General features: G+C 36.6%; 10 protein-coding genes, 1 long non-coding RNA gene and 1 pseudogene across 13 annotated transcripts; 4 read left to right on the top strand and 8 right to left on the bottom strand.

Annotated features, from left to right (window-relative positions):
* Positions 1-23639: 23639 nt before the first annotated feature.
* LOC116141449 lies at positions 23640-25359 on the bottom strand. Its single transcript, XR_004129808.1, has 3 exons — positions 25049-25359; positions 24909-24944; positions 23640-23799 (listed from the first exon to the last, which is right to left on the bottom strand). It is a non-coding gene; the product is annotated as an uncharacterized LOC116141449 (long non-coding RNA).
* Positions 25360-25432: 73 nt separating this feature from the next.
* Positions 25433-26997, bottom strand: LOC116141488 (annotated as a pseudogene).
* A 1729-nt stretch (positions 26998-28726) lies between these two features.
* Positions 28727-41344, top strand: LOC116141458 (probable calcium-binding protein CML21). The gene is given in 8 exon segments (XM_031426959.1): positions 28727-28803; positions 37965-37998; positions 38503-38753; positions 39080-39180; positions 40219-40320; positions 40533-40662; positions 40665-40700; positions 40952-41344. Coding segments are annotated over 8 exon segments (816 nt in total). The 5' UTR covers positions 28727-28751; the 3' UTR covers positions 41062-41344.
* LOC116141457 (ubiquitin-conjugating enzyme E2 28-like) lies at positions 33717-36550 on the bottom strand. Its single transcript, XM_031426957.1, has 5 exons — positions 36391-36550; positions 35464-35554; positions 34964-35091; positions 34282-34386; positions 33717-34071 (listed from the first exon to the last, which is right to left on the bottom strand). Exons 2-5 carry the CDS (start codon positions 35531-35533, stop codon positions 33928-33930), a joined length of 447 nt encoding a protein of 148 aa, XP_031282817.1. The 5' UTR covers positions 35534-35554; positions 36391-36550; the 3' UTR covers positions 33717-33927.
* Positions 41345-41735: 391 nt separating the features above from the next.
* On the bottom strand, positions 41736-45676 carry LOC116141487 (putative disease resistance protein At3g14460). Its single transcript, XM_031426993.1, has 3 exons — positions 42388-45676; positions 41994-42133; positions 41736-41915 (listed from the first exon to the last, which is right to left on the bottom strand). Exon 1 carries the CDS (start codon positions 45674-45676, stop codon positions 42566-42568), a length of 3111 nt encoding a protein of 1036 aa, XP_031282853.1. The 3' UTR covers positions 41736-41915; positions 41994-42133; positions 42388-42565.
* Positions 45677-52091: 6415 nt separating this feature from the next.
* LOC116141486 (zinc finger BED domain-containing protein DAYSLEEPER-like) lies at positions 52092-53102 on the top strand. The gene is made up of 2 exons (XM_031426992.1): positions 52092-52842; positions 52960-53102. Exons 1-2 carry the CDS (start codon positions 52092-52094, stop codon positions 53100-53102), a joined length of 894 nt encoding a protein of 297 aa, XP_031282852.1.
* A 19628-nt stretch (positions 53103-72730) lies between these two features.
* LOC116141485 (putative disease resistance RPP13-like protein 1) lies at positions 72731-74686 on the bottom strand. The gene is made up of 2 exons (XM_031426991.1): positions 74548-74686; positions 72731-74055 (listed from the first exon to the last, which is right to left on the bottom strand). The coding sequence occupies exon 2, from the start codon at positions 74039-74041 to the stop codon at positions 72731-72733; it is 1311 nt and encodes a 436-aa protein (XP_031282851.1). The 5' UTR covers positions 74042-74055; positions 74548-74686.
* An 11000-nt stretch (positions 74687-85686) lies between these two features.
* LOC116141447 lies at positions 85687-88733 on the bottom strand. Of its 2 annotated transcripts, XM_031426945.1 has the most exons (4): positions 88667-88733; positions 88113-88303; positions 85949-86716; positions 85687-85846 (listed from the first exon to the last, which is right to left on the bottom strand). In XM_031426945.1, the coding sequence occupies exons 3-4, from the start codon at positions 86321-86323 to the stop codon at positions 85751-85753; spliced, it is 471 nt and encodes a 156-aa protein (XP_031282805.1). In that variant the 5' UTR covers positions 86324-86716; positions 88113-88303; positions 88667-88733; the 3' UTR covers positions 85687-85750. The 2 variants fall into 2 exon arrangements, with proteins under 2 accessions (XP_031282805.1, XP_031282806.1); XM_031426946.1 differs by lacking the exons at positions 88113-88303; positions 88667-88733 and adding an exon at positions 86958-87113.
* A 394-nt stretch (positions 88734-89127) lies between these two features.
* On the bottom strand, positions 89128-92701 carry LOC116141472 (putative disease resistance protein At3g14460). 2 transcript variants are annotated; one of them, XM_031426977.1, is made up of 4 exons: positions 90488-92701; positions 90320-90396; positions 89985-90227; positions 89128-89622 (listed from the first exon to the last, which is right to left on the bottom strand). In XM_031426977.1, exon 1 carries the CDS (start codon positions 92669-92671, stop codon positions 90566-90568), a length of 2106 nt encoding a protein of 701 aa, XP_031282837.1. In that variant the 5' UTR covers positions 92672-92701; the 3' UTR covers positions 89128-89622; positions 89985-90227; positions 90320-90396; positions 90488-90565. The 2 variants fall into 2 exon arrangements, with proteins under 2 accessions (XP_031282837.1, XP_031282838.1); XM_031426978.1 differs by lacking the exon at positions 90320-90396.
* Positions 92702-92873: 172 nt separating this feature from the next.
* Positions 92874-95253, bottom strand: LOC116141511 (putative disease resistance RPP13-like protein 1). The gene is made up of 2 exons (XM_031427018.1): positions 95170-95253; positions 92874-94686 (listed from the first exon to the last, which is right to left on the bottom strand). Exon 2 carries the CDS (start codon positions 94670-94672, stop codon positions 93497-93499), a length of 1176 nt encoding a protein of 391 aa, XP_031282878.1. The 5' UTR covers positions 94673-94686; positions 95170-95253; the 3' UTR covers positions 92874-93496.
* Positions 95254-98695: 3442 nt separating this feature from the next.
* On the top strand, positions 98696-100837 carry LOC116141484 (disease resistance protein RGA2-like). The gene is made up of 2 exons (XM_031426990.1): positions 98696-98806; positions 99182-100837. Exon 2 carries the CDS (start codon positions 99191-99193, stop codon positions 100835-100837), a length of 1647 nt encoding a protein of 548 aa, XP_031282850.1. The 5' UTR covers positions 98696-98806; positions 99182-99190.
* Positions 100838-112041: 11204 nt separating this feature from the next.
* On the top strand, positions 112042-115211 carry LOC116141483 (putative disease resistance RPP13-like protein 1). Its single transcript, XM_031426989.1, has 2 exons — positions 112042-112063; positions 113040-115211. Exon 2 carries the CDS (start codon positions 113055-113057, stop codon positions 115209-115211), a length of 2157 nt encoding a protein of 718 aa, XP_031282849.1. The 5' UTR covers positions 112042-112063; positions 113040-113054.
* Positions 115212-119630: the final 4419 nt, after the last annotated feature.

Below are 119630 nucleotides of genomic sequence, written 5' to 3'. Positions count from 1 at the left end.
AATGAGGAGATATATGTTGAACAACTGGAAGGGTACAAAATCAAGGGAAAGTAAGACAAAGTCTATCTCCTAAGGAAGGCCTTGTATGGCCTGAAACAGGCACCAAGAGGTACAGCAAAATAAATGATCATTTGCTGAGTTTGGATTTTGTAAGAAGTCCAAATGAACACACATTGTATGTTAGGGAGATTGATGAGGATGTTATGATTATCTCCTTGTATGTTGATGATCTACTTGTGATAGGGAGCAAACCAATTCAGCCGGAGGAATTCAAGAGATCCATGCTTGATGAGTTTGAGATGACAAATTTAGGTGAAATGGCTTACTTTCTTGGGATGCAGGTTCATCAAAGCTCAGTTGGAATTTTTGTTAATCAAGAGAAGTATGCAATTGAAGTTTTAAGGAAATTCAATATGGAAAACTGCAAATTAGTGGATGTTCCTCTGGTTCCAAATCTGAAGCTATCAAAGGATGATAATGCAGAGAGTGTTGATGAGGGATAGTACAGAAGCTTGGTTGGCTACTTGCTGTACCTAACAGCAACCAAGCTTGATATCATGTTTGCAACTAGCTTACTGTCCAGGTTCATGAATCATTCCAAGGAAACACATTTTAAAGGTACAAAAAGAGTGCTCAGGTATGTGAAAGGGAGCACCAACTTTGGAGTATGGTTTAGGAGGTCAGAAAACTTTAGCCTAAAAGAATTCTCTGATAGTGACTAGGGTGGTTCTGTGGAAGATAGGAAGAGCACTTCAGGGTATGCTTTCTTCTTGAATCATGGTGCAATTTGTTGGTTGTCAAAAAAGCAAGAAACAGTTGCACAATCCACAGCAGAAGCAGAATACATTGCGGCTGCAGCTGTTGTGAACCAAGCTGTTTGGTTGAGAAAAATCCTGGAAGATTTGAAGCTGAAGCAGAGGCATCCTATTGTGATAATGCGTGACAATTAGTTGGCTGTGGCTATGGCTAAGAATCCAGTCCATCATGGGAGAACTAAACATATAAAGATCAAATTCCATGCAGTGAGAGAAGTTGAGCAAGAAGGGGAAGTAAAACTAGTCTACTGCAATGGTGATGATCAAGTGGCTGACATCCTAACTAAGGGATTATCCAAAACCAAGTTTGAAGGCTTCAGGATCAAACTTGGTGTTTCCAGCAAAATTATCAAGGAGGAGTGTTGAAACATTGATAATTTGCTGGAAATTCAGTTAAGAGTTAGTTTGGTTTTTTGAATATGTTTTGGCGCCAAGCAGTTGCTGCATTGTTCCATGTCTGCTTAAATTGAAGCTGCTGTAGTAGTTGTTTTTAGTGACATGTTTAGGTGAAATTCAGCTTAGATTAAGATGCCAACTTTGTTTTAAATTTTAAAAGTCTGAATGGTTGTTGCAGTTGGTAAAACAGTATGCCTTTGTTGTATATAATGCAAGTTGCAGTGTAATGAAAATATTAGTTCAACTCTTTTCATTCTCTCCTCATCTTTCCTTAGAGTTCACCGGCTCTTAAAAAAACCAACAGGAACATAACCAGACTAGGAAGAATTTTTCTTGGACATTGTCCGATTCAGCATACTAGCCCTCTCATAGTTGCTGTTTCACATAAAAGTCTTGGTTTTCGCCCTAATTAAAAGATAGTGACAAATTTAGTTGATATCAAGGGAAAACATCTTAAACAAGTCTGCGGAAGGAGAGAAGAAACAAGGATTCCCACCACAAGCTTGATCTTGAGCAAATCTTTACTAACTCAAAAGTCACATGCCACAGACGCTCTGTTTTGCCTCAACTATCCTGTGAAACTATAAAATCATAACATGGCAAGAGAGTCAAGATTCCATAAGGTAGGTTTTTTGGGCCGAAATATCCACTTTCATTGTCCTCTCAACAAGAGCTAATGAGCTGAGTACCTTCAGAGCCAGTTTTGAGTTGATGAGGGCTACATAAATCCTGAACTCTGCACATTAAGGCACTTATAAGAAAGAAATCAGAAATAATACCAATTTGGCTGCTGAAACAGAGAAATGATAAGGGCCATTTGTTATCACAATATGCTTCCATTAGTTGAGGAAGAATGAGGCAGAAGAGACAAGACCTCAAAGGAAAGAAAAAAAATAAAAAATGATGCCTCTGCTATCAGGAACCTCCTTTAAAGTCCACCTCATCAATGAGACGAAAAGATAATCTGAAATAAACCTATTAGTATGGCGAAACTTGAGTTTTGTATGATATCATTAATTATGTTGCAAATATCAGAATTTGAATATGTTCACAAGTTTCTTTTGGTTACCTTTCAGCCACAATAGTTCAAAGAATCAATGAGGTGAAAAAGCAGTTCAGTTCAAGAGCAGAGATGAAAACTTCATTTACACATGTTTACACAAGTTTCGATTCAGCATTCGTCAGTTGGACTACTTCCTTTCTCACTTCAAGAAAAGAGATGGACATTTGAGAGCTGAGACAGTTGTGACCTAATGAAGGCTGGTATTAAATTCCATATCTGCAAATTAGAATTGAAGATGGTAGCCAATTAAGGCCATGAAATAATAAAAATTATTTAAAACTCAACTGTTAGTTACCGATGAGAACAATGTGATCACCAATTACATAAAGCATCATACAGATTAATACATCTATTTAGTTTCAATTTATAAGTAGAATTTCAACCCCTCAGATTAATACCATACAAAGTATATATTATAACACATTCAAACAACCATGTTAGAGTAAATTAATCATTTATTTCTATCAACTGCTTGTAATAGGCCTACATAAATAAGCGTTGGAGACAGAACAGAGTAGTACCAAAAATGACCACATGGAATAAGGTCCATGTTTGAAAAGCAATATTGGCATTAGAAGCTCAGAATGGGCTCAAAATATAAGAGTGAATTGAAGAGAGAACAATCTGATAATCAACTGCCTAAAGCAGCAATACAGAAAGACGGGAGTCCCGAAACTCAACTGATCTCGTTCTACTTGACATTGGCATTAGTCATTAGTCATCTCCTTAAAAAAAAAAAAAAAAAAAAAATACCATACTTCATATAGACACAAGTAATTATGCTAGTGCCCAGATGGCAGTTGGAGACAGTCGGCTGCAGCAGACTTGTGAGGATAATCTGCCAAAGATTAAGCTGGATGTGAGGATAAAAAAAGAAAAGAAAGAGGAAAAAATTGCTTCATTTTGGAAGAGGAAAAAATTGCTTCATTTTGGGGCGACCTTTCTCACAAGAAGAAGAGGAAAAATAATTTGTTAAAGAAATTCTGAAACTTTGCAGCTTTGACAACTTGAAAAACCTGGACATTAACCAGAAAGGAATCTATAATGCAGGAATAAAAAACGATATATTCTTCAGAAAAGGCAGTGTTGGTGGTTAGAAGATTCGTCTAACATCCAAAATGGCCAAGCAGATTGACCAGATTTCCCATAAAAAATTCTAGGATTTTTGTTTGTTATATAGTACGTTTCTGTTTTCCGTAACCCTTCAATAACGTGGAAACGGTTACAGTCAATCAACGTCTCTACACTGTTACCGTCATATAATGGAGTCAACCTATAACCGTAAACTAACGGCTACTAACCGTCACCGTCTGTTAACGTCCAGAAGCCATTGCCGTCAATTAACGTCCATTGATTGGCTGTCAATCAATGTCCAGTATTCCTAACCGTTATGTTAATTAACTTCTATTTAGGTTACCCTACATCACTTCAATTAAATGACATTTTCAGTGCCACTGTCTATATACGACTATATGTTACATAAACACTTACCCATAATCGCCATTGCCATGATGCAACAATCGTAAAAAAAAAAAAAAATGTTGTGAAACTATATAAACACGGCAACGTAACTGCTGCTAATTCCAGTAGACGTTGCAGTAGCAATGTTGTAGCACTGTACCATTATTATAAATATGCAGAACTTCTGTGTACCACAGTACCAGTACTGTTAAGCTATACCAGTGGAAGCGTACTGTTGACAATTGATTAAATCAAAACTGAATAATAGAGAATTAAATGTAAATTAATTTAATAACTGTGGAGAAAAAACATAATTTCATGAGCTATCTTTTTGGTTTGAGTTTGTGATCATTCTCCTTAATCAGTAACCAAATCTATGGCCAAATATTGATGTGAGTGATATGGGAAATCTTGGACCACTCCTGGTCTCCATCCCTCTTGCATTGCTCTTTTAATAGAGGAAAGTAAGAGAGGTGAGCTTCTGCTTGTAGTAGGCCTAGATGTATAAGCTTTGGAGACGGAAGAGTACTGTGTTAGACCTGACCCAAAAATGATCACATGGAATAAGGTCCATGTTTGAACAGAAAAATTGGAATTAAAGCTCAGAATAGGCTCAAAATACAAGAACGAATTGGGGAGAGAACAGTCTGATCATCAACTGCCTAAAGCAGCAATACAGAAAGACGAAAAGTCCCGAAACTCAACTGATCCCTTTCTAGTTGACATTGTCATTAGTCATCTCCTAAACAGAAAAAAAAAAAAAAAGCAGACTTGTGGTATGAAGCTGTTATTATTGGGAGACATCAACGAATTAGAGCTCCAAAACCCCGCTGAGGAGTGCGTCTGTTCGCTTCGGTCTCTGATCTCCTTAAACCAAGGCTGCTTCGAGAGACGGGTGGCATATATGCTTCCTCACCAATTGTAACATTTGGAAATAACAACTCTGTTGTAATTGTTGTCACTCATTAAAGTCCTGATTTTCATCCAAAAGAAAAAAGAAGATCAATAATGTAGAGATTCTATTTAGGAAAAAAAGTCAATAATCCCGGTGTAACATAGTAATCGATAAACAGTGTGTACAAGGAATAAGGTTACTAACCAAAGGCATGAACATATCTTTAATAAGCTCCTGATTCACAGGCTTGCAGAGGTTTGACCTCAACAAGGATACCCAGAGGTTCATCTCGTCCTCTGAAAAAAATCAAAAGAATGACATATTAATTAGATATTCTAAATAATAAAGAAGGCAAAATGCTGGGAAAACAAAGTAAACAAAGTTTTCTCTTATTTTTCATTCTTTGTCCTTCGTTTTCTCTTCTCCTTTTTTTTTTTTTTTTCTGCCTCGCTTTGGCTTTCTCCCTCAGCTCACGTCTTCTTCTTTCTTTGGGCGAACTGCCCAGTTCTTTCTTTAAACAAGACAGTTTTTTCTGAAATTATAATTCTGCCCCCAAATTTTCTAAATTTCATCTAACCCGGCCACCTAATCTTCCTCTACCAAAAACCTCCAGATTTTGTGCCCTTACTCATGCAAACCCAACAGTTTCCATTTCTTCGTTTTCTACCCCCAACCAAAGTTTAAAATTTGACAGAAAGTCCTTTATAAACAAAACCAAAGGGAATATATAATATATATAATTAGAATGGGTTTTACACAGAACTTGTGTACCACAGTACCAGTACTGTTAAGCTATACCAGTGGAAGCATACTATCGACATGATTAATCAAAACTGAATAATAGAGAATTCAATGTACATTAATTAATAATTGTGGGAAAAAAACAGAATTTCAGAGCTATCTTTTTGTTGGAGTTTGTGATCATTCTCCTTAATCAGTAACCAAATCTATGGCCAAATATGATGTGAGTGTTAGGAAATCTTGGACCACTCCTGGCCTTCATCCCTCTTGCATTGTTCTTTTAACAGAGGGAAGTAAGAGAGGTGAGCTTCTGCTTTTAGTAGGCTAGCTGATTTAAGCTTTGGAGACGGAAGAAGAGTCTGTGTTAGACCTGACCAAAAAATGATCACATGGAATAAGGTCCTGTTTGAACAGCAAAATTGGAATTAAAGCTCAGAATAGGCTCAAAATACAAGAACGAATTGGGGAGAGAACAATCTGATCAACTGCCTAAAGCAGCATACAGAAAGACGAAAAGTCCCGAAACTCAACTGATCCCTTTCTAGTTGACATTGTCATTAGTCATCTCCTAAACAGGAAAAAAAAAAAAAAAAAAAAAAAAAAACACCACACCATATTACAAAATAATTGTGATTGCACAGATGGCAGTTGAAGACTTAGTGACTGAAAGCAGACTTGTGGTATGAAGTGTTATTATGGGAGACATCAACGAATTAGAGCTCCAAAACCCGCTGAGGAGTGCGTCTGTTTGCTCAGTCTCTGATCTCCTTAAACCAAGGCTGCTTCGAGAGAAGGGTGGCATATATGCTTCCTCACCAATTGGAACATTTGGAATTAACAACTCTGTTGCAATTTTGTACTACTGAAGTCGATTTTCATCCAAAAGAAAAAGAAGATCAATTATGTAGAGATTCCATTTAGGAAATGAAGTCAATAATCCCGGTGTAGCATAGTAATCAGTAAACAGTGTGTAAAAAGAATAAGGTTACTAACCAAAGGCATGAACATATCTTTAATAAGCTCCTGTCACAGGCTTGCAGAGGTTTGGCCTCAACAAGGATACCCAGAGGTTCACTCGTCCTCTGAAAAAATCAAAAGAATGACATATAATTAGATATTCTAAATAATAAGAAGGCAAAAAGCTGGGAAAACAAAGTAAACAAAGTTTGCACAAGGGAGAAGGAACACTGTGACAGAGGATCATAAATTACATACACCAATGTAAATCAATTCAATTGAGAAAAAAAAATAAAAAATGAAAAACTAGGGGCTGCAACATTGGACTTGCAGGTAATATAAAGTAAGCAAGCAAGCAAAAATTTGCGCAAGAAGAAGCTCACCATTCGGATGCAATGTTGATAGATATAAATGCATGGGGAGTGTACATAATAAGCTATCAACAATGCTAGAATTTGAATGTACTTGTGAAAGAAACAAACGGATCAGGCATTATAAACATAAACAGAACATATTAACACTATGCTTATCATAAACATGGATATCAGGGAAGTGGACAAATAAAAAATGAAACTAACTTACTAAAGGAATTAGTACGGGGAATACATAGTAGAAAGTTTGCGTTAGGAGAGAGGAAATCTCAAGTAGTACACAAGTAGCATGCTTGCAGGATTCTGCCTCAACTATTTCAACTAGACTTACCACAAAAAGGATGTTCACTCCATTATGATGTGCATAGCCAGGTTTCTTCCTGCAATTCACTGAAAGAATGAAGGATAGCAAATAAATTGATGTCATATGACAAGAAGCAGGGGCGGAGCAAAAAATTCTTTTGGGGGTCTAAGTGTCCATCTTAACGAATAAAGGGGTTTAAAGTATAAAAAAATAATTTCGAAAGTGCTCTAATGGGAGCTAAAGTGTCGGGTTCAGCGATGGGGTGGAGAAAAGGTTGAAAAGTGAATATTTAAGAATAGAAATGATATACTCCTATGTAACTTTTGAAAGTTTTGTGACACAATCTTCACCACTGACAAGAAAAAGAGAGTACTTGCTTCCCAATTTAAAAGAAGTATGGGAAATCAAGCTCATACAAAAAACCACAAATGTTTCATAATTTTCTAAAGATTTGATATAAATTTCTTTTAACATGGTATCAAAACAGATTCTGATTTTTAACAGGGTATTAGAGCTATACCTACGGAGAAAGGGGACAGTTTGGGTAGAAACACAATTCAATTCCTCACAACAATCCCCATTATCGTATCATTAGAAAATATGGTATGGAACTGCAGAAACTAACACAAGCTTCAAAACCGACTAAGAAGGTTTACCATATGGGACACAAACACACATGGGAAAGCCTTCCTAAAAAATTATACAATTAAGTATTATTAGCTTTCTCGTAATTGCAGTTACTCATATAAGTCTTGGTTTGCACCTAAATAAAAGAGAGAGACAAATTAAGTAGACAAATCGGCACAAGGAGAGAAGGAATAAGGATTCTCACCACAAGCTTGACTCTTGGGAAAATCTTCAACAACTGAAATCACATGCCACAGATGTTCTGTTTGCCTCAACTGTTTCAATCGGTAGTAGTACTGCATCGACAATGACGTGGAGGTTTTCTTCCTGTTATTTTGTTCCATAGGAAACAAACAACACAAGAATTTACATTGTGTGTCATGAGGCATATTGTAATACCACGTTAATGAGCTATGAACATTAAATAGTTAGTGATAACTTTTCCTTTAACCAAGAAAACAGAGGATTAAAATTTTAAGCAATTTGATATAAAGTAAAAAGAACAGCAATTAGGCAGAGTGATATATAGTTTACCATTGTGATTGATTGGAGTGGGAGTTCAGATATTCTTGCATGTGGAAGTGGAACACATAAACCCACTGTTATTAATTATTGTTAAAGCAAACAGGATTTAGGTGTTCTACTTCACATACCTCAAGAGCTAATTCTCTGGATTTTGAGACTACGTAGAGCTTGTTCTTCCCCCTTTTCTACATCTTTACAAAATACTGATTTCAGGGTATGGGCAATCCTCGACCACTCTTGTCCTTCATTTCTTACACCGTTCTTTTAACAGATCGCAATCCGTAATCCTTAATTCCAAAGTGATGATGGGAGGCCCTCCTCTGGAAAGGATATAAGATCCGGACATTGAGAGTGTCTAATTCTTGAAGAGAGGTGGTTTGAAAGCTTTGGAAGATAGGTATTTTAATTTTGGGAATTCACGAATGAACAGCGGTGTTAAAAGGCGGCAACATCCCTTCTTCAGGAAAAGATTCTGCAACTGAGCCTTCACAGTCCAGTGAGAGGTAAGAAAGTGATCGTACAATCCCCACTCAATCCGGAGGTATTTAAGAGAGGTGAGCTTGTGCAATCCCCACTCCATCAGTGGCTTACAGATATTCGGACCTCCGACTGTAAGTGATGTGAGGCTGGTGGGGAGAATTCTTCTGGAAATGTTATTCTTGGACAACGGGATATCGTCAATTTTTGAAGAGAGGTGAGGGTGTGGATGCCATTGGGAAGAGCTTTAAGATTGCCACAACCAGATATATAGACTTCTCGGATTGTGCTGGGAAGCCTTTGATCAGGGAAGGAAAAAAGACTATCACATCTAGTTATGCGAATCTTACGAAGAAAAATTAAGTTCGTGTAAACCCTCTGGAGGCATTTAAGATTATCACAAAAGCTCTATAAATATCTGGAGAGCCATGTTTTTGGGGAACCTCTTTGCTATTAGCTCTAATTTTTACAGAAACTAACCATGAGGTTTTCAAGTGCTTCAGTTGGTTGGTTTTCTAACAATAAGATCGGGAGTTTTGGGCAGTTGTCAATTTTGAGGTTCTTAAGTTTAGTAAGTGACAGACCTTTCGATGACAAACAAGCGAGAGATGAGCACATGTGATGTCCAAGTCTTCTAGCTGAGATATTCTAGAGTTGTCAATGTTCTCTCTGTGCGTCACTGAAGAGAAGATAGAGAAGAAGTGCCAACATCTTCTGTATCATCCAACAAACACTTCAATTTCTTACAACGATATACTGATAGCTTTCTCAGAGATGAAGGAAGCTGACCTCTCACAATGCATGTCAAAGAATCACAATTGTCAAGTACTAAACTTTCAAGGCGCTCAAGCGTCTTAGGTAACTGACGTGCTGATGATAAACTCATGAGCGATGAGCAATCGGTGATCTTCAGATTAAAAAGCCGAGTGTCATCAGTGAAGAAGGAAGATGAAGTGCCCACTTCTTCTATCATAAACAGATATTGCAATTTCTCACAGAGACAATTCAAGTGTCTCCAAGAAAGTTAAAGACTCAGATAAATCTCCAAGCCAATCTGGAAATGTGTGCACCATATCGTTCGATGCAGAGCTTTTTCAGATTTTTGTGAGGTCTTAATATATCAAGTACATTTTTCTGTACTTCCTCACTTTGACACTCTTATCACCATGTCTACAATCCAATTAGCCGAACTCGTCTACTAGCTTCTCCTTGACGTAATATTGTTCTCGCGAAAGTGAGGTAGCATTTTTCAATTTTGAAATATAAAGCTTTCCACGAAGAAACTTGAAGTTACTTAAACATCCAAACTAGATCTAATTTCTTTGCCACGCACAAAATTAGATAATGTTCGAAGATTCTTCCAATTTCCATTCCCAATGGCATCTCTATAGATTTACTCCTTGGATAAGATGGCTTAGATTGATCAAATTTCCCATAGGAGGTATTTTTTGATTAATCTAACCCATCTTAGTTGCAAACTCTAAGTTGATAATGAATTCATTGACTCAGGTAGGCTTGTAATAGCGGTGTTTGAAGGCATAGGTACCTCAAATTTTCAAATCTCCAATGGTATCAGGTAAACTGATGATTGGAGCATCCTTAACATATAAAAATCACTCTTAGCGACAACACCCCAATTTTTTGAATTTTGGAAAAAAAATTGGAAAATCTATAACAGATGCAACATAGTTGACTTCAAAGATTGTCCTCAAGTTCACAGCTTCATGAATTGCTTCAAATTTGTGTAAGACAAGTGGTGAGTCGACAAGTGGCGAATCTTTTTTAATGCTTCTGAGTGGTGTTGATCATCAATTCATCCTCCAATCTAAAACTTGTGTCTCCAGAAGCCCATTTTGCTAGATCATTAACAAGATCATGCATTACATAAGTAGAATGGGACATATTGCTTGCTTCTGAAAAAGTGATCTTGATAACAGATCTTGAAAATTTCACCACCTACATCTTCTAATTCTTGATTGTATTTTGACTCTTGAATTGACCTTTGCATCCACAAAAGGACAAGCTCCTCCTCTTTGAATTCATATTCTTCGGAAAAATTGCACAATATGCAAAACATCTTTAGAGGGAAGGAAGATGGTGGTAGCTAATTAACACCATCGGAATCTCACTATGCTTACTTGAGTTCAACGTATCTTCCCATATTTTACTGTCAAAATATCTTTCATTACTTTCTCTTTGCTCACAACGTAGAAGGCCACCAAGAGTCCTAGCAGCCAAGGGCAAGCCACTGCACTTTGAGGCTACTTTTTGACGAATATATTCCAAATTTGTAAATTTGGCAATATCTCTATTCTCGAATGCATGTTTGGCGAACACGGACCAGCAGTCTTCTTCCGAAAGAGCTCCACATTATGATGTTCAATGGATCCAGTCATTGTTGATACAACAGAGGTTGGTGTGTAAAAATGTCCTACTCCCTGGTGCTCCTGCCATGAAGGGAGTTTTTAGGATTTCCCAGTTACCATAATCCTCATTCCAGACGTCATCCAAGACAAGCAAGAATTTTTTGCCAACTACTTGGAACTTAGTTTAACTTGTAGTTGGTTAAGGTCTCACATCGGAAGACTTGGAAGTTATCTCCTCCAAAATTGCCTTGTAGATCTTTTGAACATCAAAATTATCATGATCCGAAACCAAACCCATACTTTGGGTCAAAATCTTTCACTGCCTTGTCGTTGAACAATTCGCGAGCAAGTGTTGTTTTGCAATTCCTCCTATTCCAACAATGGGTATTACATGAATGTTGGCATCACTGGTTTATCCTGCAACATCATTTCAAGTAGTTTGGCTTTATCATCACTCTACCAATAACAGAGGTTCAAGTTGCAAGGATGTAGTTGGTAGTCTTTGTGGTACAGCGTTGATGTCCTCCAGCAATCTTTTCAACCCAAGACAATCTCTTTGTTCACAAAGATCTTCCAAACGGTCAGTTATCTCTTCATCTCCGACTCCATGTGACGGTTGGACATAAAGAAGAGAGATAACCAGTAAAGCTGTTCGTTGGCTGGTCTGTAATCATCAATTTGCGCTCTGCAGTTGAGTGGCATATTCATCCAGAATATCTTCTACATCATAAGCCAAGTCTTTAGACATCCAACCAGATTTTCACTGCGGGTTGGTTAGTTGCTTCTCTTCTGCGTCGTTAAGTACCGCTTGAATCATCGATAACTTTTCCTCCACTGCTTTATCACTGATCTATCCCAGATTCACGTAGAAAGGACAGCAACCTACGATCCGCCAATCTGTCAAAAAACACCTGGAGGAAAGCACCCAGAAACACCTCTCCCACTGCCATGATTCTGGTCGAGTCTGTGAAAGAAAAGAAAGGATTGTTAGAAGGAAGCGGCAGGCAAAGAGAGTCATGACAATATCAACAAAACTGTCCAATAATACTATTCTATTCCGGAGTAATATGATATATAACACTTGATGATCGATCTTGTGGCCTAAAAAAGAAGACAAAAGGTAAAAAGCAAAAGAGAGATTTTAATTTTTTTATCTAAAAACGGGGACAACATATTTAACAGTTCTCTCAACTTCTCTTTTATGAAAACGAAAACGAAAATGTAAATTTCTTAAATTTTTAGAAAATCTAATTTTAGAAGTTGAGATGAAATTCTGGTGTTAACTTAATCAAATAAGTTTCACTGTATTATTAATGATTTCAAAAGTTAATTTCCTTTTATAATTTTCAACTCTCTTTATGCAAATGAAAAATAACAAATATTATTTTTTTTCCAACCAGTTCAAAATTAGGACATATTCATAAAATTATATGCCTAAATTTTTTATGATTTAAAAATATTTCTAAAAAAAGAAAAAAAGAAAGGAGGGTATAATGAAAGTACTTGTAATGAAAGAGGGTGATAATAAACATTTGAGTACTTGTAAAATAAAAGTAAACATAAACATTTAAATACTTACACAATTAAGTAAATTGAAGCAGAGATTCCCACAGAATTTCAGAGCTAGAGCTAGAAAGTGAGCGAATATGAGGAATATAGACACAATAACCATGAATGGTATCAAAATTACGATAATGAATTAAAGGGAAGAAGATGGAGTCTGGTGTTTTCAGAAATGGTTAATAAAATTAATTAACCCTGTCTCACTTATAATAACCTTAGTCTTATTTATAAATTAAAACTATAACCGCGTGGACTTTTGATGACATGATCAAGAACAAGAAGTAACAAATTTTTGATCGAACCTAGTATTAACCTTGTGCAAGGAAAAAGAAATCTTAGATTTGTTGAGTTGTTGTTGTAGATCAGGAATTGATAAGATTTATGATTATCCTTATTATTATTTATAATTGTTGACTCGTTAGATCACGAAATGATTGACTAATGCGAAAAAGAAATTTGTTTTTCTTAATTCCTGCCGTCCTGCAGCTGCCGGTATTGGATTGGATAATACCATCCACGTCTAAAGCTTCAAAAGATGACCAATAACTAACGCCGCTTTTTGGCAAAACATAAGACCTTGACTCCCCCACTGCCACTTGAAGATTTGCGGTGCTTTTTGTCTGTGAAGCAGCACTTAAATATTACCTGACACATCAATGTTCGAAGTTTTAGGGCATTACCTAGGCCATTATACAAACTCTGTGTGATTTGTGTTCTAGTTAAAGTCTTACTATATGAAGCAGAGCTAACACCACATATTCCTGTCATGCTTGGGCTTCACAATGCCAATAGTAAAGGCTAACTCGTAGAAGAAGAACATCAAAAATTTTTATAAAGCAAAAGTCGATCAGCAGAGCACAGATTTTTCAAAATTTGCCAATGATTAGCCTAAAGCAAGATAGAGATGCGAAGCCCGCCACTCAACTGGTTCATTTTACAAGACATTGTCATTAGAAATCACCTCAACATAGTGAAGTTAGAGGCATTGTCTGACTGCATAAGCAGACATTCCCTTGAGGAGGGTTCCCTTTTTTGGAGTTTCAGATATCTTTAAACCAATGTTGTTGCAGGAAAGGGTGGAACTGTTGAACATAGATAATTTGCTGGAAATTCAGTTGAGAGTTAGTTTGACTTTTGAATATGTTTGGCGCCAAGCAGCTGCTGGAATCCTACATGTCTACCGAAATTGAAGCTGCTGTAGTAGTGTTTTTAATGACATGTTTAGGTGAAATTTAGCTAGATTAAGGTTGTATAAGTTGGCAACTTTTTTAAATTTTAAAAGTCTGAATGGTTGTTGCAGTTGGTAAAACAGTATGCCTTTGTTGTATATAATGTAAGTTGTAGTGTAATGAAAAATAAGTTTAACTCTTTTCATTCTCTTCACTTTCTTAGAGTTCACGGCTCTTAAAAAACCCAACAAATGGTATTAGAGCCACACACAAAAACAACCTGAAATCTCTCTCTCTTGCAGTCAATCTTCACTGCAACTCAGAAAACACCTCCATCTTAGCCCAAAATAGCATGCACTGCTCTCTTATTTTCTTGTGTCAGACACAAAAATGAAACAATGGCTGCTCAAACAACCTTGATGTCACCCCAATGTTTAATGGGAAACATTACCATCTATGGGCTGTAAAGATGAAAGCCTTCCTCGGGCTGTGGTAGTATATGGAAGAAACAGGCAGCCACCTCCATTAGGGACCAAATCCTACCTTAATCAGATGAGACTATATGAGGAAGAAACAACCAAAGCACTGAGAGCCCTTTCCACATTATGTGTTGTAACAGACTTTGCATTCACAAGGATCATGGCATATGAGACTCCAAAAGAGGCATGGGTAAGCTGAGAGAAGAGTACATGGGCAGCACACAACAAGGTATGCAGGTGCTAAATTTAAGGAGAGAGTTTGAGATGTAGAGAGGCAAGAATCAAATAAGGTTAAGGACTTGACAGATTGATAAGTGTTGTCAACAAGATAAGGCTGCTAGGAGGGGATTCGACAGACAGGAGAGTGGTAGAGAAGTTCTGGTCAGCCTACTTGAAAGATTTGATCCAAAACTCATCTCTAGAGGACTCAAGAGACTGGGGCAGGTTACACTCATAGAGTTTGTTCATGCACTGCAAGCACAGAGCAAAAAAGGCTATTGAGGCAAGAAGATATAGGTAAGGTTGCAATGATGGCAACTCAAAAACCAAATCAGCTAAAGGGAACATAGGAGTAGTGCCGATGAGAGAAGGGGAAAGAAAGGAGCAATAGCCAAGGGGAAAACAGATAGGATGAAGGAATATCCACCTTGCTCCCACTGTAAAAGGAAGGGGCATTCTGAAAAAAGATGCTGGTTTAGGCGGAATACAGTGCAGGGTTGTAACAATTTGGTCATATGAGAGGGTATGCAAGAACAGAGGAGAGCGCCCCTAATAGCAAGACAAGTGATGATGACCAGCAACCTGAACAAGGGGTAGATCAGTTGTTTATGGCCTCCTCAGTGCACCACCAACATTCTATGATGGTTGTGTGGTTGACAGGTGGTGTACAAACCATATGGCACCACATCTGCATGATTTGTTAGATTAAACTCAACACATCGATCCAGGATTAAAATTACAAATGGTGACTATGTTGAAGCAAAGGGGAAGGGAGATGTTGCAATTCAGACCTTCACAAGTATAAAACTCATCTAAATGTACTCAATGCACCAAATCACTTAAAGCCTTTTAAGTGAGGACAAATGCTAGAAAGCCATTATGTCTTGCATTTTGAAAATCATATCTGCCAATTCTAGACAGTAGGCGTGTGGATTAATGAGAGCAAAATAGTGGGAAAAAGCTTTCCCATCAAGCTGAAAAAAACTGAACATAGAGCGCAGTGTACAAGTAGATGAGTTTGTGAAATGGCATAAGAGACTTGGCCATATTCATTACAAGGTCTCAAGGAAATTCAGACCAAGAAACTGGTCCAAAATCTACCAGAATTAGAGGAGAGTAATACCATATGTCAAGCCTGTCAACTTGGCAAGTTAAGTAGGCAATCCTTCCCTGCAAACCAAGCCTAGAGAGCAATTGAAAAACTGCAGCTCATTCATACAGATGTATGTGGTCCTATGGAAACTTAGTATTGAGTGGAAATAGGTATTTTGTTGTTGTTATTGATGACCATTCTAGGATGTGTTGGGTGTATTTTCTTAAGCAAAAGGAGAAGTTGCAGGCGTATTCAAGTAGTTAAGTGCTGGTGGATGAAATCAGCCGAAAAACTATAAAAATTGAGAAGTGATAATGGTACAGAATACATCTCAAGAGTCTGAACAGTGTGCAAGGATGCAGAATCAAGCATCAATACAATAGCCCCTACACTCTACAGCAAAATGGAGTTAGTGAGAGGAAGAATAGATCAGTTAGAGAAGTGAAGAAGTTGCCAAAGAAATTTTGAGTAGAAACTATCAATACAGTAGTGTTTCTGCTCAATAGGCTTTACAAAAGCCTTAGACAACGAAACACCTATGAAGCATGGTATGGAGTTAAACCAGCAGTGGATATGCTCAAAATATTCAGAAGTATATGCTACATCTGGTTCAGTAGCAAAACAATTCAGCTGGATGAAAAGGCTTTAATTGGCATTTTTAGGCTATAGTAGTCAATCTAACGCAATAGGGTGTATGTTCCAGAAACCAAAAAATTTAGATTTCGAAGGATGTCAAAATTGATGAGGATGGAGTATGGAATTAGAAAGAAAATGAGCTGATGTGGAGACAAACTAGGCTGGACAGAAGTTCGTGATGATTAGATATGATGATGTTGAGAGTGATGCAGAAGAAGAAGTTTCAGTTAGAGGTACCAGACCTTTAGCTGAGGTTTAGAGAGATGTAACATAGCTCACTGAGCCAACATGTTACTCTGAGGCGCAAAATCAGAAATTTGTAGATCTGCCATGAAGGAGGAGCTGCAATGATTGAGAAGAATCAAACTTGGAACCTAGTGGACAGATCTCAGAAACAGAAAGTGATCCAAGTTAAATGGATTTTCAAGAAGAAGCTCAATCCAGATGGTTCAGTCCTTAAGCACAAAGCAAAGATGTTGTCAAGGTTTTGCTAGTAGTATGGGTTGATTTTTGGACACCTTTGCACCAGTGCAAGGCATGACACAATCAGGTTATTACTTGCAATGAACCCAATTTGCATGGAAAATATTTCAGTTGGGCATCAAATCTGCATTCCTAAAGGATGGCTAAATGAGAGAGATATGTTGAACAACTGGAAGGGTACAAAATCAAGGGAAAGTAAGACAAGTCTATCTCCTAAGGAAGGCCTTGTATGGCCTGAAACAGGCACCAGAGGTACAGCAAAAAAATGATCATTTGCTGAGTTTGGATTTTGTAAGAAGTCCAAAGAACACACATTGTATGTTAGGGAGATTGATGAGGATGTTATGATTATCTCCTTGTATGTTGATGTCTACTTGTGATAGGGAGCAAACCAATTCAGCCGGAGGAATTCAAGAGATCCATGCTTGATGAGTTGAGATGACAATTTAGGTGAAATGGCTTACTTTCTGGGATGCAGGTTCATCAAAGCTCAGTTGGAATTTTGTTAATCAAGAGAAGTATGCAATTGAAGTTTTAAGGAAATTCAATATGGAAAACTGCAAATTAGTGGATGTTCCTCTGGTTCCAAATCTGAAGCTATCAAAGGATGATAATGCAGAGAGTGTGATGGGGATAGTACAGAAGCTTGGTTGGCTACTTGCTGTACCTAACAGCAACCAAGCTTGATATCATGTTTGCAACTAGCTTACTGTCCAGGTTCATGATCATCAAGGAAACACATTTTAAAGGTACAAAAGAGTGCTCAGGTATGTGAAAGGGAGCACCAACTTGGAGTATGGTTTAGGAGGTAGAAAACTTTAGCCTAAAAGAATTCTCTGATAGTGGACTAGGGTGTTCTGTGGAAGATAGGAAGAGCACTTCAGGGTTGCTTTCTTCTTGAATCATGGTGCAATTTGTTGGTTGTCAAAAAAGCAAGAAACAGTTGCACAATCCACAGCAGAAGCAGAATACATTGCGGCTGCAGCTGTTGTGAACCAAGCTGTTTGGTTGAGAAAAATCCTGGAAGATTTGAAGCTGAAGCAGAGGCATCCTATTGTGATAATGCGTGAAATTAGTTGGTGTGGCTATGGCTAAGAATCCAGTCCATCATGGGAGAACTAAACATATAAAGATCAATTCCATGCAGTGAGAGAAGTTGAGAAGAAGGGGAAGTAAAACTAGTCTACTGCAATGGTGATGATCAAGTGGCTGACATCCTAACTAAGGATTATCCAAAACCAAGTTTGAAGGCTTCAGGATCAAACTTGGTGTTTCCAGCAAAATTATCAAGGAGGAGTGTTGAAACATTGAAATTTGCGGAAATTCAGTTAAGAGTAGTTGGTTTTTGAATAGTTTTGGGCCAAGCAGTTGCTGCATTGTTCCATGTCTGCTTAAATTGAAGCTGCTGTAGTAGTTGTTTTTAGTGACATGTTAGGTGAAATTCAGCTTAGATTAAGATGCCAACTTTGTTTAAATTTTAAAAGTCTGAATGGTTGTTGCAGTTGGTAAAACAGTATGCCTGTTGTATATAATGCAGTTGCAGTGTAATGAAAATATTAGTTCAACTTTTCATTCTCCCTCATCTTTCCTTAGAGTTCAGGCTCTTAAAAAAACCAACAGGAACATAACCGACTAGGAAGATTTTCTTGGACATTGTCGATTCAGCATACTAGCCCTCTCATAGTTGCTGTTTCACATAAAAGTTTGGTTTTCGCCCTATAAAAGATAGTGACAAATTTAGTTGATATCAAGGGAAAACTTAAAAAAGTCTGCGGGAAGGAGAGAAGAAACAAGGATTCCACCACAAGCTTGATCTTGAGCAAATCTTTATACTCAAAAGTCACATGCCACAGACGCTCTGTTTTGCCTCAACTATCCTGTGAAACTATAAAATCATAACATGGCAAAGAGGTCAAGATTCCATAAGGTAGGTTTTTGGGCCGAAATATCCACTTTCATTGTCCTCTCAACAAGAGCTAATGCTGAGTACCTTCAGAGCCAGTTTTGAGTTGATGAGGGCTACATAAATCCTGAACTCGCACATTAAGGCACTTATAAGAAAGAAATCAGAAATAATACCAATTTGGCTGCTGAAACAGAGAAATGATAAGGGCCATTTGTTATCACAATATGCTTCCATTAGTTGAGAAGAAGAGGCAGAAGAGACAAGACCTCAAAGGAAAGAAAAAAATAAAAAATGATGCCTCTGCTATCAGGAACCTCCTTTAAAGTCCACCTCATCAATGAGACGAAAAGTAATCTGAAATAAACCATTAGTATGGCGAAATTGAGTTTTGTATGATATCATTAATTTGTTGCAAATATCAGATTTGAATATGTTCACAAGTTTCTTTTGGTTACCTTTCAGCCACAATAGTCAAAGAATCAATGAGGTGAAAAAGCCAGTTCAGTTCAAGAGCAGAGATGAAAAACTTCATTTACACATGTTTACACAGTTTCGATTCAGCATTCGTCAGTTGGACTACTTCCTTTCTCACTTCAAGAAAAGAGATGGACATTTGAGAGCTGAGACAGTTGTGACCTAATGAAGGCTGGTATTAATTCCATATCTGCAAATTAGAATGAAGATGGTAGCGTGATATCAGGTTTTCCACTTATACAACACATTCTGAAACATAAACAAAAGGAAATACATGATGAGAAACATGAGTTTTTGAAACGAAAGTCCAAAAATACAATACGACATAAATGTAAAACCCACATAAAAAGATGTCGATGCGTGGCACAACCTTGAGCAGTGATTCACTGCTCGACACGATCTCCCTGTAAACCTGGGGGGGAGGAAAACATTTTTTTAAAAATGGGTGAGCTGAAATACTCAGTGAGTGGGGGAAAGGGAAGTTTACAAAACATTCGTCAAACAAAAGTTATGGCATGCAATGGTTCTTATGAAATATTGAAAACAACATGATTCTATGAACATGATATGGTGGTAGGTAATCATTCATGTATGCATGCATAACTCATTTCTAATTGTTCTAAGTATTATAATCTGATCAATTAAACTGACAACTATTTCTGAATCCTAGCTCATCACTAAAGGTTGAAAACTCTTTTATGAGAACTTAAAGAATAGCTGTAAATGCTTATGCTTCTAAAGACAATGTTCTATAAATCATGCTACAAACATCGAATGTTTCATATAACTAATGCAAACTATCCATCAAATCTATAAATCATGCTACAAACATCGAATGTTTCATATAATTAATGCAAACTATCCATCAAATACTGAATACTGAAAACTGAAACTATTAACTGATATTGAAAACTGTAGGCTGGTATTTGAAAACTTTAAACCGATATCCTGTTTCGAAACAGTAAACTGATACTAAAGGTTCTCACCACAACTAGTACCTTGGGGAAAAATCTCAATACCTGGTGGGCATCCCATACACAGGTAGAGCTAGGAAAAACATCTCAATACCTGGCAAGATCTATTATCGTGTGGGCAGAGCCTGAAGAAAACCATCTCAATACCTGGCGGACAAGCTCAACGCCTAGGCAGAGCACTAAATATCTCAATATGCATGCATAGAGCCAAAATCTAGAACTGTCATATCCAGCGGAATCCTGCATCGCTCGGGTAGAGCCAAAATCTGTGTCACTAGGGGACGGGTACTTCGCCGGGTGGTTTGAAAACCACTCTTATCTCATTTCTCTATCTCAAACTATCATTTTTCCTTAAACATTTACCATATTTCATATAAAAGGAAAATCATGTCCACCATATGAAATCTCATGCAAAAATGGGGGAAATATGCAAGTTTTCAAACATACTCTCAAAACTAACAAAATTCACCACATTTATGCTATTACCAAGAAATCATGTCAACATCACAAATCTCAACTCGTGCAATTCAACCAATTTCCAAGCTCTCAATTGTAACATTTCCTTTAACATGAATATATCAAATTTTCTAAACATATTTCACCAATAGTCATATTAATATTTCAATCAATTTCCAAGAAATAGAAATTATAATAAAATGGAAAATGCAAGCTTTGGACAAAAAGGATTTTGGTTTTCGGGTGGCTTTTTAATGCTATACCATTTCCTATGAATCTAATGATGCTTTTTATTTAAGAAAAAGAAATAAAAATTCAATTAGTTATAACACTTGAAAAATAACACATCATTTCCTATACCAATACAGGGGTGAAAATGCAAACTGTAAAACATGTTTCAAAACTGACAGTTTAACCCCTTTTTATTTAACCTTAAAAAAAAACGAAATTCCAACAACCTTAACCCGTCACTTTCCATGAAATCAACATCTTTAATTATCCAATTCACACATAATTTCCAAGTGATTGAAAGGCAATAACTTAAAAGTAACATGCAAGCTTAAAAACTCAATCTTTAGTAAAGGATTTGGTGCAATTCCCACTCAGTCTTTGATTAGCAAACTATCTCCAATTTAAGCCAGCAGCCCATTTTTTTAAGAACAAAACACCAAATGCACCTTTATACACCTATATGTGTATATAAATAAAGAAAAGAGTTAATTATATGATAAAGTCTCATTCTAAATAAACATATATTCCATTCAACAATTTAATAAGCCAACACCAACATTTCCCGTTACCAAAACTCTGCATAATATAATTTTCTCCACCCTTCAACATAAGCCGAACCCAACTCTCTCTATAGTGCCATCACACCCCAAATCAAGCAGCCATCAACATCAAATTTCATGAGACAGCCATATACATATATTTAAATAACATGCAGCATGAAAACTTATTACTTTGGAACAAGATCTAATTCATTATCACCCAAAAATTTGCTCAGCTGAAACATGCAAGATACGTTTTAGCAAATAAAATACTTTAACTCAAGATTTTGCACCCAAAACATTATAATAGAAATAAATAACTTGACATGCAAACAGGAATTAAGTTTTTAAAACACTTTTTGGTTAATCCACTCACCAATTCAGCTCAGCCGAAACTCAATAAACTGTCAAGCACTTTTCTCTCTCACTCCACCATTTTCAGCCGAAACCCATTATGCTCTCTTCTCCTTTTTCTTCTTTCTTTCTATCCTCTCTTCTATCTCTTCTCTCTTATTTTTCATTCTTTGTCCTTTCGTTTTCTCTTCTCTCCTTTTTTTTTTTTTTTTTTCTGCTCTGCTTTGGCTTTCTCCCTCAGCTCACGTCTTCTTCTTCTTCCTTTGGGCGAACTGCCCAGTTTTCTTCTTCCTTTAAACAAAGACAGTTTTTTCTGAAATTATAATTCTGCCCCCAAATTTTCTAAATTTCATCTAACCCGGCCACCTAATCTTCCTCTACCAAAAACCTCCAGATTTTGTGCCCTTACTCATGCAAACCCAACAGTTTCCATTTCTTCGTTTTCTACCCCCAACCAAAGTTTAAAATTTGACAGAAAAGTCCCTCCTTATAAACAAAACCAAAGGGAATATATATATATATATAATTAGAATGGGGTTTTACACAGAACTTCTGTGTACCACAGTACCAGTACTGTTAAGCTATACCAGTGGAAGCATACTATCGACAATTGATTAAATCAAAACTGAATAATAGAGAATTCAATGTACATTAATTTAATAATTGTGGAGAAAAAACAGAATTTCATGAGCTATCTTTTTTGTTTGAGTTTGTGATCATTCTCCTTAATCAGTAACCAAATCTATGGCCAAATATTGATGTGAGTGATATAGGAAATCTTGGACCACTCCTGGCCTTCATCCCTCTTGCATTGTTCTTTTAACAGAGGGAAGTAAGAGAGGTGAGCTTCTGCTTGTAGTAGGCCTAGATATATAAGCTTTGGAGACGGAAGAGAGTACTGTGTTAGACCTGACCAAAAAATGATCACATGGAATAAGGTCCATGTTTGAACAGCAAAATTGGAATTAAAGCTCAGAATAGGCTCAAAATACAAGAACGAATTGGGGAGAGAACAATCTGATCATCAACTGCCTAAAGCAGCAATACAGAAAGACGAAAAGTCCCGAAACTCAACTGATCCCTTTCTAGTTGACATTGTCATTAGTCATCTCCTAAACAGAAAAAAAAAAAAAAGCAGACTTGTGGTATGAAGCTGTTATTATTGGGAGACATCAACGAATTAGAGCTCCAAAACCCCGCTGAGGAGTGCGTCTGTTTGCTTCAGTCTCTGATCTCCTTAAACCAAGGCTGCTTCGAGAGAAGGGTGGCATATATGCTTCCTCACCAATTGTAACATTTGGAATTAACAACTCTGTTGCAATTTTGTTACTCACTGAAGTCCTGATTTTCATCCAAAAGAAAAAAGAAGATCAATTATGTAGAGATTCCATTTAGGAAATGAAGTCAATAATCCCGGTGTAGCATAGTAATCAGTAAACAGTGTGTAAAAAGAATAAGGTTACTAACCAAAGGCATGAACATATCTTTAATAAGCTCCTGATTCACAGGCTTGCAGAGGTTTGGCCTCAACAAGGATACCCAGAGGTTCATCTCGTCCTCTGAAAAAAATCAAAAGAATGACATATTAATTAGATATTCTAAATAATAAAGAAGGCAAAATGCTGGGAAAACAAAGTAAACAAAGTTTGCACAAGGGAAGAAGGAACACTGTGACAGAGGATCATAAATTACATACACCAATGTAAATCAATTCAATTGAGAAAAATAAAAATAAAAAATGAAAAACTAGGGGCTGCAACATTGGACTTGCAGGTAATATATAAGTAAGCAAGCAAGCAAAAATTTGCGCAAGAAGAAGCTCACCATTCGGATTGCAATGTTGATAGATTATAATGCACTGGGGAGTGTAACATAATAAGCTATCAACAATGCTAAGAATTTGAAATGTTACTTGTGAAAGAAACAAACGGATCAGGCATTATAAACATAAACATGAACATAATTAACACTATGCTTATCATAAACATGGATATCAGGGAAGTGGACTAAATAAAAAATGAAACTAACTTACTAAAGGAATTAGTACGGGGAATACATAGTAGATAAGTTTGCGTTAGGAGAGAAGGAAATCTTCAAGTAGTACACAAGTAGCATGCTTGCAGAGATTCTGCCTCAACTATTTCAACTAGTACTTCTACCACAAAAAGGATGTTCACAGTCTCATTATGATGTGCATAGCCAGGTTTTCTTCCTGCAAATTCACCCTGAAAGAATGACAGGATAGCAAATTAAAATTGATGTTCATATGACAAGAAGCAGGGGCGGAGCCAAAAAAAATTCTTTTGGGGGTCTAAGTGTCCATCTTCAACGAATAAAGGGGTTTAAAGTATAAAAAATAAATTTCGAAAGCTGCTCTAATGGGAGCTAAAGTGTCGGGTTCAGCGAATGGGGTGGAGAAAAGGTTGAAAAGTGAATATTTAAGAATAGAAATGATATACTCCTATGTAACTTTTGAAAGTTTTGTGACACAATCTTCACCACTGACAAGAAAAAGAGAGTACTTGCTTCCCAATTTAAAAAGAAGTATGGGAAATCAAGCTCATACAAAAAACCACAAATGTTTCATAATTTTCTAAAGATTTGATATAAATTTCGATTTTTAACATGGTATCAAAACAGATTCTGATTTTTAACAGGGTATTAGAGCTTATACCTACGAGAGAAGGGGACAGTTTGGGTAGAAACCACAATTCAATTCCCTCACAACAATCCCCATTATCGTATCATTAGAAAATATGGTATGGAACTGCAGAAACTAACACAAGCTTCAAAACCGACTAAGAAGGTTTACCATATGGGACACAAACACACATGGGAAAGCCTTCCTAAAAAATTATACAATTAAGTATTATTAGCTTTCTCGTAATTGCAGTTACTCATATAAGTCTTGGTTTTCACACTAAATAAAAGAGAGAGAGACAAATTAAGTAGACAAATCGGCACAAGGAGAGAAGGAATAAGGATTCTCACCACAAGCTTGACTCTTGGGAAAATCTTCAACAACTGAAAGTCACATGCCACAGATGTTCTGTTTTGCCTCAACTGTTTCAATCGGTAGTAGTACTGCATCGACAATGACGTGGAGGTTTTCTTCCTGTTATTTTGTTCCATAGGAAACAAACAACACAAGAATTTAACATTGTGTGTTCATGAGGCATATTGTAATACCACGTTCTTAATGAGCTATGAACATTAAAATAAGTTAGTGATAACTTTTCCTTTAACCAAAGAAAAACAGAGGATTAAAATTTCAAGCAATTTGATAATAAAGTAAAAGAAGCAGCAATTTTAGGCAGAGTATGATTATGTTTACCATTGTGATTGATTGGAGTTGGGAGTTCAGATATTCCTGCATGTGGAAGTGGAACACAATAAACACCCAGTTGTTATATAATTAAAGCTCATCTATTTATTGTTAAATTAAACAGGATTTAGGTGTTCTACTTCACATACCTCAAGAGCTAATTCTTTGGATTTTGAGACTACGTAGAGCTTGTTCTTCCTTCCTTTTATACATCTTTACAAAATACTGATTTCACGGATATGGGCAATCTTCGACCACTCTTGTCCTTCATCCTTCTTACACCGTTCTTTTAACAGATCGCAATCCGTAATCCTTAATTCCAAAAGTGATGATGGGAGGCCCTCCTCTGGAAAGGATGTAAGATCCGGACATTGATAGATGTCTAATTCTTGAAGAGAGGTGAGATTTTGAAAAGCTTTGGAAGATAGGTATTTTAATTTTGGGAATTCACGAATGAACAGCTGTGTTAAAAAGGGCGGACATATCTACGAAAGAAAGTTATAGTAGCGATGCATCCCTTTAATCAGTCTTGACTAAAAGATATAAAAAGCTACAGTAAGAAAGTACATTACCTTGGATTTGTCAAGGCTGCTCCACTGCTCTTTGGAATGTCAAGACAGATGCTACCATTGCTGTTGATGTTAGGGTGGAAAACCTTGTACGGAAGGCAACCTGTATATCGAAATTATCCACTTTAATATAACGACAGGAAGCTTATCCACATTGCTAAACCACTTTGAAAGATATTCAAAGAATAAAACAACTAAGTCGACCATATGTCACTGTCTTCCTTCAGTTGGCCTACATAACTTGCCAAGATTATCTACATAGATTATAGCCAATTCCTACATGAATGAATATAGTGAAACAGAAGAACAGTATTTTCTTAGATACCATGAGCAAACCATGATAACGATTCAAGTCACACATGGGGAACTACAAAGAGTTTATATATGCAGAGTATAAGACAGATACAGTTCCCACTCACTCAACAAATAGCAATCAATTTGTTATACTGCACTTGACTCAACCAAACGAACAAAACCAGTAGAACTACTACCAAGCTCACATGAAAACAACTCCCAAATCCACTGAGAAGACAAGAAATACAGAGCCTCAATATTCTAAAATAATAAGAAAAACATTTCAAATAGAAGTCATTAAAGCAAAGAGGAATGTGCTTGAGGAAAAATATATTTTGCAAAGGAAAAAGAAAATATATTACTTTGGGTGGCTTGAATGGATAATCTGGTGGGAATTGAATGGAACAAGAGACACCCCCTGAAAATGGGCTATCTGATGGACCCATATTGTTGCTTGCCAGTGGAACATGTCATCAGCCACTGGGCCTGTAAACATGCAGCATTTCCAAATATATACCATAACCAAATATAATATATTTATGTCCAAAAGATAAAATGCTCACTGCATGCATTGTCGCATTAATGTTGCAAATGTTTTGATCAGCAAATAAGATTGATTGAAGCAGCCAAACAAAATCCAATAATCTAACTAAGGTTCCATTTACTAAGTTTCTATCTTTTGATTTCCTCCTGGAATTAAAGGGAAGGTAGGGGTGATGAAGGATTAGAAAACTCAAGTTGAGATGTGCACAATGATTAATGAATATAATTTCTCCATTTAAAATCTTCATAGTAAAAAGAAGTTCGATACAACTAAAAGCAATATATAATATGATAGAAAAAACACACCAGCGCTGCACGAGGCAGGAGGGTCCTTCTGCAGGTCCTTCAACTCCTTGTTGTCCTTTTTAAGCAATGAAACTTTCTCAAGGCACACCTGCAAAAGCATAAATATTTAAGAATGAAATTTTCCAAAACAAAGGAATTTCCAATCCTTGAACCTATCTCTAAAATAATAATACCTATCCAACAACAAAGTTCGTATTACCCATCAAACACAAAGTTCATATAACCCAATCGAACACAAGTTCAATTAACCCAATCGAACACAAAGTTCTATTCCAATCAACAACAAGATCATAATATTATGAAGTAAATATTCAAAAAACAAGGAATTTCCAATCCTTGAGCCTAACTCTAAAATCAAATAATACCCATCTAACAACAAAGGTCATATTAACCCACCAAACAACAAAGTTCATAATATTTACAAATGAAAATTTTCCCAAACAAAGGAATTTCCAATCCTTGACCTAACTCTAAAATCAAATAATACCCATCTAACAAGTCATATTAACCCAATCAAACAACAACACATGAATTCCACAGAATCAGAGACCAGATATATTAAATTTTCTTGTAATAATTGTTCGTCTCATAGCAATTATTCTTCTATTACTAGCCAAACAGGTCACAACAAAATTCTAATTCAAGTCTGACACACGGTGAACCCACAAATATACTTGATTTATCAAATAATCAAATAAATAAATAAACAAAATACAAAACACTAAATAATACAACTTGCAGAAATAACAAATCAAAAAATACAGAAACCCTGTCGTGCTTAAGGGTTCAACATCAAAAAACATCAGAAACCCTAACCCTAACCCCATAAAAACAATTTTATTGTAGGAAAAATTGACCCCACAAACATAATTAATGTCTAGAAATCAAAATCCAGAGACATAAAGCAGTATTAAATTAAAAATCTTAAATTTGAAACCCATACCTTAACTTAGGGTCAAAGGATCGAATCGAAGAATCCAAATGAAAGAAATGTATGAATTTATGGTAAGGTGGAAACTGAGAAGTTCGAAGAAATAGGTAAATATATTGAGTAGCTGTGGCTGGCACCCACGCCACACTTGCCAAATTCCAATTCGTCTTCTAGTTACTTCATACATTAGTAGATGCGGATTCCATGGGCCCAGATTTAGGCCCAAATCAGTTATTGGTTGGGTTATGTTCTTTCTAGCCCGGCCCGTACAACCCTCAAATATTTTATTATTTTTTCTTTTGTTATATCTCGCTTGAAATTGTTTGTGTGGTTATTATATTCGACCATAAACATAAAATGTGGATTAGTTGGTGTTGTATTATTGACAATAATCATAACTTATTAGTGGGATAGAATATTGCAAGTATGATCAAGAGTGGAGGTCTTTTTCTTTAGACAAACAAGCCCACCACTAGAGGATAGATGATATGGGATAGTTGTAACATTTAGGTCATGACATCAATTTGTCAATTTCACAAAAAAACAAAATACAATCGGCATTTGAGCCTAGACCAAACCCTTTTTTTGTTTTTTTGTACACCAGATTTTCGGGTTAACTCTGTGCACTTTGACTTTTTTGGAGAATTAGCGCAACAATCTCTTGTCATAACAGTTCACTTGAATCACCCTCTACACCCCCTCTATTTAAATCAGAGATACTCAACAGGAAATCAAATTTGAAACTGTATGTCTACTATACTATCCCCATTTGACTAACATCTAGACTATCCACGAATAGATGCGTAACCAAACCGTTATGCCAAAATATCAAATACCCCATCAATTACTAGCTTGAATTTATTCAAATAAAAACAAATTACTTTAAAATAAGTTGAAGAATCCACATCTACTACAATTTTCTTAGATAACTCCATGTTCTCTCAATACACATACAAGATTAAAAAACTCTTAAATATCTAGTAATCCTTTACTACTTATCAATGGACAGATGTTTATTATCTGAATCATTTGCCTGGAATCTGGTGGAAGATTTTAGTATTGTGGTAGTAAGGTCTAATGGCAAACCATTTAAAATATAGTTTCGAGTAGTATTATCATATGATCTAGGTGATGATTGTTGTATTATATTTAAAATTCGGTAAATTCTGTTGATATTATTGGGAAAATAATGAAAGTCAGCGGAAATGGATGGTTAGTGGACAACCAAAGCGCCAGGATCGAGTGGGATTGACAATACGTGGTGGGTTCACCACAAAACTGGTTTCGAACTCAACTCACAACAACGAAACCATTTTATCTAACTTTAGCATTCACTCTTCCTTCTCTCTCTCTCTCTCTCTCTCTCTCTCTCTCTCTTTGTTGTTTTGTCTCCTTGACAGTAACTAAGTTCACCTCTTCATTGATTCTCTTTCTGGTTTGTTTCATTTCCTTCTTTGGTGGGGTGCTTTTGTTTTTGTGTTCTTAATAATTTTGCTGGTTCTTGATTGATTTTGTTGAGTTTCAGGAGCAGCAAACCTGGAAAGTTTGTGTTTGGTGAGAGTTGCATTTTCAATTTCTTTTTTAATTGTTCTTGGGTTAATTTTTGTTATGGGGTTTTGTGATTGATAATGGAACAAGATTGTCTGCACAGCTTTATTTCTGGATTTGTTTTCAAAAAATCATAAAATTTTATCAAGATTTCTGTCCTTTTATCGATATATTGGAGCTTTGAAGGTAACCCATTGACAAATTTAATTGTAGATCTTGTGTATGTATATCTTATCTAATCATAAGGTGCATATAAACATATAGCTGGATTTTTTTTTACTGATGCATAAGAATCATTCGTGTTTCCATGTTCCAGTAATCGAATTTATATTAAAAGTAAGGATAATTCTAGATTGAAAGTTGTTACTGAGCTTGAATTTGTAGTTATGTTATTTTTCATTACGAAGATGTTGTAATGCAGTATAGGTTATTATATGATTGAAATTTGAATGTAAACTGGTTACAGTGTCTAAACATTTTCGTCTTATCTGTGCCAGGCTTATAGGTAGCTCAAACATTGCTATCCCATTTTGTCATTATCAATTGGTTTTGGGAGGTTTTTGGGAAAGCCTGAGTCTTCTAAGCATGCTTGGATACCAGAACAAAGCTTGAGGCCAAAATGGTTGAAGCTATGCAGCGAAGGGCAACTGAAGGAATGCCATGAAATCGTTCAACAGCATAATTTTGAAATTCCCAAAATTGTGAGGGCTTAAGAAAATGCAAAGATATTTTTGAGCAATTTGGTAGGTTTCGTATATTTTTTTATATTTGTTTTTTCAATTGTTTTGTGAAATTTATGCATAGTTTATCAAGCAGGCTGTACATCTATAGCTGGCAATTTCCCTAAAAATTTCCAGACATTCAAGTTTTGATTTTTAAACCTGTTAGAAATAAATTTTTCTGTTCAAACCTTCTAAACTTGATATATTTGGTGTTAGCAAGTTTAAAATATTTTTACGTTCTAGCACTGCTTTAAGTGCTCATATCTTTTTGATATACACAGACACGTAATACTGATTGTCTTCTAACTTCTAAGAGGTATCTCTTTTTCTATTTCTTGTAATGAGGACTCAAATGGTGCGATTGATCAGGAGAGCTTAAGAAGTGTTTTTCTAAGCTTGAATAAAATTTCCAGAGGAGAAATCAATGATCTCTTTCAGCCTGTGATTTAATGAGGACTGGGAATGAAGTTCAATGAGTTCATTGTCTTCTCTGCCTTGTGTATCTCTGAAGGATGATCCAACTGCTCTTCATGCTGTATCCAATCACACTATTTAAAATTCAGCATATTTCATTTTAAAGCCGGCAATTTTTCTTTTTTAAACATTGTCCTCAGTTGTATTTTGTAAAAGTGCAACGAACACCTTTTCCTTGGAGAAACTAGTTTGATTGATTACACTATGTGCCATATACAATATTGCTCTATGTAGAGAGCTCTCCTTTTTTTGTGTTCCTTCATGCTAGAAATCACGGATGGGTAGCCGAAGTTGGAGGCAACTTTCGAAACCTTGGTTGATGCATTTGTATTCTTGGACAGGAACAAGATGGTTTGTCAGCAGAAATGAGATGGCTCAAGCCATAAATGAATCAGGGAACGCTCTTCGGGACGAATAGTCATGAAAATTTGGTCAGTTTTTTTCCTTTCTTCCAGCATTCAAAAAAATTTATACCTCCATGTTTCAAAAATTATATTTCTCCTATATACAGTGCCCTGCTTTCAATCTGGATGTGGATTTCTCGGTGCGAAGATCTTCATGCTCTTCTATGTGCATGCATTTGAACAGATTTACTCAAATTATGCTTTGATGAGTTTTGTTGGTCATATAGATATTCTAATGGCTATGTTCTTCCCGCTTTACTATTGTAGAGGAGATGGACTGGGATAAAAATGGAATGGTGAACTTCAAGGATTTCTATTTGCATTCACTAATTGGGTTGGAATAGATGACGAGGAAGAGGGTGAAGAGAAGGTTAAACCATCCATGTTTTTTCCCAGTGTTGCTGTCTACAATTGCTGGTAGCTAAAGGCTTTTCAGAGAGTGGGAAGTTCCAGCATGAAGTCCTTTTACTCTTTCTGGTAAATGGTAAAGGGAGGCCATACAGGATGTAGAAATAAATGAAGTTTAATTTGTAATGTAGATAGTTCACGTACACCACTGAAATGCTCTTCTAATAATTCAGAGGCTTCTGTGATGTCTCACTTTTCTCTTTTCTTCTTTTGTAATAGGGATTATGTCAATTTTGGTAAAAAGTTTACGACAGGCAATATTTTATTTTCTGATCCTTATTATTGTTTATTTTTTGAGGTTTATGAAAAAACTTAAACTGGGAAATGATCTGCATTGTTCATGGCTTAAAGTCGGGCAAAATCCCATTTTAGTAGCACCCTCATGGGTGGTATTCCTGTTACCATCTCCTCAGATCACCAGCCAATCAATAGATCAACCTATATTGCAAAGATTTGATGCAAGATTGAAACTAAAAGCAGGTATGAGATTGATGAATGAAAAGGAAGCTAATTCATTTGTAATAGAGATAGCAAAAATTGTTATTAAAGCATTTGGGTAAACCATCGTTCATTATCACCTCCGTCTCTGACAGTGAGCATTTCACAATTGATTCACTGTATATAAGTGACATAAATTCCTTGTAAAAGAAATAAGAAATAAAATATCAAAGATATGCTCCTTTTCCTTTCAATAATGTCCCTTTCTCTTTTTCTCTCAACATTAAATAAATGTTTAATGTAGAAGAAGAGCAAGTCTTACATCTACCGACACTATATATTCAGCCGACAACCTTTTTTATTTTTTTATTTTAGTTTTTGATTTGTTCTTATTGACAAGATGGCTAAATTAGGGTTAATGCATTTACTTTTTCATCACTTGAAGAAAAAGGTTTCATTTTTATTCCAACCCACTCAACTATTTAATTCACCACATGCATATATGCATGAAGCATGATCCTCTCTTTTCTCTGGTTTTGAGTAAACAAAATTCTTATATTTCTTCTTTAATTACTTATTTCTAAAGTTTCAGATCTACCCAAGAAATCAGTAAACCAACTTTAGCAAGACACCCATGTGCATAAAACTCCTCTAAACTACATCTTTTACTTAAATATTTGTAAATAATGTTATATCAGTTTGTACATGTAACACTATTTTTAGGCTAATAAGTTTATTTTAAAACCAAACCGTCGGATCGAATAACATAAATGCATATAATTAACAAACAACTTAGAAAACATAAGCCAACAAGAATATATAAATTTGAGATTAATAAAGATAGTGAAAGATGAGTGTGAGCAAAACAATCAAAAGCAGCCAAGCACAAAAGGGTTCACTCAAAATTGGATGCATTCAAGAATTACAAAAGGGAGGTTAATAGGGACATGTCCTATAAGTTCATTCTGTTTCTCACTATTCTCCCTCATTTGGTTTGGTCTTATCTTCCTACACACCAAGGCATATGTGTTATAATGGATGAACAAATGAAGTGTATTCTGAATCAATGGAGCCCCCAATTCAAAACAGTTTTGGTAAAATGTTGGAGAGTGATAACACTCAACAGTGAAAAGGATTTATTATTGGGAAACATGATAACATGCAACTGGTGGCCACTGCATCACATTGTCGCTAACTGATGGGTCCTTATACTCCCATTTTGTTAACCAAAATCTTTTGTTTTCACATGCTCTCTCTCTCTCTCTCCCCCCCCTCTGTGAATCAATTAACCACTCATCTATTTTGACTCTTCTGTTGTCCCTTTCTGCTTCATTTAATTTCATCTGTCAGCACATGGTTAACTGTCTTGACAAAATCCACACAGGTTCTACTTTCCATGTGATTTTTTTTTTTTTTTTTTTTTTTAAACAGTTTGGTTGTTGGAGATGAAATTCTTTGGTTCACTCACTTGTTTAAAATAATAATGGTGAAATGATGAAGACAGCAAGAAAACAATGTGAATTACTGGAGCTTCAGGCTGAGGTCCCCACATTCACAGCCATTGCTAAGAGATACCATTTTAGATTTTTTTGGCAAGTGACCTAATTGCTAGCTTTAGGGGACCATATACCAGCAATTTCTAGGCTATAGCTATACAAATGAGGGAGGAGATGGTGAGAAGTGAGAATGATATGCATGTGAAGGGAAAAGGCCTCAATGGGCCTCACTGTTGAGACTCTTTGTCCAAGATCCAAACAAGGTCATATTCTTATCTACAGGTAAGGCTGCCACAAAAATTCCCTTCTGGTTAGCTCTGAAAAGTCCTAGTATCTTATGAAAGTAAAGATTATGAGACTGTTTGGCTGTCAATAAGTAAAAAATGCAAAACTCTTTCCCAGAAACAGGCTAGGTTGGTTCATAGTTCAATTCCAAATCAACAAACAATAATCTAGCAGATAAAGCCTTGATCAACCCAAGAGACGGGCACAAGAATTACAGGTCTAACTCCTCTTTATACATTGTCCATTCAACTAGACCATCTGACTGCACATGAATTGGATTCTCTGTTTCCTGGTTAGCAATCTGAATCATATATATATTAGCCCTAAAATCACTTGACCATAACGTGTATTTAATTTGAAATTCTGATATTTCATGCAAACGATATTTCACGCACCTCAAACGAGAAAACAGATGGTTTTTTAAGCAAATTTTAATGCAAGTTTTAAAGGACCTGTCTAAAGTTTGAAAGTAACCCACATAAAACCTTCCATAACAAAGTATATGGCAAAAGCAAACAAGTAATTAATCTCTGGACAGACTTATTTTTCTATTATTTACTAATAGGACTGCAACGACTATGACCTTCCTTGTTATTAAGGAATTCATCTTCTAACCCATCGCATATTTCTGAGTCCAGGATCGAGCAGTACTCTCATATTTGGCTCTGTCAGTCTTGTACATATGGGCAATCTCAGGCACAAGAGGATCATCTGGGTTTGGATCAGTAAGCAGTGAGCAAATTGAAAGAAGAACCTGCAAAAAGAACAATCATAACATGTCAAAAAAAGCCAAAGCCAAACCCAAGAATGGCTAAGCAAAAAAGTTTGATGAAAAATTATATCCGACTTGTCTTCTTCTATAATTCGACCATATCTACGAAAGAAAGGTTATAGTAGCGATGCATCCCTTTAATCAGTCTTGACTAAAAGATATAAGAAAGCATACAGTAAGAAAGTACATTACCTTGGATATTGTCAAGGCTGGGCTCCACTGCTCTTTGAGAATGTCAAGACAGATGCTACCATTGCTGTTGATATTAGGGTGGAAAACCTTGGTACGGAAGGCAACCTGTAAAAATAATCGAAATTATCCACTTTAATATAACACAGGAAGCATTACCACATTGCTTAACCACTTTGAAAGATAATTCAAAGAATAAAACAACTAAGTCGACCATATGTCACTGTCTTCCTTCAGTTGGCCTACATAACTTGCCAAGATTAGTCTACATAATGAGTATAAGCCAATTCCTACATGAATAGGAATATAGTGAAACAGAAGAACAGTATTTTCTTAGATACCATGAGCAAACCATGATAACGATTCAAGTCAACAATGGGGAACTAACAAAGAGTTTATATATGCAGAGTATAAGACAGATACAGTTCCCACTCACTCAACAAATAGCAAATCAATTTGTTAATACTGCACTTGACTCAACCAAACAGATACAAAACCAGTAGAAACTACTACCAAGCTCACAATGAAAACAACTCCCAAATACACTGAGAAGAACAAGAAATACAGAGCCTCAATATTCTAAAATAATAAAGAAGAAACATTTCAAATATGAAGTCATTAAAGCAAAGAGGAATGTGCTTGAGGAATAAAATATATTTTGCAAAGGAAAAAGAAAATATATTACTTTGGGTGGCTTGAATGGATAATCTGGTGGGAAGTGAATGGATACAAGAAAGACACCCCCTGAAAATGGGCTATCTGATGGACCCATGATTGTTGCTTGCCAGTGGAACATGTCATCAGCCACTGGGCCTGTAAACATGCAGCATTTCCAAATTATATACCATAACCAAATATAATATATATTATGTCCAAAAGATAAAATGCTCACTGCATGCATTGTCGCATTAATGTTGCAAATGTTTTGATCAGCAAATAAGATTGATTGAAGAGCAGCCAAACAAAATCCAATAATCTAACTAAGGTTCCATTTACTAAGTTTCTATCTTTTGATTTCCTCCTGGAATTAAAGGGAAGGTAGGGGTGATGAAGGATTAGAAAACTCAAGTTGAGATGTGCACAATGATTAATGAATATAATTTCTCCATTTAAAATCTTCATAGTAAAAGAAAGTTCGATACAACTAAAAGCAATATATAAATACATTGATAGAAGAAAACACACCAGCGCTGCACGAGGCAGGAGGGTCCTTCTGCAGGTCCTTCAACTCCTTGTTGATCCTTTTTGAAGCCATGAAACTTTCTCAAGGCACACACTGCAAAAGCATAAATATTTAAGAATGAAAATTTTCCAAAACAAAGGAATTTCCAATCCTTGAACCTATCTCTAAAATTAAATAATACCTATCCAACAACAAAGTTCGTATTAACCCAATCGAACAACAAAGTTCATATTAACCCAATCGAACAACAAAGTTCATAAATATTTATGAATGAAAATATTCCAAAACAAAGGAATTTCCAATCCTTGAGCCTAACTCTAAAATCAAATAATACCCATCTAACAACAAAGGTCATATTAACCCAGCCAAACAACAAAGTTCATAAATATTTACAAATGAAAATTTTCCCAAACAAAGGAATTTCCAATCCTTGAACCTAACTCTAAAATCAAATAATACCCATCTAACAAGTCATATTAACCCAATCAAACAACAACACATGAATTCCACAGAATCAGAGACCAGATATATTAAATTTTCTTGTAATAATTGTTCGTCTCATAGCAATTATTTCTTCTATTACTAGCCAAACAGGTCACAACAAAATTCTAATTCAAGTCTGACACACGGTGAACCCACAAATAATCAATTGATTTATCAAATAATCAAATAAATAAATAAACAAAATACAAAACACTAAAATAATACAACTTGCAGAAATAACAAATCAAAAAATACAGAAACCCTGTCGTGCCTTAAGGGTTCAACATCAAAAAACGATCAGAAACCCTAACCCTAACCCCATAAAAACAATTTTATTGTACGGAAAAATTGACCCCACAAACATAATTTAATAGTCTAGAAATCAAAATCCCAGAAGACAATAAAAGCAGTATTAAATTAAAAATCTTAAAATTTGAAACCCATACCTTAACTTAGGGTCAAAGGATTGAATCGAAGAATCCAAATTGAAAGAAATGTATGAATTTATGGTAAGGTGGAAACTGAGAAAGTTCGAAGAAATAGGGTAAATATATTGAGTAGCTGTGGCTGGCACCCACGGCACTTACTTGCCAAATTCCAATTCGTCTTCTAGTTACTTCATACATTAGTAGATGTGGATTCCATGGGCCCAGATTTAGGCCCAAATCAGTTATTGGGTTGGGTTATGTTCTGTCTAGCCCGGCCCGATACAACCCTCAAAATATTTTATTATTTTTTCTTTTGTTTATTATCTCGCTTGAAATTGTTTGTGTGAAGTTATTATATTCGACCATAAATCAATAAAAATGTGGATTAGTTGGATGGTTGTATTATTGACAATAATCATAACTTATTAGTGGGATATGAATATTGCAAGTATGATCAAGAGTGGAGGTCTTTTTCTTTAGACAAAACAAGCCCACCACTAGAGGATAGATGATATGGGATAGATTTGTAACATTTAGGTCATGACTATCAATTTGTCAATTTCACAATAAAAACAAAATACAATCGAGCATTTGAGCCTAGACCAAACCCTTTTTTTGTTTTTTTGTAACCAAGATTTTCGGGTTAACTCTTGTGCACTTTGACTTTTTTTTGTATAGATTAGCTTAACAATCTCTTGTCATAACAGTTCATTTGAATCTCCCTTTTACACCCTCTATTTAAATTAGAGATACTCAGACAGGAAATCAAATTTGAAACTGTATGTTTATCTATACTATCCTCAATTTGTACTAACTATCTAGACTATCCATGAATAGGTACGTAGACCAAACCGTTAATGCCAAAATATCAAATACCCCATCAATTACTAGCTTGAATTTATTCAAATAAAAACATAATTACTTTAAAATAAGTTGAAGAATCCACATCTACTACAATTTTCTTAGATAACTCCATGTTCTCTCATATATCAAATACAAGATTAAAAAACTCTTAAAATATCTTAGATAATCCTTTACCACTTATCCAATGGACAGATGTTTATTATCTGAATCATTTGCCTGGAATCTGCTGGAAGAGTTTTAGTATTGTGGTAGTAAGGTCTAATGGCAAACCATTTAAAATATAGTTTCGAGTAGTATTAATCATATGATTTAGGTGATGATTGTTGTATTATATTTAAAAATTCGGTAAATTCTGTTGATATTATTTGGGAAAATAATGAAAGGTCAGCGGAAATGGATGGTTAGTGGACAACCACAAGCGCCAGGATCGAGAGGGAATTGAAAATACGTGGTGGGTTCACCACAAAACTTGGTTTCAGAACTCAAACTCAGCAACAACGAAACCATTTTATCTAACTTTAGCATTCACCTCTTCCCTTCTCTCTCTCTCTCTCTCTCTCTCTCTCTCTCTCTCTCTGTGTTGTTTTGTCTCCTTGACAAGTAACTAAGTTCACCTCTTCATTGATTCTCTTTCTGGGTTGTTTTCATTTCCTTCTTTGGTGGGGTGCTTTTGTTTTTGTGTTCTTAATAATTTTTGCTGGTTCTTGATTGATTTTGTTGAGTTTCAGGAGCAGCAGGAACCTGGAAAAGTTTTGTTGTTTGGTGAGAGTTGCATTTTCAATTTCTTTTTTAATTGTTCTTGGGTTAATTTTTGTTATGGGGTTTTGTGATTGATAATGGAACAAGATTGTCTGCACAGCTTTATTTCTGGATTTGTTTTCAAAAAATCATAAAATTTTATCAAGATTTCTGTCCTTTTATCGATATATTGGAGCTTTGAAGGTAACCCAGTGACAAATTTAATTGTAGATCTTGTGTATGTATATCTTATCATAATCATAAGGTGCATATAAACATATATGCTGGATTTTTTTTTACTGATGCATAAAGAATCATTCGTGGTTTCCATGTTCACAGTAATCGAATTTATATTAAAAGTAAGGGAATAATTCTAGATTGAAAGGTTGTTACTGAGCTTGAATTTGTAGTTATGTTATTTTTCATTATGAAGATGTTGGTAAATGCAGTAGATGGTTATTATATGATTGAAATTTGAATGTAAAACTGGTTACAGTGTCTAAACATTTTCGTCTTATCTGTGGCCAGGCTTATAGGTAGCTCAAACATTGCTATCCCATTTTGTCATTATCAATTGGTTATGGGAGGTATTTTGGGAAAGCCTGAGTCTTCTAAGCATGCTTGGATACCAGAAACAAAGCTTGAGGCCAAAATGGTTGAAGCTATGCAGCGAAGGGCAACTGAAGGAACTGCCATGAAATCGTTCAACAGCATAATTTTGAAATTCCCAAAAATTGATGAGGGCTTAAGAAAATGCAAAGATATTTTTGAGCAATTTGGTAGGTTTCGTAGTATTTTTTATATTTGTTTTTTCAATTGTTTGTTGAAAGATTTATGCATAGTTTATCAAGCAGGCTGTACATCTATAGCTGGCAATTTCCCTATCAAAAATTTCCAGACATTCAAGTTTTGAGTTTTAAACCTGTTAGAAATAAATTTTTCTGTTCAAACCATTCTAAACTTGATATATTTGGGTTAGCAAGGTTTAAAATATTTTTAGGTTCTAACACTGCTTTAAGTGCTCATATCTTTTTGATATACACAGACACGTAATACTGATTGTCTTCTAACTTCTAAGAGGTATTCTTTTTTCTATTTCTTGTAGATGAGGACTCAAATGGTGCGATTGATCAGGAAGAGCTTAAGAAGTGTTTTCTTAAGCTTGAAATAAAATTTACAGAGGAGGAAATCAATGATCTCTTTCAGGCCTGTGATATTAATGAGGACATGGGAATGAAGTTCAATGAGTTCATTGTACTTCTCTGCCTTGTGTATCTTCTNCTATGCTGGAAAATTGAAAGAAAGTGTAAATATGCAGAGTAAAAGTAGAAGAAATTGACTGTTGCAGTTTTTTCTTTAGTTTGAAAGTTTTCTTTTACTGGTAAATGTTTAAGCCTGGTGGAAAATGCAGAATAAGAATATATGCCTATTAAAGGCTGCTGCAAAGGAAGGTGAACTTGGAAGTAGAATAAAGCTAAAGAGTGTCTAGTTTACGGGGAAAAGTTGATATAAGGAAGAATGATGGTGTAAGACAGTGTTGTTCAAGTACTGTATCAATATCAAGTATTTGGTTTAAGGGGAAATATCGAGTATAGAAGTGAGTGAGAAGGGTTTTTATGTAAAAGATCAAAACTGAAGGATTGTTTTGTAAAAGTTTAATACTTGAATGTAATACGGTGACGCTTTGGTGCTTTGTGTAGCTGCTATATAAATGCAGCATTCTTGTATCTGAACTTTCTAGTCAATTAATAACAGTTTCTCTGTTTTCTGAATTCGTTAGTTCTGCTTTGAGTTTCTCTTAAATACTTTTCTGGTTTACATTTTTTGTTCAAGTCCGTCCAAGAATCTTCACTCTCACTCAAGGCTCTTATAAGAGTGTTATAAACAAAGCAATTGGGTTCACGCGTTTGGTTAAAAACCTTAAGAGCGTAGTCTAAGTCACGGCGGTCGGAGAGAGAGCAGAAGCGAAGAATCTCGGTGGCGGCAAGTGGGTCGTGGATTTGGGCAGTCTTAAGTAAATTTTCTGTTTAAACCATTCTAAACTTTATATATTTGGGTAAGCAGAGTTTAAAATAGTTTTACGTTCCAACAGTGCTTTAAGTGCTTATATCTCTTTGATATACACAGGTATGTAATACTGATTGTCTTCTAAGAAGTATTCATTTTTTTTCTATCTCTTCTAAGAAGTGTTTTCTTAAGCTTGAAATAAAATTTACAGAGGAGGAAACCAATGATCTCTTTCAGGCCTGTGATATTAATGAGGATATGGGAATGAAGTTCAATGAGTTCATTGTACTCCTCTGCCTTGTGTATCTTCTGAAGGATGATCCAACTGCTCTTCATGCTGTTTCCAATCACACCACTTAAAATTCGGCATATTTCATTTTTTAAGCCAACAGTTTTTCTTTTTAAACATCATCCTCAGTCGTATTTTGTAGAAGTGCAACGAACACCGTTTTCCACGGAGAAAGTAGTTTGATTTATTACACTATGTGCCATATACAGTATTGCCTTATGTAGAGGGCTCTCCTTACTTTTGTGTTCCTTAACATTGCTAGAAATCACGAATGGGTATGCCGAAGTTGGAGGCAACTTTTGAAACCTTGGTTGATGCATTTGTATTCTTGGACAAGAACAAGGATCGTTATGTCAGCAGAAATGAGATGGCTCAAGCCATAAATGAATCAGGGAACGCTCTTCCGGACGAATAGTCATGAAAAGATTTGGTCAGTTTTTTCCCTTTCTTACAGCATTCTAAAAAATTTACACCTCCATGTTTCAAGAAATATATTTCTCCTCTATAACAAGTGCCCTGCTTTCACTGTGGATGCGGATTTCTTGGTGGAGGAAGACCTTTATGCTCTTCTATGTGCATGCATTTGAAAAAATTTGCTCAACATTATTATGCGTTGATGAATTTTGTTGGTCATATTAGATATTTCTAATGGCTAATGTTCTTCCCGCTTTACTATTGCAGAGGAGATGGACTGGGATAGAAATGGAATGGTGAACTTCAAGGAATTTCTGTTTGCATTCACTAATTGGGTTGGAATCGATGATGAGGAGGAGGGTGAAGAAAAGGTTTAAGCCAATCCATGATAGTTACCAGTTGTTGCTGTCTACAATTGCTGGTAGCTAAAGCTTTTCAGAGAGGTGAAGTTCCAGCATGAAGTCCTGTTTACTCTTTCTGGTAAATGGTAATGGGCGAGGCGATATAAGGATGTAGAAATAAATGAAGTTTAATTTGTAATGTAAATAGTCTCACGTACACAACTCATATGCATCTTCCAATAGTTTAAGAGGCTTCTGTGATGTCTCACTTTTCTCTTTTCTTCTTTTGTAATAGAGATTATGTCAACTTTGGTAAAAAGTTTACGACAGGCAGTATTTTCACTTTCTGATCCTTAGTATTGTTTATTTTTTGAGGTTTATTGAATAAAACTTAAACTGGGAAATGATCTGCATTGTTCATGACTTTAGTCGGGCAAAAATCTCATTTAAGTCTGCACCCTCATGTTTGGCATTCCTGTTACCATCTCCTCATCTCACCAGCCGAATCACTCTGGCTTCATAGCACCAATTACCGCTGCTAATTTGTATGGTTATAAAACAAAAATCCACGTATGTTTCATAATTTGCGAAAGATTTGATGCAAGATTGAAACTAAGAAAGCATGAAATATGATGAAGCTAAAGAAAACTAATTCATTTGTAACAGAAGACAGCAAAAATTGTTATTACAATTTACAAGCACTTGGGGGTACTTCCCTCTCTGACAGTTTGGGTAGAAACCACAATTCAATTCCATCTCAACAATCCCCATCATCTTCCAACCAAGGTGGCACACAAACACACATGAAAAACCTTCCTCAGAAATTGTACAATTCAGTATTATTAGCTCTCTCGTATTAGCAGTTACTCATATGAGTCTTGGTTTTCGCCCTAAATAAAAAAGAGAGACATTCAGGGAAAAGATAATAGAAAAATCGGCACAAGGAGAGAAGGAATAAGGATTCTCACCACAAACTTGACTCTTGGACAAATCTTCAACAACTCGAAGTCACATGCCATAGATGTTCTGTTTTGCCTCGACTGTTTCAATCGGTAGTAGTACTGCATCGACAATGATATGTGGAAGTTTTCTTCCTCTTATTTTGTTCCTTCGGAATCAGAAAATACAACAATTTAACATTGTGTGTTCAAGAGATGAGAGGAAATAATTTATATTGACTTGCCAACTTACATATCAACATATTCTAATACAATGTTTTTAGTGAGCTAAAGAAAAACAATAATATAAGTTAGGGATAACTTTTACTTTAACCAAAGAAAAACAGAGGATTAAAATGTCAAGCAATTTGATAATCAAGTAAAAGAAGAAGCAATCTGAGGGAGAGAGTATGATCCTGTTTACCATGGTGATTGATTGGAGTTGGGAGTTCAGATGATTCTGCATGAGGAACACAATAAATACCTAGCTGTTAATTGTAAAAGTAAACAGGATTTAGGTGTTCAACTTCAGATACCTCAAGAGCTAATTCTTTGGATTATGAGACTTCATAGAGCTTGTTCTTCCTCCCTTTTCTACATGTTTACGAAATACGGATTTCAGGGATATGGGCAATCTTCGACCACTCTTTGTCCTTCTTCCTTCTTACACTCTTTTTTAACCGATCACAGTAAAAAATCATTAATTTCAAAAGTGAGGATGGGAGGCCCTCCTCTGGAAAGGATGTCAGATATGGGCAACCAGAGATCTCTAAATGTTGAAGAGAGGTGAGATTTTGAAAAGCTTGGGAAGATAGGTATTTTAACTTTGGGAATTCAAAAATGAACAGCTTTGTTAAAGAGGGCGGGAACATCCATTCTCCAGGAAAAGATTCTGCATCTGAGCCTTCATTAGTCGAGTGAGAGGTAAGAAAGGGCTTGTTCAATCCCCAGCCAATCCCGAGGTATTTAAGTGAGGTGAGCTTCTGCAATCCCCACTCCATCAGTGGCTTACAGATATTCGGACCTGCAACTGTAAGTGATGTGAGGCTGGTGGGGAGACCTTCTTCTGGAAATGTTATTCTTGGACAACCGGATATGTACAATTCTTGAAGAGAGTTGAGGGTGTGGATGCCATTGGGGAGAGCTTTAAGATTCTGACACTCTGTTATACAGACTTCTCGTATTGTGCTAGGAAGCCTTTCATCAGGGAAGGACAAAAGACTATGACAGTTACTTATGAGAATCTTACGAAGACAATTAAGATTGTGTAAACCCTCTGGTAATGATCTAAGATTATAACAATAGCTCATACAAATATCTTGGAGAGCCATGTTTTTATGGAACCTCTTTGCTATTAGCTCTAATTTTTCACAGGAAGGAACAATGGGGTATTCAGGTGCTTCAGTTGGTTGGTCTTCTAACAATAAGATGGGGAGATTTGGGCAACTTTCAATTTTGAGGTGCTTAAGTTTAGTAAGCGACAGACCTTTCGATGATAAACAAGCGAGAGATGAGCAACTCCTGATGTCCAAGTCTTCTAGCTGAGATATTCTTGTGTTGTCAATGATCTCTCTGTGCATCACTGAAGAAGAAGATAGAGAAGAAGTGCCAACATCTTCTGTATCATCCAACAAACACTTCAATTTGTAACAACTATCTACCGATAGCTTTCTCAGAGATGAAGGAAGCTGACCTCTCACAATGCATGTCAAAGAATCACAATCGTAAATTTCTAAACTTCCAAGGTGCTCAAGCGTCTTAGGTAACTGACCTGTTGATGATAAACTCATGAGAGATGGGCAATTGGTGATCTTCAGATTAAAGTGCTGAGTGTCCATCCGTGAAGAAGAGGAAGATGAAGTGCCCACTTCTCTATCATAAAACAGACGTTGCAATTTGTCACAGTCATCAATCTCAAGCGTCTCCAAGGAAGTTAAAGACAATGATAAATTTCCAAGCCAATCTGGAAACTGTGTGCCACCATATCCACTGATGCGGAGCTTTTTTAGATTTTTGTGAGGTCTTAATTTATCAAGTACATTTTTCTGTACTTCCTCACTTTGACAGTCTTCATCACCATTGCCACAATATCGCCTAAGATCACAATACCATTCTAGCCATAACTCGTCTAACTTCTCCTTATCACATAATATTGCTTCTGGCGAAAATGAGGTTGCATTTTTTAATTCCGAAATATGAAGCTTTCCACGAAGAAACTTGAAGTTATTTAAAACCTCCAAACCAGATCCACTATCTTTGGCCACGACAAATTCAGATAATGTTCGAAGATTCTTCCAATTTTCCATTCCCAATGGCATCTTTTTTAAAATTCCTCTTGGGATATTAAGATGGCGTAGATTGATCAAATTTCCCATAGGAGGTAATCTTTTGAAAAATCCACAAGCTGGTAGCTGCAAAACCAAAACCTCTAAGTTGATTAATGAATTTATTGACTTAGGTAGGCGTGTAATCATAGAGTCTGAAAGCTTGAGGTACCTCAAATGTTTCAAATCTCCAATTGTATCTGGTAAATTAACTTCATTAACATTCAATAGAGACAACACCCTCAATTTTTTGAATTTTGGCAAAAGTTCTAGAAAGTGTATACGAGATGCACCATGGAGTTCAAAGATAGTCCTCAAGTTCACAGCTGCATGGAGTGCTTCAAATTTAGTTCCCACATTATACCGACGAGGGCCACCAGGCACGGAAGACAAGTAGCGAATCTTTTTTAATACTTCTTGGTTGTTGATCCTCAATTCATCCTCCAATCTAAAACTTGTATCTCCAGAAGCCCATTTTGCCAGATCATTAACAAGATCATGCATTACATAAGTAGAACTGTCCGTGTTGCTTGATTTCTGAAAAAGTGATCTTGATAGCAGATCTTGAAAATATTCACCACCTACATCTTCCAATTCCATATTGTCTTCTAACTTTTGAATTAGACCTTCTGCCATCCACAAAAGGACAAGCTCCTCCTCTTCGAATTCATGATTCTTTGGAAAGATTGCACAATATGCAAAACATCTTTTTAGATGGGAAGGAAGATAGTGGTAGCTTAGTTTTAACGCCGCAGGAATCTCACTCTGCTTACTTGAGTACAATGCATCTTCCCATATGTTACTGTCTAAAATATTTTCCCACTTACTTTCTCTTGGCTCAGAACGTAGAAGGCCACCAAGAGTCCTAGCAGCCAAGGGTAAGCCATTGCACTTCGAGGCAACTTTTTGACGAATATATTCCAAATTTGTAAATTTGGCAATATCTTTATTCTCGAATGCAAGTTTGGCGAACAGGGACCAACACTCCTCTTCTGATAAGAGCTTCACATTATGACTTTCAAAGGATCCAGTCATTGTTGACACAACTTTGAGGTTGCGTGTTGTAACAATTATCCTACTCCCTGGTGCTCCTGCCATGAAGGGAGCTTTTAGGTTTTCCCACTTATCATAATCTTCATTCCAGACATCATCCAGTACAAGCAAGAATTTTTTGCCAGCTAGTAGAGATCTCAGTTTAACTTGTAGTTGGTTAAGAGTCTCCACATCGGAAGACTCGGAAGTTATCTCCGCCAAAATGATCTTGCTGATCTTTTGAACATCAAAATGGTCATGATCAGAAACAGAAACCCATACTTTTGGGTCAAAATCTTTCACTGCCTCGTCATTGAACACTTGGCGAGCAAGTGTTGTTTTGCCAATTCCTCCCATTCCGACAATGGGTATTACACGAAAGTTGGCATCACTTGGTTTATCCTTCAACATCATTTCAAGTATTTTAGCTTTATCAGCATCTCTACCAATAACAGCAGGTTCATGTTGCAAAGATGTGGTTCTTCGTCTTTGTGGTACAGCAGTTGATGTCCCTCCAGCAATTTCTTTCAACCCAAGACAATCTCTTTGTTCACACAGATCTTTCAAACGGCCTGTCATCACTTTTATCTGCGACTTCATGCGACGGTTGGACATCAAAGAAGAGAAAAAACCAGTAAAGCTGTTCCTGGGTTGGTCTGTAGTCATCAATTGGCGCTCTGCAAGTTGAGTGGCATATTTATCCAGAATATCTTCTATATCATAAGCCAAGTCTTTTAGATCATTCAACCAGATTTTCACTGCCGGGTTGGTTAGTTGCTTCTCTTCTGCGTCGTTAAGTACCGCTTGAATTATCGATAACTTTTCCTCCCACTGCTTTATCGCTGAACGTATCCCATTATTACGTAGAAAGGACAGCAACCTGCGATCCGCCAATCTGTCGAAAATTACCGGCAGCAACGCACCCAGAATGACTTCTCCCACTGCCATGATTCTGGTTTAGTCTTTGAAAGAAAAGAACGGGTTGTCAGAAAGAAGCAACTGGCAAGAGAGATGACAATATCGACAAAACTGTCAAATAAACTTACAACACCAGCGAAATTCATATAGATTTAATTGTTTTACTGCAACCAAATTCATTTTCGAAAATAAAAACATAAAACACAACAATGATGTACCATCAATTTCTGGGCGCAACAGAAGTAGACCTTACAATCATCTGATTTCCTTATAGTTTTGGCCGAACGACTTGTGCATACCCAAGATTTACCGTAACGACAAGTTGGTATCTAAAAGGTTTTGAAACGACAAATAGGTACCTTCCATCATGTTCTGTTAGTGATTTTTGTTTATTAATAGTGAAAAGACTAAAATGCCCTTCAAAGTTTCAATTTTAGTTTTTTATAAATTTAAAAATTTCTAAAAAGCCCCCTAGGTTTGCTAATTTAATTAAACACCCCCATATATAAAAAGTTTGTCAAATGACAAAAACACCCCCACCACCCCACTGGCCAGATTCCGGCCACCATCGCCGGAATCTGGCCGAAAAACTGCATTACGACACAGATCAGTCGGATCTGTGTCGTAACGTGCCGATCTGGCCTTTTCCGGTCAGATCCGCCACGGATCTGGCCAGAAAAGGCAAAATCTGGCCGTCGAAGCAGCAGCCAGATCTGGCCTTTTCCGGCTAGATCCGTGGCTGATCTGGCCGGAAAAGGCCAGATCTACTGCCAGATTTGGCCGTCGACGCCGCAGATGGAGTTTTGCGGCGTCGACGGCCAGATCTAACCGTAGATCTGGCCTTTTCCGGCCAGATCAGCCACGGATCTGGCCGGAAAAGGCCAGTTCGACGCGTTACGACACAGATCCTACGTGTCTGTGTCGTAACGCAACTTTCCGGTCTGATTCCGGCGGTGGTGGCCGGAATCTGGCACTGCGGGTAACGGGGGTGTTTTTGTTATTTTACAAAATTTTTATATATTGGGGTATTTAGTTAAATTTGTAAACTTAGGGGGTTTTTAGAAATTTTTAAACTTATAAAAAACTAAAATTCAAACTTTTAAGGGAATTTTAGTATTTTCACTATGAATAAACAGTAATAAACAGAAATCACTAACAGAACATGACGGAAAGTACCTATTTATCATTTCAAAACCTTTTGGGTACCAACTTGTCATTACGATAAACCTTGGGTACGTGTAAGTCGTTCTCTCTATAGTTTTTAAGTACTGATTTAACGAAATTATATTCCTGAGTAATATGATTTATCTAATTTTTAAGCAAAGCACAAAGTTAAAGAAAAATAAATAGAAATACCTAAAAAATTTGACAGATTGTCCTTAAAATATTATTACTATTGAAGCTAGCGGAGCTTCACATGATTGTCAAACTCTCAAGAATTCATAAAAATAAATAGACCCCCGATCTCAGTGTCACAAATAAAAATAAATAGAAATTGAATTCATAAATAGAATGTATATAATAATGTTTAGAAAGGAGGAAAAACGTTTTTCATGTTATAGTTTTTAAGTACTGATTTAACGAAATTCTATTTCTGAGTAATATGATTTATCTAATTTTTAAGTACAAACACAAAGTTTAAACAAAAATAATCCGCCAGAAAGATCTCAGAAGTGACAGGATTATGAAATTCTTATCTGGCTATCTCTAAATTTAAAGAAATAAGAATTAAGTTGCTAAGAAACATAAATTCATCACAAAGATAAACACATTTAATGTACGTACCTCAAAACCGGAGAAATTAAGTGCAGAAAGTTTGAGAGTAATTTTATAGAGTTTTTTCTATTATCTTCTATTTTTGATAGTCAAATGAGAGTAATTACTCCCCTAATCCTGTATAAAAAAGCTGTTGTAAGGAAATGGTGATGATATTAAATTTTATATGATTGTTTCACACAAAGAAGGTTCATAAGTCATCTAAGGTTAGTTTGAAGAAAAATAATAAAGAATGACTCCATTTTTAGTCTTCGTGAATTGGAAAATATATAAAAGTTAAGTCATATGAAGCCAAGCAAATCAAGACAACTCTTTACATTAATAAATGTGAATAGTAGGTGGTGTTTATTTAATTTGGTTCAATTAATCTGATGAGCTTGTTTGATTCTTCCTCTAAATAATAACTAATTAAAACCGCGTATGGACTTTTGATCACAGTTTCGTCTTTGTTCATAATCTGTTTACACTAATTAATTCAAACCGTGTATGGACTTTTTCTCACCCAAGGTTTGGACCGATGAGACTGTCCCATCTACCAAGTTTCAAAATGACACTTTACCAACCCATGTTAATATTCTTCCATTAAGCTTAATTAAAGAAGGATAAGGTGGTAAATTCGAAAAAAAGTTAAAGGGTAATTATGCCATTTTACCCCTATATAAACTTAAGTCCTTTCAAACTGCTACAGTGCCGCCGCCACTACCGCTAGTTGTTTCAAGCCGATTTCGACTGGTTCACCAAAACCGACAGAGATCTTCACTTCTTCATCCTTTGAGCCTTAGCCCAGCCTAATTGTCCAAAAATTGGCCGAAATTAAGCTGTTTACCATGGAAAAAACCCAACCTTCACGCCGCGGTCCAGGTCAAATTGGCCTGTTTTTGGTGTCGTTGACCTCCCTCAACTCCACCAAAATACTCCCTTCACCTCCCTCATCAAAACCCCTACCTCCCCACAATTGTTTAGCCCGCCGTTCGTTGCTCACCATGCTTGGCTTGTTTTGTGTGCCCCAAGATTTTTCGACCGATCCCATCATTGAAAACAAACCTCGACACCACCAAACGCACCATCGACACTTCCTCTCTAAAACCCTCAACAAACCCGATTTCGTTTGCCCATCGAACACCGCCGATCACTACCTCATTTCCTAGGGTTTTTTTTTGCTTGATTGATGATTTGGGTGTAATTGTTTGGAATTGTTGCGTTGGAAATTGACTAGTGAAGTTGGTTTAGAAGTGCTTGTGGTTGTGTGTGATTGTTTTTCCAGTCGCCAGATTAGAAATGTTTGTGGCTGTGTGGGATTGATTTCCCGGTCACTAGAATCAGAGGTGGCGAAAGAGAGAAGAAAAGAAGAGAATAAGGGAGAAGGGTGTTTTGCTCTTTACACTATTTTATCATGTTACATAATGAATTTTCCTAACGAAACATAACGATGGGTGGGAAAAGTGTCGTTTTGCAACTTGATGAGTGGGAAAAGTGTCATTTGGAAACTTGACGGGGTGGGAAAGTCTCATTAGGCCAAAACTTGGGGGGAAAAAGTCATTTGCTCTTTAAATTCTCTATCAAACGGGCCCAAGTTTTTCATTATGGAAATTTTTTTAATTTTGTATCTTTAGTGTGGCAGCAATGCTATAGACACTGGAAATTGGTACCAAAAATTTGCACCAAAATACGTAGCACCTGAGACGGACGTCGCTACGTAGGACACGATAGAAGACTTTCATAAATGGATGACCGTCCAACATTTTTGGACGGCCGTCTAGAAACTCATTCAGGAATTGACGACAAAAGGCACATTGATCCCTATTAAGTTTCCTTTGAACGAGATCTTCCTCTTCTCTCCTTCTTACGACTCTGATTTTGACTCCGCCCTCTTGCTACAAGAGCTTCTGCTGACTCATCTCTATTCTCCTTCTGATCCTTCTTCTGAATTTCATGATTGGACAGAGCAGAACAAACTTCTTCAAAGGACAATTTTTCTTTCCCATGAAGAAGTGTAATACTAAGATAGTCCAACTCATCTGGAAGAGATCCAATTAACAACATAGCCTTATGTTCATCTTTGAATGTTTCATCCAAATTTAACAAATCAGCAATTAATCTGTTAAATGTATCAATATGGCTATTGATATTCATACCTGGTCTCAACTGAAGACAAAACAATCTTTTCATCAAATCGAGCCGATTCTCATTACTTCTCTTCATGTATTTGTTTTCCAGCGCCTTCCATAACTTATTGGTAGACGTCTCTTTCATGAATGGATATTTCTGCTCTCTACAAAGACATGAGCGAATCATCCCACACGCTTTTACATTCAACCTCACCCAGTCTTTCTCATAGATATCCAGAAAAATATCTAGATCCTGCTGATACACGCTATCCATTACCTCGCTCTGCCACAAGCCTAAATTATTTTGGCCATCAAATTTTTCAACATCAATTTTTGCATTTGAAACCATTATCATTGTTACTGGCGCGGATGGTGGTGCTACGGACGGTGATGCCTCAGACGATGAATCCTCAAGCAATGATGCCATTTATGCCTTACTTAATTGGCTTGGTAAACAAAGTTCCCAATAACCAAGCTCCACAAATTATTATAATCAATAGCTAACCAACAAATCAATAATAGCCCTAGGTAGTAGTAAGTGTTGAAATGATTAAATACGCACCAGAAAAATTCCCAAGAAACAATGGAGGGGTCACAAATAGACCTAGCAAACGGGCGGGTGTACCCGCAGGTCAACAGGTACCCGTACCCAATGGGCGGGTACGAGTAACACATACTTCCACCTGTGAGAATCTGACCCATACCTGGCCCGCCCGTGACTTTTGCGGATGGACCGGGTACTACCCGCAGACCTGCAAATTTGAAATTTAAAAAAAAAAATTAAATAAAAAACTTTTCACTCAAACTCTCACTCTCAAACCCTAATCTAAACCAAAACTTATCACTATCAGTGAAAAAAAACAAAAACGCAGCCCTCATTCTCTCACACACAGGCCACAACAACTCCACCTCCACGGCAGCTCATTCACGCACGACCATTGGTCTCACAGCAGCTCCAGCCACGACCACTCCTCTCATAGCAGCTCCACCTCCACCCCCTCACTTTCTCACTCTCACAGCAGCTCCACGGCAGCTCATTCACGCATGACCATTGGTCTCACAGCAGCTCCAACCCTCCTCTCATAGCAGCTCCACTTCCACTCCCTCACTTTCTCACTCTCATAGTAGCTCCACGACAGCTCATTCACGCACAACCATTCCTCTCACAGCAGCTCCAGCCATGACCACTCCTCTCACAGCAGCTCCACCTCCACTCCCTCACTTTCTCACTCTCACAGTAGCTCCACGGCAGCTCATTCAAGGAAGGTGGCAGCTCATTCTCTCACGGCAGTCGGCTGCTCATTCTCTCACTACAGCATAGCTCTTTCTCTTACGGCAGCAGCAGATCTCTTGTCTCACGGCAGCAGCAAATCTCTTGTCTCACGACAGTAGCAGATCTCTTCTCTCACGGCAGTAGCAGCACGATGGCAAGCAACATCAGGGCAGCAGCAGCACGACAGGTAGGGTGTTTTTTAATAGATTTGTTATTAAACTTATAATTTTATAAAGCATGGAATCAGGGTGGAAGTTGTTATTAAATTAAAAAAAAAAAAAAAACACTCACACCAGCCAATTAGGATGTTGAAAATTGACAGCTTAAATGTGACGTGAGGGAGGCTTAAAAAGTTTTGTAAATAAATTTTTTATATTTACATATTTTAAAATAGTAATAAGATAATTCCTTTTATTCTTCTTTTGTAATTTACAGAAATAATGATGATTCACAATTTCACAGCATATATCACATTATAATTTTTTTTTTGGATGAATTGTTATGAATTATGATTGGTTATACTTATTTGAGTTGAGGGGTGTTGATTGTTGAGTTGGAAAAATCCAGTCATTTGGTAGGGCTGGTTTGCTTGTAAAATATATGGGAGTGTTTTTATTTTCTTTGGATTATTATGAATTATGATTGGTTAATTAATTTAAATGTAAGTACTTTGTTGTGTCCTTTAGATTGGCTTGGTATGGAGGAGTCTATAGATTTAGGAACGGGTCGTAATGTAGTCGTAGGTCAACTTCCTTCTACTGGTAGTACTGTTTGTCCAAAAAGACGTAAAGTTTCAGATGCTTGGGGTCAATTTACAACATCTACAGAAGATAATGGGGAGGTGAGGGTAAAGTGTATGATTTGTGGTAAGTCATATGCACATGGTAGTTCCAGTCATGGGACTGAGAATATGAGGCGTCATATGGAATGTTGTCCTAAACGTACCATTACTAGTAGTGTAGATCTAATGATGATGGATTGTGATACTAAATTGAGACATATGAAGATTTCTCAAGAAATTTATCGTGAGAAGATGGCAATAGGAATCATAAAACATAACTACCCATATTCAATAGTGGAGCATGAAGGAATTAGGGATGTCCACATGTATTTGAATCATGAAGTTAAGCATTATATTAGGAACACCGCTAAGGCAGATTGCTTAAAGATATATTACAGGGAGAAGGAAAAGATTAAGCTTGTTTTAGAGAGGGTTTCAGGTAGAATATGCTTGACTTATGATATTTGGAGTTCTTGTACTACTGATGGGTATATTTCTTTAACGGCTCACTATGTTGATGAGAACTGGGAGTTACAAAGTAGAATTCTGAATTTTTGCCATATTCCTCCTCCACACTCAGGGGCTCTTTTGTCAGACATAGTGTATGATTTCTTAAAAGATTGGGGGATTGAAAAGAAAGTCTTCTCTCTTACATTAGACAATGCAAGTAACAATGATAAAATGGAAGACATTTTAAGGAGTCAACTTTGTGTGCAAAATGTTTTATTATGTGATGGTTCTTTTTTTCATGTGCGATGTTTTGCACATATCTTGAATCTCATAGTCCAAGAAAGGTTAAAGATGAGTAGCGTGGCTTTGCATAAAATTCGTGAAAGTGTGAAATATGTTAAAGGAAGTGAGGCTAAAAGAATCAAGTTTGGAGAACTTGTTCAAAAAATTGGTGTGATAAGCTCAAAAGGATCGTGAATGGATGTTCCCACGAGATGGAATTCCACTTATTTAATGCTTGAAAGTGCGTTAATATACCATCATGTGTTTGTTCATTTGGCACTGATAGATCCCAATTATAAAAGTTGTCCTTTAGATGAAGAATGAGATGGGGGGTTGAGCATTTGCAAGTTCTTGCAACCATTTTATGAGATCACTACTTTTTTTTCGGGTTCCCAATACCTGACAACAAACTTGTATCTCAGAAATGTGTGGAGAATTCAAGTGCGTTTATACGAAGAGATGGAAAATGAGGATGAAGTTCTTAGTACCATGGCAAGTCAAATGAAAGGAAAATTTGACAAATATTGGGATTCTTACACTGTTGTGTTAGCAATTGCAGCAATTTTGGACCCACGTTTCAAATTTAAGTTTGTTGAGTTTTGTTACAAAAAAGTTGATGGCCTAGTAGTTGCAACAAGAAAGTTGGAGTTGGTCAAGCAGGAGTTGTATAGGCTTTTTGCTGCTTATGAGGGTCTAAGTGGCAATGTGGTTCCCAGCGATCCTTGCGTGCAAGCTAGTGATCCTAATATCATTGGAGATGATATTTGTGTAAGTCAATACTCCCTAAATATTTTTATAGTTAAATGATTAATAAGGTTTTCTTTATTTTATATTCTTGTAATTTTGTATTTAAATGGTGCAAAAATTTGACTACTATAAGAGTGACTTTAGTGCTACTAAGAAGTCGGAATTGGATACTTATTTGGGAGAGGCAAGGTTTGATTGCATCAAATTTTGCAATTTGGATATCCTGGACCATTGGAAGAAAAATAGTGATCGATACCCAATACTTTCGATGATGGCCCGTGATGTGATGAGTATACCAATAACGACTGTTGCTTCGCAGTCCAGTTTTAGTATTGGTAGCAAAGTGCTCAATAAATATCGAAGTTCACTTTTACCGGAGAATGCAGAGTCTTTGATAGGCCCCAAAAGTTTCCCACTTTTCATTCCTAAGTAATGTTTTGGCTATTTATTTATGCTTTACTACTTGTTATTATTATATTCAATAGCTAGAGTTAGAGTTTATGTTTCCGTTGCATAACAATAATAAAATTAATTAACCTTGTCTCACTCTATAACTACCCTTAGTCTTTATTTTTATAAATTAAAACTAAAACCGTGTGGACTTTTGATCACATGACTCAAGAACATGAAGTAACAAATTATTTGATCAGAACCTAGTGTTAACCTTGTGCAAGGAAAAAAAAAATCTTAGATTTGTTGAGTTGTTGTTGTAGATTAGGAATTGATAAAGACTTCATGATTATCCTTATTATTATTTTATAATTGTTTACTTGTTAGATCACGAAATGATTGACTAATGCGAAAAAGAAATTTGTTTTTCTTAATTCCAGCCGTCCTGCAGCTATCGGTATTGGATTGGATAATACGATGCTCACAGCTGAAGATTTGATTTTGTCAAACACAACTTTAATTTACCAATTATTTACTTGGTATTGTTGGAGAAATGACATATTTTGATCAATAATAATACTCACAATCGCATTATATAGATGCCATATGAGTTCAAGAGAATTAAATCAAAAGTGAGACATGTTATTGTCTTGTAATAATAGAAATACTGATGTAATTACAGAGTACTCATTCAGCACTATTTCATTGAGTAGAAATGCAGAAAAAAAACTCTTATGAAAAGGTTCTACAAGGAGCAGAATGAAACTCCATCCACGTCTACAAAGCTTCCAAAGATGACCAACAACTTTATGCTCACTTTTTGGCAAAACATAAGACCTTGATTCCCCCACTGCCACTTGAAGACTTTGTGGTGATTTTCTTGTCTGTTTTGAAGTTAGAAGTAGCACCTTAAATATTACCTGACACATCAATGTTTGAAGTTTTAGGGCATTAACCTAAGCCCTCAGACAAACTATGTGTGATTTGAGTTCTAGTTAGAGTCTTTTTTATATGAAGCAGAGCTAACACCTGTGAGACTTTTTCCTAATTGGGTATGTCTATTATCAAAAGGTTATGTATCTTCAAAATTTCATGTACCTTCAAAAGGTTGTTTCTTGCCGCTTCACAATGCCAATAGTAGAGGCTAACTCGTAGAAGAAGAACATCAAAAAAATTCTATAAAGCAAAAGTAGGATCAGTAGAGTACAATTTTTTTAGAATTTGCCGATGATTAGAGATTAGAATTTGACCAACAGCCTAATGCAAGATAGAGATGCGAAACCCTTCACCTCAACTGGTTCATTTTACAAGACATTGTCATTAGAAATCACCTCAACTAGAAGTTAGAGGCATTGTCTAACTGCATAAGCAGACATTCACTTGAGAAGGGTCCCTTTCTTTTTGGAGTTTCAGATATCTTTAAACCAATGCTGTTGTAGGAAAGGGTGGAACATAACCAGACTAGGGAGCCTCGAAAATTGTCCGATTCAGCATACTAGTCCTCTCGTAGTTGCTGTTTCTACTAGAAGTCTTGGTTTTCGCCCTAATTAAAAGAGAATGACAAATTAAGTTAATATCCAGGGAAAACGTCATAAACAAGTCTGTGGAAGGAGAGAAGGAACAAGGATTCTCACTGTTAGTGTTTAAGCAAATGTCGGATGTGCAAAGAAAAGGAGAACAGAAGAGAAACTGATTCAAATTCATTATCCAACAAAACCTGCATATAACATGCTTTTGGCTTACTGTTACAACCACTGTCAGTAGACCTTTTACATAATCTCAACTAATCCACACACATCTAACTACTACATTACAACTTGAGAAAATTAGCTGAGTCATCAAATTCAAAATTAACACAAGTTGACAAATAAAGCTTAAACTACTGCACTCAAAACAGCAGCATGCACGTTCCTTTGGTTACTGCAAAACCAGCTTCAAACTTTTAGTTCCAGCAAAACATACTTCTAGCACAGCATCATCCATCAACACTCCTCCTTGATGCTTTGGCTGGAAACACCAAGTTCTAATCTTAAGGCTTCAAACTTGAATTTGCACAATGCCTTTGTCATAATGTCAACAACTTGATCTTCCCCTCTGCAGTGCACTAAGCTCACTTCTCCACACTGTTTAGCTTCCCTAACATCATGATACTTAATCTTGATATGCTTAGATCTGGCATGGAGTACAGGGTTCTTTGCCATTGCCACTACCGACTGGTTATCACACAAGATTAATGTAGGACCATCTTGCACTTGATGCAAATCAACCAGCATCTTCCTAAGCCACACCGCCTGGTTCACTGCTGTTGCAGTAGAGACATATTCAGCTTCAGCAGTAGATTGTGCCACAGTCTCCTGCTTCCTTGACAACCAGCATATTGCACCCTTATTCAGATAAAAAACATAAGCAAAGGTGCTTCTAGCAACATCCAGGTATCCACCGCAGTCACTATCAGAATACCCTAACAATTTTAGACTTTCAGCTTTCCTAAAACAAATGCCTAACATGCTGGTTCCTTTAACATACCTCAGCACACGTTTTGCAGCCTTAAAGTGCAGTTCACTTGGGTTGCTCATAAACCTTGAGAGATAACTTGCAGTGAACATAAGGTTAGGTCTGGTGGCTGTGTAATACAGTAAACTTCCAACTAAGCTTTTGTATTTCCCTTCATCTACCCTCTCTGCACCATCAGTTTTGCTTAATTTCAAGTTGGGAACCAGTGGGGTATCCACTGGTTTACAATTCTCCATTCCAAACCTCATGAGAAGCTTCGTTGCATACCTCTGTTGGCACACAAAAATCTCACCTGCATTCTGACTTATCTCCACGCCTAGGAAATATTTCATCAATCCCAAATCTGTCATTTCAAACTCAGTCTGCATGGCTGATTAAACTGGTCCAATTCTTCAAGATTGCTTCCAGTTACCAATAAGTCATCAACATAGAGAGAAACTACAGCCAATCCTCTGCCAGTTTTCCTAATGTAGAGAGTGTGTTCATTAGGACTTCTGGTGTAACCAAGGCTGCACAAGTGGTCATTTATCCGGCTGTACCAGGCTCTAGGGGCCTGCTTCAAGCCATACAAAGCTTTTCTCAGCAGATACACATGATCCTCTTGGCCCTCAACCTTGTAGCCTTCCTGTTGCTCCACAAAAATCTCTTCTGAAATCCACCCATTTAGGAATGTAGACTTGACATCCAGCTAGAAGATTTTCCAGTTAAACTGAGCTGCAAGTGCTAACAGCAGCCTGATTGTGTCTTGCCTAGCTACCGGGGCAAAAGTTTCTGAAAAATCAATACTTGGTTGCTGTGCAAAGCCCTTCACCACTAGCCTTGCTTTATGCTTGTAGATTGAGCCATCTGGATTGATTTTCAGTTTGAAAATCCATTTCACCTGAATTACTTTCCCATTTTCAGGTCTTGGTACCAATTTCCAGGTTTGGTTTTTATCAATCATGCTGAGCTTCTCCTGCATTGCAACCCTCCACAATTCAGATTTTGTAGCTTCAAGATAACATCTTGGTTCCACCATTACCACATTGCACCTTTCATACACATCAGCCAGTGATCTTGTCCCTCTAATAGCATGTTCTTCTTCCTCATCTGAATCTGCCTCTTGGATCAGCCCCTCATTTATCTTTTCTTGTCTTGATTCAGCCTGCACGTCAACTCTCTTTTCTTCCCAGTTCCAAACTCCACCTTCATCAACCTTTATGTCTTTTGTAATTACAATATTCTTTGACCCAGGGATGTAAACTCTATAAGCTTTAGAGTTGCTGCTGTAACCTATAAGTATCCCAATTTCAGCCTTATCATCCAATTTGGATCTTTTGCTTGCTGGGATAATTACATAGGCTATACTTCCAAATACTCTCAAGCTCCCTACAGCTGGTTTGACTCCGCTCCATGCCTCAATTGGTGTTTGATGTTTGACTACTTTGGTGGGCAGCCTATTAAGGAGAAAAACTACTGTATTAACAGCTTCAGCCCAAAACACTTTAGGAAGGTTCTTCTCTGCCATCATGCACCTAGCCATTTCCATAATTGTTCGATTTCTTCTCTTACAAACACCATTCTGCTAAGGGGTGTATGGTGTTGTAAACTGCTGCTGAATTCCAACTGCACTGCAGATTGTGCTGAATTCAGTTGAGGTGTACTTTGTCCCATTGTCACTTCTTACGGTTTTGATCAAGGTTCCAGCTTCATTCTCCAGCAACAACTTGAATTTCTTAAACACAGTAGCAACCTTATTTTTCTGCTTCAGAAAACACACCCAAGCCACCCTTGAGTAATCATCAATGAAGAGTACAAAGTACCTGCTGCCATTTAAAGATTCATTCTTCATAGGACCACACACATCCGTGTGGATCAATTGCAACTTGTGACTTGCTCTCCAGGCTTGATCCAAAGGGAATGATGGCCTGCTAAGTTTTCCAAGTTGGCAGGCTGTGCATAAGGACTTTTTCTCCTATTTTGGGCAAATCCAACACCATATCTCTTGTCTTGAGTTCTTTAATTCCCAAGTGTGAAAGTGGCCAAGGCTTTTATGCCATAACTCAGACTCATCAACCTTGCTGGTTAACACTGAATTTACTGGTTTTTTCCACTCTACTGGGAAGCTTTTTCCCAGCATCCTAACACTCATCAATTCATTTCCCTCACAATCCTTTATTACACAAGCATGATTTTGAAAATGTAAAGTGTAATTCTTCTCTAACATTTGACCTAACTTAACATATTTTGTGCAATTTCAGGGACAAATAAAACATTTGAAATGATTTTGGTACCTGCTTGAGTTTGGACTGCCACATCTCCAATCCCTTTTGCCTCCACATACTCACCATTTTGCACTGTCATGTTTCAAGGGGCTGATTGTCATGTTTCAATTGTGCAAGGACCAAATGAAAATTTGCCAAATGTTGTATAAAACTGCAGTGCAAGTTCGCAGATCGGGTGGCTACCGCCCACCAAAATGCTTCACCTTCTCTGATCAAGCTCCGGCGACCCTTCATCTCCTTTTCCGGCGATGTTTCGGCTTCCCCTTGCTCCGGTCACCATCATCCCTTCATCACCACCGTGAAACACGCACGCCATCGTGAGCTTCATCTTCCCACCACGACGTTTCGTCTTCCCGACCAGATTTGGCCATTTTTCGACGACGTTTCAGCTCCCTAAGAGTCGATCTCCCTTCCCCACAGCCGAATATAGCATTTCCAAGCTTCAGCCGCCGCAAAAACCGCCGGAATCCTCTATTTTGCCGCCGCGCCTCTTCATCTTCCAGCCCAGATCCTGCTCATTTCCGGCGACTTCTCACCTCCCCAGGACTGATCTGAACTCCCCATCACCAGAGCTTTCCATCGGTACCTTCGGATCCCATTTCCACCACCGTTTTCTGAAAAACCCGTCGAAAAATTAAAGTTTTTCGGCGAGTGCGGCTGTTCGTATTCCGGGCTGTCCGTGGGTCATTTTCGCCCCTTCTTTGCATCATATCGCTGTTGGTTACCTCATCTTCACCATGATCAGCTTTGTTTTCACTGTTTCAGCCTCTGTCATCACCACCATGAGCGGTTGAGTTCTTGGTTGTCTGTTACGGTGTAGGCGAGATCAAAATTGACTCCATTGATCTCCTCATCAGCTCTCGACTAGTTGGATGAGCCCGGAATGTTGGACATTTGGTTAAGTTTCCTGTATTCAGATTATATTTGTTTTCGTTTCAGTTTGTTTGCGATGCTTTAATATTATTCTGATGCTCGACGTGTTGAATCGATAATGTCCATTGGGAACGTTTATTGATATATAACTTTTCACGTAATTGAATGTCGGTTTGAGATTATTGAATGTTGATTATGACTTTAAATTGCTTCGGTACTGATTGCAATCAAGTTGTAGTAGCGTTTAATATCATTTCTACTAGGAATGCATTTGTTGTGTAATTAGCTGATTGGATGATACAGGTTGATAGGTTGTACTTATTAACGTTGTACCAACTAGTGGTGTTTAAGGGTTTAGCGTTTTTTGGTTAGTCGATGATAGTCTTTAACTAATCGATCTGTAACTAAGACGACGGGGAGACAGGATAGATTATACCTAGCTTGCCGGAAGCCATTCTATTGATTTGTCTAGCCTTGTAGGATTAGGAAATTGAAGAGCGAGGAGAGGAATTGTGAGAGTTGGTCTTGAGTCATACTTAACTCGTAGCGACAATGCTTTTAATATTGTGTTTTAGTTAGCAATTTATTTAATGCTTTTAATTTCCTGCAAGTAATTAGTTTCCTTAGTTTTAATCAATCATTTTGCCAATTTCTCTTTCGTTAACTCAAATATACATTAGGTTGTTAGTCTTGCTCTCTGTGGATTCGACCCTGCTTACCACTAACTACGGTATTTAGGTTTAATTTTGTGACCATAACGACTGGTCCAACACTTGACCTTGGAGCTGTATGTTCTGTCCATCCTGACAAAATTCTCCAGTTTTGCTGCCATATGGTTAGTACAACCACTATCTATTAGCCAAACATCACTGGTGGTCTGCATGGAGTAGCATGAAGCTACAAACAGCTGCTTGGGTTCACTGTTCTGTTGCTGGTCTGTTGCACTTTGTGCTTGCTGTGATGGCTGTGCACTTTTGTTCTTGCACACTTTTTCAATGTGCCTGAACTGTTTGCACCCCCTGCATTGGATCCCAGGTCTGAACTAGCACTTACTGTCTGAATGTCCCTTCTTTTTGCAGTGGGAACATGGTGGATAATTCCTTCCTCCACTCGGTTTTCCCCATTGTCCACTAGTTCTCTCTATTCCTCTCTTATCTCCAGCATATTTCCTATTGCTTCCTTGCACATTCAGTCCCTTTTGAGCAGCCATCATTGCACCTTCATTGGAGTCCTCTTGCCTCATCAACCTTCTCTGTTCTTGGGCCTGCGGGGCATGAACCAATTCGGTGAGGCTGATTTGGGAGAGGTCCTTTGAATCTTCTAAGGAAGATATCTTGGACTCAAATCTTTCCGGCAGGCTGACTAACACTTTCTCAACTATCATCTTGTCACTCATCTCAACTCCCAACAATCTAATCTTGTTCACCACACTCATAAGCCTGTCTACATACTCTTTAACCTTCTCTACCTCCTGCATTCTTAGCATTTCGAACTCTCTCCGCAGGTTCATAACTTGCATATTTTAGGTTGTATCACTTCCCATGAACTCCTCCCTCAATCTATCCCAAGCTTCCTTTGCAGTTTCACACGCCATTATCCTTGTAAATACAAGGTCTGTTACTGTAGAGTGAATGTGAGAAAGAGCTCTTGGAGCTTTGGACATCTCCTCCTCATACATCCTCATTTGATTAAAGGTTGGGTTTGGACCAAGCTGCGGTGGCTGTTTCTCCTCTTCCACATACTGCCACAGCCCTTGCCCTCTTAGGTAGGCTTTCATTCTAACAGCCCAGATGTGATACTGGTCCCCATTGAACACTGGAGGTGAGAAGGAGGCCGACTGAGTTGCCATGCAAAACCAGGCTGTAGTTTTTCTGGACAGTGTTGTTCTTGCAGAAGGTGGAAGTTTGATGGTGATTCAGGTTGTGTTTTTTGAGTGAGATTATTAGATGATGGTTTGTTAATGCAGCTCTGATATCATGTTAGTGTTTAAGCAAATGCCGGATGTACAAAGAAAAGAAGAACATAAGAGAAACTGATTCAAATTTATTATCCAACAAAACCTGCATATAACATGCTTTTGGTTTACTGTTACAACCACTGTCAATAGACCTTTAACATAATCTCAGCTAATCCACACACATCTAACTACTACATTACAACTTGAGAAAATTAGCTGAGTCATCAAATTCAAAATTAACACACAAGTTGACAAATAAAGCTTAAACTACTGCACTCAAAACAGTAGCATGCACGTTCCTTTGGTTGCTGCAAAACCAGCTTCAAACTTTTAGTTTCAGCAAAACATACTTCCAGCACAGCATCATCCATCAACACTCACCACAAGCTTGATCTTGAGCAAATCTTCACTAACTCAAAAGTCACATGCCATAGACGCTCTGTTCTTCCTCAACTGTCCTTTGAAACTATAAAATCATAACATGGCAAGAGAATCATGATTCCATAAGGTAGGATTTCTGTTGGCCGAAATATCCACTTTCATTTTCCTGTCAAATTTACCCCTTCGATATCAGAAATAATACCAATTTGGCTGCTGAAACAGAGAAATGACAAGGGCCATGGGTTATCACAATATGCTTACATGAGTTAAGGAAGAATGTGGCAGAAGAGACAAGACCTCAAAGGAAAAAAAATGATGCCTCTGCTATCAGGAACCTCTTTTAAGGTCCACCTCATCAATGAGACGAACTGATAATCTGAAGAAAAACCTAGTAGTTTTGTCTGATATCATTATGATGGGAAATGGGACAACCTCTCGGGTGGATATTCAAATATGTTTTGGAGCCAAAGTTTCAGCTCATGTTTATTTTGTTAAGTTTGCAGTGGTTGTGGAGCAGATATTTAGCCATTTAAATGCAGATTTTGTGTCTTGTTTAGTTGAGACTTAGACTTGGTTAGGTGCATGTTTTCTGCTAAAGTTGATTTGTAATAGGTTTATTATATTGCAGTAGGTAATACAGTGTTAAAAAGTCTGTATAAATGACTCTGTTTTATGAATGAAATATATAGACAAAGAAGTGGCTTTTTTGCCGTCTCCTTCATTGCAAATATTCATCCTTTACATTTGGACTTCTCTTCCAAGAACCAACACATTAATTATGTTGCAAATATCAGAATTTGAATATGTTCACAAGTTTCTTTTGGTTACCTTTCAGCCACAATAGTTCAAAGAATCAATGAGGTGAAAAAGCAGTTCAGTTCAAGGGCAGAGATGAAAACTTCATTTACGCATGTTTACACGTCAATGCCAGTAAGCCCACTTAAGTTTCGATTCAGCATTCATCAGTTGGTCTACTTCCTTTCGCACTTCAAGAACAGAGATGGACATTTGAGAGCTGAGCCAGTTGTGACCTAATGAAGGCCGGTATTAAACTCCACATCTGCAAATTAGAATTGAAGATGGTAACCAATTAAGGCAATGAAATAATAAAAATTATTTAAAACTCAACTGTTAGGTACCAATGAGAACAATGTGATCACCAATTACATAAAACATCATACAGATTAATACATCTATTTAGTTTCAATTTATAAGCAAAATTTCGACCCCTCTGATTAATGCCGTACAAGGTATATATTAGAACACATTCAAACAACCATGTTAGAGTAAATTNATACCATAAAAGAGTATGTGGATAGGTTGATGAATGTGGTAAACAAAATCAGATTAATGGGAGAGGAGATGACAGAGAAAAGGATAGTTGAAAAGGTTCTTGTTAGCCTACTCGAAAGGTTTGAATCTAAGATATCCTCACTTGAGGATTCTAAGGATTTGACACAAATCACCCTTACTGATTTGGTGTATGCCCTGCAAGCTCAAGAACAAAGGAGATTGTTGAGGCAAGAGGACACTACTGAAGGTGCAATGGTGGCTGGATTCAAAGGTAAACCAGGCCAGGGTGGAAGCAAGAGACCTGCGGGAGAAAAGAAAGGAAAGGAGAGAATGGGAAACCAGTGGAATAAACCTACTGGAGGGAAAGAATTTCCACCATGTGCTCACTGCAAGAAGAAGGGGCATAGTGAAAAGAGGTGCTGGTTTAGGCCTAATGTTCAGTGTAGATCATGCAAGCAATATGGTCACATTGAAAAGGTATGCAAAAGCAAACCAACTCAGTCAACACTGCAAGCTCAGATTGTGGAGGACCAGTATCCAAACTCAGATCCAGAGCAGTTGTTTGTGGCCTCATGCAGTGTTGTTCAAGCTCAAAATGATGATTGGCTTATAGATAGTGGTTGCACAAATCTCATGACTGCAAACTTGGAAGACTTTGTTAATTTGGACAAGTCTTACCATTCCAAGGTTAATGTTGGTAATGTTGAATTTGTATCTGTGAAAGGGTGAGGAGATGTTGCTGTACAAACAAAATCAGGTATCAAACTCATTTCCAATGTCTTGTATGTGCCTAGTTTAAGTCATAATCTCTTGAGTGTTGGTCAAATGATGGAGAGAAAATATGCCCTGCACTTCCAGGATCAGTTTTGTACAGTCATGGACAGTGAAGGGAATGAATTAATGAAGGTTAGGATGATGGGAAAAAGTTTTCCCATTAGGCTGAAAAAACCTGACATAGAAACACATGTTGTGAGTTTAGATGAGACTGACTTATGGCATAAGAGATTAGGCCACGTAAACTACCATAGCCTTAGGGAAACTCAAACCAAAGAATTGGTCTGTGATCTGCCCGAAATTGGTGAAAGCAAAACCATTTGTTCTACTTGTCAACTTGGCAAGATGAGCAGACTTCCCTTCCCTGTAAACAAGGCCTGGAGAGCTAGTCAAAAGCTGCAACTTGTCCATACGGATGTGTGTGGACCTATGCAAATACCATCCTTAAATGGAAGCAAGTATTTTATCCTCTTCATTGATGATTATTCCCAGATTGTGCCTGGGTTGTTCTTTTGAAATTAAAGAGTGAAGTTGCAGTGGTGTTTGAGAGGTTTAAAGTACAAGTTGAAAGGCAATCAGGTTAAGCATAAGAATGTTAGAAGTGATAATGGAGTGATATACTTCCAATGAATTTGAAAAAATCTGCAGGGAGGCTGGAATTATTCACCAATTCAGTTGTCCCTATACTCCACAAAATGGAGTTAGTGAGAGGAAGAATAGGACTGTAATGGAGATGGCAAGGTGCATGGTTGCTGAGAAGAGGCTGCCTAAATCATTTTGGGCAGAAGCTGTAAATACAGGGGTCTATTTGCTTAATAGACTCCCTCCTAAATCCTTGACGAATCAAACACCCTATAGCTTGGTATGGAATGAAACCCTCGGTTAGAAATTTGAAGATCTTTGGAGTGTGTGTTATGCTCTCATCCCAGCTAAAAAAAGCAAACTGATGAGAAGGCTTTGACAGGAGTTTTTATAGGATACAGTGAGCAGTCCAAAGCCTATAGAGTATATGATCCTGCAGCCAAGAAGATACACATCACAAGGGATGTGAGGGTGGATGAAAAAGGGACCTGGAACTGGGAGAAAAATGAAGCTGATGGACAGAAAGAGTAGATTGCAGATGCCCTAGTGTAGTGTTTGACATTCTAGAAGAGCACTTGGATGATGATTTTCCAATCAGGGGAACAAGGTCCTTGACTGAGGTTTATGAGAGATGTAATGCAGCCATGATTGAACCTGCAAACTTTAGGGAGGGCGCCAAACCGAAGTCTGGAGGAATGCAATGCAGGAGGAGATAAACATGATTGAAAAGAATGGAACTTGGGAGTTAGTTCACAGACCAAAAACCAGGAGAGTGATCCAAGTAAAATGGATTTTTAAAAGGAAGCTAAGGCCTGATGGTTCAGTGTATAAACATAAAGCAAGACTAGTTGTTAAGGTTTTGTTCAACAATATGGTGTGATTTTTCGGATACCTTTGCACCGGTGGTAGACTGATACTATAAGGATTCTCTTGCATTGGCTCCCAATTTGAGTGGAGAATCTACCAACTAGACGTCAAGTCAGCATTCCTAAATGGTTGGCTCAATGAGGAAATTTTTGGGAGCAACCGGAGGGATATGAAGTGGAAGGGCAGGAGCATAAGGTGTATTTGCTGAAAAGGCCTTATATGGCTGAAACAGCTCCAAGAGCTGTACAGCAAGAATCAATGAGTATTTGATGAGTTTGGGTTATGCAAGGAGTGCTAATGAGCACACATTATATGTTAGGAGGTTGGAAAATGTGTACCATATTTCACTTTATGTTGATGACCTACTCATCATGGGGAGCAGTTCAAATCAACTTAATGATTTCAAATCAGCCATGCATAGGAATTTGAGATGACTGATCTAGGGGAGATGTCCTACTTTCTTGGGATGGAATCCACCAAAGTCACCTTGGGATATTTGTTAATCAAAAGAGGTATGCAACTCAAATTTTGCATAAGTACAACATGGACAAATGCAAACCATGGACACTCCATTGGCTGTGAATTTAAAATGAGTAAGATGATGGGCTGAGAAAGTTGATGAGACAATGTACAGAAGCATCATAGGCTCCTTCTGTACTTGACTGCCCACAACCATTTAATTTTGTGCTAGTGTTCTTTGCTATGTTCATGTCTAATCCTAGTGAGATTCATCTTAAAGCAGCCAAGAGAGTGCTGAGGTATGTAAAGGAAGTGTTGAGCTTGGAATGGTTCAAGAAGGCTGAAAAATTGCAGCTTGTTGGCTACTCTGACAGTGATTGGGCTGGTTGCATTGATGACATGAGGAGTACATCAGGTTATGTGTTCTTCTTGACTCAGGGGTCGTATGCTGGCATTCCAAGAAGCAAGACACCACAGCACAGTCCACTGCAGAAGCAAAATATATTTCTGCTGCTGCTGCAGTTAACCAGCTATTTGGTTAAGGAAAATTATGCTGGACTTGAGGCAAGTCAAGAAGAACCTACTGTAATTTTCTGTGACAACCAATCAGCAGTGGCCATGGCTAAAATCCAATCCTACACGGCAGGACAAAGCACTCAAGATCAAGTTTCATGCTGTGAGGGAAGCCGAAAGCAATGCGAAGTAAAACTAACTCCACTGCAAGGGTGAAGATCAACTTGCTGATATCATGACCAAGGGACCCACCAAAACTAATTTGAGAGTTTGAGACTTAACTTGGTGTTTCCAGCAAGCTTATCAAGGAGGAGTGATGATGTAGGTGATAACTGCTGGAAATGGGACAACCTCTCGGGTGGATATTCAAATATGTTTTGGAGCCAAAGTTCAGCTCATGTTTTTATTTGTTAAGTTTGCAATGGTTGTGGAGCAGATATTTAGCCATTTAATGCAGATTTGTGTCTTGTTTAGTGAGACTTAGACTTGGTTAGGTGCATGTTTTCTGTAAAGTTGATTTGTAATAGGTTTATATATTGCAGTAGGTAATACTGTTAAAAAGTCTGTATAAATGACTCTGTTTTGAATGAAATATATAGACAAAGAATGGCTTTTTTGCCGTCTCCTTCATTGCAAATATTCATCCTTTACATTTGGACTTCTCTTCCAAGAACCAACACTTAATTATGTTGCAAATATCAGAATTTGAATATGTTCACAAGTTTCTTTTGGTTACCTTTCAGCCACAATAGTTCAAAGAATCAATGAGGTGAAAAGCAGTTCAGTTCAAGGCAGAGATGAAAACTTCATTTACGCAGTTACACGTCAATGCCAGTAAGCCCACTTAAGTTTCGATTAGCATTCATCAGTTGGTCTCTTCCTTCGCACTTCAAGAACAGAGATGGACATTTGAGAGCTGAGCCAGTTTGACCTAATGAAGGCCGGTATTAAACTCCACATCTGCAATTGAATTGAAGATGGTAACCAATTAAGGCAATGAAATAATAAAAATTATTTAAAACTCAACTGTTAGGTACCAATGAGAACAATGTGATCACCAATTACATAAAACATCATACAGATTAATACATCTATTTAGTTTCAATTTATAAGCAAATTTCGACCCCTCGATTAATGCCGTACAAGGTTATATTAGAACACTTCAAACAACCATGTTAGAGTAAATTAATCATTTATTTGTATCAAATTTTCACTACAAAGCTGCTTGTAGTAGGCCTACATATATAAGCTTGGAGACGAGAGAGAGTACTGCGTTAGACCTTACCAAAAATGATCACATGGAATAAGGTCCATGTTTGAACAGCAAAATGATGCTTTCTTGTTTTTAAATAACAAAATGAACTGCTTAAATTAGAGCTCAAAATGGAAGATAGGAGAAAGGAAGAAATACCATTTAATTACTTAAATTATCTTATTCATAACAGAGGAAGCAAATATTCACAACAGGTAATGGCAAAAGCTGTCATTAACAATATAAATTGGCATTGCAAGCTCAGAAAGGCTCAAAATACAAGATGAATTGAGAGAAACAATCTGATCATCAACTGCTTAAGCAGCAATACAGAAAGACGAAAAGTCCCAAACTTCACTATCCCTTTCTACTTGACATTGTCAGTAGTCATCTCCTAAAAAGAAAAAATAACACACTTCATATGACAAAAGTAATTATGATAGTGCCCAGATGGCAGTTGGAGACATAGTCGACTGAAAGCGGACTTGTGTATGAAGCTGCTATTCTGGGAGACATCAACGAGTTAGAGCTCCAAAACTCGCTGAGGAGTGTGTCTATTTGCTTCAGTCTTTGATCTCTTTAAACCAAGGCTGCTGTGAGAGGCGTATATGCTTCCTCACCAATTGTAACATTTGGAATTAACAACTCTGTTGTAATTTTTGTTACTCATGAAGTCCTGATTTCATCCAAAAGAAAAAGAGGATCAATTATCTAGAGAATGAAGTCAACAATCCCGGAGTAACATAGTAATCAGTAAACAGTGTGTACAAGGAATATGGTCACCAACCACAGGCATGAACACATCTTTAACCAGCTGCTGATTCCAGGCTTGCAGAGGTTTGCCTCAACAAGGATATGAAGAGTTCATCTCGTCCTCTGAAAAAAATCAAAAAATGACATATTAATTGTATTCTAAATAATAAAGAAGGCAAAATGCTGGGAAAACAAAGTAAACAAAATTTGCATAAGGGGAGAAGGACACTGTGACAGAGGATCATAAAACTACACCAATGTAAATCAATTCATTGAGAAAAAAAAAAAAAAAAAAATAAAAATAAAAAACTAGAGGTGCAACATTGGACTTGCAGGTAATACATAGGTAAGCAAGCAAGCAAGAGTATGCTCAAGAAGAAGCTCACCGTTCGGATTGCCGTGTTGATAGACTATAATGCACTAGGGCGTGTAACTAAAACTGTCAACTATGCTAAGAATTTGAATGTTACTTGCGAAAGAAACAAACGGATCAGTGTTATAACATAAACTTAACATAATTAAACACCATGCTTACCATAAACATGGATATCAGGGAAGTGGGCTAAATAAAAATGAAACTACTTACTAAGATTAGTGCTGGGAATACAAAGTAGATAAGTTTGCGTTGAGAGAAGGAAATCTTCAAGTAGCATGCAGAGATTCTGCCTCAACTATTTCAACATAGTACTTCTACCACAAAAAGGATGTTCACAGTCTCATTATGATGCGCATAGCCAGGTTTCTTCCTGCAAATTCACCCTGAAAGAATAACAGGATAGCAAATTAAAATTGATGTTCATATGACAAGAAGCAGGGGAGGAGCCAAAAAAATTTCTTTTGGGGTCTAAGTGTCCATCTTCAACGAATAAAGGAGTTTAAATATAAAAAAATAATTTCGAAAGCTGCTCTAATGGGAGCTAAGTATCGGGTTCAGCGAATGGGGTGGAGAAAAGGTTGAAAAGTGAATATTTAAGAGTAGAAAGATATACTCCATGTAACTTTTGAAAATTTTGTGACACAATTTCACCACTGACAAGAAAAAGTGAGTACTTGCTTCCCAATTTAAAAGAAGTATGGGAATCAAGTCATACAAAAAACCACAAATGTTTCAATTTGCTAAAGATTTGATACAAATTTCGATTTTTAACATGGTATCAAAACAGAATCTGATTTTAACAGGGTATTAGAGCTTATACCTACGAGAGAGGGGACAGTTTGGGTAGAAACCACAATTCAATTCCCTCACACAATCCCCATTATCGTATCATTAGAAAATATGGTATGGAACTGCAGAAACTAACAAAGCTTCAAAACCGACTAAGAAGGTTTACCTATGGACACAAACACACATGGGAAAACCTTCCTCAAAAATTATACAATTAATATTATTAGCTGAAAGTTACATGAAACAGATGTTCTGTTTTGCCTCAACTGTTTCATCGTAGCAGTACCGCATCGACAATGACATGTGGAGGTTTTCTTCCTGTTATTTTGTTCCTTAGGAAAACAACAATACAAGAATTTAACATTGTGTGTTCAGGGGGCATATTCTAATACCAAGTTCTTAGAGCTACGAACATTAAAATAAGTTAGTGATAACTTTTCCTTTAACCAAGAAAAACAGAGGATTAAAATGTCAAGCAATTTGATAATAAATTAAAAGAAGCAGCAATTTGAGGCAGAGTATGATTATGTTTACCATTGATGACTGGAGTTGGGAGTTCAGATATTCCTGCATGTGGAAGTGGAGCACAATAAACACCCAGTTGTTATATATTAAAGCTCATCTATTTATTGTTAAAGTAAACAGGATTTAGGTGTTCTACTTCACATACCTCAAGAGCTAATTCTTTGGATTTTGAGACTACGTAGAGCTGTTCTTCCTTCCTTTCTACATCTTTACAAAATACTGATTTCACGGATATGGGCAACTTCGACCACTCTTGTCCTTCATCCTTCTTACACCGTTCTTTTAACAGATCGCAATCCGTAATCCTTAATTCAAAAGTGATGATGGAGGGCCCTCCTCTGGAAAGGATATAAGATCCGGACATTGATAGATTCTCATTCTTGAAGAGAGGTGACATTTTGAAAGGCTTGGAAGATGTATTTTAATTTTGGGAATTCCGAATGAACAGCTGTGTTAAAGAGGGCGGCAACATCCCTTCTTCAGGAAAAGATTCTGCATCTGAGCCTTCCTAGTCCAGTGAGAGGTAAGAAAGTGATCGTACAATCCCCACTCAATCCGGAGGTATTTAAGAGAGGTGAGCTTGTGCAATCCCCACTCCATCTGGCTTACAGATATTCGGACCTCCGACTGTAGTGATGGTCTGTGGGGAGACCTTCTTCTGGAAATGTTATCTTGGACAACGGATATCGTCAATTTTTGAAGAGAGTTGAGGGTGTGGATCCATTGGGAAGAGCTTTAAGATTGCCACAACCAGATATATAGACTTCTCGGATTGTGCTGGGAAGCCTTTGATCAGGGAAGGAAAAAAGACTATCACATCTAGTATGGCGAATCTACGAAGAAAATTAAGTTCGTGTAAACCCTCTGGTAGGCATTTAAGATTATCACAAAAGCTCACATAATATCTGTGAGAGCCATGTTTTTGGGGAACCTCTTTGCTATTACGTCTAATTTTTCACAGAAACTAACCATGAGTTTCAAGTGCTTCAGTTGGTTGGTTTTCTAACAATAAGATCGGGAGTTTTGGGCAGTTGTCAATTTTGAGGTTCTTAGTTTAGTAAGTGACAGACCTTTCGATGACAAACAGCGAGAGATGAGCACATGCTGATGTCCAGTCTTCTAGCTGAGATATTCTAGAGTTGTCAATGTTCTCTCTGTGCGTCACTGAAAGAAGATAGAGAAGAAGTGCCAACATCTTCTGTATCATCCACAAACACTCAATTTCTTACAACTATACTGATAGCTTTCTCAGAGATAAAGGAAGCTGACCTCTCACAATGCATGTCAAGAATCACAATTGTCAATTACTAAACTTTCAAGGCGCTCAAGCGTCTTAGGTAACTGACGTGCTGATGATAAACTCATGAGCGATGAGCAATCGGTTATCTTCAGATAAAAGCCGAGTGCTCAGTGAAGAAGAGGATGAAGTGCCCACTTCTCTATCATAAAACAGATTTGCAATTTCTCACAGAGAAACTCTCAAGTGTCTCCAAAAAGTTAAAGACTCACGATAATCTCCAAGCCAATCTGGAAATTGTGTGCCACCATATCGTTCGATGCAGAGCTTTTTCAGATTTTTGTGAGGTCTTAATATATCAAGTACATTTTTCTACTTCCTCACCTTGACACTCTTTTTCCCATTGCTACAATCAATCTAGCCGTACTCGTCTACTTCTCCTTGTCACATAATATGCTTCTCGCGAAAGTGAGGTAGCATTTTTTAATTTGAAATATAAAGCTTTCCACGAAGAAACTTGAAGTTTACAAACATCCAAACTAGATCATTTCTTTGCCACGACAAAATTAGATAATATTCGAAGATTCTTCCAATTTTCCATTCCCAATGGCATCTCTACTAGTTTACTTCTTGGATATTAAGATGGCTTAGATTGATCAATTTCCCATAGGAGGTATTTTTTGATTAATCTACACCATCTTAGTTGCAAAACCTCTAAGTTGATTAATGAATTCATTGACTCAGGTAGGCTGTAATAGCAGTGGTTTGAAAAGCAGAGGTCCCTCAAATGTTTCAAATCTCCAATGGTATCAGGTAAACTGATGATTGGAGCACTCCTTAACATATAAAAATCACTCTTTAAGACACCCCCTCATTTTTTGAATTTGTGGAAAAAAAATTGGAAAATCTATACCAGATGCACATAGTCGACTTCAAAGATTGTCCTCAATTTCACAGCTTCATGGATTGCTTCAAATTTGGTGTAGACAATTGGTGATGTCACAAGTGGCGAATCTTTTTTAATGCTTCTGATTGGTTGTTGATCCTCAATTCTCCTCCAATCTAAAACTTGTATCTCCGAAGCCCATTTTGCTAAAATCATTAACAAGATCGTGCATTACATAAGTAGAATGGAACTTTTGCTTGATTTCTGAAAAAGTGATCTTGATAACGATCTTGGAAATATTCACCACCTACATCTCTAATTCCTTATGTGATTTTGACTCTTGAATTAGACCTTCTGCTCATCACAAAAGGACAGGCTCCTCCTCTTTGAATCATAATTCTTTGGAAAAATTGCACAATATGCAAACATCTTTAAGATGGGACGGAAATAGGTGATAGCTTAACTTTAACACCATCGGAATCTCACTATGCTTACTTGAGTTCAACGTATCTTCCCATATTTTACTGTCTAAAACATCTTTCCACTTACCTTCTCTTTGCTCACAACGTAGAAGGCCACCAAGAGTCCTAGCAGCCAAGGGCAAGCCACTGCACTTTGAGGCTACTTTTTGACGAATATATTCCAAATTTGTAAATGTAGCGATATCTCTATTCTCGAATGCATGTTTGGCGAACACGGACCAGCAGTCTTCTTCCGATAAGAGCTCTACATTATGATGTTCAATGGATCCAGTCATTGTTGATACAACATTGAGGTTGCGTGTTGTAACAATTATCCTACTCCCTGGTGCTCCTGCCATGAAGGGAGTTTTTAGGATTTCCCAGTTACCATAATCCTCATTCCAAACGTCATCCAAGACAAGCAAGAATTTTTTGCCAACTACTTGAGATCTCAGTTTAACTTGTAGTTGGTTAAGAGTCTCCACATCGGAATACTTGGAAGTTATCTCCTCCAAAATTGCCTTGTAGATCTTTTGAACATCAAAATGATCATAATCCGAAGCACAAACCCATACTTTTGGGTCAAAATCTTTCACTTTCTGGTCATTGAACACTTCGCGAGCAAGTGTTGTTTTGCCAATTCCTCCCATTCCGACAATGGGTATTACACGAAAGTTGGCATCACTTGGTTTATCGTTCAACATCATTTCAAGTATTTTGGCTTTATCATCATCTCTACCAATAACAGCCGGTGCAAGTTGCAAGGATGTAGTTGGTAGTCTTTGTGGTACAGCAGTTGATGTTCCTCCAGCAATCTCTTTCAACCCAAGACAATCTCTTTGTTCACACAGATCTTCCAAACGGTCAGTTATCTCTTCTATCTCCAACTTCATGTGACTGTTGGACAGCAAAGAAGAGAAATAATCAGTAAAGCTGTTCGTGGGGTGGTCTGTAGTCATCAATTTGCGCTCTGCAAGTTGAGTGGCATATAAATCCAGAATATCTTCTACATCATAAGCCAAGTCTTGCAGATCATCCAACCACATTTTCACTGCCTTGTTGGTTAGTTGCTTCTCTTCTGCGTCGTTAAGTACTGCTTGAATCATCAATAACCTTTTCTTCCACTGCTTTATCACTGAATCTATCCCAGATTCACGCAGAAAGGACAGCAACCTACGATCCGCCAATCTGTCGAAAAACACCTCGAGGAAAGCACCCAGAATCACCTCTCCCACTGCCATGATTCTGGTCGAGTCTGTGAAAGAAAAGAAAGGATTGTCACAAAGTAGCAACAGGTAAGAGAGAGTGACAATATCAACAAAACTGTCAAATAAACTTATAACACCAACCAAATTCATATAGATTTAATTGTTTAACTGCAACCAAATTCATTTTTGAAAATAAAAACATCAAATACAACAATGATCTACCATCAATTTCTTGGTGTAACAGCAGTAGACCTCATCTGATTTCCTCATAGTTTTTAAGTACTGAATTGACTAAATTCTATTCATGAGTACTATGATTTATCTAATTTAAGTTCAAACACAAAGTTAAAGAAAAATAATCCGCCAGAGAGACAAAGAACTAGTGTAAAATGGGGCAAGATCCAATTAACAGGTATCTATATCCAGATTTATCTAAGTTTAAATTAATAAGAAGGTACGAAGATGCTGATAAAACATACATCTAAATGTAAATATGAAAATAAAAATTCGAAAAACAGATTTGAAAAGAAGAAAATTACCTGTATTGTGCTTTCCTTAACACTGAGAAAACAAGAGTAGAGATTGAGGGAGAGCTGGTAAGAGCGTAATGAGAGGATAAGAGAAATAACTGAGAGTTTGATCAGAGAGGTGGAAATATCTGTGGAAAAAATACTGTAGTTGACTGATTCTTTTGAGGCCCAGAACCACTCATTTACTCTTGTTATCGAAACATTAAAAAAAAAATCTCTTTGGACGAAATGGAGTTTATTAGTGTGAGGTGCAAGGAAATTTCTCAAAAAGTAAACCCTTTATTTTTTGTTTACACATCTTGAATAAGCAACCAAAAAATGCATCAAAAGAAATCTTTGTTTTATTCTGTTTCTGCTATTTTTGTTTTCCCTGACATTGCTAGAAGTAAATGAAGGTTAAGTTGTTGAATTATAAGGTGTGTGGTCTCACGTACAATATTCAAATGCATCTTCTAGCCTTGTGTCATATATTCAAATTATGCATATGCCAAATCCCAGAACTCCACAAGTCTGTTTCTGAAAGAAACTGTAACCAGATATATTTATCAGGAAGTGTATGATAAAATTTCTTGTACAGGATTCCCTGTTTTTTCCGCAAATAATTTCATGATATGATATAAACCATTCATAATCTGCAGAAAAAATTAGTGCTGCAAATTTATTGTAATAAGGAGAGTATATCTAATACGTTAATAGAAAGATTTCAACCCAAACAACTACCTTTAGCTGGCTGCAGATTATGTAAAAAACCATACCTTAACCCCCTCTCATCAATGTATCAAAACTGTTAATTACGAACTTATAGTTAATGTAGCACGCTAGAAATCCAAGAATGGCATTGGAGGGACAAAATTAGATGTATTACATTGTATAATGCTTGACATATTAGTGTTGATTTTCTCGGGTATTAATCTGAACTATGAGACACTCTCTGTGATTTGAGTTCTAGTGAATGACAAAATGCAGTCATCCATAATTAATAATCTGCCAAAGATTAATGCTGGATGTGAGTATAAAAAACGAAAAGAAAGAAGAAAAAATGTCTTCATTTTGGGGCGACCTTTCTGATAAGAAGAAGAGGAAAAATAAGAAAAAGAAATTCTGAAACTTTGCAGCTTTGACAACTCAGAAAAATCTGGACATTAAACAGAAAGGAATCTATAATGCAGGAATAAAAAAAAACGATATATGCTTCAGAAAAGGCAGTGTTGGTGACTAGAAGAATCATCTAACATCCGAATTGGCAGAGCAGATTGACCAGATTTCCCAGAAAAAATTCTAGGATTCTTGTATGTTTATGTGGTGATTAATTTATGTTGAAGTTCTGAACATTTTACGAATTTAAACTAACGTTTTTGTTTTCCGTTACCCTTGAATAACGTGGAAACGATTACTGTCAGTTGACCCGCTAAACCGTTAACGTTAACTAAAGGAGTCAACATATAACCGTAAACTAACGGCTACTAACCGTCACCGTCTCTTAACGTCTTGAAAAGATTCCGCATCCGAGACTTGAGTAATCCAGAGGGAAGTAAGAGAGGTGAGCTTCTGCAATCCCCATTTTATCAGTTGCTTAGAGATATACCTGGACTTTGAACTACAAGTGATGTGAGGCTGGCGGGGAGACCGTTTTCCGGAAAGGTTTTTATACTTGGATAATTACATATGCTTAGTACTTGAGGAGAGTTGACGGAGGGAATGCCATAGGGAAGGGCTTCAAGTTTCCAACAACAATGTAATTCACTTATCGGATTGTGCTGGGAAGCCCTTCTTCAGGGAAGGAAACAAGACTTGGACATCCAAGAATAAAAACCCTTTGAAAAGGACTAAGATTGCGTAAAACATTTGGTAAGGATTCAAGATTATGACAGAAGTCTGATGTAAATTTCATCTACTGAAATTTTGAACTGAAATTTTGCTCTACTTTTCATTCATAAAACAGGGGTGTTTTATACAAAATATCATCTACTGTTTCACCTAATATTACAAGGATATTTTGTAAAATACATTCTTAACCATTCATCTAAGACTAATGATGGTACAAACCATTAAAATAAAGCCTTAACAACCGGCTGCTATCACCTAAAGCCAGTACATTAACAATTCAAAAATGAAACAGCTTCACCAACTGTAATCTGCCCAGCAGCATTCAAACCTGGCGCCAAAAAACCTGCAAATTCAAACAGCAACGTGTTCACATATTTCCAGCAAAATATCATCAGCTTCAACAAGGAAGAGTGTTTCTATAACTACAGCTTAATTCTGAAGCTCTTTTTGATTTAAAAGGAAAAGAAAAAGTGACTCGGGTAGTGGAGGAGAAGAAAGGAATTCATTCTTTAACTGTGGATGTTATAGAAACGATGGGTAATCAAGCACAAGAACCCTGAAACAAGAAGGAGAAGAAAGGAATTCATTCTTTAATTTTAAGCTCCATATGTATATGCATATTACTAAGCTCTAATCACTAAAATTCTAGTATGGCCGAGCCAGTCTCCACATCGGAATACTTGGAAGTTATCTCTTCCAAAATTGCCTTGTAGATCTTTTGAACATCAAAATTATCATGATCAGAAACAGAAACCCATACTTTTGGGTCAAAATCTTTCACTTTCTGGTCATTGAACACTTGGCGAGCAAGTGTTGTTTTGCCAATTCCTCCCATTCCGACAATGGGTATTACACGAAAGTTGGCATCACTTGGTTTATCGTTCAACATCATTTCAAGTATTTTGGCTTTGTCGTCATCTCTACCAATAACAGCAGGTTCAAGTTGCAAGGATGTAGTTGGTAGTCTTTGTGGTACAGCAGTTGATGTTCCTCCAGCAATCTCTTTCAACCCAAGACAATCTCTTTGTTCACACAGATCTTCCAAACGGTCAGTTATCTCTTCTATCTCCAACTTCATGTGACGGTTGGACATCAAAGAAGAGAAATAATCAGTAAAGCTGCTCGTGGGGTGGTCTGCAGTCATCAATTTGCGCTCTGCAAGTTGAGTGGCATATAAATCCAGAATATCCTCTACATCATAAGCCAAGGCTTGCAGATCATCCAACCACATTTTCACTGCCTTGTTGGTTAGTTGCTTCTCTTCTGCGTCGTTAAGTACTGCTTGAATGATCAATAACCTTTTCTTCCACTGCTTTATCACTGAATCTATCCCAGATTCACACAGAAAGGACAGCAACCTACGATCCGCCAATCTGTCGAAAAACACCTGAAGGAAAGCACCCAGAAACACCTCTCCCACTACCATGATTCTGGTCGAGTCTGTGAAAGAAAAGAAAGGATTGTCACAAAGTAGCAACAGGTAAGAGAGAGTGACAATATCAACAAAACTGTCAAATAAACTTATAACACCAACCAAATTCATATAGATTTAATTGTTTAACTGCAACCAAATTCATTTTTGAAAATAAAAACATCAAATACAACAATGATCTACCATCTATTTCTTGGTGTAACAACAGGAGACCTTACAATCATCTGATTTCCTCGTAGTTTTCATGTACTGAATTGACAAAATTCTATTCATGAGTAGTATGATTTATCTAATTTAAGTACAAACACAAAGTTAAATAAAAATAATCCGCCAGAGAGACAAAGATCCAGTTAACAGGTATCTATATCCAGATTTATCTAAGTTTAAATTAATCAAAAGGTATGGAGATGCTGATAAAACATACATCTAAATGTAAATATGAAAATAAAAATTAGAAAATCAGATTTGAAAAGAAGAAAATTACCTGTATTGTGCTTTCCTTAACACTGAGAAACAAGAGTAAAGATTGAGAGAGAGTTGGTAAGAGCGTGATGAGTGGATAAGAGAAATAATTGAGAGTTTGATCGGAGAGGTGGAAATATCTGTGGAAAAATACTGTAGTTGACTGATTCTTTTGAGGGAGGCCCAGAACCACTCATTCAGTCTTTTTATCGAAACATAAAAGAAAAAAATCTCTTTGGATGAAAAGGAGTTTATTAGTGTGAGGTGCAAGGAAATTTCTCAAAAAGTAAACCCTTTATTTTTTGTTTACACATCTTGAATAAGCAACCAAAAAATGCATCAAAAGAAATCTTTGTTTTATTCTGTTTCTGCTATTTTTGTTTTCCCTGACATTGCTAGAAGTAAATGAAGGTTAAGTTATTGAATTATAAGGTGTGTGGTCTCACGTACAATACTCAAATGCATCTTCTAGTTCTCATATATTCAAATCATGCATATGCCAAATCCCAGAACTCCACAAGTCTGTTTCTGAAAGAAACTGTAACCAGATATATTTATCAGGAAGTGTATGATAAAATTTCTTGTACAGGATGCCCTGTTTTTACCACAAATAATTTCATGATATGATATAAACCATTCATAATCTGAAGAAAAAATTAGTGCTGCAAATGTATTGTAATAAGGAGAGTATATCTAATACGTTAATAGAAAGATTTCAACCCAAACAACTACCTTTAGCTGGCTGCAGATTATGTAAAAAACCATACCTTAACCCCCTCTCATCAATGTATCAAAACTGTTAATTACGAACTTATAGTTAATGTAGCACGCTAGAAATCCAAGAATGGCATTGGAGGGACAAAATTAGATGTATTACATTGTATAATGCTTGACATATTAGTGTTGATTTTCTCGGGTATTAATCTGAACTATGAGACTCTCTCTGTGATTTGAGTTCTAGTGAATGACAAAATGCAGTCATCCATAATTAATAATCTGCCAAAGATTAATGCTGGATGTGAGTATAAAAAACGAAAAGAAAGAAGAAAAAATGTCTTCATTTTGGGGCGACCTTTCTGATAAGAAGAAGAGGAAAAATAAGAAAAAGAAATTCTGAAACTTTGCAGCTTTGACAACTCAGAAAAATCTGGACATTAAACAGAAAGGAATCTATAATGCAGGAATAAAAAAAAACGATATATGCTTCAGAAAAGGCAGTGTTGGTGACTAGAAGAATCATCTAACATCCGAATTGGCAGAGCAGATTGACCAGATTTCCCAGAAAAAATTCTAGGATTCTTGTATGTTTATGTGGTGATTAATTTATGTTGAAGTTCTGAACATTTTACGAATTTAAACTAACGTTTTTGTTTTCCGTTACCCTTGAATAACGTGGAAACGATTACTGTCAGTTGACCCGCTAAACCGTTAACGTTAACTAAAGGAGTCAACATATAACCGTAAACTAACGGCTACTAACCGTCACCGTCTCTTAACGTCTTGAAAAGATTCCGCATCCGAGACTTGAGTAATCCAGAGGGAAGTAAGAGAGGTGAGCTTCTGCAATCCCCACTTTATCAGTTGCTTAGAGATACCTGGACTTTGAATTGCAAGTGATGTGAGGCTGGCGGGGAGACCGTTTTCCGGAAAGGTTTTTATACTTGGATAATTACATATGCTTAGTACTTGAGGAGAGTTGACGGAGGGAATGCCATAGGGAAGGGCTTCAAGTTTCCAACAACAATGTAATTCACTTATCGGATTGTGCTGGGAAGCCCTTCTTCAGGGAAGGAAACAAGACTTGGACATCCAAGAATAAAAACCCTTTGAAAAGGACTAAGATTGCGTAAAACATTTGGTAAGGATTCAAGATTATGACAGAAGTCTGATGTAAATTTCATCTACTGAAATTTTGAACTGAAATTTTGCTCTACTTTTCATTCATAAAACAGGGGTGTTTTATACAAAATATCATCTACTGTTTCACCTAATATTACAAGGATTTTGAAAATACATTCTAACCCATTCATCTAAGACTAATGATGGTACAACCATTAAAATAAGCTTAACAACCGGCTGCTATCACCTAAAGCAGTACTTAACAATTCAAAAATAAACAGCTTCACCCACTGTAATCTGCCAGCAGCATTCAAAACCTGGCGCCAAAAAACCTGCAAATTCAAACAGCAACGTGTCACATATTTCCAGCAAAATATCATCAGCTTCAACAAGGAAGAGTGTTTCTATAACTACCGCTTAATTCTGAGCTCTTTTTGATTTAAAAGGAAAAGAAAAAGTGATCGTGTAGTGGAGAGAAGGAATTCATTCTTTAACTGTGGATGTTTAGAAACGATGGATAATAAGCACAAGAACCCGAAACAACAAGGAGAAGAAGGAATTCATCTTTAATTTAAGCTCCATATGTATATGCATATTACTAAGCCTAATCCACTAAAATTCTAGTGAGCTAGTTGGAGCATCAAGAGTAATATGGTAATTAATCTTTAGCTATTATTATTTTCCCTAAAACCTGTATTTCTGTTTATCTGGATAAGAAATATGCCTTCTCGTAGATCTTAGTTCTAATTTATTTTATTTTTATTTTTATTTTATTTATTTTATTTTATTTTTTGCACCAAGATATATAAGCCAAATACTCAATAGAAAAGAGGGTAGCGTTACACTCACGGAACCATTGAATTTTCTCAAAGTCTGATGCTGTGGTTACCGCAAGAAACTGTAACTAGAACCATATATATTCATCAAGATCTAAGTGTATCATGAAATTTACTCCACAAGGTCCTCTGTTTTTCCACAAATGTCTCTTGATATGATATATGTCCATTCATAATTTTTAGGAAAAAAAATTATAGCTGCAAATGTATAGTATAAGTTCCCAAACCATAATAAAACGAAGCTAAAGTTCATAGAAATTACTGAAAAAGAGACTAATTAAAGTCTTTTACATTTATTCATCAAAAGTGCATGGAAATGAAAAAGGAAACACAACAGTCTTTAACATTTATTCAAAAACACACACAAAAAAAAAAAAAAAAAAAAAAAAAAAGACTGCAGACATTAGAAAACACAAATTGCCTTGCTCCAGTTGAACTTGGTATCCTCTGATCCACCAATTATCTCTTCTTTGAAGCACTTTGGATCTCCCATAACATTGGCCTGCGTGGAAAAAACAATAACAAAATATATTAGTTAAACTACATAGTTCAGGAAGAATCTCAATATCATCTGCTAAATCTCATATTTTGCTGTTCAATATACCTTGTCATTCATCTCTCCATTCAAAGCGCATAAAAGGCCAGCAAGAATAGTCGCAGCCAAGTCATTTATATCCTTTAGATTGCAGGATGCAGAAGTGATTGACTCCAGAGTCGCCTTAGAGATTCTCGAAACGTTGGAATCTTCAGGTTTGAAGTCTTCAACTGCCTCGTCATCGTACACAAGTCGAGTAAGGCTTGTTTTGCCAAGTCCCGCCATGCCGATAATAGGCATTATACTGAAGTTGCCGTGGCCACTTTCAACAGTAATGTCTCTCCCATAAATAACGCCCGAATTGGGCAAACCTGCAGATTTGCACAATTCGGGCCTACGACATATTATGTGTTTGTATCTCACTTTCAATCCGGTGTCTTTCATTCTTTTCTTGAGTGCATGGATTCGCTTACTGGCATCATCTATTTGACGAGTATCAAATGCAGTATCAGCTACTGGATTGCGGCAACAAGCAAAGATGCTGCGCTTACGTGAACTTGCCTTTCCGATGATAACAATCTTATCCAGTATCTCCTGCACATCATCAGCCAACGTTTTGACGTCCTCCAGCCAGCGTAGTACGTTCTCATCGTTGTTGAAGTACTTTAGCTTCTCCTTATTCTTTTTGTCGCTAATAACTTCCTTAAAAATCTTGAAATCTGCCTTCCACGGAGTTACCATTGAACATAGTTCATTTTGATATCCAGGGGGCGGCAACTTGGAGAACAGGGTCTCCAGTCGCTCCAACTTGATGCGCAAGTCTCGAACCATGATTAACTGCATGTCACACAAAAGGCAAGGATGAAACTGAGACTGAACCAGAGCTTGATCATATTCATGGTCATGGATGCTTTAAAATATTCAAAACTTCTCGTTCTCTTACCCTAAATTAAAAATATAATTATAAACTTTTGCTAAAATCATGGAAGATGTTTGTTAAAACAATATGGGCTAAACTTGAAAAGCTTTATTGGAAAAGACATTATCCAATCGACAAACTAACACTTTAATGACCGATTTTGTGGCCTAAGGTTGGAGGACGATGAAGGTTTCATGAAGCAGTAAAATGAGTTCAACTATGATGTATTAGTGACTTACGATGGCACACTTAAAAACATGAAAAAAGAATGAATCAACTCGTCCAAAAAGGGAAAAAAACATAACAGATAGTAAAATACTTCTAATTAGTCTATACGTACCTTAACACACCGAGAAATCTAAGAGGGGAATCATTGTTATGAGAAAGTTTGATAAGAGTAGCGTATGAGTGAACAAGGAAGGAATAGGGGATGGTATTTATAGAAGAAATTGGTGATGAAATTACAATTTTATATAATTGTTTCACACAAACTTTGGTTCATGAGTCATGAAATTTAAACAAATATAAAGAATGACTCCATTAATATCTTAGTCTTCGAGCTTTGGAAAATATATAAAAATTAAGCCATGTGAAGCCTTGCAAATTAAGTCAACTCTTTACCTTAATAATGGGAGTGGTAGGTGCTGTTTAGCTAATTTGGTTCAATTGATCTGATGAGCTTAATTGTTGTTAGATTCTCCCTCTAAATTAAGAACTAAAACCGCGTATGTACTTTTGATCACAGTTTCGTCTTTGTTTAAAATCTGGTCATACTAAGAAATTAACGGTTGCCCTCTGACCAGGAACCAATAACAGATCAAGTTGATGGATCAGATAAAACCTGTTAATTAGCTGCTACCTGGCCATGTGCGAGATCTGTTAAACCATAACTCTCTGGCGGTGCTGTAAACCTTAACTCTCTGTGGAAATTGACTGCCATTCTTAATATAATTAAAATCTAGGGTTTAAAATAATATGATAGCATGTGATATATCTCCTTCTCTATGGATTTATGTAAATATAAATGTTTATATTAACCGTGTGGACTTTGTAATTAACTGTTCACACTTAGAAACGGAACTTCTTAGCTACTGCATTTACAATAATTAAGATAGAAGTTGAGTTTGTAAAAAACCAGATCAGGTCGGTCATGCAACATTCTGATGCCAACCGACAGCTGGCGGTGGTGGCCAGATCCAACCACCATCCTTGAATAATTTTTTTTTAAAGTCCAAGTGTATTTATGTCCTAAAAATTTTGTATATAAGGATAAAATAATTTATGAATATATTTATAAATTGTTTTCAAAATAAGGGCATTATTGTCCAAAATTTTTAATAGTTAAGGGTAAAATTATAATAAAAATAAGATTATCAAATAATAATAAAATATCTAAGAAAATAGAGGTAATTAGATTACTTCCTATATAATCAATAATAATTACTATTGATTTATATGGTAATAAAGTAATATAAGATGACATTACTTCAGTAAGGGAATATCCTTAGCCAAACACACCCTTAGCGTTACTTACAATTAACTTGCATCTTAAGTGCCACCGTCTATGTAGTTACATAAACATTTACCCATAATGTAACATTACTTCAAATGCTACTGAAAAGTGAAAAAAGGTTTACATAATCGCCATTGCCATTATGCAACATTCGTAAAAAAAAAAAAATGTTGTGAAACTGTATAAACACGGCAACGTAACTGCTGCTAATTCCAGTAGACGTTAAGTAGCAATGTTGTAGCACTGTACCATTATTATAAATATGTTTACAAGTACTGTTAAGCTATACCAGTGGAAGCATACTGTTGACAATTGATTAAATCAAAACTGAATAGTGGAGAATTAAATGTAAATTAATTTAATAATTATGGAGAAAGAGCAGAATTTCATAAGCTATCTTTCTGGTTTGAGCTTGTGATCATTCTCCGTAATTAGTAACCAAATCTATGGCCAAATATTGATGTGAGTGATACGGGAAATCTTGGACCACTCCTGGCCTCCATCACTCTTACATTGTTCTTTTAACAGAGGGCAAGGTCCAATTTCTAATTTCAAAAAAGGGAGGATGTGAGGCTCCCCCTTTGAAGGATGAGAGATTCAGGCAAAAAGAGATCTCTAAATGCTGTAGAGTGTGAGGTTTCGAAAAGCTTCAGACCGTAAGTATTTTAATTTCGGGAAACTACAAATCCGCAGCTGAGTTAAAGAGAGTGGCAACATCCCTTCTTCTAGAAAAGATTCCGAATCCGGGACTTGATTAATCCAGAGTGAAGTAAGAGAGGTGAGCTTCTGCAATCTCCATTTCATCAGTGGCTTAGAGATATCAGGACTTTGAATTACAAGTGATGTGAGGCTGGTGGGGAGGAAACACGACTTAGACATCCAAGAATAAAAATCTTTTGAAAAGAACTAAGATTGCGTAAACCATTGGGTAAGGATTCAAGATTATGACAGAAGTCGATGTAAATTTCCTTGAGAGCGCCATGTTATCATGAAACCTCTTGGCTATTAGCTCTAACTTTTCACATAAACTAATTCTGAGGTATTCAAGTATCTCAGTTAACTAGTTTTCTAAAAATAAAATGGGGTTTTGGGCAGTTGGAGATTTCAGTTCTTTTGAGTGCAGGTAAATTACCCATTAATGATAAAGGAAAGAGAGTTGAGTAATAATTTTGAGGTGCTTGAGTTTAGTAAGTGAAAGAAGTTTTGATGATAAACAGGTGAGAGATGAGCAATTCGTGATCTCCAAGTACTCGAGTTGAGATATGGTAGTGTGGATCATTGAAGAAGATGATGAAGAAGATAGAGAAGTGCCTACATCTTCTGCATCATCCAACAAAGTTTCTCACAACTATCTACTGATAGCTTTCTCTCTGTGGAAATTAAGAGAAGAAATGAATGTGGATATTGTAAACATGATGAACATAATAAATCGAAGTTCATCTGCATAAACCAAAGTAAAAGTTATGCAAAAGCCAATTATGGAACTTCAATCGGTCTATTATTGTAAGAAACTGTAACTACAACCAGATATATTGATCAAGATCGAAGTGTGCATGTCTTGAAATTTTCTGAACAGGGTCCTCTGTTTTTCCTCAAATGTTTAATGATATGATATTAGACCATTCATAATTTGCAGAAAGAATAGTGCAGCAAATGTGTAGTAATAAGCTTCCTAAACCAGAAATAAAAAACAAGTAGACATTCAGTCGTCAACCAACAAATGTTCAAAGAAATTAATGAAAAAGAAGACCAAAGTCTTACATTTATTCAATAAAAAATGCATGGAAATGGAAAGGAAAAACAAATCGTCTTTAACGTTTATTCAAAACACAAAAAAATACTGCAGACACTAGAAAACACAAATGTCCTTGCTCCAGTTGAACTTGGTATTCCCTCCGCCAATTATCTCTCCTTTGAAGCACTCTGGATCTCCCGTAAGATTGGCCTGCATAAAAAAGCAATAATAAGATATAATATCAATTAAACTATAGTTCAGGAAGGATCTCATAATCATCCGCTCAATCCCAAATTTTATTGTTCCACATACCTTGTCATTCATCAATCCACTCAGAGTACATAGAAGGCCAGCAAGAATACTCGCTGCCAAGTCATTTACATCCTTTAGATCGCAGGATTTAGAAGTGACCGGCTCCAAAATCGCCTTAGAGATTCTTGAAACATCGGACTCTTCTGGTTTGAAGTCTTCAACTGCCTCATCATTGTATTCAAGTCGAGCAAGGCTTGGTTTGCAAATCCCTGCCATGCCGATAGTAGGCATTATACTGAAGTTGACAAGATCACTTTCATCAGTAACGTCTCTCCCATAAATAGCTTCCGAATTGGGCAAACCTGCAGGTTTGCACAATTCGGGCCCACTACAAGGCACGGATCTGTTGCTCACTTGCAATCCAATTGCATACATCTTTGTCTTGAGTCTATCGATTCGCTTACGTGTCTAAGCTATTCGATGAGTATCTGTAAACGCAGTATCAGCAATTGGATTGCGGTAAAAAGCCAAGATGCTGCGCTTTTGTGAAGTTGTCTTTACGATGAAAACAATCTCATCCAGTATCTTTTTCACATCATCAACCAACTTTTTGACGTCCTCCAGCCAGTCTAGTTTCTCATCCTTGTTGAAATACTTTAGCTTCTCCTTATTCTTTTTGTCGTTAATGACTTCCCTGAAAGTCTTAAACTCTTCCCTCCATGGAATTACCTTTTTACAAAGGTGATTTCCATATTGCAGGGACGTCAACCTGGAGAGCTGCTCCTCCAGTTGCAGCAACTTGCTGCTCAACTTTCGATCCATGATTAACTGTCACACAAAAGAGAAAGATGAGACTGAGATTGAACCAGAGCTTGATCATATTCATGCTTATGGATACTTCAAAAATATTCAGAAATTCTGCTTCTCTTATCCTAAATTATAACTATTATAAACTTTGCTAAAATCATCAAAGATGTTTGTTAAAACAATATGGGCTAAACTTGGAAAGCTTGATTGGAAAAGACACAAGAATGTAAATATGAAAAGAATGAATTCAGTCTATACGTACCTTAACACACCGAGAAATCTACGTGGGGAATCATTGTTATGAGAGAGTTAGAGAGTAGTATATGAGTGAACAAGCAAGGAATGGGGAAGAGTATTAATAGAAGGAATTGGTGATGATATCAAAATTTTATATAATTGTTTCACGCAAAAGAAGGTTCGTAAGTCATGTAAAGGAAAATATAAAGAATGACTCCATTTTCAGTCTTTGTGTATTAGAAAATGTATAAAAATTAAGCCGTGTGAAGCCATGCAAATTAAGTCAACTCGTTTGCATTAATAATGTGAGTGGTAGGTGCTGTTTAGCTAATTTGGTTCAATTAATCTGATAAGCTCATTAATTGTTTGATTCTCCCTCTACATTAGGAACTAAATCCGGGTGGCCTTTTGATCACAGTTTCGTCTTTGTTTGTAACCTGTTCACACTAACTACAAATTAATGAACCCCTCTGACCAAGAACCAAGAACCAAGAACAAATCAAATTCATGGATCAGATAAAACCTGGCCGTGTGGGAGATCTGCTGAACCATACCTTAACCCTCTCACATCAACTGATCAAAACTGCCATTCTTAATATAATCTGAATCTAGATATTTTGAATTTAAATGGATTAAAATAATATGATAGCATGTGATATATCTCCTTTTCTATGGATATATGTAAATATAAATACTTATATTAACCGCGTGCACTTTATAAAAAACTGTTCACACTAATGAACGGTGCTAGTTAACTACTGTACTTACAATAATTAAGAGTTTGCAAAGGAATCAAATTATTCAGACTTTGTTATAGACCCCGATCTACTGAGAAATGTGAGAGATTTATGTTTATATTATAATTTTGTTCTTCAATTTGATAATGAAATACGAAAAAAACTTATATGGAACAGTCTTATATGACTTAATGATCTCCTACAACACAAAACTCTTTAAGTCTCAATGTTAAACCTCAGCCCAATAGAGGAAAAACACTCTTTACATAGACAAAGTAATACTAACATGTACAGTGTCATGTCAGTAATACTAACATACAACCAACCAATAATAGGACACCACATCAGCACATGTGACATGCAGTTGCCTCATAACTAGTTAGTTGTACCATAGATTTGTTCTATGGAAGACTCTTGTCAATAGCAGTACTCGGAGAGTTTACCGTCTTCCACAGTGATACTCTAATAAGGAAGCCTCCTAGTTTTTGCTCTTTCATTCCTACCCTGTTGTGCTTGTGGAAGGGTGAGCCTGAACCAGACATAGGACAACGTTCTTCAGGATCAGGAAGTGTCGCATTCAGCACGGTTGGCTCTTGTAGCGGTTTCTTATACTAGATATCCTGAGAGTTTCATCCTAAAAAAAAAGATTGACAGATTTAGTAGGCATATATTTTACCAGGAAAAGAAGCCAGTGATACACAAGGAGAACATTGACTCCCAACTATTTACAAAGCTGTGTATAAAATTTAAATTCTCCCAGTATTTTACTTATTGTTGGATTCTCTGTCTCAGTACAGAATTTCAACAGTTTCATCTTGATAAATAATAATACATATTCACAATGACATTAATTTCCAGACCAACACAGCCATGGTCTGTGGTTTAAGATTTAGCTGTTAGCATCCTGCTGATTAGAGTTGTGTTAAACGCGAAATCTCATTAAAATTCAGAGTCAGGCTGCATTTCTAAGAAAAAAACAGGGACGAAAGTAATGCACCTATATTTCTTTCAATTTATCTGTATTGGCGTTCCAAAAGAACCTTTTGGAAGTCCCAAAGAGGAAGATGNAACCAAGAACAAATCAAATTCATGGATCAGATAAAACCTGGCCGTGTGGGAGATCTGCTGAACCATACCTTAACCCTCTCACATCAATTGATCAAAACTGCCATTCTTAATATAATCTGAATCTAGATATTTTGAATTTAAATGGATTAAAATAATATGATAGCATGTGATATATCTCCTTTTCTATGGATATATGTAAATATAAATACTTATATTAACCGCGTGGACTTTATAAAGAACTGTTCACACTAAGGAACGGTGCTAGTTAACTACTGTACTTACAATAATTAAGAGTTTGCAAAGGAATCAAATTATTCAGACTTTGTTATAGAACCCGATCTACTGAGAAATGTGAGAGATTTATGTTTATATTATAATTTTGTTCTTCAATTTGATAATGAAATACGAAAAAAACTTATATGGAACAGTCTTATATGACTTAATGATCTCCTACAACACAAAACTCTTTAAGTCTCAATGTTAAACCTCAGCCCAATAGAGGAAAAACACTCTTTACATAGACAAAGTAATACTAACATGTACAGTGTCATGTCAGTAATACTAACATACAACCAACCAATAATAGGACACCACATCAGCACATGTGACATGCAGTTGCCTCATAACTAGTTAGTTGTACCATAGATTTGTTCTATGGAAGACTCTTGTCAATAGCAGTACTCGGAGAGTTTACCGTCTTCCACAGTGATACTCTAATAAGGAAGCCTCCTAGTTTTTGCTCTTTCATTCCTACCCTGTTGTGCTTGTGGAAGGGTGAGCCTGAACCAGACATAGGACAACGTTCTTCAGGATCAGGAAGTGTCGCATTCAGCACGGTTGGCTCTTGTAGCGGTTTCTTATACTAGATATCCTGAGAGTTTCATCCTAAAAAAAAAGATTGACAGATTTAGTAGGCATATATTTTACCAGGAAAAGAAGCCAGTGATACACAAGGAGAACATTGACTCCCAACTATTTACAAAGCTGTGTATAAAATTTAAATTCTCCCAGTATTTTACTTATTGTTGGATTCTCTGTCTCAGTACAGAATTTCAACAGTTTCATCTTGATAAATAATAATACATATTCACAATGACATTAATTTCCAGACCAACACAGCCATGGTCTGTGGTTTAAGATTTAGCTGTTAGCATCCTGCTGATTAGAGTTGTGTTAAACGCGAAATCTCATTAAAATTCAGAGTCAGGCTGCATTTCTAAGAAAAAACAGGGACGAAAGTAATGCACCTATATTTCTTTCAATTTATCTGTATTGGCGTTCCAAAAGAACCTTTTGGAAGTCCCAAAGAGGAAGATGCATCTTGGGTTGACGTAGACTCTGCTAAATACTGTTGGATTATTTGTAACATCTAACATCAGATATAGAAAAGAGTTGAATATACTTGCATGAAGATGCTGAAGAAGGCGGCAGGAAAAACTGGACTTTAGTAAAGATAAACTGATCATCCAACTGAAAAGTGAACCCTGTTTCTGCCGAACATAATATCAAATGCTTTAGTATTTTTGATAACAAAATTTGTAAACAATGGAATTTGATTAAGTTCACAAATATCTTCACAAACCTTTCACCAAAAGCTGTTGAAGGAATCACTGAAATGAAGAAGCAGTTCACTAAAAGAACAAAGATAAAAAGCTTCATCTGTATGTAATTAACAATATGTTATCATAAAGTTCAAATATTTTTTTCCTAATGAAAGTAAACAATTGTCCAGGTTTCGAAATTGAAATACCTCAGATAAGAGTACAAAGAAGAATGGGGCAATTCTCTGATTCTACTAACTTTCATTGTTCTTGACATCAAACAGAGTTTATTCCTCATAAATGAATTTTTGATCTATCTCAACACAAGGAATGTGAGATATCTTAGACCAGTCTTTTCCTTTATCCCTCTTGCACCTTTTTTTCAGCACAGGACAACCAAAAACTCTTAATCGTAAGAGTGAAGATAGGAGACCCTTCTCTGGAAGTGATGTGAGATTTGGGCATTCTCCTATCAATAAATGTTCGAGAGCGGTGAGGCTTCTGAAACCCTGAGAAGTTAGGTATTTCAGTTTCTGGAAATTTTGAATGTCCAGATTCGTTAAAGAGGAAGGAAGTAGCATTTTCTCAGGTGGAAAAGACACTGCATCTGAGCATCCAAGAATGGAAAGATGTTTAAGATATCTCAGCCTGTGCAACTTCCAGTCAACAAGTGATGATTCACTGATATTCTGATTTTCAACCGAGAGTAAAGTTAGGTTGATGGGAAAACTTTCAGCAGGAATTGATGGGATTCTTGGACACTCGTGAATGGTTAATTCCTGAAGAGAGTTGAGCTTGTTCATGCTGCTGGGTAAAGCTTCAAGTTTCTCACAATTACGAATTGAAACACTAAAAACTGAGGAGGGAAGCCCTTCATGTGGGAAGCAAACAAGGCTCGGACAATCATTTATTTCAAACCTATGAAGACCCCTAAGATTGTGAATATCGTCAGGTAAGGACTGAATTTTGTTGCAATTTGAGATCTGAACAAAACGAAGAGACAGGTTATCATGGAACCTTCCTGCTATTGACTCTAGCTTTGCGCAGCTGTCAATTTGCAGGTACTCAAGCGTCTCAGGTAACTTGTCTCTTACCACGGTTGTGAGTTCAGAGCATTTTGAAATCTTTAGGTGTTTGAGTGCCTCAGGTAACTCATCTCCTGATGAAATTGATGTGAGCTTTAGACAATTCCGCATCCGAAGGAATTTAAGTGCAGCAAATAATTGGCCTTTTAATGATAAGCTCTTGAGAGCTAGGCAGTTGGAGACGGACAAATATTCTAGAGTAGATTCATCACTCACCGAAGCAGAAGAAGAAAAATCCTCTCTACCATCAAACAAACATTGCAGATTCTCACAGTTCAATACAGAGAATCTCTTTAATGATGAGGGAACGTGCTCTCTGACAATGGATGTTAGAGAATCACAATCTTCAACTTCTAAACATTCAAGATGAGAAAAATTCTTCAGACCTTCAGGTAAGGATGTTAAAACCCTGCAGTTTTGAATGCATAGCTCTCGGAGGGAGGTGAGGGCAGACGGTTCTTGTCTCAACCAATTTCCAAACTCACAAAAATCTGAAAGAGTCATAGACTTTAGTGATTTAGAGTCAGTTAGACTATTGCATATCATCTTTTTGCATCCATCTATTTGTAATTTGCACAGCTTTGGAAGGCTTGAGAATGAAACCACCAACTGTGCACAATTAAAAATCTTAAATTTCTCCAATGACTGAAGATGATTAAGTGGTGCTCCAGAGAGTTTGGGGCAATTTTTGATGGAAAGCTTTTGAAGACGAGGGAATCTTTGAACAGGCTCATTTTCTTCAATAGGATCCCAATGTTCCCATTCTTCCATATCCTCAAAATAAAGATTCTCCAATGATTGAAAGCAACCCTCCCCATAAATCTCCGAACCAATCCTTTTTATTCCTGTCATGTCTTTGATGGTGAGGTCTTTTAGCGATGTAAATAGCCCCAGTGAAGGCAAAGAAGTGCAATTTTTACAACTCTCCAACCTTAGGACTCTTAGAACCACTGGTGTAGAGGAGGGATCCCCCACCCAAGGTGGAAATTCTGTACCCGCATAACATTTGATTGTGAGTTCTTCCAGATTCCTGTGAGGCTGTAGCATTTCAAGTACATATTCTTCTGCTGCTTTGTCTCTTGCATTATCAAGTTCAGGACTCCATTCTAAACTCAACACTTGTAGCTTATCCTTGTCTCCTAATATGTATGCTCTTGGATCCTGTGAATTCTCTAGCTTTGAGATACAAAGCCTTTCCCGAAGATCCTTTAAACACTGCAAATCATCTAAACTAGATCCATTATCTTTCCCCACTATAAAATTAGATAATGTTTGGAGGCATGTCAAATATCTCATTCCTATAGGCATTTCTGATATTAAATTTGCACCTGATATATCAAGATGACGTAGACGGATCAAATTCCTCATCTTGGTAGGTAGTTTCAAGAGAAAACAACAATCTGTTAGTAACAAAATCTGCAAGTTGTACAACAAACTTGTTGACTCTGGTAAATTTCTGATCATAGTTTGAGAAAGGTTGAGGAACCTTAAATGTATCAAGCCTCCAATGGAATCTGGTAGTTTGGTGATATAATATGTTGCTAAAGATAGCATCCTCAGTTTTTTCAGCTTTGGCAACATATCATGAAGAACCAGAGAAGTTATGTAACGAGTACCATCATTATATAGCCGCACTGGCAAGAAAGTTCTTAGGCGCTCGGCTTCAAAGAGGACTTCAAATTTATTCTTGCCATCATAATTACCGGAAATGTAAGAAGAATAGCGAGCTATTTTGATACATTTCTTGTTACGTCCCAGTTTATTCTTCAACTCGAAGCATGTTCTTTGAGAAACTGATTGCGCTAGATCATGGACGAGATCATGCATTACGAATGTGGAATCATCTTTTCCTGATTTTTGAAAAAGGGATCTTGACAACAGACTGTCAAAATATGTACCACCTATTTCTTCTAATGGACTATCGGTTCGTAATGGTTGAATAAGGCCTTGTGTCATCCATAAAAAGATGAGATGTTTCTCCACGAACTCATAGTTCTTTGGAAAAATAGCACAATAAGTAAAACATCTTTTTAAATGAAAAGAAAGATGATTGTAGCTTAATCTTAATACCGGTAGAATCTTATTATTTTCATCCGATAACTTCTCATTCAGTATAGATTTCCATTTATTTATCTACTCAGAACGTAGAAAGCCACCAAGAGCCCTTGCAGCTAAAGGCAAACCTTTGCACTTTTCAACAACTTTCTCACGAACAAAGTCTGAGATTCCATCTGGATCAACGTCTTTGCCCTGAAATGCATGTTTCTTGAATATAGCCCAACAGTCATGGTCTGAAAGAAGCTCCAAGTTATAACATTCATCGTTTCCCATTGTTGATGCAACCCTTCTATCGCGTGTTGTCACAACTATCTTACTTCCTGGTGCTCCAACCATAAAAGGAGATTTTAGAGACTCCCAGTTGTTATTAATATCTCCCTCACTCCAAACATCATCTAAAACAAGAAAGAATTTTTTATCACGTAATTGCTCTGACATTGTAAGTTGAATCGGATTTAAATCCGTTAAACAGCATGGGGAAAGCTTGATTGACTCGAGGATTGCCTTGGAGATTCTTTGAACATCGAAATCCTCGGAGACAGAAACCCATACTTTTGGGTTGAAATCTTTCACCTCCTTGTCATTGTAGACTTCTCGAGTGAGCGTAGTTTTGCCAATTCCTCCCATACCGGCAATGGTTATAACATGAAATTTGGCATTGCTGGGTTCATCCCGCAACACCATTTCAAGTATTCTGGCTTTATCATCATCTCTCCCATAAACACCAGGTTCGGTTGGCACACATGTATCTGCTAGTCTTCGGTATGCAGCAGTTGATGAGCCTCCAGAAATTGCTGTTGTCAAACCAAGATTATCTTTTGCTTCATAGAGGTCTTCGAACTGGCTGTTGATATCTTTAATTTTCGACTTCATGCTGACTTTGAACTTAATAGCATGAGGACTCAAACTACTGAAACAATCCGGGATGATGTTCCGTACACACCCGATGCTAGGATGACGATCTGCCATAATTTTAAGCTCTAAAGCATGAGTGTCAAACTCGTCAAGAATGTCCTCCACATCATAAGCCAAATCTTGGAGATCATCAAGCCACATTTTCACAGCTCTGTTAGTCAGTTGCTTCTCCTCTGCATCAATGAGCAGTGCATCAATATAGCTCCACCTTGTTCCCCACTTTTCTAGCTCTGAAAGTACATCATCTTGAAGTGCAAGCTGCAACAACTCTCTGGATGCCAGTCTGTCAAACAGCACCTGAAGGAATGCAGAGAGAAAGAGCTCTCCCACCGGCATGGTTTTGGTTTTGTCTGTCAAACGTTGTAAACGAATAATAAACTAGGGCTCTCACAAAGAGAAAGGGCGATGATGAGATAACAGCAATTAACAAAGAAAAAGTGCTTGATGAAACATCTATTCAGTGAAATTTATAAACAACATAGTAATTGGGGTAACAAAATTAATCTGATTGCACTTGTACATTTTTTAACAGCAATGACATTATACAAAATCACAAGAACATTTAATTCAAGTCCAATTAATCTCGTACAATATAAAGACAAATAGTTTCTCGATCTGTTTGTATTTTGTGATTTGTCTGTTGTACAGTATGAATGTCAAAAGAAATTTCCTAACAGTTTAGCAGGACAGATTCAATTCGGAAGACAAGGTTATGCAACATTAAGTGGGCAAAGGTGTAATGAGGGAGTAGGGTTATATATTGTTATCCATATCTAAAATTAAACTGAACAGAAAAACAAGGAATAGTATTCAAATACTTGTAATCTACGTACCTCAACACTTGAAAGTAGATCAAATTTGAGAGAGTTTGAGTGAGCTAGAGAGTTTAGGAGAGAAATGGGTGCCTGGGTCGAGAGTTTTTTTTATATAAGGAAGCTATTTTTGATCATGGAACTAGCTGTCATACAATAATATATGATTGTTCAGAGTAACCTAGGAAAATGGAGTCAAATAGTCAACACCTCGTTTACAGGAAAATTTATATAATAATATTTTTTCTAGAAACATTCCAAATAAAAAATTGACCAAATCTTTTACTCTTGTTCTCTGCCAATGTCCTCCATTCTTATCCACTTGATCTCTGTTCTCCAGTCCACCAGGCTGGATAAAGCTAGCCACTGTCACAAACGTAGTCAACAAGAGCAATAACACCCTTACCTTAAGTCACCATCCAAAACCCGTATCATTCAAATCCCAAAAATCTCAAATCTAACTCTGTAAATTATGATGAAAAAGTTTGGGATTGAAAATGGATAAAGTCTAGAGATTTTGAGACATCAGACTCATGGTTAGCTCTCTCGACAATCAAGAACTATTATTATAATATTTGAAGGAATCATATTCCAAGGATTAAAAGAATCAATTTTTGGACTTGTTCTAACGGAAAATGTGGAAAGGCATTTTAATATAATTAATTCAGCCCCCCTGATCTTGGATTCCATAGTAAGATGCTCTGCTTCGTCGAGTAGAAATGCTGTAAATACAATCAGTAAATTGCTTGGAAGACTTTTACTGCCACAGCTTTCACTTTTTTGGTTCACCCATCCCATCCCACAGCCTAGGTGATTATGGCTATTGATTTTTTTTTTTTTTTTTGGAAAAGGTTAAAAAGGATAGAACCCGTTTGGTTGCTGAGAAAAACTGAAAAAGAATTTGAGAAAGTTGTTGGAAGAGAAAAGAGAGTTCAATGACAGTTTCTCTAAATATTTTAAACAATACACAATACTTTTCAGGGTATTTTAGTTAGTTTAACTAAGCTTAGTCTGCTAATTCCAAGGAGCAGTTTGCTAGTATTTGAAACTGCAGGACTTGGGCTAGTTGACTATAAACACAGGGTTAATAAAGTAGTTCTCTCTTTGGAATACCAATAATTCAGAAAAAGGGTCACTCATGTGAACCATTGAACCAACTTTTCTCTAAGTCTATCAATGTAAACCAACATAGAAATAACGCAAATGTCAAATTCCAGAACTCCATCAGTCTGATACCGCAAGAAACTGTAACTAGAACCAGATTTAATTATCAAGATGCAAATTTATCATGAAATTTCCTGCTTAGGGGATCCTCTGTTTCTCCACAAATATTTAATGATATATGAACCATTCATAATTTGCAGAAAAAATTAGTGCTTCAAATGTATGGTAACAAGTTTCCTAAACCAGAAATAAAATCAAGCACACATATTTCAATAGTCAACCATCAAAACTTCATAGAAGCTAATGAAAAAGAAGACTAATTGAAGTCTTTTACATTTATTCCACCAAAAAGTGCATAGAAATGAAAAAGGAAACACAACAGGTCTTTAACATTTATTCAAAACATAAAAACAAACAAACTGCAGACATTAGAAAACACAAATTGCCTCGCTGCAGTTGAACTTGGTGTCCTCTGATCCACTTACCTTTAAAGCACTCTGGATCTCCCATAAAATTGGCCAGCGCAAAAAAAAAAAAAAAATAATAAAATATATTAGTTAAACTATATAGTTCAGGAAGAATCTCAATATCATCTGATAAATCTCATATTCAAAATACCTTGTCCTTCATCACTCCATTCAAAGTGTATAAAAGGCCAGCAAGAACACTCGCTGCCAAGTCATCTATATCTTTGGATCATTTTCATCATAAATGTCTCTCCCATAAGTAGATCCGGACCTACTACAAGATATACTTATGGAATTGTAGTCACTTGCAATCCAATTGCATACATTTCCATCTTGAGTCCATGGATTCGCTTACTTGTATCAACTATCAGCATTTGGATTGTGACAACAAGCAAAAATGCTGCGCTTTTGTGAACTTCTCTTTCCGATGATGGCAATCTCATCCAAGGGACATCAACCAGGAGAACTGCTCTCCAGTCGCTCCAACTTGGTGCACAAATCTCGATCCATGATTAACTGCATGTCATACAAAAGACAAGGATGAGACTGAGCCAGAGCCTGAGCCAGAACTTGATTATATTCATGGTCATGGATGCTTTAGTAATATTCAAAACTTCTAGCCTCTTTGTGCTTAAATCATCAAAGATGTCATGACACACTTAAATGAGTTGAGCTAATTTATTAATGGCCGGCCCTTTGATCAAGAACCAACGACCTGTTAATAATCTGCGACCTGGCCTTGTGCGTGATCTGCGAAACCATACCTTAAACTCCTCACGTCAATGTATCGTTGCTATTAATTCATGGTCGAAGAGAGGTTAGAATATTAGAAACAACACATGGTTGAAGAGATCACAATGTAATAACTGGATCCAGATCACACATTCTCTTCGGGGAGACAATGAAGAAATCCGACAGGTGTGTATAAAATATTCAGTAAACATTCATTTACGTTAAGATCAAGTATGTAGTATACTCATAAATGAGATAAAAGAGTTTCAGAAAATGAAAACCTTATCTTTATCAATTACGATAATCTGAAATATTTATAAGAGACTTAAGGACCACACAGCACCTTGCGTCCATCTATTTCTGTTTCGCTAAACCATGGACGTCTTCTGAACAAAACCTCTAATACCCCCACATTCCTGAATTCCAAGTTTAAACCAAAACTGGTGAATTTCGGATAATTTTCCACGGAGTTTGGGGCATTTCACTAGGGATAGGTCATACAATTTTCCATTGTAATCTGACTTTGAGCCATCAATTTTGGGCCCGAAGCTTGTTTTGAAATCTCATCCAGTATCTCCTCCACATCATCAGCCAACTCTTCAACATGGTCCAGCCACATTTTCACATCCACGTTCGACATCAGCTTCTCGTTTTCCTTACAGTCGATAGCTTCCATACACTGGTATCTAATTGATTGCTTAAAAAGAAATTTGTGAACTTAATCAAATCCTATTGTTTGGCAATTTAAATTCATACCTACTAAAGTTGATGCTGTGTTTGGCAGATATGGTTTCAGACGGATCAGTTTAAAGCAAGGCATCATTTTGATAACTATTTCTCAAAGCGAAAGTGATAGTTTAAAGGGTCAAATTCAGTCAAATTGCAATTTCTTAAATGGACATTAAGGGATGGTGGAATATTGATAGTTTTCAAAATCAGGATACCAGTTAAGAGATTTTCTAAACCTAAGGCGGGAATATGTATTTCGGCTATAGTGTTTACAAAACACGAAGAAGGAAGTCTTTCTTTACTTCTTCCAAGAAGGAATCCATCTTAGTTGTTAATTATTGTGTATTATTATTATATAACAACTTGAGTATTTTTAAAGCTATGATATACCCTTTGACTTTGATGAAAAACTCCAAACCATCTCTTATCTCTTCTGTCACTTACAAAACACCTTTAAACCACTTTCAAACACTTGCTCAAATCGTTGGCATCCAGAATTTTAAGAGCTTTCGCTATTTTGGAAGAGGTGATTGGGTTCATTCTGCCATACAAACTAGTATTTTGAGGTAAAATGTTTTCTTCTGTTTTCTCTTTTAGATGTAAAATTTTCATGTTTACCTTTCTTGATGTATGTTCATAAGCATTTCTTATTTATTCCTTGTTTATTGATTTATCACTTTCAAAAATTTAATTTTTTTATACATTTAACATAGATTAAAACATGTGGTGTTGTATTTTAAGTAAATGTAGTATTCATTCTTTCAAGATTTTATTAACTGTAGTATATTATAAACAGAGTAATCTGGAAATCATTATTATTAATTTAAACTGAGGTATGGACAAAAATCTATAATCCTATTCCTTTTCAGAGTTCTTGCACCATTTTAAGTGATTATTGTGGGAGTGTCATTTCACATATCATCCTTCTCTTTGTGTGACAGTTCTCAACCATGTTTTACTCGCTCCATCATACACTCAGCCCGTTGCTGGAAAGAATGGGGCGGAGTTTGTTTGAGATGAATCAGATTGCAGGTCAAGAGCAGCTATGCTCAATTCCAGACAAGTGGATGGAAATCTTAAGGACATTTATAAAAGTAGTTCCCGAGGAAAATAGAAGAGATCACACCAATGTGGATGTGAAAGCGTGGCTGTACGATGTCCAAAACGTGATTGATAATTTGAAGGACATACTGGATGAATTTGAGTTGATGGCTGCTTGTCAGAGTCGTACGACAGGCAAGAACAGTTCCTTCTTGAACATCATGCCTGATCGTTGTACAGTTTCGAATCCGAATGCTGTGTTGGATGGCGATTTGAGGTCTAAGATAATGGATATAACTAACCGATTGGAAGAACTTGACAGGAAAAGAAATGCACTTGGACTGAGAGTCATTTGGCCCCCTCTGCTAACAGCGTGCGAATCTATGATAGAGTACCCTGAATGGGTTTCTCCAAATGAACATGCTATCTATCGCAGGGGCAGAGGTAATATGTATGGCAGGGGAAGAGATAAAATGTATGGCAGGGGCAGAGATACAGTTAACCGATTGAAAGAATTCAATACGAAAAGGGATGCACTTGAAATTATGACTCACTCTGCACCAGCCAAAGTGGTAATCAAGAGGGGACTGGATTCGAAGAGCGAACCTACTATTTATGGAAGGGACGAAGATAAAATGAAAATTCTTGAATTGGTGCTCAGAGATGAACCAAGTGATGCCAACTTTAGCATAATACCCATTATTGGCATTGCAGGAGTTGGCAAAACAACGCTTGCTCGGCTTGTGTACACTGACAAGACAGTAGAACACTTCAAGCCTAAGGCGTGGGTTTCTGTTTCTGAGGACTCTGATATTTTCAGAATCTCCAAGGCTATCCTTGAATCAATCACTTCTAGATCCTGCGGTCTAAAGAATTTAAATGAAGTACTGGTTCAACTGAAAGAAGCACTAGTTGGTCGAAAATTCTTGCTAGTCTTAGATGATGTATTGAGCAAGAACAATGGCTTGTGGGAAACTCTCAAGTCTTCTCTAATAGTTGGTGCCCCAGGAAGTAAGGTAATCATGACAACACGTGGTGCAGATCTTATGATATCAATGGAGTCCAATAATATTCAACCTTATAACTTGGAGGTTTTATCCAATGATGATTGTTGGTCCGTATTTGCGAAGTATGCATTTAAGAGAGATTCGGATGCACGTAAGGATTTAGACTATGAATTTGGGACAGCTGATGATATACATAAGACTTCAAAATTAATTCGTGAGCTAGTTGTTCGAAAGTGTAGAGGGTTACCCTTGACAGCAAGGATTCTGGGTAGTCTTCTATGCTCTAAATGGGATCAGGGTGAGTGGCAATATTTTTTGAAAAGTAAAATATGGGATTCAGCTGATGACAGTGAGATTCTCCCAGGACTAAAGTTAAGTTACCAAGATCTTTCTTCAGATTCAAAAGTTTGCTTTGATTATTGTGCAATTTTACCAAAAGATTATGAGTTCGAAGAAAAGGAACTTGTCCTTCTATGGATGGCAGAANTTCGTTTCCAAGGCTGCCCCAATGCTCGACACCCATGTAGCTTACTAATACATTTACTTTGAGGAGCTTGAGCCTATAAATAGGCAACTCCACCATGTAAAGTTCATATCTTGAATCCGATCAATATACAGAGTTTAGATTTTCTCTATATACTTCTCTCTCGTTTATAAGCTTTTAGCCTGTGAGTTTGTGTGAGTGTTAGGCTGCTTAACTCATTTCCGACGAGTTAAGGCCGCACGAACTTAGCAAAGAAGTTAAGTGCGTGACAAAAGTCCCTTAACGATCATCCCTGCTAATTTCACAGGTTTGAATCCGAATCTGTGTTGGATGGCGATTTGAGCTCTAACATAATGGATATGACAAATCGATTGGAAGAACTCGACCGGAAAAGAAATGCACTTGGACTGAGAGTCATTTGTGGCCCTGCGTCATTGCCGTTCTTGACGATGGTAGAAGCAAGGTATGCCACGGCATGGGAAAAGGAGTGCCCCGGCATGAAAGGAAGACTTTCTCCAAAATCAGTCCAGAGGGTTCCATGCCACTGTGAAGAAACAGGAATGCCGTGGCTTCAAGAAGAGAGCTTTGTTGGTATTTGGCCAGAGAACTCTAAGAAAGAAAGGAAAGGAAAATGCTAAAAATGAACTGCATTTTTCATTATACTGTAACTTATGATATATACACAGCAAAACTTACTGTTTTACCAACTACAACAACCATTCAAACTTTAAAATTTAAAAAACAAAGTTGGGAACTTAATACAAGTTATCTTACGCTGATTACACCTAAACATGTCACAAAATTAACAACTCTAGCACAACTCCAGCAGCTTCAATTTCGGCAGAAAAGAGGGAATGCACCTGCTGCTTGACACCAAAAACTCATTCAAAAAACAAACTAACTTAACTGAATTTTCCAGCAAATTATCAACATTTCAACAAGCTTGCATCAGGAATTCCAGAGAGCCCAATGCAGCAACATCGCAAAAGTCGCGGCATCAAGGAAGAATGCTGCGATATTCAGAAAACCATTCCGCGACGGGAGTCTGAGGAAGAGTCCCAGAATTGACCCGAGAGCACCATGCGGCAGCACACCAAAAAGCATGCCGTGGCATGATCCTGGAAATTCAAATTTCAAGTTATTTGAAGAGTAGTTATTGTTAGTTTATGAATTCTAATCCCCTTTAACTGCTGTCAAAATTCAGTTCAGGGTAGTTAGGGATTGTTATCCCTTTAACTAACATATAAGGGATTGAATGGTGTAGTTTTTTAATGTACTTGAATCAATTGAATAAAATCTTCCTTTAGACACAAGATCATAGAGTTGCCTTCTGACCTGAGGGATTTGATCAATTTAAGACATCTTGATATTAGCGGTGTCAATCTAATAAAAGAGATGCCATTAGGAATGGAAGAGTTGAAATGTCTCAAAATATTACTAAATTTTATAGTGGGCAAAGGCAGAGGATCTGATTTGAATTACTTGAAGAAATCGAAGTTTCTTCATGACCTTTATATTTTAGGATTGCACAATGTAGTTTCTCCACAAGACACAGAGGACTTCTTATTAATTGATAAGATGTATCTGAAAGTGCTGGTACTAGAGTGGGAATCTCAGTTGGATGAAACACGAAATCAGTTGGTGGAAGAGAATGTATTGGATGCGTTACAGCCTCATGCAAATCTGGAGGTACTCAACGCCAAAGGCTACAGCGGCACAAGATTTTCAAGCTGGGTTGGAGATTCAACATATTCTAAATTGGTGGTCTTAATACTGGAAAGATGTGAAAAATGCACAGTCCTGCCTTCACTTGGATGTCTGGGCTTACTTAAACACCTCACCATCAAAGGAATGACGGGAATAAAAAGGATAGGTTCTGAAATTTTCGGAAAATATTGCTCAAATCCTTTTAAATCGCAGGAGACTCTTTGTTTTGAGGATTTGCAGGAATGGGAGCATTGGGATTCTGTTAAAGAAAACGAGCATTTTGAAATATTCTTTTGCCTGCATGAGCTTTCCCTTTTGAAATGGCCCAAACTCTGTGGAAAAATACCTGAACTTCACCTTTTTCAGTTTAAACTTACAATTCAGGAATGTAAGCATTTAGAGGTTTCGTTCCCAATCCTCCCAATGGTTTTGTGAATCAGAAGTAGATTGATGCAGGATCTTGTGCGGGAAGCAAAGTTTGAATAAGGTATGGCTGTAATCTTCTGAAACTCTTTGATCTCTCATCTCTTTTCTTTTTATCTCAATAAATGTTCTTTCTTCTTGAACTAAATATTCCTTTACATGTTAGATATTGGAAAATCTACTTAGGGACTGATTTTAGTAGATTTGACCTTTGATCAGTTTGATGTTTATAACTTGATTACTTAGAGAAAAATTTCAGAACTGCTGTGCTTGCAAATAGGAAGGGAGGTTAACTAGTTTATTATTGCGTTTTTAAGCAGGCCTATCTAATTGGAGATCAGACTTCGGAGTGCTTCAGATGGGAGATAATTCGTTATGTGGATCAGAAATTCAATTGAAGGAAGGCAACTAGTGATGTCTAATATCTCTGTGTTTTTATTTGTTTGCTGAATAAATGTTAAAGACTATGTTTTTCTTTTTCTTTTCTAAGCACTTGTGATAGAATTTTGTCTGTGTGTTTATTATCTTCTCTTTAGTCATGTAATAGACTCTTTTATTCCTTTCATTTCTATGCACTTTCGATGGATAGCACATTAAAATTACATCTTCTCTTTAATATTGTAATAGACTGTTTCTGGTTTTACTTGAGGGTCGTCGGATTAGAAATTTAGTTTTGTTTTTGATTTTATGATGATATTTTAGTTCTAACTCGATTACCTGCCAAGTGTGTTTATCCACTGTTTAACGACAGTAATGTGCAGTAAGAGATGAGTTGAGTTCTGGAGATTTGTATTTACATGTTGGTTTAGGCATTTGGTGAGAACACTTTTATTATAATGTGCTAGTTTTAATCTACCTTATTTCTCTATAAACTTTATAGCATAAAGTGTGTATATCCTCTGTTTGGCAGAGGTTTAATGAGAGACTTGAAAGTATGGTGCTGTAATAGATAAGATCAATTTATGGCATCTTGATATTACTGGTGTCAATTTACTCATAGAAATGTCATCAGGAATGAAAGAATTGGAATGTTTTAAAACATTACTCAATTTTATTGTAGGCAAAGGTGTAGGCTTTGATTTGAAGGATTTGGAAAACTTAAAGTTTCTTCGTGAGCTTTACATTTCAAGATTACACAATGTAACTGGTTCACAAGATACAAAGGACTCCATATTAATTGATAAGAAGGATCTAAAAGTGCTGGTACTAGAGTGGGACTCTCGGTTGACACACAAGATGAGTTAGTGGAAGAAAATGTATTAGACACATCCAACCTCTCCAAAATCTAAAAGAACTCACAATCAAAGGCTACAATGGCACAAGATTTTCAAGCTGGGTTGGAGATTCAACATATTCTAAAATGGTGGTCTTAACATTGGAAAGATGTGAAAAATGCACAATATTGCCTTCACTTGGAAACTTGGGCTTGCTTGAACTCACTATTAAAGGAATGACAGGAATAAAAAGCATTGGTTCTGAGCTTTTCAAAAAAGATTGTTCAAGTCCTTTTAAATCACTGAAGACTCTTTGTTTTGAAGATTTTCAAAAATAGGAGCGCTGAGATCTTGTTGAAGAAAATGAGCATATTGAAATATTCCCTAGCTTGGATGAGCTATCCCTTGTGAAATGCCCCAAACTCCATGGAAAATTACCCAAAATTGACTATCATTGGTTTAAACTTAGAATTCATGAATGTGGGGTGTTAGAGGTTTTGTTCACAAGACTTCTATGGTTTTGCGAAGCAGAAATAGATGGAGGCAAGGTGCTGTCCGGTACTTAAGTCTCTTACAAATATTTCAGATTTCCGTAATTGATTAAGGTAAGGTTGTCATTTTCTTCTTAATTTATGAGTATACTACATGCTTAATCTTGACATAAATGAATGTTTATTGAATAGTTTAAACACACCTGTTGGATTTCTTCATTGCCGCAAAAGAGAATGTGTGATCTAGATCCAGTCATTACATTGTGATCTCTTCAACCATGTGTTGTTTCTAATTTTCTCACATCTCCTTGGCCTTAAAATTAATAGTAACGATTCATATTTTATATTTTAATCTATAATCTGTAATTTAACTATCTTATTATTGTTTATTTATGTAGGCCTATCTTATTGGAGATGAAGAGCTAGGATATGAACTTCAACTGAAGTAAGGCAACTAGTGATGGCTAATGTCTGTCTGTTTTTTTTTTCTATTTAATGAATAAATTCCCAATGCACTTGTGATGGAATATTGTCTATTTTGTGTTTGTCTTAATTGTTCACTTAAATCTTCTTCGTTACAGGATTTTTTACCGTTTCTGTTAAGTAATGATGTTCAGTTAAACGTTTGTTGTTTTTTTTAAGAGTAAACAACATATTCCCACCCAAGGTTTGACAAAATTCCAAGTTGGTACCACAAGTTCCATTTATTCCAGATTCCCACCCTTAAAGTAACGGGAAATGGTTAGATATAACGGCTCAGGGGTAAATCGGTCATTTCATAGAGGAGGCGCACATTAACAGATCGTCGCCCCTAACAAAAATCCGACGCACGTTAGCAACATCACCGCCGTTGTTTTTCACTCTTTTCCAGTGATTCTTCCACTCAAAATCACCCTTGTCACCACCATTTGAACCCTTATCCTCCCCTCTACAAAACCATACCCTTGACAACCCCTCATCGCCCGTCGATCTCCAGCCACGATAGCCGTCACATGTGACTGGTTTTCGTCGGTGTCCACCGGCGAATGGCCACTAAACGGTTGTTGGGACATAGGGGTTTTGTAGATTAGGAGACGCTGGTTGCAGTGGTGACATCGAATTAGATTTTCGTCGCCAGAATTCGACAAAGAATGACAAAAACCTAAGCTTGACGGCACCGGCGATCGGAGGGCCCAATGAGTCGGGAACCAGAGGGGTTTTGGACGACGGATGATGGGGAAGGTGATGGAGGTGACCAGGGGTTTCATCGGCATCGGAAATAGCCCAAATCCGGTGAAAACCGAGATGGTGCACAGTCACTGAGGGTGTAATTGATGTAATTTCAAAATAAGATGGTTAATTTTATAATTTTAGTAATTTAGGGGTTAAAATTAATTTATTAATTTAGGGTTAAAGGGCATTATGGTAATTGTACCCTCACTATCCTAAAAAATGTTAACAGTGTTATTTTAAGGGTGAAAATCTGGAATAAATGAAACCTGTGGTACCAACTTAGGATTTCGTTAAACCTTGGATGGGAATATGTTGTTTACTCTTTTTTTAATTTACACTAACCTTTAACTAACGTCTCTTGGACATTACCGTTACTAACGTCTAATTAAATATTAATTTGGTCTATCTTTCCCCTATTAACATTCTTATTTGATATAGTATTACATGATATTAAAATTTTTCACTTCAAGCTTCTAGTAAGTCGCTAATACATTAGTTCAACTCATTTAAGTGCGTCATGACGTCTTTGATGAGTTAAGCAGAAAGAGGCTGGAAGTTTTCAATATTTTAAAGCATCTATGACCATGAATATAATCAAGCTCTGGCTCAGTCTCATCCTTGTCCTCTCGTGTGACATGCAGTTAATCATGGATCGAGATTTGGAGCGACTGGAGGAGCAGTTCTCCAGGTTGATGTCCCTTGGATATATCAAAATGGCCAATGTTTAAAGGTAATTCCATGGAGAGGAGTTTAAGACTTTTAAGGAAGTCATTAGCGACAAAAAGAATAAAGAGGAGCTAAAGTCAACAAGAACAGGGAACTAGACTGGCTAGAGAACGTGTAAAAGTTGGTTGATCGTGTGAAGAAGATACTGGATGAGATTTGCTATCGGAGATACGTAGTGCTTCAAACTTTTTGGGTAGGAAATTTCTTAGATGTTTCCACCTTTCTTTATCAAACTCTCATTATTTCTCTTATTCTCTCATCACGCGCTTACCACCAACGGGAGAAATGTCTAAGTATGCATTTGGTTTATTATTTTGGGTAGGATTTTGGGGATAGTATTGGATAATTGAATATGGGAGTATTACGAGGTAAAATTTAAAAATTTATAGAAAAACCCCCTAAGTTTGCTAATTTCATAAATACCCCAACATATAAATTGACAAAAATACCCCCACCACCTGCAGTGCCAGATTCTGGCCACCACCGCCGGAATCTGGCCGGAAAATCGAGTTACGACACAGACCGGTCGGATCTATGTCGTAACGAGTCGTTATGGTCTTTTCCGGCCAGATCCACCATAGATCTGGCCGGAAAAGGTCAGATCTACGGCTTGCCGTGGCCGTCGACGGCCGAAAAAGGCCAAAAAGACGGCCATCTTTGGCGGTCAACGACGGCCAAAGATATGGCCGTCGTTTTCAGTCAACGATGGCCAAGATTTGGCCATCGTTTTCGGTCAACGATGGCCAAGATTTGGCCGTCGTTGACCTCAACGACGGCCATTTCTTTGGTCATCGTTCACGGCCAGATCTGGCCTTTTTCGACCAAATCCGTGGTGGATCTGGCCGGAAAAGGCCAGATCGGTGAAATTCCGGCCATTTATGGTCGGCAGGTTGGCCGTTGTATAGATTTCGACTACCACCGACGGTGGTTGCCGGAATCTGGCGAGTATGGGTTATGGGGGTGTTTTTGATAATTTTTAAACTTTTTTTTAGGGTGTATTTGATGAAATTAATAACCTTATGGAGTTTAAAAGTAATTAAAAAAATAGGGTAATATTCTTGGAATAAGGTGTCAAACGTTATTTGGAAAATAGGATCCAGAATCTGGATAAAAATAGTAAGCCAAACATAGTGTAAGAAACCACTCCAAGTTACCAATGTGTTGGCTTGACTTCGGACCCTCACACCCCACGAGTAGCATCACTGTGGGTGTCTTTTTGTTTTGCTCTTTCTACCTTAAGTCACATCAACACTTGATGGTTTCAATGAATCATGATGGACTACAAACACTTTGTCCCAAAACTCACATGGGGTGGGTGAGTGGGTCTACCATAGTGATCAATCATTCAATAGAGAAGCAGAAGTTTTTTCTTTTCCGATTCCCACCCCACAGTTGTTGACACTATCTACTTGTATTTTTTTCATTAATTACACAATCTATTATAATTACTCATTAATTGGTAATAATTAGCACATTTACAAATGTGGGTTTGATTTTAATGGACAAGTTACTGTTTACTTCATGACTTTATTGCCATTCACTCCTTCCTTATATAGAATAACTCTCCACCCATTTCTCTCGTAACTCTCTGGCTCTCCCTCAAAACTCTCTCAAATTTGATTTACTTTAAGGTGTTGAGGTACGTACATTACAAGTATTTACATGCAACTTTTATTTTCGGTTGATTTATTGGTTTATATTCTTGTATTTTTGTTCGGTTCAAATTTAGAGAAGCTATTAATCAATTTTAGTAGAGTATTGGAATTAACTAAACGGTGTTGCTGTTAAAAGACATACCAGTACAATCAAATCAATTTTAAAGTAGAATGCAGGAGATTGAGAGAGAGCAAGAGTAAAAGATTTGGTTAATACTTTATTTAGAATGCATTAATATATAGGATGCGTTTATTTTCCTGTTTTTGTCATATCCTATTCTTATCATCAATGTTCTGAAAACCGGACCGGACCACCCGATCGGACCGATTCAATCGGCAATCAACGGCAAACCCGGTCCGGTATATATAAAAAACTGCTATTTTGATTTAAACCGGATTGGACCGCGGTTGGACCGCCAGAATACTGCCGAATCGCGGTCCAATCGCAACTAAACCCTGCCGGATTCCGACATCTTTCGACGGAGAAAACACCCTTATTCTACGGACGGCATCTCCACAACCAAACCCATCCATTTTCAATCGCCTTCATCGATCGCCGTCCACCTAAAGTCTACGCAACGTCGAATTCTTTTGTTGATTTCGACGAGTTCCGACGCTGATGGAACTCTCTAGCACCACCATCAGAGTCGTCGACACCTACACATCAAAAGCCCCAAGATTCCAGTTTCGATTGGCTGTCGATCATCGCTGCCATCACCACTCACCAGAATCTTTGCACGACAGGGGTGTTTTAGATAGATTTCAAACCTTAAGGGAGTATTATAGGGGTGTTTTTGATGAATTTCAAACCTTCAAGGACTAAAATGTAAGTTTAAAAATTACGGTCCAACCAACCGATCCAACCGGTCAAACAAAAAACCGGACACTTGAATGGGTCATTGTCCGGTCCGGTTTTCAGAACATTGCTTATCATTTCCAAAATACACATTTGTTTCCTGATTCTAAAAATACTATTATATTTTCTTTAATTTTTTAAAACCCCCCTAAGTTTATTAATTAAACTAAACACCCCCCAAAAAGTTTAAAAATTGATAAAAACACCTCCATCCACCCACATTTGCCATTCCGGCCACCAGTATCGGAAGATGGCCGGAATATAGTGTAATGGTGCACTACCGGCTAGATCTAGCCGATATTGCATCGATATAGCTTTTTCAGACCAAATCCGCCGTGGATCTGATCGGAAGAGGCCAGATCTATGGCCAAAGATCTGGCTGTTAACAGTCAGATCTTTGGCTGTAGCTAATTGTCAACGATGGCCAAGATATGGCCATTGTTGACTGTCAACGACAGCCAAGATATGACCCTTTTTGACCATCAACGATGGTCATATCTTTGGACATCATTGTCGACCAAACGTGACTAGATCTGGCTGTCAATGGCTAGATCTAGCCGTGGATCTGGCCGGTGGTCGACTGCCGATATTTACTGGGTGGGTGAGGGTGTTTCTGTAATTTTTAATGTTTTTATTATAGGGTGTTTAGTAAATTCACAAACCTAGGGGGTGTTTTTGTTCATTTTTAAATCCTATCTCGTTATTACCACCCAACTCATTCTTTGTCAAAAATACTACCCAAAATGCTACAACAAATGCTCCCTCAAGTTTTCCAGTAAACGAGGAGTTCACTACTTGATTCCATTTTCCCAAGTTACTCTAGTTTCGTTTAAAACAATCCTATATTGTATTACAGCTACGTTCATGATCACAAGTAGCTTCCTTATATAGAAAACTCTCCATCCATTTCTCTTATAACTCTCTACCTCACTCAAACTCTCTCAAATTTGATCTATTTTCAGGTGTTTAGATACGTAGATTACAAGTATTTAAATACTATTCCTTGTATTTATGTTCAGTTTAATTTTAGACATGTATAAGAATATATAATCCTACTCCCTCATTACATCTTTGTCCACTTAATGTTGCATAACCTTGTCTTCCAAATTAAATCAGTTCTGATAAACTGTTAGGAAATTTCTTTTAACATTCGGCAAGTTAAATACTTGTAATAATTAATATGTTAGATTTGGAGGAATAAAATATTATCGATGATTTTTTACTTAATTGCCCTTCCTTGTTAATATTATTAACCACAGTTGGCCACAGCCGACAGTCGTCAAAACAATGCACAATCAACTGGATTTGGTTGACCTTGCACCAATATGGCCGTTTTCGGTCAGATCCACTTTGTGTTCAAAATGTTTATTAATTAAGGGTAAAATTGGTATGAATAGTTTATTACCACGATAATGGAAAAATAACACCCTCCCAGATGGTAATTGAATTACCCCCGTTTTCACCCACAGCAGCCACTATTGACATTGAAAGTTTATGATAATCTTTCATCACTTGATACCTAAACCTAGTAATTTCTGGAAAATAAGATAGATAATTGGTGTTATCGTTTATGCCCCCGGAACATACGCACCCTAGTTATTCTTCTTTTTCATTAATTTCTATAAACTTTAGCTTGCTTTTATTTTTGGTTTGGGAATCTTATTACTATAAATTTGCAGCTATATTTCTTTTTTCTGCAAATTATGAATGAAACATTTGTGGAAAAACAGAGAACCTTGTGCAGGAAATTTCTTAGATGTTTCCACCTCTCTTAGCAAACTCTCAATCATTTCTCTTATTCGCTCACCGCGCGCTTACCACCAAGGAGAGAAATTTCTAAGAAACAGGCAAAATCTAGTCTCTCCATGTGAAAAGCAGTAACAATTTCAAAAGTTAAATGAATGAACAAATAATCCACGCCAATTTTCCAATGGGTTGGCTTGACTTAGGACCCTCACACCCCACGAGTAGCATCACTGTGGGTGTCTTTTTGTTTTGCTGTTTCCACTTCAAATCACATCAACACTTGATGGCCAATTTTCCAATGGGTTGGCTTGACTTAGGGCCCTCGCACCCCACGAGTAGCATCACTGTGGGGTCTTTTTGTTTTGGTTTTTCTACCTTAAATCACATCAACACTGATGGTTTCAAGGAATCATGATGGACTATAAACACTCTGTCCCAAAACTCACTTGGGGTGGGTCTACCATAGTGATCAATAGAGAAGCAGAAATTTCTGCCAATTCCCACCCCACAGTTGTTGATACTATCTACTTGTATTTTTTTCCATTAATTACACAATCTATTATAATTACTCATTAATTGATAATAATTAGCACATTTACATGTGTGGGTTTGATTTTAATGGACAAGTTACGGTTTACTTCATGACTTTATTTCCTTTCACTCCTTCCTTATAACTCTCTAGCTCACTCATTTCTCTCACAACTCTCTAGATCTCCCTCAAAAACTCTCTCAAATTTGATTTACTTTCAGTTGTTGAGGTACGTACATTACAAGTATTTACATGCAACTTTTACTTTTTTTATTTTCGGTTGATTTATTGGTTTATATTCTTGCATTTTTGTTTAGTTCAAATTTAGAGAAGCTATTAATCAATTTTAGTAGAGTATTTGAATTAACTAAACGGTGTTGCTGTTAAAAGACATACCAGTACAATCAAATCAATTTTAAAGTAGAATGGAGGAGATTGAGAGAGAACAAGAGTAAAAGATTTGGTTAATACTTTATTTAGAATGTATTAATATATAAGTTTTCCAGTAAATGAGGAGTTTCACTACTTGACTCCATTTATCAATTAAGTTGATGAAGTCCATCTTCTTCCGGTCATGGTTATTTTTGTGTCTGCGATAGTTAATTTTTCTTTTTCTAAAAATTTCTCTCTTGATCCCTCTTTTAGAAGTTCTCTTATATTCGCTCAGTCTTAACAACCTTAGTTTTGAAATTTTGGTGGAATCTCTGCTTCTATTTACTTAATTGTGTTAAGGTACAGTAATTACAAGTATTAAATGTTTATGAGTGTTGATTTATTACTGTCACTATTACTTGTTTTAGGGTAATCATAAACATTCACTTACACCCTCTGTCATAAGCTTTTTTATTTTTTTTTTCTTAAAAGAAATATTTTGAAAATTTTAGGACATATAATTTTATGATATTCCTATATCTTGTAGTGGTTGAAAAAAAAAGAAAAAAGAAAATTGTTTTCATAAGGCATATGAAATTCTTAAGTTATGATCATGTATCTTTTATTCTGTATATATCTTATTAATAATGAAAATATAATAGTGATGAAGGCAAATGATAAAAGTGAGGAATGTTTTTTTCTTTTCATTTGTTAATCATTTCAATACTAGAGTCCTCTAAGTCCAACTAACAAAGTGCTTCTTTTTTATTTAGACTTTTTGGTAAAGTTGTGGTGGATATATATATATAGATCATCAACTTGCGTTATGGTAAAATGGGAAGAAATCAAATTGTTTGAATGGTTAAATATTAAATTAATCTTAAAAAATATATGATTAATTTTTTATTAATTAAATAAGTCAATTTATTCCCGTTTCCGTGCAAGTTGTTACTGGTAGTTACTAATTTTTATAATATCATGACTTTGCATTATAAAATGTGCTTTTTTTTTTTTTTTTAATAAATTTGTTTTTGGATTCATTTTTACATTTTGATGTATGTACGTTTATCAGCATCCATCTTAACATCATTTATGAAGTGTAGTATAATTATTAACATATTTATCTACTTTCAGAATTTATTTGAAATTTTAACCAAACAATCAATCAAATAAAATTTATCCTTACAAATGTCGTAACAAGGAAACAAATTAATGTTGTATGTACATACGTTTTGAGGGCAGAGTATCAGCAGCTTTGCAATTTTTAAAGCATACGTGAAGATGAATATATAGTTTCTCACTCTGTCTTTTTCATACTCCTCTCTTTCTCTGACAGTTCTACCGGAAATTCATGGATCCGCAACTCAGTGCGCTTCTCACTAGGTTAGTGAACACACTGCAAGAGCCGTCCCCAGAGTTGAAGCAACTTGCAGCAGTTGCAGGGCAAAACGGCCTATTTTTAAAGATAAACCGGTGGACTACAGTGTTACAGATTTTTATGAAAGCTATCAACAGAGAGGAGAACAAGAGACTAATGTCGGACGTGGAAGTGAAAATGTGGCTAGACGACGTCAAAGAGTTGGCAGATGATGTGGAGGAGATACTGGATGAGATTTCGAAACAAGCTTCGCGCCTCAAAATGATGGCTCAAACTCAGACTTCCATGGGCAAGAAAAGTTCATTAAACGGCCTCATTCCTGCTTGTTTCACAAGTTCGAATACAAGGGCTGTTGCACCGTTTGATGAGAGTCTGATTTCCAGAATAATTGATATAACTAGCCGATTGGAAAAACTCGATGCCAAAAGAGATGCACTTCGACTATATGTGCTTGGTACACGCGAATTACAGTCTGCGCCTGGTTCCATAACCAAAACTATTTATGGGCGAGACAAAGATAAAGAGAAAATACTAGAAATGGTGTTGAGGGATGAAGTGAGTGATCATGCCAACTTTAGAGTAATACCCATCATTGGCACAGCAGGAGTTGGAAAAACAACACTCGCTCGACTTGTGTATGATGATAAGGCAGTGGAAGACTTCAAACCAAGAGCCTGGGTTTCCCTCTACGAAAGTTCCAATGTTTTCAGAATCTCCAAGGCCATTTTAGAGTCAGTCACTTGTAAATCCTGCAATCTAAAGGATTTAGATGAAGTGCTGGTTCAACTGAAAGAAGCAACTTTTGGGAGGAAATTCTTGTTTGTCTTAGATGATGTTTCGACAGAGAATTATGGTTTGTGGGAAACTCTAAAGTCTTCCTTTATGGCTGGAGCACCAGGAAGCAAGATAATAGTGACAACCAGCAGAGTAAATATTGAATTCCCAGTCAATCTCAATATTCAACCTTATACATTAGAGGTACTGTCAGATAAAGCTTGCTGGTCGGTCTTTGAAATGCATGCATCTGATTGGGAGTGTTTTTATTCACTATTAATTCGTGAAAAAGTTATTCATATGTGTAAAGGCTTACCCTTGGCAGCGTGTATTCTTGGTGGCGTTATAAGATTTAAGGATTATGAGGAATGGGAATGTATATTGAACACTAAAATATGGGATTTAGCAGATGATAATGAGATTCTTCCTGTGCTAAAGTTAAGCTACCAACATCTTCCTTTATGGTTACAAAGATGTTTTGTTTATTGTGCAATTTTACCTGACGATTATGAATTTGAGGAAAAGGAACTTGTTCTTCTATGGATAGCAGAAGGTCTAATTGGCGGACAACTAGAGAATGAGCAAATGGTTTGTGAGCAGTTGGAAGATAGAGGCAGTAAGATTTTCCAAGATCTATTGGAAAGATCTCTTCTTGAACATTCAAGTAGTCATGCTTCTAAATATAGAATGCATGACCTTGTGAAAACTATGGCCCGATGGATTCATGGAGAAACAAATTTCGGATTAGAAGATGCGTCGGGGGTCAATGAGCAACCAGAAGGTGATGAGAAAAATGAATTTGAATTTTTCTATGATGTTGACAACATACGGACATTTATGCCAGGACTCCTATGTAATGATGACAGTCATCACATCACTGATGCACTTCTTTCTGATTTGCTACCAAAGTTCAAACACTTGAGGGCGTTATCTTTGGCGAAGCATAGTATTACGAAGTTACCCAATTCAGTTAAATGTTTGAGATATCTAAGATATGTCAACCTCTCTGGCACTATGATCAGAACGTTACCTGATTCAATATGTTCACTACTCATCTTGCAAATTTTGCTATTGATGGATTGCTCTCATCTCATTGAGTTGCCTTCCAATTTGAGGAAACTGATCAATTTATGGCATCTTGATATTATTGGTGTCAATTTACTTAGACAAATGCCATCAAGAATGAAAGAAATGGAAAGTCTTAGAACATTACTCAATTTTATTGTAGGCAAAGGTGTAGGCTCTGATTTGAAGGATTTGGAAAACTTAAAGTTTCTTCGTTTTATAAGCAGCCAACAAATCACAATGCCCATAAACCTGCGCTATATAGATCATGATCTCTTTATTAAAATTTAAAAGGGAAGTTACAAGTACTAGCGCCATTATAAATTATCTTCCTCCAATTTTTCCCTCCACATATTATCTCAAACTCTCCTCTCTCCCTCTTCTCTCGTGGCGCTTCAATCACATTTTTATGTCAGACTCCCCTTTTTCTCTCTCTCTCTCAGTGGCACTTCAATTCATTAAGGCACCAATCTGCATTGTCAAGGTTGGTAGGGAAACCAGCAAATTAAGGTAAACATAAATTTTATTTCGTTTCAAAAAAATCTGGAATTTTAATTCTTCAATTTTTTTTTCCGCTGGATTCAATCCATAGTTTCAACATGGTGTTTGGTAATTTGATTATTTTTAGTAGCTAAAATCTCTTTTTGATGATTTGTTTTATTTGTAATTGATTAGGGATTTGTAATTATTTTAAGAAAATTGTGCATTTTAATTTCCATTTATGGATTAAATTCATTGTTTTAACATTGTAGTTTTGTAATGATTTCACTATAGTAGCTAGATAATTGATAGAGTATAAACTTGATTCTTGATTGGAGAAATTAGAGGTCAGAAACGTATCATTGTTATTTTTGTTTTTTATTATTGGTGACTCACTTGCAGCATAAGTTTTGCAAACCTAGGTTAATTCCACTTTCCACTAGATTGGCATTTTTTTAGTATGTTTCTAGGCCGGAACCCTATATAGAGATAGAGATGGCTCCCTTTCATGGTTGGAAATCTGAACTTATTAGTAGCTAGTCCCCGAAACAGGCATTTTTTCAAGCTACACTTGCCTCTCACAATTTATGTAATAAATTTTCATGAACACAATTTTTCAAGTATTAGACTAACTAGTTTAGCTTTATAAAACTATCCACGCATGATTAGCTAGCCAAAACTGATATTTATTATTTATCCATGTTAGAGTTCAATAAATAGGAACAAGGGTAAAAAAAAAAATCGACACCAAGCATGAATACTTCTCACATGAACAAAATATTCAGAGGTTTGAAATATTTATTTGAGAATTTTAATTTAAAATGTATATTGTAATTGTTATTTATTTGTTTATTTTTGAATATTAATTGTCTTTTATTGTTATTTTTTGAATTAGGATCTTCCGAAAGCCAGCTCCAAGGGGAGGTGCATTATTCCATGACACTCATTTTAGTAAAAGAAATACTTGGAAAATGTGAAGCTAAGGTTCAATATAAGTATATGTAGTGTATTTTTTTTTTTATTATTTTGTATAAAAGTTTATTATATTTATATTATAACCTAATACCTTATTTAATTTATAAATAAATTGTTTTTATTATTATATATTCGTGCTTATCACATATATATTATTTTTGTAGGAACAAATGGAGAACTATCTCATCAGGAGCCTGAAGGTTCTAACCACCTACTCAATTAGAGATCACTCAAAGGTTTTAGGAAAAAAACTGGTTATATCGTGGATTAGGTTATGGTCCAAAACCACTGCATCTTCGAAAACTAGAAGGCGAGCCGATCAAGATGTTTTAGAGGAACTTACACACTGCATGAGGAGGTGCAAGAATATGAGGCATAAGGGAAGAATTTACCAATATAGGCAACGATGGAGAAGATGCAGCAGTTCATCTCAATGAATAGGGTTCTCGATTAATGGCTCACAAATATTTTCAGGCCAATTTCCACCGGATCCTCCACCACCTGCAACAATTTGAGTTTTATTTGTCCACTTTTTGTTGAACATTAGAAATTAGTCAACTATATATTTTTGTTTTATTTAAAACAAACATATTATAGTTCTATAATATATATGGTTCGATATATTTGTTTGATTGAATATTACATTTACAAATTGATGTTTACGTTTACAAATAATTTTAAAATGTCTAAGATAATTTATTATAATGGGCGACCACAATTATATTTCGAAGTTGTAGACTTTTAGCTATGAAATACATTCAAGTTGAAAAGTTTTGTTGATGACTTTTACGTTTCATCGCTAATAGTTTCAAGTGACAAAATATAAAGTACGTCATGTTATACTTTAAACGACACATATAGAGATTACGTCGTTATTAACTTTAGGTGACAACAACTCATATTTTATCGTATAAATGGTTAGGCAACAAAACGTCACATTTGTGCGCTGTATATTTTAAGCGACGCATAAAATTATAATGTCGTTATTAACTTTATGCAACAAAAATGCACATTTCATCGCGGTATATTAGGCGAGCAAAATTCATATTTTGTCGTGGTAATATAAGCGACAAAAACACATCTCGTCGCGGTATAAAGTAGGTGACACAATATAGAGTACACCGTATTAACTTTAGGCGATGACATTTAATTTCACCGGTAATTAGATTTAGCGACGAAACAGTATAGGCGACAATTTTTTGTTTGTCGCCAAATTTAGCGACGAATTTTAACAAATTGTCACCTAAAATCAAGCGGACATGCCTACCGCGCACGATCATGGCGACGATTTTCTTCGTGCTAAACGTATATCGCAAAATTCTAGGTTTTTAGCAAAAAAAATTCGTATGCTAAAAGTCCTTTTGTTGTAGGTGCTTATATAGAAAACTCTCCATCATTTCTCTATAACTCTCTACCTCACTCAAACTCTCTCAAATTTGATCTATTTTCAGCTGTTTAGATACGTAGATTACAAGTATTTAAATACTATTCCTTGTATTTAGTTCAGTTTAATTTTAGACATGTATAAGATATATAATCCTACTCCTCATTACATCTTTGTCCACTTAATGTTGCATAACCTTGTCTTCCAAATTAAATCAGTTCTGATAAACGTTAGGAAATTTCTTTTAACATTCGGCAAGTTAAATACTTGTAATAATTAATATGTTAGATTTGGAGGAATAAAATATTATCGATGATTTTTTACTTAATTGCCCTTCCTTGTTATATTATTAACCACAGTTGGCCACAGCGACAGTCGTCAAACAATGCAAATCAACTGGATTTGGTTGACCTTGCACCCATATGGCGTTTTCGGTCAGATCCACTTTGTGTTCAAAATGTTTATTAATTAAGGGTAAAATTGGTATGATAGTTTACCACGATAATGGAAAAATAACACCCTCCCAGATGGTAATTGAATTACCCCCGTTTCACCCACAAGCCACTATGACATTGAAAGTTTATGATAATCTTATTCACTTGATACCTAAACCTAGTAATTTCTGGAAAATAAGATAGATAATTGGTGTTATCGTTTATGCCCCGAAACAACGCACCCTATTATTCTTCTTTTTCATTAATTTCATAACTTTAGTTGCTTATTTTGGTTTGGGAACTTATTACTATAAATTTGCAGCTATATTCTTTTTTCTGCAAATTATGAATGAAACATTTGTGGAAAAGCAGAGGACCTTGTGCAGGAAATTTCTTAGATGTTTCCACCTCTCTTAGCAAACCTCAATCATTTCTCCTCTCTCACCACGCGCTTACACCAAGGAGAGAAATTCTAAGAAACAGGCCAAACTAGTCTCTCCATGTGAAAAGCAGTAACAATTTCAAAAGTTAAATGAATGAACAATAATCCACGCCAATTTTCCAATGGGTTGGCTTGACTAGGACCCTCAACCACACGAGTAGCACCTGTGGGTGTCTTTTTGTTTTGGTTTTACTTAAATCACATCAACACTTGATGGCCAATTTTCCAATGGGTTGGCTTGACTGGGGCCCTCGCACCCCACGAGTAGTCACACTGTGGGGGTTTTGTTTTGGTTTTTCTACCTTAAACACATCAACAATGTGGTTTCAAGGAATCATGATGGACTATAAACACTCTGTCCCAAAACTCACTTGGGGTGGGTCTACCATAGTGATCAATAGAGAAGCAGAATTCTGCCAATTCCACCCCACAGTTGTTGAACACTATCACTTGTATTTTTTCCATTAATTACACAATCTATTATATTACTCATTATTGATAATAATTAGCACATTTACATGTGTGGGTTTGATTTTAATGGACAAGTTACGGTTACTTCATGACTTTATTTCCTTTCACTCCTCCTTATAAACTCTCAGCTCACTCATTTCTCTCACAAATCTCTAGATCTCCCTCAAAAACTCTCTCAAATTTGATTTACTTTCAGTTGTTGAGGTACGTACATTACAAGTATTACATGCAACTTTACTTTTTATTTTCGGTTGATTTATTGGTTTATATCTTGCATTTTTGTTTAGTTCAAATTAGAGAAGCTATTAATCAATTTTAGTAGAGTATTTGAATTAACTAAACGGTGTTGCTGTTAAAAGACATACCAGTACAATCAAATCAATTTTAAAGTAGAATGAGGAGATTGAGAGAGAACAAGAGTAAAAGATTGGTTAATACTATTTAGAATGTATTAATATATAAGTTTTCCAGTAAATGAGGAGTTCAATACTTGACCATTTATCAATTAAGTTGATGAAGGCCAT

The sequence above is a fragment of the Pistacia vera genome, unplaced genomic scaffold, assembly GCF_008641045.1.
Source record: "Pistacia vera cultivar Batoury unplaced genomic scaffold, PisVer_v2 Contig4, whole genome shotgun sequence".
Classification (NCBI taxonomy): domain Eukaryota; kingdom Viridiplantae; phylum Streptophyta; class Magnoliopsida; order Sapindales; family Anacardiaceae; genus Pistacia; species Pistacia vera.
Note: the sequence above shows the minus strand (reverse complement) of the source record. Positions and strands in the feature narration are given on the sequence as shown.

Excerpts from the sequence above, each read along its gene's own strand:
- LOC116141511 (XM_031427018.1), bottom strand. The coding sequence starts at position 94,672 with ATGCCGGTGGGAGAGCTCTTTCTCTCTGCATTCCTTCAGGTGCTGTTT.
- LOC116141447 (XM_031426945.1), bottom strand. The coding sequence starts at position 86,323 with ATGTATGCAATTGGATTGCAAGTGAGCAACAGATCCGTGCCTTGTAGT. Across the intron at positions 85,847-85,948 it reads GTGGATTGATGAATGACAAG|GCCAATCTTACGGGAGATCC; the intron begins GTATGTGGAACA and ends TTTTTTATGCAG.
- LOC116141457 (XM_031426957.1), bottom strand. The coding sequence starts at position 35,533 with ATGGCTTCAAAAAGGATCAACAAGGAGTTGAAGGACCTGCAGAAGGAC. Across the intron at positions 35,092-35,463 it reads TCCTGCCTCGTGCAGCGCTG|GCCCAGTGGCTGATGACATG; the intron begins GTGTGTTTTCTT and ends GCATGTTTACAG. Across the intron at positions 34,387-34,963 it reads ATCCATTCAAGCCACCCAAA|GTTGCCTTCCGTACCAAGGT; the intron begins GTAATATATTTT and ends TTATTTTTACAG.
- LOC116141485 (XM_031426991.1), bottom strand. The coding sequence starts at position 74,041 with ATGGCAGTGGGAGAGGTGATTCTGGGTGCTTTCCTCGAGGTGTTTTTC.
- LOC116141472 (XM_031426977.1), bottom strand. The coding sequence starts at position 92,671 with ATGCCTATAGGAATGAGATATTTGACATGCCTCCAAACATTATCTAAT.
- LOC116141483 (XM_031426989.1), top strand. The coding sequence starts at position 113,055 with ATGGATCCGCAACTCAGTGCGCTTCTCACTAGGTTAGTGAACACACTG.
- LOC116141486 (XM_031426992.1), top strand. The coding sequence starts at position 52,092 with ATGGAGGAGTCTATAGATTTAGGAACGGGTCGTAATGTAGTCGTAGGT. Across the intron at positions 52,843-52,959 it reads TCTTACATTAGACAATGCAA|TCCAAGAAAGGTTAAAGATG; the intron begins GTAACAATGATA and ends TGAATCTCATAG.
- LOC116141487 (XM_031426993.1), bottom strand. The coding sequence starts at position 45,676 with ATGGGAGGAATTGGCAAAACAACACTTGCTCGCCAAGTGTTCAATGAC.